We start from the raw sequence: 142,318 nt of genomic DNA, 5'->3' as shown, positions 1-142,318 counted from the left end.
TTTTTTTAGACATTTGTCTTCAGTACTTTGAACAGAAGTAGTTGATATAACTGATGTGGGCAAAGACTTCCATATATTTGTTCCAGAATATTTAAAACTACTCAGAATTATTCAGTATTGGAAATTTATGATGGCCACATGCAGTTGAGCGTAAAGCACATGGCCCATGGTTTTCGTCAAATAGTTCTTGCATATATTTAGGTATATTGCATGTTTGTACATTTGTAGAGAAGTACTGCCTTTTGAAACTTTATTCTTTCATTTATTTGAAGCCATTTCAGTTAATGCAAAAGGATACTAGATCAACTTTGTCAAAAGAAGCATTCAAAATTAGGCAAGTTACTCTCTAGTAAATCTTATTTATTCTCACCGACTCTTAGGGCAGTTATCCCATATTGTCAAACAATTGTCATTAACTAGTAAATGTAGGAATTGTAATACATTATTCTAGTTTGTATGTATAAGTATTTTTAATTTTATGAAATAAAGTTCTTTTACTTGAAAGAGATCTGCAACATACTATGTGTCCTGCTTTAAATCATTTTCAACCAATACTCCTAAAAGTTTTAATTCCTTTACATTTTTGCTGAGTTGACCAAGTATTGCCAGATTTACAAGTTTCACTTAAGTGGAATGCTTTTTAGATGAAGCTATTGCTATACATTTTATTTTTAATTTATAACCATTTTATTTTTTTTAAACACATCTCAGTATTTCTCATATTTGAATCCAGTAGAGCTTTTACATTATGTCACTACCTGAAGCTTTTATAGTGGCTTGGACTGCAGACAAGTCTGTATTTGTATGCTCTATCCATAGAGGAAGGTTATTTATGAAAAAAAGATAAACAATGGGCCTAAAATAGACCCCTGGGGAAAACCATAATTAGTTTCCATTGAGCTAGATTGATTATTTGCATTAGTGACTTTGTGTGTTCTGTTGCATAGATAGGATGAGAACCAGTTTAAGGCATTAGTATCAGATCTACAGCATTTTATCTTAGATAAGAGAACATCATAATTGAATAAGCCTTCCTGTAGTCTAGAAATAATATGCATGTTAGATTACTCTTGTTAATTTCCTCCAGCAAACAATCTGTGAGTTTGTTAAAACTGTTTGGCATGAATGATTCTTGTGAAAGCCTGATTGTTTTTGTTAAAGAGTGAGAATGTTTAGAAATAAACATACACTTGGAAATAAACATACACTTGCTAAACAGTCAACCGGTTTCTAAGATTTTTATTCATGTAAGGAGAATAGATATAAGTCTATAGTTTCCTGAATCCAAATAAGAGACTTTTTAATTTATTGGGTTTACTTTTGCTTGTATAAATTTGTCTGGTAAAAAAAAAAATTAAAATGGATATTATTACTAATGGGGGTAGTTCCAGACTGAGACAGGGCGGTGGACAGGGGAGGGCAAGTAGGACAAAATTCTGCGGGCCCACAATGGTCAGGAACCCCACTGCTGTCACAATTTGTAGTTATTAGGGGTCTACTAGAGAATTTTTCCTAGGCCCACAAATCCTGTCCATGGCCTTGGACTGAGATATATCACAGGTGTGGCCAATAGGCCTTAGTCCAGTGGACTCTTTATCATTTAGCATCATTAGGGTACAGTATCATATTCACTTACATTAACTATAGAACATTCAAAAGAAGGATGAGTTGGAACTTCAGCATTTAGCATCATTAGGGTACAGTATCATATTCACTTACATTAACTATAGAACATTCAAAAGAAGGATGAGTTGGAACTTCAGCATTTAGCATCATTAGGGTACAGTATCATATTCACTTACATTAACTATAGAACATTCAAAAGAAGGATGAGTTGGAACTTCAGCATTTAGCATCATTAGGGTACAGTATCATATTCACTTACATTAACTATAGAACATTCAAAAGAAGGATGAGTTGGAACTTTAGCATTTAGCATCATTAGGGTACAGTATCATATTCACTTACATTAACTATAGAACATTCAAAAGAAGGATGAGTTGGAACTTTAGCATTAGGCATCATTAGGGTACAGTATCATATTCACTTACATTAACTATAGAACATTCAAAAGAAGGACGAGTTGGAACTTTAGCATTTAGCATCATTAGGATACAGTATCATATTCACTTACATTAACTATAGAACATTCAAAAGAAGGACGAGTTGGAACTTTAGCATTTAGCATCATTAGGGTACAGTATCATATTCACTTACATTAACTATAGAACATTCAAAAGAAGGATGAGTTGGAACTTTATCATTTAGCATCATTAGGGAACAGTATCATATTATTCACTTACATTAACTATAGAACATTCAAAAGAAGGACGAGTTGGAACTTTATCATTTAGCATCATTAGGGTACAGTATCATATTCACTTACATTAACTATAGAACATTCAAAAGAAGGACGTGTTGGAACTTTAGCATTTAGCATCATTAGGGTACAGTATCATATTCACTTACATTAACTATAGAACATCCAAAAGAAGGACAAGTTGGAACTTTAGCATTTAGCATCATTAGGATACAGTATCATATTCACTTACATTAACTGTAGAAAATCCAAAAGAAGGATGAGTGGGAACTTTATAATTGAGAAGCTTTTTGTGATCAATTGTCCTGGTGTTTTCTCTGACTTAATTAGTTCTTATGTTCATGAAGTAATAGTTGAAGATATGTGCCAACTCATTTACATATGTAATTTAACCTTCATTGTTGTTTAATTGGGGAGGCATACAATTTTTGGGGGTGGGAGGGACTAAATTCTTGTAGATATTGCCATAATGTGCTTTTGTTGGCAGTGCTCCTAATAGCTTGATAATTGTAATAGTTTTAATTAGCTTTATATATTAGGCTGCTTGCTTCGTTTGACCATTTCTTATAGTTTTCCCAGTCCATGAGTCTTTGACATTTGTCTCTTGCTTCTATTTTCTCTTTGTTGTCCATCAGGTTAAAGTTCATGTTTAACACACTTGTCTAATACAAAGAGCATTATTGTCAAATACATGGACAAGTTTGTACCATGTATCTAAAGCAGTATGGACATCTGGAATATGCCATCAAATACAGAACATATGGAACTTTTCTTCATGAAAATTTACAAAATCTCTATTTTATTTCGAGATGTTGGTTAATATGGTAGTAAGTTTAGGCATGTGTTGAATGGTCCATATGGGATGGTGATCACTTACTGCTAGTACATGTACACAACTTTCTCTTAAATTTGTGTATATAATGGTCAGTTAATGTTGAATTGTCCTTAATAATTCTTATTGCCAGTGGGCTGTCTATGCCTAGATTGAAATTACCAGTTTGGAAATATCCCAGTCACTTCTGAGGATTTTGTTTTTAGATCTATATTAAAGTCACCACTTATTATTATTTCATAATCAAGTACACCAACAGAATTTTGCACTTGATTTTTAAATATTTCAATCCACTCAACTTTAGAATTAGTGGGCTATAGGCAGAGCATATTGTGTTGTGATTATTTCAATTAATATACTTTTGATAGTACCTTTTCTTCTTTTGTATTTAATGGAGTTAACAATATCAATTAGAATTCCCCCTCCCCATTTATCATCCCTATCTTTTCTTTCAAACTGATACCCTTTAACATCAAGTAATCCATCACCAGTATATTACCATCAAAAATGTTCCACACAGACCAAGAGTAAGTTCAGATCTCTTTTGGTTAAGTAGTAGGTACTGTCAGTCTACCATCAGGTAGAAAAGTGTCAGTATCTTTACTGTTGTAGCTGTTGTGGTGGTGGCAGCTACATTGGTGAAATTAGCGGGTAGAGCAAACAAACTTTTTTGCTATATATTTACTTGTTACCTATCATTACACAACTTTCAAATTCAAAGCTCTGCTGATAGTTACCCTTGCTGTCCTCTATGTATCAAACTAATGCATCCCGAGATCACAGAAGCAGCAAATTTCTTGAAATGGATTCTGATCAAAGTGACTGTGCACAGGACTAGAAAAATTGGTAACTGTTTAACTGCGTCAACAACACTTTCCCATTGGTTCTAAGGTATGGTCTCCAAATTTTGTTAAGAAATTCAGGTACAAAATAGGTCATCTCACACAGACACACTGTACAAACCCTGCATTTCTACATTAATGTTTTATATTATTAATGCAAAATACTGCTTTAAAAGTAGGCATTATGGTTTCCAATCAAGTTTTGCTTCACAATTAAAACATGAATAAACTGATAAAAGATGTAAGTTTTAATATTGTGAGATAACCAGAAACATGAACCAGTTAATGTTCACGGTTACCAAGGCATCCAAAATTTTAAATCTAGAAATGTACATGAATGGACCAAACTTCACTGTTAAGTGTAGTAATTGTATACTATAAATAAAACTTTTGTTTCAGAATTCAGAGGTTGAAACTTTCAATCAACTAATATCAGTCATACTCAAAGCTGATGGCACTACCATTGCAAGAAACTTCAGGTGTTTTCTAGTGTTCATATGGCACACATGGAAAGGTTCCTTAGGCAGATTAGGCCTTTAGAAGAGACTGCATTAAAACAGTCTAACTCTCATTCACACTAATACAAATCATCCAGTGTTGTATCATATGGTGTTCAGAAAAGCAAGGTTATAGGAAAATAAGATAGTCTGTGGAGAGAAAAGCAGAACTTTATATGACATTTGAAAAGTCAGGTTTACACTGCTTATTTTAAGTCCTGAACCAGTCCTTATCTTCCTTATGAATGTTGCTTTTTTATCAGGTATGAAAACATTTTTTAAAGATTTTGTGGTTTGAAACACATGCAGCCAAGTTTGTATTGTATTCTGTATTATTTGCTAATGCAAGTGACATATGTTAATGATTTTCAATACTGCACATGTAGATGGACTAACAATAAAAATATAATCAGCAAAAACCTAAAGTTATTCATAAGCAGACTGTTCATGTTTTGCAAATAGGAGACCTATTCAAATCCTGATGAAGATCATTAATATATGCACTAAACAGAAATGGTGAAAGAACACCTCCCTGCTGCACACCATAGTCACATGGAAAGACATAGAAGTTATTTGACCCCACTGTACTCAAATTTGTTATTGGAACTTACAATAGAATGTTTCCATCAATTAGTTTTCTGAATAGGGTTCAGGTATTTATTCAGTCAAAAGGCTTCTCTGCATCCAAGAAACATACATAAACTGGACTACAATTATCGACATTGTAATTGATGACTTCTCTAAAGGCAAACAGATATGCATTAGCAGGGAGATATTGCCTAAAACCAACCTGATTTCTATGAGTTCTATTTAACAACTTTGAAGCAAAATTAATTTAAAAGCTTTGGATATCAGAATGGCCATGACAACGATTGTTTTTATCAGATACATCACCAGTCTTCAGCTTGATTACTGGTGTTAAAGGGAGGTCAGAATGAATAAAGAAATTCATAAACATGCCATTTAAACAATGCATAAGTTCAACCACAAAAAAATTATTTCTGATAATACCTTTAAAAAAATATGTTTGGTAGAAAGTCTTTTCTTTTTAAAGTATGCCAGATTTGTATGAACAGAGTCTATATTATATATTTCCTTGAATGCATTAAATAAAAAAAAACATTCAGCAGTAAATATATGGTCACTTGAAGAAACACATTAACAAGAACCACTCTAAAACTACTTGGAATATTGCCGTGAAATTTCGTACACACATTCATCCCTAGTCTAGTTGGTTCAAAATAAAATTGGTGCTGCTTTGACATCCAGATGACTGCCACTGCAGCCATTTTGGAAATCTTATTATGGCTTCTTCTCCTTGCTGGATGGTCACATCATCATGGGGTTATCACTAAAATACTTATATTATATAAGTGTTCCTAAATGAAAATGATGGTATCTAAGTTCAATATCGCCATGAGAGTGGCCACTTTGAAAATTTTGTTATTGCTGCTCCTACATAGATGGTAATATCAGCATGGGGTTTTCAACAAAAGACATCTCAAGATTTCTAGCAGGGTTTTTAAATAAAAATGGTGCCGACTGGATATCCAATATGGTTACCACAGCTGTCTTCAAAATCTTATTTTTGGCAGCTATTCTTGAACAGAGTGTCATATTGATATTGGGTTTTCACCAGAAAACTTATTTTTGATGTCTCTGGTTGTTCCTAAATGCCAACAGGCCCAAGATGGCCAAGTGCTCTAAGTTGCTTGCCTTTACATATCACTGTCTTCTCACCTTTTTATGCATGCAATTGAGCCTTGGGTGTAACAACATGTGTATGTGAAAAAGCCTGCCAGTAGATTCCTGTAGGCTACTGGTTCTTCTCAGGGTTTTCCTAGGTTCTTCCTTTACCAAATATACTGGCTGCCATCAATAGCCTACCATGTGCTGAAAAATGGCATTAAACCCATAACAACTATAGTGACCTAAATGAAAATGGTGATGATCTGAGTTCTAATATGGCTGCCACAGTGGTCAGCTTCAAAATCTTGTTACCACTACTTCATTTGAGTGAATGGTCATATCAGTGGTCAGCTTCAAAATCTTGTTACCACTACTTCATTTGAATGAATGGTCATATCAGCATTGGGTTTCCCCTTCTTAAAAGGTTTTGTTGCTGCTAATTTAAAATGGTGCTGATATGATGTCCAGTATGTGATCATCTTGAAAATCTTGGGTTTGCTACTCTTCTAAAATGAAATTTCATTTAGTCATGAGGTTTTCATAAGAACAGTTCTTATGGCATCTAAATGGTCTTAAACGAAAACAACTAAATCTCAAAATTGTCACCATGAAGACTATTTTGAAAAGATTGTTATCTCTACTTCTCACTTACAGAGGGTTATGTCAACATGGAATTTTCACCAATAGACTTTTTATGATACCTAGTTGGTCCTCAATGAAATGGTGTCAGTCATATATCCAGTATAGATGTCATGATGGGTGTTATACAATCTTTTTGTCATTACTGAATTTTGTCACCATTGTTTTCTTTTTGTTATATACCCTCATTCAATGCAGTTATTTTTTCTTACATGCCCCTTTTTAATGCATTGGTGTTTTTTCTTCTTTTTATGTTCCCCTTTTTAATGTTAAATGTATATACTCTATGTTGAATGTATATACTCTATGTTAAATGCATATACTCAATATTAAATGTATATACTCTATGTTAAATGTATATACTCTATGTTAAATGTATATACTCTATGTTAAATGCATATACTCTATATTAAATGTATATACTCTGTTAAATATATATACTCTATATTAAATGTATATACTCTATATTAAATGTATATATTCTATGTTAAATGTATATACTCTATATTAAATGTATATACTGTATATAATAACTCGTGTGCACCACAAGTCCCACAGCTTTAGAGAAACTGTTCTGAAACCAGCAGACATGATGCACATGAGTTCAATTTGTGCATTTAATTCTGTAATTGCATTGATTTTAGAGTTATGCCCCTTGTTAGTAATTACAATCACCTTTATTTAATTATTAATTCACATGTGTTCAGCTAGCCCCACAACTTTTTGATGAAATGCCCTTAAACTTAATACACATTATTGACACGAGAAACATGTGCATATCATTCTATCATTATGTTCTGACATGTAGCATTATGTCTATTTTCATGTTCATATATGATATTAAAATTAGGAGTGGGAACAGTGGTAGAATTACAGTGAACAAAGTAGACTCTAGTAATGGCAACTCACTAATTGATAAACCCTCTAACAGAACAACCTATCCAGCCAAGATTGAAGTTGACAGACATTCAGTAGCACGTAATTATTTTGGTCAACCTGCCAGCATCACCAAATGAAGCAAGAAGGGTGCAAAAACAATAACCATGATAAATCTATTTTCAGCCACAATACACGAAGGATAATTTTCCGGATGAAGATGGTAGTCTACTCATTCTTTGCCTGAGCATTACATCAGGGGTGAGTCGAATCGTGTTTGGGAAAGTAGCTGATTTGCGTGGTGTCAATCGAATTCAGATGCAGCAGGCCTCATTTTTTGTTCTTGGAATCTGCACGCTTTGTATTCCCTTCTCAGCTAGTTTTGGAGGCCTTATTGCCATCAGCCTGCTGATGGGGATTTGTGATGGCATCTTTGTGTGCCTTTTGGGGCCCATTGCCTTTGATATTGTGGGACCAAAAGAAGCAAACCAAGCTATTGGCTTCCTTCTTGGAACTTTCAGCATTCCTTTCACTGTCGGACCACCGGTAGCAGGTAAATATGACAGCTTTTTTTCTCATGATCGGCAAGCATAAATTATTTAATATTTAAGCAAAAGGATATTAATCAGGGTCATTTAAAATTCTAGCTCTTTATTGTTATTTTTTGGCGCCCTTCTATTTTTTGCATCCTTCTTTCTTATGATGCTTCTGTTAAATTTTCTAACTCTTTCACTTTTTCCATTTCATTCAGACCTTTACATATCCTTGAAGTGTTAAAATGTTAACTGGAATGCATTTGGATGTCTTCACTCACTTTTCATTTGCATTTTAAATAAAGCACACAGATGTTGTCAAATTCATTTTTTGAAAGCAGGAGGATGCTGCCAATTCCATTAATACCAAAATGCCCAAAGGTTTCAAAGTTATCCTACCCACCAGAAATGATGCATATTATAGTTAATAAATGTTTTAAACACCAGTTGAATCTTTCATTTTACTTACGTACATGTACTGTGGTATAGACACAAATGTAGAACAGAATTCCTCATATAACTTCTACTTGACACTTTATAAGATAAATGAACAAGATCCAGTTTCCAGACACCCATACATGCTATTAATATGATATTTATAACAGACATATTTGCTATTATAACATATTACAAAGTTAAAGGGAATTTTTTTATGGTCACCATTGAGTCATTCCATTGTACAGTACATTGTACAGTACGTTGTACAGATGTAGCCGGTGCTGTATATTTGTGTCATTGTAAAATGAAATTATTTCTTAAAGAAAATTATAATCTTGTTCCAATGTTTCTTAAAAATTTAATAAAATAGTTTATATTATGCTGTATGTTTGCATTATCATGTTAAAATCGGCTGCTGAGTAGAAGGTGCAAAGGTGGCCTGACCCCTGTATTTTGAAATTATCATTTTATGATAGTTTACCCTATGCAAGGTGCAAGGTGCCCTGACCCCTATATGTTTCAGTTCTGGTTGGAACCTTGCAGACATACAGCTAAATATTAACAAATCTAAGTTTCTTCTCTTCTATTTTGCGTATCTTTTCCAGGGAGATCTCTATGGCAGTCAAAATCACCCAATTTCTTTGACTGGTGGATGGGAAATGTTGCAAATAATATCAAACCAATAGCAAATATGCAGCAAGTTTTAACGTTATAGCTTAAGAAGATGACTAATAATTGACAGTGTTTTAACTAGACTAAAGTACAGTTTTATTATTGTATATTTGAGGCAATTCTTTTCTTCAATTGCAGGTTACTTGTATGATTTAATGGGAAATTATCGTGTCGCCTTCCATGTGGCAGGGGCCCCACCCATACTTGGTGCTATTCTCATGTTCTTTATACCAAGAGTAAAACAGGTAAGGAAAGTACAATATAATGTGATTTTTGTGTGGATGTAAAATTGGGCAGTTTTGTTTGGAAACAGGATTGTAATCAGTTCCTATCCACATTGAAAATAAGCTTCAGCTTCTCCATTCAATCTCAGGAAAGATACATTTCATGCAGCATAATAAACTGGTTTGCAGGTTAAATGGTTCTCATCTATTCAGCCCAAAAATATCTTGTGACTATTTGAGTTGTCAACAAAGACACTTTAAGCTTTGCCATTGCCATACATTATTAACATGATTTGATATGTATGATATCCTTATCATAGATGGGGAAGAGAATTTATTGCAAAAGCAAGATGTTATCTGTATTGCAGGAATTCACATCAGATTTTGTTCATCACTGTTCAAATATACAGAAGATTAGCAAAACACCTTACTCTATAAATGAGCAAAGGGCCACAAAACTAGCCTACCAAGTTGGAACTAATTACTTTCACCATGAACCCATCAGCTGACATCCCCAATGGCTACTAAACACGTGAAAGTTTTTGATCTGTGATAAAAGTTTCCATTGTAAGCCCCTAAACCATTATGTCAGAAAACACCCAGACTTAGTCTAAGTTATCGGAGAAGTTGTTAAAACAAACATTCTCTTTAAATTATGTCACAGGTGTTCTTAATAAATTCATGCGAATATATAATTTGAATGCTAATGACTTCTGCATCTAAGCCAGGGGTCAGCAACCTATTTTACCTAGTGTGCCACTTTTTACCAGATTAATTACAAAATGAATGAGCCCGTGCCACCACTAAGAGAGTAACACTTTTAAAATCAAGATTTTTGGCTGCCCTTCACATGCCACACAAAACCTCTTGACATGCCACCTTGTGGCATGTGTGCCTTCGGTTGCCAGCCTCTGATCTAGGCATTTGTACTGATTCATGTCAATGCCCCAGAAATATGAATGTTTTTAGTTTTTGAATTTCACAAATTTAGAGGCTGTTTGTTTGCATGATTTTTGTTATCAGAACAGTCATTAACTTTAGAGCTGATACACTGGCCCATTTGTTCTGGGTTAAATAGCAAGTTCACATACAATCATATTGCATGTTTCATCACAGAAGCATTGCATATGGATGGATTAAAGATGCCTGTATGTGAGTATGCTCCATCACTCTGATTTTTTGTTTACGAAGCAGTTAATGCTGAATTATTACAAGAATAAGCATACAAGTTAACACCAAGCAATGCGCAGGGTTTCACATCACCAGATATCAATGCAGTTAACCTTTTGATACATCCTTCTGCAAGGATGAAGAACTTTGAGACCATTTTGGCTTACATGTCAGTTTGGATATGGCCTTAGCACAATATCTGTATCAAGTGATGCAAAGAGACAGATTGGTAATGACTGCTGAACTCCCAGTGTTAGGGATTTTTTTTGAGACTCAGATAATGTGTTTTGAGGTTCCAAGTGCAGTGGGGAAGGGCAAGTGCATGCAGCCCAAAAAAGTGACATCATACAGTTGATAATAAGTTGTCTACACCTATAAATAAAACATATGGGAAATTACTGGAAATTCAGTTTCATTAAAATATATTTTGTTTTCTTTAAAGCATTTAATACATTTCAGACTGACAGTAGTTGTTAGCTTCAAGGACAGACCATTTAATTTCATCAGCAATAACTTACCCATTGCTACTGCAGTTTTTACTTTTATGTGTCACCAACTGGATTGTCGCCTGGGTCACTGAGTCATCAACTATGTTACTGACTTGGTTGCAGAGTTGCCAACTGGGTTGCAGAGTTGCTGACTGGATCACAGTGTCAACTATGTCACTGACTTAGTGACAGAGTCACCAGTGGGTTGCAGAGTTGTTGACTGTGTCACTAACTTGGTCTTAGAATCACCAACTGGGTTAGAGACTTGGTTGCATAATTATTGACTGGGTTGCCAAATGAGTTAGTTGTACAGTCATCAACTATGTTGCAGAGTTGCCAGCTGGGTCACAGACTTGGTCGCTGGTTGCTGAATTCTTGACTGGGTTGCAGATTTGTTTGCAGAATCACCAACTGGGTTGCAGACTTGGTCACAGAGTTGCTGACTGGGTTGCGGACATGGTCACAGAGTTGTCATTTGGGTCACTGAGTCATCAGCTATGTTGCTGACTTGGTCACAGAGTCAGTGACTGGGTTGTGGTCGTGTGTCATTACTCGATCAAGATCAACAGAGAGAGATGAACAGTATGAAATGATGAGAGAAGAGATATCTTTTGTTAAGATGTGTATTGACTCTAGTCCAGTATACCTATCCGACCTCACCCATGTGTACACACCAGCAAGATACTTAACGCTCCTCTTCTGACAATCGTATACTCGTTATTCCCACTATGAAAACAAAGTCATATGGACAGCATTCTTTTGCATACCAGGGCCCAGCAACATGGAATGAATTGCCCACTGAACTTAGACACAAAGACACAGTGATACCACTCAAGAGTGCTCTCAAAACTCACTTATTTCGACTGCAAGAACAAACTTAAGGACCAGATAATGTTTCCTACCTTAAATATTCTCAGCATGTTTTTTATGTTTTCTAATTTCATGGTGTTTGTTTTTGTAATCATATCATGTTTTTTATGTTATAGACGTTGTCTAACGTTGTAAAGTGCTAAGAGCTTCTAAAGATTAGACGCTATACAAAGTCCTCATTATTATTATTATTATTGTCATACGATTTCTCTGCTTCTAGGATGAGCCTAATTTAGCGCTTGTATCCTGGCCAATGAAAGACCTTGTTCCTACACTTTTTAGGCCTGGCCCTTTCCTATCCAAATTTGCTTGCTCTGGCAGGTGGTTATACTGCTTCACTTGTATGGGGACGTCTTCAAGCAATACCGCTTCATAACACATCACCATTGCAGCCACAGTTGACATGTATGCGTGTGTGTACATGCATACATACATACATACATACATACATACATACATACATATACCCAGGCAGAAAAACTAAAATACTAGATGGTGCTACAAAGCCTGCTAACATTTAAAATCAAACATCAACTTTAATGAAACGAAATTATACAAAACAAAAATTACTGTCCATGGGTTTTTCTCATTACATTATTATTGTTGTTATCTTTCTGATAACACTATTTCAGAGAACAATATCAGGATAATCTGTGAGAAATTGTGGCCACAAGAGAGCCCTTGATATACTCGCCCAAACCGCTTCACATTTTCAAAGCATACACACAAGAATCATGTAATTTGCACAATATATACTAATGAAGTCTTGCATCTAGCTAATATCAGATATGCATATAGGGCAGAGGTAATGTCAGTCCCCCTCATGGCCTGAGTTTTCAGTATTGTCTCTTACAGAGCCCCTAGAAGAACCCCACTGTAATAATATTTCTTCAGCTAAGAAAAACTATTCTGGCACCCAGGACCAGTTCCACTGGAAGCCTTGATCCTCTTTGGAGGACTCATCTCCACCATGGCTTCATAAGATTTGAACAATCATCAACATATATCCTTCACAATTGCTCCTGGCCCATTACAGTTAACCAGGAAGCATACTAATGATAACTGCCCCCATGGACCAACCACCAATTTCTTTAAACATATGCAGCCCTAGTCCAGTGCACAACTTCAAACGAGACCTCATCAGTCTGGCTCTTGGTTTGGAAGTCACCAAAATCCTAAGACGATGTTGTACAACCCACCTTGCTTTTGCAAGGAAGGAGGGAGGGCAACAGTCCTAGGGTCTCGCACTTTCTCCTGCCTTGCATTTTTTGGCCAGACATCTTTGCTGGTTCTGGTCAAGGCCTGTTTTCAGAGCTTTGGTCAAGCATCATAGAAGATGTCTGGGTCCTTATTGGTTTGAGTGAGGGTTACTGACTTCAATTTCAGGAATAACCCCCTCTTTTAATAGCAGCAATACATTACCCATGACTATTGTGTGGCTTCATATTTTTCATTCTGAAAAACTACTGTTTATTCATATGGATAGATCATCCCATAGAGTGGAGAATTGTCACTATGACTCAATCCAATAATGCACCTGGCTAGGGACATGCATAGAAGGTCTTCTATTTTCAAGGACACCTTGCTGTATAAATGCCCTGATCGCCACCTGAGAAATTTTACTTGAAGTTAGTGTTTAGCACTTTGATCATCTCTCCTCTAAAGTTGATTTAAATCTCAGTGTTACACTTTCCATTCCATAGTTTAAATATTGTGTCAGTAATAATAATAATAATAATGACTTTATTTAAAGAGGGTAACACAATTAGCTAAGAACTAATCACCTTGAGGCCCTCATACAAAGGAATTTATTTATGTTAGCTGCATCTGTGAAGCCACTGGATATATTGGGTTTGGAAGAAGGAAATAGAGTGGGCATTTCTAATCTCAACTGGAATACTATTCCAGAGCAAAGTTCCAGAGTTTTGAAAACTTTTTAAAAATAATTGTTTATTTGGTTTGGGAATTTTATACTGTTTGGTAGACATGGATTGCAGGTGGGGAGTATTGCCAGGTAGCCTATACTGGAATAGTGATTGTAAATATTCAGGAGCACAATTATTGAATATCCTGTACATTAATTTGGCTTTTCTCAAACAGATTCGGTCTTCAATAAGTAATATTTTTAACTTACCAGTTAAATTTTCCTAGCTTTCTTTTTGAATTGATATTAGCCCAAATGCTCTTTTTTGAAGCTGTGCCAGCTTTGCTATGTTTTTATCACTTGAATTACCCCATACTGTATTACAGTAGTCTAAATAGGTTGTACGTAACTGTTATAAAATAGTTTTCTGTGCCTTTCAGGAGAAAATGTCTTATCCTACTGAGAAGCCATAAGCTTGAATTGACCTTTTTACCGATATGTTTGATATGTTCAGTCCATAATAGGTTATTATCTACCAAAACACCAAGTAGTCTATCATGACAGACTATTTGCAAATTTTTATCCTTGCATGTCAGACATAGTTCATCACTATCAAGATTTCTCCTTTTTTGCCATGTTGAAATATGTAGTATTTTAGTTTTACCAGTATTTACCACCATGCCATTGCATGTGGATCAGTTGTCAAGTTTGTTTAGGGCATTCTGTACAGAAATTTCGAGTTTAGGTGGTGTTGTACAGTTTCTTATTTTGCATTGGGTTAGAATTTTAAAGAAAAAGAATTTCCCTGGCTTTCCTCACTGGTTATACTGGCTATTTAAGAATTGGTTGGGAAGGGTATTTACCCCTGGATGACAGGCAAAAAAGGCACTAGGGGGAAGCTTTTCATAACTGAAATTTACTAGTGTTTGACCTTCACCTTATTATGATGGGGTGGGGGCAATTCTTGGCAGAATGTATATTTATGATGGCGAGGAAGGTTGGCAACTGACATAAAAACTGTTTGTGTGACAAAGTAGATGTGCTACTAAAATACATTGTCCCTGGGCACCTTGGACTCCAACTAATAGAAACCAATTAATGAGCCAGGACTCTAGTCCACCTTTTTATACCAGAATACTGTTTATAGCTCAGCTGTCCATAGAACAAAAGACTTTATGGGATGGTCTGCTGCGTGTGTTTGGTCCATCAATTAGCATTGTTGCTTCTCCTGAACTATTTGATAGATTGCCATTAAACATCACATACACATTGATCCTGTGGTCTCCTTGGTCCAAGATGAAATGGTGCTGCTTTCACTTCCAGTGTGGCTGCCACAGTGGCCATCATGAAAATCTTGTTACTGCTACTTAAATCCTGATTGGATGTGCGTCTATATCACTAAAAATACTTGTTATGATGTATAGTTGGGCCTAAATGACAATGGTGCCTATGTGACTTCTAATATGGCCACTAGTTGGTGCCAAATCAAAATGGTGCCAAGTTTGATATCCAATGTGGCTTCCATGGCAGCTACCTTATAAACTTTTCAATTGCTGAATGGATTGTGATATTAATATGGGTTTTTGAAACCAAACCTTATCTAGTTCTTCCTAAATGAAAATGGTGCCAATCTGATGTCCAATGTGGCTGTCATGGATGGTAATATTAATATGGGTCTTTGAAACCAAACCTTATCTAGTTCTTCCTAAATGAAAATGGTGCCAATCTGATGTCCAATGTGGCTGTCATGGATGGTAATATTAATATGGGTCTTTGAAACCAAACCTTATCTAGTTCTTCCTAAATGAAAATGGTGCCAATCTGATGTCCAATGTGGCTGTCATGGATGGTAATATTAATATGGGTTTTTGAAACCGAACCTTATCTAGTTCTTCCTAAATGAAAATGGTGCCAATCTGATGTCCAATGTGGCTGTCATGGATGGTAATATTAATATGGGTCTTTGAAACCAAACCTTATCTAGTTCTTCCTAAATGAAAATGGTGCCAATCTGATGTCCAATGTGGCTGTCATGGATGGTAATATTAATATGGGTCTTTGAAACCAAACCTTATCTAGTTCTTCCTAAATGAAAATGGTGCCAATCTGATGTCCAATGTGGCTGTCATGGATGGTAATATTAATATGGGTCTTTGAAACCAAACCTTATCTAGTTCTTCCTAAATGAAAATGGTGCCAATCTGATGTCCAATGTGGCTGTCATGGATGGTAATATTAATATGGGTTTTTGAAACCAAACCTTATCTAGTTCTTCCTAAATGAAAATGGTGCCAATCTGATGTCCAATGTGGCTGTCATGGATGGTAATATTAATATGGGTCTTTGAAACCAAACCTTATCTAGTTCTTCCTAAATGAAAATGGTGCCAATCTGATGTCCAATGTGGCTGTCATGGATGGTAATATTAATATGGGTCTTTGAAACCAAACCTTATCTAGTTCTTCCTAAATGAAAATGGTGCCAATCTGATGTCCAATGTGGCTGTCATGGATGGTAATATTAATATGGGTCTTTGAAACCAAACCTTATCTAGTTCTTCCTAAATGAAAATGGTGCCAATCTGATGTCCAATGTGGCTGTCATGGATGGTAATATTAATATGGGTCTTTGAAACCAAACCTTATCTAGTTCTTCCTAAATGAAAATGGTGCCAATCTGATGTCCAATGTGGCTGTCATGGATGGTAATATTAATATGGGTTTTTGAAACCGAACCTTATCTAGTTCTTCCTAAATGAAAATGGTGCCAATCTGATGTCCAATGTGGCTGTCATGGATGGTAATATTAATATGGGTTTTTGAAACCAAACCTTATCTAGTTCTTCCTAAATGAAAATGGTGCCAATCTGATGTCCAATGTGGCTGTCATGGATGGTAATATTAATATGGGTCTTTGAAACCAAACCTTATCTAGTTCTTCCTAAATGAAAATGGTGCCAATCTGATGTCCAATGTGGCTGTCATGGATGGTAATATTAATATGGGTCTTTGAAACCAAACCTTATCTAGTTCTTCCTAAATGAAAATGGTGCCAATCTGATGTCCAATGTGGCTGTCATGGATGGTAATATTAATATGGGTCTTTGAAACCAAACCTTATCTAGTTCTTCCTAAATGAAAATGGTGCCAATCTGATGTCCAATGTGGCTGTCATGGATGGTAATATTAATATGGGTCTTTGAAACCAAACCTTATCTAGTTCTTCCTAAATGAAAATGGTGCCAATCTGATGTCCAATGTGGCTGTCATGGATGGTAATATTAATATGGGTTTTTGAAACCAAACCTTATCTAGTTCTTCCTAAATGAAAATGGTGCCAATCTGATGTCCAATGTGGCTGTCATGGATGGTAATATTAATATGGGTCTTTGAAACCAAACCTTATCTAGTTCTTCCTAAATGAAAATGGTGCCAATCTGATGTCCAATGTGGCTGTCATGGATGGTAATATTAATATGGGTCTTTGAAACCAAACCTTATCTAGTTCTTCCTAAATGAAAATGGTGCCAATCTGATGTCCAATGTGGCTGTCATGGATGGTAATATTAATATGGGTCTTTGAAACCAAACCTTATCTAGTTCTTCCTAAATGAAAATGGTACCAATCTGATGTCCAATGTGGCTGTCATGGATGGTAATATTAATATGGGTTTTTGAAACCGAACCTTATGTAGTTCTTCCTAAATGAAAATGGTGCCAATCTGATGTCCAGTATCACTGCAGTGTCAGTGATCTTGAAAATCCTGTTATTGCAACTACTTGTGAACAGAGCGTCAAATTGACATGGGCTTTTCACCAGGAGACTTCTTCTGATATCTCATTGTAAATGGTCCTAATCCAACATCCACTATGGCAAAATCGCCTCCTGTATTGATGGACACACACACACACACACACACACACACACACATTTTACATCCATTAAAGAACATAAAGGACACCAACGTTTACAGACAATGTAGCAACTGTGTTCTCCAAGCTTTAGTTTGACAGATGCTGTAGCACTTATGTTCTCCATGCTTTTCATTCCCCAGAACAGTTTCAGCATATACTTTAATTTACATTCACAGGCTGACTTGTCAACTACAAGGTAAGCAATATCACACCAACTGGGGTCGCATGTTATTAGCGTTATTGCATTTTTTTGTGTTGCAGCTGAATGCAGTGTATGACACTGTTCTTGTGAATGCAACTAATCTTAGCCATTTGTATGAATCATTGAAATTTGACACATGCTTTAGCCATCATCTGAAGAGGTACATGTAGGCAAATCACTGGAGCACAGTGAGGAAATATGTACTTCATTCCAAGGAGTTGGACGTATATTGTGAACCAGAATATTGTGAACCACAACTAGTTACGTTTTCAGTGGATCACCATGACAACTTTGTATATGTTGCCCTATTGTCTAAAGATGTGCATCAACTAGTCAGTGCTCTTACAGTTTGTTTTGGAGTTATTGCTGAATACATTGTAAGATGAAGCCTTCTGAATCCATCTTGTCTTTCCACTTTTTATGGATCTCTTTGAAACTTGGTACCTATTATTGTTGTGATATGAAGATCTGCACATTAACAATTTTTTAAGAGTTACTGCCCTTCTTACTTACAGCTGGGTTATCAACGAACTACTAAAGCCATTTTCAGTGGATTGCCGTAAAATTTAATCACATCTTGTCATCATTTTGAAGCTGTTTATGTCATCCAGTCATTGTACTCACTAGAGTTATGCACCATTATGTCTTGTCCCTGTCATCGGTATTGGGATGAATTTTGGAGAGGGGATATATTTACATTAGCAATTTGCTCATCTTTCATGAATTTTACATTTGAGATACACAATATGAATGTTAAATTACTTAAATTAAATTAAATTAAATTAAATCAGATTAAATCAAATGTAAAAAAAATTAAATCAAATTAATCATTTAATTATGATCCTACTTGTGCTTCGTTTATAATGTTTATCATGGTTTCCTTTTTCAGAACTTCCCTGGTGTTACAACGAGTGAAGAATTTGCCTCAATTTCAAAGTTAGACATTTACAGTTCAACCATACAAGGTATATTATTATCCTTCATCATTTATCATTGTTGCTCATTAAAATACATAATCAAAGTTTTCATCTCAGACTGGAATAGCAGACAGCAGAACATAGTTACACATATATTTTTGTGATCAGCATCCAGGACAAAGTTGCAAACTTGTGTTCATGTTTTACCAAGTCATACTGCATTCATCTTCTCGGGCGGCATTGTTCTGCAGAACACTTGGAAGATTAATAAAGTTTATATTCAGCTAGTATTGGCTAGTAATGTATTCTTCTTGAAGTTAAGTAGTTTTTATGTGCAGTTTTAAAGCAGTGAATGAGGCAAATAATTTCTTGTTTAAATGGATGCTGTGTGTCACCTCAAAGTGTTGCTGATTGAAAGTTTATCTCTCTCTCTCTCTCTCTCTCTCTCTCTCTCTAATAAAAGGATGAGCCCTCTATCTGTTTATCTATGTGGTAAATAGATGATAGTCCCTAGTTCACCTGTAGTGAAAGTCTAATGTTAATTAGTGAACCTGTATAGGAGTTTCAGCATGGATTTGAAAGACATATGGACAAAGATCGACCAAGCCAATCCCATATACCACCAGCTTATTGACAATGAAAAGTATTAAGGGAGATAATTTGGAACAGGTCGTAGCTCTTCAGTACTTTTCAAGATATGAAGTGAATGATATTGGGGTTTATAAAACATACTTTAAAAGAATCAGTATGGCTTACTGGGCTACAATTGAAGTACAAGTACAAGGAAAAAAATAGTTATAGTTTCTAGGTTAACTGGAGCAGCAGGGGGGGGGGGGAATCCTACAAGCTACTTTTCCGAGACACCCCTTCCACTGAAACTTTTCCCGATAGAAGCGTTATTTCCATGAAATAACACTTTTATTCAGAAAACGAGACAAAAAAAAATGTCCCCGATCCCTCGAAGAGTTTTCGCGGGGAAATTAAATCGTGGACAAATAAATAATGGCAAATATTGGAGAAGCATTCACAACTAGATTGGCACGACAACGACTAGCCGCGATTAAAAAATTTCTTCCGGTTCGTGATTCCGTCAAAGAAAAATTAAAAGCAAGACAAGAAGCGCGAGTTGAGTTTGCAACATCTGCGGAGGAATTATTTAAGCCTATTACAGCAGCTACTGGTGAAGTTAAAACTGCAATTGTAGGAAAAACTGATCCTGCTGACCCTACCAAAACAAAACGAGGGTTACTTCAAGCAATAGAAGAACTTAAACAGCAACAGGCAGATGAAGGTGCTGTAGTTGATCCAGGTGCCGCCGGAGTAGTGACAGTTGCTAAGGAAACATTTATTAATAAATTTACCGAAGATGGTATTACTGAGATAAAAAATATTCCACTTACTAGCGTGGATGAACTTAAGGAGTTTTCTGCTTGGATTGTCTTAAATTATCCTAACCGGCAAGATTTTCTAAAACCAGGAGCTGCCTCGGGTATAACCCAGGCTGATTGGAGGGATTATGTTTACAAAGTAAACCGAGGTATTTCTCGAATATCTAGCACTGATGATACCTATAATTTTATAAAAACTGGCGTAATTGGGGTTAATAAGGAACTAAGAGACCAACAAATGAAGGCAAAGGAAAGGGAAAGGCAGGCAAAAATACAGGAAATGGAAATGAAAAGGCAGGAAAGGGAGGAAGAAAAGAAGAAAAAAATACAGGAAAAGGAAATGAAAAAACAGTCGAGACTACAGGAGAAGAAACCACCAGCTCTAAAAATAGACCCCGCAATGACACTGCCTGATCCAGTGCTTGAAATTTCATCACCTGAACAAATGGGGGCTAGCGCTCCTGATGATGATTTTACCACTCCTGTTTCGTCGCCCATCCCCCACGATATATCAGAAGAGGAAATACTGAAAAGCAAAATAAAAGAATTACAAAATGAATTAAAAGATTTAAGGGAGGAAAAAGAAAAATTACAAAAAGGAATACCGAAAAAGGGTACCTACTCTAAGGTAGAAAAGATAGAAAAAAAGGAAAGATCTGTAACTGATGAAATTGTTAAAATATCAGCAAAACTAAAGAAAACAGGAAAAGGTTACACCGGTCGCGGATATAACAACCACATCTGTCCTGATAATATCATCAATGACGTATCACGGTTGGAAGTTCTCATAGGAGGAAAACGAGCCGGAAACAACTCTCGGGAAATTATAAATGAAGCCGCAGATATCTGTCAGAGACTATTTCAGCGTGGCATTATGGATATCGGCGTTTACCGGGGACTTATTGATGAACTCGCGGATGGTTACTACAGCGACTAGCAAATTTAGTTAGAGAAACAATAATTAAATAAAATGATCGTGCACAATTCTCAACCCGGACACGCTCGTGTGTTACAAGTCCGCGTAGTAAACTCGCGATTACCAGTCTACAGAGCAACCTACGGAGATGGTCTCGGTGATACAATTACTGGTTTGTTTTCAAGAATAGCCCCTAAAGCGATTCCAATTGCAAAACAATTGTCGATGAAAGCTATTGATGTTGTCAAGGATAAAGCCCTTGGATCTGTTGGTGATCTCGCCAGGAAAGCATTCGCGTCAATCAAGGATAGACTATCACGGTTAACTCGTAGATTAAAAAAACCACCACCGGTGAAACTGGCCAGTACTGAACTTATGCCCGCGGACGTCAGTAAAGTGATAAATCAGGCTGCCAGTCAAAAACTCGCAGAGTTAGTAGCCCAAACACCCGAACAAATAAATACAAGTCTGATATCAGGAAGCGGATTTCGTTTTAGACGACAATAATTTTATATAAAATGTTCAAACGTGTATCTGATCCCGCGTTCGACATGGACGCACCAGCACTCAAAGACGAATCCGTGCGCGATTATCAGTATTATTCTTACGAAGCACGAACACCTAATCAACGGGGTCGAATTGAATTGCAAGTCCAAGACACAAGTAGATATTTCTTGCCCGCGGAAGCATTTCTTGAAGTCGAAGGTATTATTTTGAAAAATGATGATACCGAATACAACATTGATACCCGAGTTGGTTTTGTTAATAATGGCATCATGGCGCTATTTAAAAATGCTTCATATAGCATTGATGGGAGGGAGATTGAAACAATTCAGGATAATGTTGACGTTGCTACAACTATTCTTGGATTAGCACGATATTCAGATGATTACACTAGATCAGCTGGCCCAACAATGATGTTCGCTAAGGATAATAGTCAATTTCCCGATCAAAGAAACGTTATTATAGGTCCTGTAAGAGCAGGAGGAGGAGCAGCAGATACAACCGCAGTAATATCAACAAATCCTGATTATAATCTTGGGTTTTCTACGCGTAAATTAATGCTAACAGGAGCTCGCAGAGATTTTTCATGCGCAATTCCGCTGTCTCACATTTTTGGGCTCTGCAGAAATGTCCGAAGGGTTATTTTTGGAGCCAAGCATTCAGTTGTACTCACCCGAAAAGGTGACGACAACGACGCTCTCTGGCATCAAGTAGCTGATACAGTTGCTAACACGGAAGCACTTCACGGTAAGGTAATATTATCAAAACTTGCATTGTGGATGCCAACAATGACACCATCGCTCGCTGAGGAACAACGACTTCTCTCTTTTATGGACCAAGGCGGCAAATCATTAATATCATGGTTAACAACAACAACAGATTCTATTCAAGGTTCTGGAGTTGGACAATTTACTTGGCATATATCATCACAACAGGGGGTATCAGCACCGCGTCACATTTTTATCGCACTTCAAAATAGTAGCAGAACGGGTTCGCAAGTAAGAAGTCACATGATATTTGACAATCTTGGAGTCACTAATGTTTCGCTGCGGATAAACGGTCATCAAGAACCATCCGAAGATATAACAATAAGTTTTGGGAATAATCAAGTTGCACGCGCGTATCATCGTTTGATGACATTTATGGGGCGCGATCAGAATGTCGACACTGGTCTGCAAATATCACAGTTGGATTTCACAACGCTGTACCCGATTTATTACTTTTCGTTGGAACATCTTGATCTAGCCAAACAAACTGTCGTTGATATTTATTTTCGAGCTAATGTCGGTGTGTTTCCCCCGGCAATCGTTAATGCAAATCAAGTCGTAGGTCCCCCTCTAGTTCCAACTACAATTGCAGGCCCTGCTGGGTTTAGAGCTGTCGCGGTTATACTCTCCGATAAAGCAATGCTGCTTGAAGGTGTTGGCGGACGAATGAGAGTCATTGACGCTCCAGTCGCGAATATGTAACAATTAGATTAGTTTCTGAAATATAATGTCATACAGTCACGTTAACGTCACCTTGACTTCCGGTCAGACAAAGAAATTGCAATCGAAGAACGCAAGCACGTGCGGGACATCAATAACACTAAAACGAGATCAACTTGTTGGTGGTCCAGACAAGCTGTCGTTGACTAATACTCAGATTAAACATTTTAATAAGGCACTAACAGCAAAAACCGGTGTCCGACTTAATTTCTCTGCTGCAGCTATCAAGGACATGACTAAAACCGGTGGAATATTTCCTCTTCTCGCAGCAATACCGGCGTTGATTGCCGCGGCAGCACCAGCCGTAGCAAAAGCCGCAGCACTCGGTGCAGTTGGAACCGCAGCTGGAATGGCACTAAAGAAAGCAACCGGAAACGGATACAAGAAAAAAAAGGGACGCGGTCTAAGACTACCAGGAACTCCCGCATCATGGTATCCAAAAAATTTCTAACACTGAAACACAAAGTGTCCCCGATGTTGAAGCTTCCAGCTTCTAATTTTGATTTACTCGATGCTGTTAAAAAATTGCGTATAAAACATTTTAGAGGAGTATTTATGCGAGATCAATTACCGCAACAACCGAATAATCCAGAAACTGGCATTATCAATCTCGACAACAAAGACGGTCCTGGAACTCACTGGGTTGCTTACGCGATCGATCCACGCGGAATTATTTATTTCGATTCGTACGGTTTAGCACCGCCAACTGAGTTTCTCAGGTATGTCCGCGGAGTGCCTCGCACTCTCAACAGCAGATTTTTTAATGTTCCAGTGTGGCAGTCGACGTTACCAACACAAACATTAATTGATCCGCCCATTTGTGGGAGCGAGGTTTTAAATGTTCTTGATGCAATCTCAAGAAATCCAGCAACTCCTCCTCATAAAGTAGTGTATGAATATACCGCATCGAGAAATGCTAGCATTTGAAAAACAGCAATAAGAATAATGGTGGATATTTACGGAAGACCTTTCACAAGAAAAGTAAAACCAGGCACAGATGTTGATCTCTCAAAATATGCGACCCGAGATGAAGTCGATAATCTTTTGAATCTAGCCGGAGTTGACCCAGATGAGGTTGCTGTTTTTCAGGACAAACAAGGAAAACTAAAAACTAGCAACATCAAGTGGAATGATTTAATCCGTAATGTTCGTACAGCTGTCCCTGGTAACTTTCCCGTTTTTACTGACCGTGGTAGCATCAGGGATTCAAGTATATCGAACAAAATCATCAAAGACATCAACGATGAAATTAAAAATTGTGTGAAAAAAACCGGTGACGTAATGACCGGCGAACTCAGCATGAGCGGCAACAAAATAACCGTTCTAAAAAATCCGGAAGGTCTCGAAGATGCCGCAAATAAACAATACGTCGACGCGCAGTACCAACTCGTTGCTGGCCTAGTCAGCGATAAAGTAACAAAATCCGGCGACGTAATGACCGGAGAACTCAGCATGAACGGCAACAAAATAACCGCGTTAGCGAATCCCGAATCCGACCAGGATGCGTCAAACAAACAATACGTGGACATCGTCAACGGTAAACTAAATACGCTGCGGTCAGAGTATGATGTTCACGTGAACGGGTTTAAAAGACTCCAAAGAAACTTCGTAAAAACTGATGAGGTCGTGGATAAGTTCTTTGGGACTCCTCCAGTCGTCGACACGAAACTTTCTGAAATCATACCAAAGCTTACTAATAACGCCAACGATATCAACAAAATTAATACCCGGTTAGGTGTAGTCAGAACGGAAAAAAGTTTTTCAGATCAAGTTCAGATAATAGAAAATAACATTAACACGATCAAACAAACACAGCAGAATATCGTAGCGGGAATTCCTGAGATCGTTAACAAAACCAGTCTGATTAAAGTTCCCACTGGAGTTACTCCCGGGCATATCACCAACATCGTATTCACGGTATCATCGGGATTCGCAACATGGTCACGACAAAATAACACTATCAAATATACAGCAACAGCCACCGGTGTTTACAGGTTGTCTGTGTTTTCAGCCGCTAAATTTGAAATCTTCACAACATATCCTTGGAGACATTCCACCGATAAGTATTCCGGGGTTTGCACTGTAATACTAAACAGCGGAACCGAGGAAACATTTATGCTTGAAGCCGAGGACGATAGTTTAACAGCAACATCTTACTGGTTTTGTTTGGAATTCGTCGCTGCAAGGCCTCAATTGGTTACCGCGTAATTGAAAATCGGCAGCGATTTTTAAATAAATGTCAACGACGCCAGATGCTCAACAATATCGATACAATCAAGTCCGTGAGTGGCAATCTGAGTTAAAAACTGTCATCGAAGTAACCAGTCAAAAAGTAAAAAAATACCGCAGACGCATAACAGTGTTAGACGTTATGGTTTATTCAGTATCCGCCGTTGTTGCATCCGCGGGAGTAATACTATCAGCGGTCACTCCGGTAACAGCAGTAGTCGCTGCCACGATCTGTGTTTGTACGACCACTACCGCGGCAGGAGTTTTCGGCATCATAGCAAAAAAAATATCCTCGTGTGCTAACACAAAATTACACGATTACACGACAAAATTAAATACAGCCACGACCGCATATCAGAAATTATCATCGCTGATATCATCATCGTTAGACGTGCAATCCAGCGACGCTACGTCGATATCAGATTCTGAATTTAAACTAATGTCAGATGCGTACAATGACTATTTGAAAACTAAACAAATAAATAATGTCACAGGAACTGCTTCAGCAAATAGTCACAAACACAACACCGGTAAGGACCACAATGATCTCAGTGTCCTCGACGACACCAGAATTCAGCATTAATTTTCGAACTCCAATTCGGGTGAACGAAATCGCGTTGTCGAAGCTCAGTGTGTATCACAGCTGGCCCAATATCAGGTCGGCATCATTTGGTGGTTTGCAGCCGAATAATTCGTTTGTGTTCGGGAAACCCAGCGCGGACCCACAACAACGTGAACTTGAATGGGATACAATTACGCTACCCACTGGGAGTTATCAGATCGAAGAAATCAACAATGAGATACAACGCCAAATAAAACGAATCACCGGCAAGGAAGCCAAAATATCTGTGACCGCGCACGAACCAACGCTGTCTGCGGTCATTGAAATCTCAACACCGGGATACGCCGTGGATATTTATAGCAGCTCAATCCGAACAGTATTAGGATGGCCACGAGAACGACCCGAGGTTGAACCGGGTCCACCACCACCCGCGAAATCAGATTTCGAGACCAACAAAGAAGTACTACACGACCTCGTCGGGGATCATTTATTATTTGCAGATAAATTAATATCCGGCGAGGCCTGGTTTGCAACATCACCTAAAGTTCCCGTAAATGTGTTACGGTCAGCTTTTTTTGATGGGTATGGATCCCGGGATTACCAACCAGAAGATATAGAAGCTCATTTTTTTAATCCGATCAAACAAGCACATAAACAACAGTTAGAACTGTTGCGAGTATATTTTCAAGATTATATTTCTGATATAACAAGTGGAACTGCAAGCAGTTCGGGAACTGGAAACGCTAGCGTTTCTACAAGCAGTTCACGCGATAAAATTATCACCGTCATAGAAAAACTAAACAAACTCGCATCCGCGATGGAAATTATAAATCAAAAAATAATTCAGCATCTACTGAATCTCAAGGGCGATTACGGAAACGAAAAAAGATCGAATTTTGCATCCCAATTTGGTATTCCCGTGGAGAAGATTTCAGAATTTACACTTCCCGGATATAACGCGCGCACGCTACGAAAATCAGTCCAGGATCTCATCGATGAATCTTTCGAAGATATTTCCGCCGCGTACACGCGAACAAAACCGCAGCCGGTTATTCTCAAGCACGACAACAGTACAGCATCCGATGGCAGACACATCTCACCCGGGATCGTAAATATCACAGATGTTATTGCGGTCAATCTTGTATGTGACGTCATCGACGGTAGCTACAGCGCATCAGATAATACTACACCCCAACAGGGGTTTATCCTGTATACGTTCACACCAAAAGACCCCCCTGGTTTTCTGATTGTGCAAGAACCAATCAATGTGGTCTATCTGCGGTGTAATAATCCGTGGTTGTCAACGATAAATTTCAAACTCGTCGACCAATGGGGAAATTTGTTGGACCTGCGTGGCGAGACTGTCTCCGTGAACTTACTGGTGAAGTCCTGAAATTGGAAATGCAAAGCATTTCTGGAAGAGTTTCCACGCATAGCGTTTCACAATTAAAAAAAAACAGTTGTGTATAATGGAACACGAATACATCCACGCACGAGTTCATATTCATGATAAGCAAATTCTTCACACGGCAATAAAAACCGCATTTGGAAACTCAAAGAGTCAGCCCCCAGAACAGTATTTCCCCGTTAAAATAATCGTTGACGTGTATGGCAACGAAGACTTCTTGTTAACTCCGTCACAATTGACGCAGTTACAGCAAAATCATATGATCACAGCTTGGTGTCAACGAGAACAGATTATGAACTATTCTCATTGTTGTATTGATGTTGAAACGCTCGAGTTAATCCTGAAAATCTGAAAACGCCCTTGAGAAGTCCTTGGACTTCCAGAGAAATGCTTGAGTTTCCAAGGGCAAAAAAAATAATACACTTTTTTTTTACCCGTGGAAATGTGCTTTACACTCCAAGCGGGGGGCTAGCGTTTCTCAGGTTCTACTTTCACTTTGTGCTGTGAGTCACACGCTATGCGGTTTATACTTCCTTGTCGGCCTCGTAGTCACAAATACTAGTATTTTCGTCAGAAATGCAAGGCATTTCCGTGTCTAGATTCTTTATATAACCTTTTAACCGTCTCACCCTGGTGCTAATTAATTTTCGAGTCTCATACTCTTGTGACAATCCAAGACGAATCTTCTCAACTGCACGGCACAGTGGAATAAATTCAGATACCTGATTTTCAGTTATCCCGGCAAGTGATCTGTAAATGCGATCTTGCAAACCCTTAATGAACCTATAACGGGCGGGGAGATTGTTCTTCCCCGATTGTGATAGCTCATTCAAGGATTCAAAATCTGACATAATTGTTTCAGTGTCTAGTAAAATATTAAAACCTCGCTGTTGTAATTCTTTAATTTCAACAAGTATGGTATTTATGTTTTCGTGATTCATATTATTATATATTTTTATATTTTTAAATGCATGAAAAATGCTTTGCATGAGCGTGGAAACTCGAAGAGTTTCTCGTGCTAGCATCACCAAAAACAAAAATAAACAGATAGATGATGAGCGGTTATCACTTACTGGGTACTCTTCACCGGCCTACGGTTCTTTCATGAGTCCTTTGTTAGGATTTTTTTTTCTTGGTCTTATATTAGACCTTCGTGTTGTGATTTTTCCCTTAGGCACCTCATGTTACCGTTTATTTTTGGCCAACACTCTTTCTGAATGTTTCTATTGGTGGGCACCCAGGTGACGTAGAGCTTTATGCATCCATCTATCTGTTTATTTTTGGGGATCACTCACCCCATGAGGAACTTCTAGATCGTCAAATAACGGTCTAGAAGCTCGGGAGGGACGATACAACACAGAACAACCTTTAACCTCTGATTCGAGTGTCATAGCAGGCAAAGGCACAATGAACATGTAATCTTATCCTAAGACCTTATCCTATGACGACACAAACATACACAGGTGGGTCATTTTCTACGATCAGCAGCAGAGCAAAACCATCCATTGAATCGACCATTGGATGGTGCACAAAAGACACCCGCCATTGGCGGATTTAATTTATGGTTTTGCTTGCGCTGCTGACTTTCGATCGACCCAAAGGTCTTAGGGAGCGATTTCGTATATAACCCAACTGTTACTTGCGAGTTGGAAATTCGCTCTAGCAGTGGGCGGGACTTGTTTAAAATATTTTAATTGCATGTTTTCTCGAGCGCGGTCATATAACAAGCACAGAAGAGCAAAACAGTCGGATATATTCAGTAAAACGAGGATATTGTTTGTAAAAAAATATATATTCTACGGTAAATAAATGATTACATGTTATGAACTCGATAAAATATTTTATCAAGGTGGCTTTCTCAGGGGAGCAAATCTTCTGACCCAACGACAACTCTGCAAAGCGTTACACACTCGTGGAGGAGTTATCGTCGTTTGTGTCAGCGATAAGAGTTATATAACAGAATGAAATCTTCTGTTTGAGCTTCTTTGAAAATGCTGTTTTGTGGATCCCGGTTGCGACATGCTGTACAGAAGGTGGACAAATACCGAAATACCTACCGGCGGCGTTTATTGACTGGAATACAATTTCTTCACCTGTAATTGCGTTTATAGATTTAATAGCTCTTCTTGCAACTGTTTTACAACGCCCTGTGTTACCCAGTAGGCAGTTCTTGCGTTGAGTGACCACGCGAAGATTGTTTATAGAGTTATCAAGTATGTTACCGTTAATGTGATCAATGACAAAACCCTTAGGGATCACTCCAAAGAAACATTCATAGACGAAACGATGACATAAATACCTCCCTTTGGTAACAGTAAATCTTAAATAACCAGCATTATCAACTCCACCAACTGGTCGTCTTCGCGTGCAGTGTCGTACTATGCCATCTCGGTTTGCCTCATAATTTGGAATAGTTGGATGTGGAACAAATTCTTGTTCGGGGACGAATTCTTGATTCATTATACTATAAGCAAATCATTTGTCTAATTCATAATTTGTCTGAAAACTTATTTATGTAATCACGCTCCGAGAACGTGTTCGAGTCTGGATTTTTTTTATCATAATACCGTTTTAGTTCTCGATAGCGTTTCCCCCCACACGCTGAACATAATTGCGTTTTTCCTCGTACTCCAATGCCGCATCTGATACACGGTATCGGTCCTAGACTCCCACCGCGGACCTGTTGAGCATGTTGTCCACAGTATTCGCCTCTGCAACGTCTGCTACACGGCGCTGATGAATTTAGTTTGATCCACTTGCATGAGAAATGCTTTGCATTTCCAGAGAAACTCTTTGAGTTTTCGTTCATTATATATAATATTTTTGTCTATTTAAATACTTGTCTTAATTATAATAATGAGTTTTGAAAGACTATCCAGAATAAAACCCGCAGGTTCTCGATTCGATCTTGACCGGTTAACCACTGATCGCCGACGAAGAGAGTTAAAGGAACTGCTTGGTGTTATCAAGAATGCCAAGGAAGAGTTTCGTCGTGATGGTGCCGCACATGTGTGGTCGACATATAAAATTATCCCCGACGCGAGCGTTATCATTGATGCTACCATGAACGATACAATCGCGCGTAACATAATTGGGTATCTCGACGATAGAAGATATTTCATACAGATAAAATTTATTGTCAAAGTGGTCAACGAAAACGACGATGACACGTGGATTATCCGTGATAAAAATGATCCTATCCTTGACATTAAAAGGAAAACTATTTTGTTGAGCAATAATTCTAGACCAGGAATGTTGACGGGGGTTGATATACCGTATTACGCCAGATCGTATCCAGTAACTGCAGTCGTTTACGGAATATATCCGATAAAAAAAACAAGTGTAGATAAACTCACGCCAATGAAAACATCAGTAATGTTAAATTGTGTAGCTGAGCGAGTAATGGAACATTTTAAAAACGCAGCACGTGGAAATGGTCTAACTGAGATCAGAAAAAATAAAATAACAACATGGGCTAATCGAGTCAAAGATACAGGGGCTACAATTAAGGATGTTGCCGCGCTAGAAAAATTATTAAGATTTCCTATAACGGTATTATCGCTAACAGGCGAGGAATTGTATAAATCGAAATACAACCGTAGTGGAGCTTCAATAACAATTATTGATCATAACAGCCACGCCTGGACGGAATCAGTTAAAATATTTCCACGCGATCGTGTTATAAGGTATTATTCCGCGGGTATGTTTGATTGTATTTATCAAATAAGTAAAACCGATCCGGTATCGGTATGGTTGTTTAGAAGTTCTGAAGTTGGTGATTATGACCAGTTCGTGACCCCGAACGGAGAAATATATAGAACTGCGGAGTTACAAAATGAAATGAAAGCGCTCACAGAAAAATATTCAACTGAGCAAGTTGATCAATTACTAACTAATTGTTTTACTGTTCCAAGTGTTGCCGCACATATAGCACGACAAAAAAATAATTGGAAACCAACCATGAAGAGTTTTCTCGAGAATGTTCAGCAGAGTTGCATCGAATACGGACACGGCGGTTTATGGAATAGTGTATTTGTTAGTGATAATATGGTATCGGTGGATATGATTGCGTGCTATCCAGGAAGTTTTCTTGGCTATGGCGAATGCGCTGAATACTTTAAACGATTTGGACATCCCACAAATTTAATGACAAGAGTAGCTATTAACGGACCTTTACCTGATTTTGACCTGACTGGATTTGCTCGCGTGGAATCGTTCGAATTTGCAACACGGTTACATCCTATTAATTATGCTTGGTTTGGCAGACATTTCCACGAAAGGAAGTGGGTGCCGTTTCCGTTGTTGCGGTTTATGGTTGACAAAACAATACTAACATCTGTTGTTGTCAGTGAGGGGATTATTTGTTACTCAAAACAAACCTCAGTTTGGTTACCAACTCCAACTGATACTGCGTGTTATTCTGACTTAAAATTAAATTATCCTACAGCGTCTGAAGAAGAATTACGCACACTGGCATATAAACATGATGAGCGCAACTGTAAAGATCTCGGCCGAAGATTGATAGGTAAATTTACTCAAGGTGGAGCATATGATCATAAACGACATCACAGTCGATTAATTATGGATGAAGAAGAATTAAATTTCATTATCGCTGATACTACTGCGAAAGATACATTTTGTAGCCGCGAGGATATAATAATATCATTGCCGGGGATGCCTGGAAAACGATTAGGAACAGTTGTTAGTTATATCGACGGTGATTCAGCTCAGTACACTCATTTGAGATCCTCTATGCTGGCTTATGTTTCTATAAATTTATTGTCGATGGTGAATAGAGTTCCCTTCGCGGTAAGGGTTGCAACAGATTCGTTTTATATTAACGAAGACGATTTAACAGCGTTAGATTTACCAACATCGGATGATCAATGGGGAACATGGCGAGTAAAAAAGGAAGAGTTGCACGCGTACTGTGAATCAGCTGATGTTGAAATTAAAGATGAATATCGTAAATCAACAACCTTGTCGTGGACAACTTTGTCGTTGCCTTCTGTGTACGATCCAATTGCTAGACACAGAACAGTTTATTTGAACGGACCTGGAGGCTGTGGTAAGACAACTCGTGCAATCGAACTATTTCGCGGTTCTGATTTGGTCGTGCTAACACCAACACACAGACTTGCCAGAGAAATGATACAACGCGGAGTAAAGGCCTGCACTTATCACGGCTTTTTCAAATACAGCGGCGGTACATGGACTCCTGAGCGAATGGGAACGAAGTATATCCCGGAGAAAATCATCTGGGATGAAATAGACACTGTGCCGCTGGATACATTACAACGGTTCCTGACGTGGTTGTTAACGAAAAATACCGCAGTTGTGATGTGCGGCGATCATGGTCAACCACCACCATTTGTCGGCGAATCTCCCCACGAATGGTTGAGAGGGTTTGTTGATTATTACGAGGAAATGCGTGATGACATCAGAGCGCTTGATGACACATTAAAGGAGTTTAAAAAACTAATTAGGCTACAAACCAATAAAGTCCAATGTGAAATAATGCGTGAAATAATTCCAGAGACTTCATTTGATAACTTTTTAACGGCGTGGAAACCAGATGATTTAATTGTTGCAAGTAGAAAATCAGTCAGAGATACACTTCAGCGGCGACTATTTCAGTTACAGCGGCAGAAATTTCCAACGTTGGAAGTGCCGTTATGTTATAGACCAGATGATACACGATTGCAGAATATTGATGTTGATATTCCCGGAAAACCAGAGAAACAAAATTTAGTATTGAATGATATAGTAACAGTTAACGTCGATGCGGTCGAAGATGCATTAGCAATAAATAAATCACCGTGGACACTAGGATATGCTATGACGATTCATTCAGCACAAGGATTAACTATTTCTGATACAACTGTTTGGATCGTTGATGACCGCATCGAATGGTCAAATTTAGTTTATTTAGCCGTGTCCAGAGTAAGAAAGATGGCTCAGTTACGAAGAATTGTATTAGATACGTCAACGAAGTCAGCCGTTGTTGAGTTAACGCAAAAAGATCAAATAAGAAAAAAATTAGACAGTTACCGACAAAGTGACAAGAAAAATAATAGAGAGTTTAACCTGGATATCAACGCTGTGTTGTCGTTACGTGAGCGTCAGAATAATCACTGTGCGAGTTGTAATTGTTTATTGCTGTGGCAGTATCCGAAAAACGACCCAAGACAATTTACCGTGGATAGAATAGACAGCAATCTCGGTCATACGCGTGAAAATGTAATGCTGACCTGTCTTGAGTGTAATCGACGCAGAGGTGTTGCTGCAGTTATTTAAGTGATCGAGGTGGTAATTGTGTATCCGTGGGAATCACCTGAAGTTGCTCGCGTGTGAATCCACGCTGAGGAGCAGTCGAATCTAATCTGTAGATTGCGTTTCTCCCAGTTGATCTGGTTATGCTGGATATCTTGTGTGTGGTAACACTCCATGTGGGATCGGTTGCTCTTTTTTTTCCTCCTTCGAGTTCGCCGGGTTCGTATAAATACCTAACGGTGACATTACCCAGCAACGGGGACGCTAGCGTCGTTGGCTGCGTTGAAACACGTTCACTGACGCGGGGTATATATTTTTTTGTGATTGCATTTACAGGTCTCATGTTTGTTGTTCTGGTAATTTCATTATTCAGTGCGGCTATCACGTTTGGCAGTCTTGCAACCCATTCACGAGATCTCGTATCGTAAATGAATTCCCTCGCGTACTGGTATCCGAATAATCTCTCAGCGAGTGTTCTATTAAATCGCTCAACAATTGCCTGATCCCGATGAATTTCAGTATGCCCTCGTCGTATAACAACGTTATGCTGCTTTGTCAGTGATGACACCGCGCCCTGAAATTCCTTACCAGGATCAACTTGTAATAATCGGGGCCAGCTTAGAGGTCCTCGCTGATAAATTCGTTTAAACGCAGAGGCGACTTCGGACGCTGTTTTAGTCGCTAACGGTTCTGCTTCTTTGTATCTACTAGCAACATCAACTACTGTTAGCGCGTATTTGTATATTTTTCTACGGACAGTATCATGAGGCAGGAATAGTATGTCAGCCTGATGAACTTCATTGGGGGTACTAACATCAAAATGTGCAAAGTTGATTTGTCGAGGTGGTGGTAAGTAGATTTGCCATATTGCTTGTTTTGATAGCCAATTTTTGGCAACCTTGCGTGTTACTTTTGCTGCGCTGGCGAGTTTATTAATTGCTGAGTTACCTCTCCAGTATCCGATTGGGGAATAATAAATCGCTTCCATTGTTATTAATTATCCAGCGCCTAATGCTAATTTAGATTTCATCGCTGATCTTATTAACCAATTAGCGAGTGACTCCTTAAATGATTTATTTTTTATGGAGCTTAGTGCATGAATTAATTTCACATCCGCGATATGCCTGTCTTGTAGATCTTTACTTCGATAAGCAACATCATGTATGTGACACGCTGCGTCGATAGCGTTTATCGGATACTCTCCCGGTTTTGGTTTAGATTGTTCATCAAGTCTGATATCTAGTCGTGTCCCTGGACCGCAGTAATTGTATCCTGGGAGATGCTTTTCTCCGGGATATTTAGCCCAAGGGGTACCTGGAAGTCGTCCGAGGGTTGCTGCGATGTCACCTCCGCTGACTTTGTCAGGCTTTTTTTTTGAAATCTAAATTTTTTTGTGCCACATTGCGCACACTTACCAGAAAGTGCTTGTCTGTTATTTTTTGTTGTAATGGTTGTTATGTCGTTTGTAGGGGTTCGTGCCTTACACTTCACACAATATAGATCCATAATTATTATTCTTTATATACAAATGGAAATTACAGATTTTTCTGCGACGCGAAGAAAGGAGCCAGTTAAGCATAATTCAGTGCTACCAAACTCTATCCGCGCGATTATAATCGGGCCATCCGGTTCAGGTAAAACACAGCTGTTGCTGAACTTGATAATGAAGTGGATGAAATGGGACAAACTATACTTGATAGCTCCGTCTGTGGATGATCAACGTTGTTATGATGTTATAAAAGATTTTAATGAGAGGGCAAAAGCGCTGAGTGAAGACGGCGAGGATGTTGTTGAATTTATAACTGATATTGAAGAAGCTCCGTCCGTGGAAGACCTTAACGGGGAAATAAATAACCTAGTAGTGTATGATGATGTGATGCTGGACAAGCAAAAAAATCCTGCAAGAATATTTTCCCGGGGTCGTCATAAAAACACTGATGTGATTTATGTTACTCAGCGTTATACACAAATTCCTAAAGTAATCAGGGATAACTGTAATCTTCTTGCGGTGTTTAATGGAGTTGATGTTCACACGCTGAGAAATATTCATCAAACCTGGTGTAGCGGCGATATGGATATTAATAAGTTTAAGAATTTCTTTAGTCGCGCTCAAAGAACCCCGCATGGATTTGTGACAATAAATTTACACGATCCCAGAACAAGATACCGTATCGGACTTGATACATTGTATGGTTAACATAAAAATGTTTCCTTGGAAATCTTCGTCTTCGTAGAGCAGCAGGGGGGGCAAACTACACCTGATTTTTCGATGATACCTCACCGTGGAAATTATGTCGGATACGAGTCGGATTTATTGAAGTAACTCGCGTTATATCAGCGGAAATACAAAGCATTTTCAAGGACATTTTTTTTGGTCTCGTTTTCTGAATAAAAGTGTTATTTCATGGAAATAACGCTTCTATCGGGAAAAGTTTCAGTGGAAGGGGTGTCTCGGAAAAGTAGCTTGTAGGATTCCCCCCCCCTGCTGCTACTGGATTGAGAGATTTTCTCATGGCTACATTAAACTCAGGGGGTATCCATTTAAATTCAGTTGGGGTTCTGGAATATTTTCCCTTGAAACTAAAAATGTCCAACCCTCAAATAGCTTGGAAAAAAATCTCTGATTTGTGGGCATAAAACTTGTTATAACCATAGTATTAGTTAAAAAGATTTGGAAAAATATAAAAAGTCCTGGTTAAAATAATCCAAGATGACCCCTTCCCCTCTGCCAAAGTAAATGGTTTGTCCTATGGCAGACAGTTTCTAGTTTTCCATAGATACAGCTATTGCAGAAAATGTAAAATAAATGTATGATATTGTCTGTGAAGCTACAAGCAGTTTGAACACTCCTCGTATTATTATCCGTTTTCACAAATATCTTTTTCTGAACAGTTAATTCAAACCAATATTTTTGTCATATTGAACTTGTGGATAGTTATTTTCAAAAAGAAATCATCAGAAAGCAGCAAATCTGCATGATCTTCTTTTTTATGCCCTATTAACCCCATATCACTCTTAACCCCATATCGCTATTAACCCCATATCACAATTAACCCCATATCACTCTTAACTCCATATCACTCTTAACCCCATATCACTCTTAATAAATATCACTATTAACCCATATCACTATTAACCCATATCACTATTAACCCCATATCACTATTAACCCATATCACTATTAACCCCATATCACTCTTAACCCCATAATAACCTCATATCACTCTTAACCCCATATCACTATTAACCCATATCACTCTTAACCCCATATCACTCTTTACCCGATATCACTATTAACCCCATATCACTCTTAACCCCACATAACTATTAACCCCACATCACTATTAACCCATATCACTATTAACCCCATATCATTATTGTTGCATGCACAGAAGATGTAAGAAAATTTAGCAACAAAAGTAGCACATACTCAAAGTACCCATAATTTACATCAGTTTCACAAGGGTTGATCATAGCACCAAAACAGTTATATATGGTGCAACCTCCAGCTTTAAGTAACAAGAATACCAGAGAGTTCATTATATGCCCATCCCATGCCATTTTCCCTGCCAGTGACCCTGACCTTAGAGCTACAAACCTTCCAGCAGTATAATATATGGTGGAGCTAAATAAAATTTCATGAGAATGTATTAAATGGTTAAGAAGCCTAGATAAGGAAACAGGCCAGTGTCTTCACTTATATTTGACCTTGTCCTTGGGTAGAGGTTTTTGACTATGAATACATGAGACACAATCAGGGCTAGATATACAGCAGGCTAAAGTTGCATGTTAATACCTTCACTGGTTCATATGTTATACCTGTACATGGGCCGAGGTTGCTGATTTATATATTCACTTTCTGTGACCTTAACCCTGAGACTGAAGTCATTGATATATCGACTTCATTTATGATATATAACTGGTGAAAGTTTCATTAACATATCTTCAGTAGTTTAAAAGTTATCCCCCAGAAAATGTATGAAATCACAAAATTACGTTTTCCTTTACCTTGCTGTGAACTTAACCTTGTGGCAGGGGTGCCTGTATAAGGCATGTGACATATTGTCTAGTCAAGATAAATACATGGTTCATGAAGTAAAACAAACTTATGGATTGGACACCAAAAAAATGTTAACAGAATGATGGACAGATTTCTGATTAAAGATGGGCATAAAAATGCATCATTTGTGATGCCATAATGTATTATGTTAACATTTAAAATGAAACCATAAAAGCTGTATATGAAGCACCATCCGATTATCATGGATGTAAGCATATACAGTTTCATCTCTGTAAATAATGGTTTTTAGTATCATCCGATTATCACGGATGTAATAATAATAATAATAATAATAAAGACTTTATTTAGAGAAGGTAACTCATTTAGGTACAGAACTAATCTACCTAGAGGCCTTCTATCTGTTATGTACAATATATATACAGTATATACAACATGATGTAAAGAGGCTGGCTTGACACTAAATAATTAAGTAATTTTAAAATTCTTAGAATCAAGCCTGGAACACATGCACAGGCATCAGTAAAAACATAAACATTTATAAAACATAAAATATCCTGCATTGAAAAATTCAGCTATGAAAATGATCTAAAATTGCAGAAAAGCAGGCAGTATTTTTTGTACTAGAACTGTTCAATTTTCTAATGATTTCATCCATTTAAGACATTGATTATGAAAAGATAAAATGCTAGGAGCCTGCCTTAATTATGTCAATGGGAATGTTGTTCCATACCACTGGAAGCATATTCAGTTTCATCTCTTTAAATAATAGTTTTTAGTACCATCAGATTGTCATGGATATAAGCATATTCAGTTTCATCTCTCTGAATAATGGTTTTTAGTACCATCCAATTATCATGGATGTAAGCATATACAGTTTCATCTCTCTAAATAATGGTTTTTAGTACCATCCAGTTATCATGGATATATATAAAAGCATATTCAGTTTCATCTTTCTAAATAATAGTTTTTAGTACCATCAGATTGTCATGGAAATAAGCATATTCAGTTTCATCTCTGAATAATGGTTTTTAGTACCATCAGATTGTCATGGATATAAGCATATTCAGTTTCATCTCTCTAAATAATGGTTTTTAGTACCATCCAATTATCATGGATATAAGCATATACAGTTTCATCTCTCTAAATAATGGTTTTTAGTACCATTCGATTATCATGGATATAAGCATATACAGTTTCATCTCTCTAAATAATGGTTTTTAGTACCATCCGATTATCATGGATATAAGCATATTCAGTTTCAAATTTCTAAATAATGGTTTTTAGTACCATCCGATTATCACAGATGCAAGCATATTGAGCTTCATCTCTCTAAATAATGGTTTTTAGTACCATCGAGTTATCACAGATCTAAGCATATTCAGTTTCATCTCTCTAACTAATGGTTTTTAGTACCATCCAATTATCATGGATGTAAGCAAATTCCGTTTCATCTCTCTAAATAATGGTTTTTAGTACCATCCAGTTATCACAGATGTAAGCAAATTCCGTTCATCTCTCTAAATAATGGTTTTTAGTACCATCCAGTTATCACAGATGTAAGCATATTCAGTTTCATCTCTCTAAATAATGGTTTTTAGAACCATCCAGTTATCACAGATGTAAGCATATTCAGTTTCATCTCTCGAAATAATGGTTTTTAGTACCATCTGATTATCACGTATGAATGTGGTCTTAAAACTAGCAACAACAAAGAGCAGAGTTGGCAAGTTGAAAAGTATAATTTATTTTCCTAAAACATAATGTGAAAGAAAAAACATAACTTGCAGTATTGTGAATGAAATCCTAGCAGTCCTAAATGTTCTATCAATTCCAAAACTATCAAATAATCCAAATGAGTTCCAAAAGTATTCAAAATGATGTTATGTAGTGTACTGATGCATCAATAGTACAGACTATATCGCCATGATATAATCATAACATGTCTTTAAATGAAGTCATAGTGTTTCCATGACAACTGTTAAATATCCAAATCATATTTAAATAAATGTTAGACCACTGTAATTCCACGAATGATTATTAACCCTTTACTTCACAGAGCAAAGTTACCCAGTGCAGTGTGCTATAAATAGAACACCTGTTACCTATTTGACTCCATACACATAGGCCTGCCTGTTAACTGTTAAGCAATGTAGTGTATGTTACATTTAACAGCAATTTTAACCATTTTAAAATTTTTAGTACACATCTATAATTGTGGAAAAATTTAAGAGTAAAGTCCAATCGTTATAGATGTGTAATTATTTTTAATGGAAGAATGTTTTGTGTGTTTTAAAATCTTGAGAGAACTTGTTCACTGTCAAGTCAGTGAATCCGCATGGCCAACCGTAGCTGACAATTTCTCATACTCAAAATTTACAAGTTTTTTGTCCATGTCTACATCACTAAGTCATCTGAATTTTGATAATTAATAAAAACTAATTGCTGCCTAAGTTATTGAAGCTTTCATAGTTGTGATTCTAATTGTGAAAACTTCATAAGTACTGAATGAAATCCGCAACCTCCATTTTGGAGAGTGGAGAATATGACCCAGTTACTTTAAATAGCGGATTTCGACCAGAGCAGAAACAGTGACCACTTGATCTGACATAATGGTCATTCACAGAAATGAATGTAGGATCTAATAAGGGGTTTTCCCCGAAGGTTGTGCTATGAAAACCCACTTAAAATGGCTGATGTTTACAGCAGGCTTCAAAAAGCGCTTCCATGTGAATGGAGTAGAGGTGGCAAAAGGCGCTTGCATGAGGTAAAGGGCTAAATAAATGAATTCTTCAGTAAAACTGAATATTTTCCAAGACTGACAATAATACTAGAAGTGCCTAATTTAAGGTAACAATTCTTGTATATCGATAACTAAGTTGTAATACAATTGGGAGATCATATTTATTCCAGAATGATTTGAACTGGTAAACAAGGTTGCATGGGTTACAATAGCTAAATCGGAAATTAAGTCAGACTGGCCTTTCAAAAATCAGTGATCTCAATTCACTTGTTGTCTATGTGAATTACAGTACATCTCAGCCTTGTAATTTGTGACTGGATCTACACACTATTAGAATGACTAATCCTAAGTACAAACCCGTTGATTTAGAAAACCAGCATTTAAAATATTGTCAAGAGCATAAAACTTGTAAACTATGATCATGAATAATAATACACATAATATTGATATGCATAACACATGACCTTAGACATGATGCATGATTAAACATTTTCATCTCACTATCCTTGAGAATTTGAGAGCTAGGGCTTTGATAAAAAATAGATCATGTTGATCTATAATTCAAACATTGATGAAAATACCAACAAAAGTGACACATTCAGAAGTTGTGAGTTAAACATTTAACTACCTTCAATGAATTTAGAGTTACAGTCCTATATGTAAGTACAAATTGAACAAGTTTCATGTTTGAGTTTGATATTGCTGATAGGACCATGCTTTTGATGCACATGGTAGATACAAGTGATACACCCTGAAGTTAATAATAATAATAATAATAATAATAATAATGATAATAATAACAATAATGCTTTATTTATAAAGGGTGACTCATTAGTCAAGGTCTATTTTCCCATGAGACCCTCTTAAGGAGAGTATAACAATGCACGTTATATGAAGATAGCATTAATTACTGTGTATTTTAACTTGGTATTAAAATACTAAATTCCATTATCTGTTAGAAACACATACATGCTCATAATATCTCTTATTAAATGCTGTAATATTTTCAGCAGATTTTACATGTAATGGAAGCTTTTTCCACAGATCTGTACCAGAGTATTGGAAGCTTTTTAAATAGCTCTGTTCCTGGTTTTGGTGCTAGAAGGTTTCCATGTGATATTGATCTCAACTGGTATTGTGTTGAAAAAGGCCTGAATAAGTCCTGAAGATACTCTGGTGCAGTTCCATGTAGACATTTATATAAAAGAACTGCCTTGTAAAAATCTATCCTGTCAGATATTATGAACCATTTGAGTTCTGTTAACAATGCTTTTGAGGGATGATCAACAGATGCATCTAAAATTACACGTGCTGCTTGTTTCTGGAGTTTATAAATCCTGTCAAGCTCAGATTTAACACAGTTTCCCCATACATTTGAACAATAATCCATTGTTGGAAGAATATATGACTTGCAGCATAGATTGTGAGTTTCCATAGGTAAATATTTCTTGATTCTGCTGAGTACATGTATAGCAATTTTGGATGACAGTGTTTTACAAAGCTTATCAGTATGGTCATCCCATTATAAATTATTATCTATGGTCACACCTACAAGCTTTTCATGTTTTACATTTTCTGACGGATGATTATTTATTGCAAGAGATAGTTCTGGGTTCCCTGACTTGTTAGCTTTTTTGTGATGTCCCCAAAATCATATACATTTTGTTTTACCTTCATTAATTACCATCCTATTTTGTTGTGCCCAGTTTTGGACTCTAACAAGGTCTGAGTTTAATCTCATCTGGTTAACTTCAGTATCAGAACTAGATGTCTACAAGGTTGCATTGTCTGCAAACAAATCTGCATTTGTGGATTCATTATTTAATGGTAGATGATTGATATAGATAAAGAAGAGGAGAGGGCCTAAAACTGAGCCTTGTGGGGACCCTGAATGGTTAGTGTGAGTTTGACAGCTAATATTGCTAATGCTTACTTGTTGAGACCTTTGGTTTAGGTATGATCTAAACCAGTTTAAAGAAGGTTTGTCGAAACTATAACAGTTCAACTTTTGCAGCAGAATTTCATGATCAACTGGATCAAAGGCTTTCTTGAAGTGAAGGAAAACAATCCCAGTCATATGTCCATTATCCATTTCCTTCAGCCAAAGATGAATTAATTTGGTAAGTTCTGTTTGGCATGAGTGGTACTTTCTAAATCCTGATTGCTCTTTATGAAATAGAGAGCAGGTTTCAAAAAATGTATAGACCTGAATGGCTACATGCTTTTCAAATAATTTTGACAAAACAGGTAGAGTTGATATTGGTCTGTAATTCCCTGGATCCTCCTTTTCTCCTTTCTTAAAGATCGGTATTACCTTTGTACATTTCAAGTTATTATTTGACAGGGGAAACATTTTATTCCATGATCTTAAACAACAGTTTCTGGGTGACAGTTTGGACACACAAAAGATTATATTGAGCTGAGTCCAGGGACCTGGCCTTACAGATAAATGTAGGTCCATGAAAATGCCAAGTGACAACATCAAGTCATGATGTACTGATATACCAAGTTTTATGTGTATTACTGTATTCAAAAGTTTGCAAGTTGCAACTCCAAACAAATACATATATAGGTATGTCCACCTCTGACCTTCAGATGAGATCCATGAAAATGGCAGATCTGACACTCTTGTCTTTCATATTTGTAAATGTTTACCAGTTTTCATACCAGAGCTTCTTTAAAATTCAGAGTTACAATCATCACACTTAAAATAAATGTAACGTTAAATTGTGACCTTGACCTTCAAGAAAGAATAACAACTTACTCTCTAGTTCTGATGACATTTAAAAAACATCCAGTCGTTAGATAGTTTCACTACACTTTCCAAACAGAATAATGTTGGAAGATTTTGTACAATAGTATACAGTTATCCATGCACACTGATTCCACATTTTCTTCAAGAAGCATATGGACAGTGTCACTTGTACAGTTTTCACATGGGATGATTGCTTGAGCAACCAACAAATTCAGTGTAATGCAATGCTGGAAATACCTAGTATTAGTTTTTTTGTGTTGTGATTAGATCTCCACCAACAAGACTTAAAATCTTTAGATTTTTAAAAAACACTGGTTCCATCCCAAGAGTCATAATTAAACATTTTGAAACAACTATATATCCATATATATATATATATATATATATATATATATATATATATATATATATATATATATCCTTTATCATATCCCAAAGTTGGAATATTGTGTCTTTAATGGTGTAGGAGAGACATTGTATTACCATTGGAGGATCACGAAGAAATAATTTGCACCTGTTATTGTATTTTTTTTTACTTATTTAAACATTTTAATTGTTAGTGATAGTTATGAAAAGCTTTCAAATAATATCTATACTTATTGAAGAAAAACTTTGATTGGAGGACAAAGTGCAACTTCCATGAAACAAATTTTAGTTCAAACATAAAACACATTACATATCTGTGAACTTACCATAATGATATAACTAATAACTATACACATCAGCTATATTGGCAATACTTTTATTTTCAGTTTTAATGCTATTGACAACAGAAACACTTTCTTAAACATTATTTTCCATTAATATAATATTCCACTTGTTTTCCAGTTTGTCATAAAATATAAATTTTCCATTTAATTGTTCTGATTCATGAATGAATTGTTGTGTGGTACATATAAGTAGTAAATGGGGAATGGAAAACTGCAAATAATGACCTGTGCACACTGCAGTTGATTATTATTATTATTATTATTATTATTCTTCAAAGTTTTATTATTAGAAAATAAAGCTTTTAGAATTTGTGGTTCTTGTGTTTAGCTGTCAGTAGGTGATTTCACGGTATTTGTTACAGATGAATTCCTGAGATTAGGGTCTTCATCACTCATGTTTGCATGGAGCCATTATCTTTTACATTAGGAGCAAATGTTCTTCAAATAATTATACATTATTCCTTTGTTCTATTTTCATAGAACTTAAAAATGACATTACTATTTTTAAATTTGAAAGTTTGACTTTGATTATCTACATAAATCACATGTTTGAGAGTACCTTATGGGTTAGAATATTTTGTTTTTACCAGCACAACAATTCCCTTGAGTTGTCTGGAATTTTATAGTTTCTTCATTTTATGTAGTAGTGCTTCTTTAAAAAATTTACTGGTACTGTACAGTCAGTACATACTTGAGGCTTTTTGGAACATGTAGATGTATATAGATTTAAAGCGGAACATATAGATGTGTGTAGATTTAGAGTGGAACATGTTGATGTGTATGGATTTAAAGTGGAACATTTAGACATGTATAGATTAAAAGTGGAACAAGTACTAATTGTATTTGATAAAATCACAAAATAGTTGAATGAAATGACCTGAAATCCATTCAAATTTCTTGGTCAATATGGCATTGTCTCACACAATATCTTTATGCAGTTGTCTTACACAATATCTATATGTCATGGACTTGTAGAATATAAATATGCCATTGTCATATACAATATTGATATGCAGTTGAATGTCAATGTAATATTGTCTTACACAATATCAATATACCATTGTCTTACACAATGTCAATATGCCATTGTTTTACACAATGTCAATATACTATTTTCTTGCACAATGTCAGTATGTCATTGTCTTACACTATATCAATATACCATTAATTTACACAATGTCAGTATAGCATTGTCTTACACAATGTCAATATGCCATTGTCTTACACAATGCCAATATGCCATTGTCTTGCACAATGTCAATATGCCATTGTCTTACACAATGTCAATATGTCATTGTCTTACACAATGTCAATATGCCGTTGATTTACACCATGTCAATATACCATTCTTTTACACAATGTTAATATAACCTTGTCTTACACAATGTCAATATGCCATTGATTTACACCATGTCAATATACCATTCTCTTACACAATGTTAATATAACCTTGTCTTGCACAATGTCAATATGCCATTGATTTATACCATGTCAATATACCATTCTCTTACACAATGTTAATATAACCTTATCTTGCACAATGTCAATATGCCATTATCTTACACAATATCAATATGCCATTGATTTACACATTGTCAGTATGCTATTGTCTTATGCAGTGCTAATATAGACAATATAATGATGTAATTTGCAGTGGCATGATGTGTCATTATATGCATTGTATATAAAACATTAACTCCAATAACACAAGTCATATTATAGTTATTATTCTGAAATATGTAAATCATGCACAGTTTGTTTTGCTAGACTACAAAAAGAATTTTAGTCTGGGGGATCTGACAGATGATGTGAATAATGTTTATTTGTACAGTGTATGCAGGTTAAGTACAGAAGTTTTTACACAGAGAAAAACCTGTGCTCAAGCAGCATATGCATTTCAGATGCTTGAGTACAGCTAATCATACAAATTAGCCACATGCATATAACTACATTGTTCCCCTCTTATAAGACCAACCCTTCTGCAGCAAAAAAATATGGGGGGATCTAAATGGTTCAGATATATTTTGTTTTCTCTGGCAAAGTAGCATAATAGCAGGAGTGGCCTGTCTTGAAATAAAACTCTCAAGATGCTAATACCACTCAAATGCTGTAAGAATAAAGAAATCTGAAAGAGTTGATTTCATTAGTATCATCTAATATATATATATATATATATATATATATATATATCCATTTCAGAGGGGAAGATGTCTATAACACAAAAAACTGGTGCTGCATCTGGGACTTCTTCAGAAATCATGGTGATTCAGGCCAGTGACATTCTTAACCTTGGTCCTAAGTCACGAGTAACAGAACCTGATGTTGAGAGGCAGGCAATGCTGTCTGAGGAGGGTGAGGATGTCCCAGATAGTCAACGCATTGTATCCATAGCCAAAGACAAAAAGCCCACAGGTGCAGAAAATGGATATGCTGAGGAGTCCAAAGAGTCAACCTCACTTTTAGAGGAGGTCTAAAAGTATCTCGAAGATGTGGAGATAGTTAAAAGATCAGAAGCTTGAAAACTTTTGGGGTGTTTCTAGCAAAAAATACAAATGAATTTGTACAATTCCTCTGTGTTTCATCAATATGTGTCAAGCCTAGCCTGATGTAAATCATTTTTATTAACAAGGATGGTGAAATGAAACATTAAATGGATGGATAAGACAGATTTGAAGAGTCTGTAATGAAATTGGTCCCATCATTGTACTTTGTAAACATAATGACATATTAATATCTGTGTTATAATGCTCACCAAGATCTGCCATCATGTACACCTGGAGATCAGAGTCTGTACAATTTGCTGGAAACCATATGTAAAGCAGTGGAGATCCTTATCTGAATGTGCATTATACAACAGATGAGCATGAGTACTGTTATACACATGTATAAGTGGATATGCTAGTTGCATAAATAGATGTATAGTTCATGAGGCTAGACAACAACATTGGAATTTTGAACATGAGTTGCTGTATTCGTTATGTTGGCTTTAATGTTGGAGTTATTTGCGATATTTGCTTTTATATCACTTGCACTCAACTGTAAGCACTGTAAATCCAGAACTGTTATTTTATAATGGACCAGCAGATCACAATCTATGGTGTTTATTCTACTTATTATTCCTCCGACTAAAAGTGGGGGGTATATAGAATGATGTCTTTCTGTCAGTCTGTCCCTCTGTCCATTGACAAGGTGATTTTCGCAACATAACTTTAGTTTGCTTTGGGAGTTTTTTTCTTCTTCTTTGTTCTCAAACTTTGTATGTGCCTTGCCCATGTGTAGAGGAAAAAGCCTATTAGTTTATGTGATGCTAGGTACAAAGTCAAAGTCACTGGAGCAAGCAGAAAGGATGATTTTTCTTTCACCTTGTTATATCTAGAGGCCAAGAGATTATAGGTCAGATCACTGGATCTGACATTGTAATTTGGTTTGGTTTCTGCCCATTAAGTTTTGGTTCCAATTTTCATCATATCTCATGGGCAGTCTACACTTGGGCAGAGGCACCTGCAGTTTATTCCTGGGTGCAAAGGTCAAAGTTCAAGGTCATAGAAGCTTTTTTGCTATTTTGGATTCTACATCTTATGTATACATTCCTTAATTTACCCATACTAAGTTTTCATCAACTTAATAGTTGTATTACATTTGTTTTTTTTCAGCAGTAGTATATTTGTTTTTACAAATGATCTCATTACCTATATCACCATTGTCACTCAGCACTTTCCTATACAAAACTTCACTTCCCTACTTTCAGTGAAATACATACGTCAGGTCCTGAAATATGCTTATGATGTATGTGTTTGGTGTCATTTACAACTACATGCAGTTGTTGAGTTTTCCCCATGAAAAGTGTTCTGCTGTACTCCTAATTACAACTCTATAGTTCCTTAATAAACACATATATGCATGTAATCATAATATTGGACAGAAAATAATAATCGCATTGTAATATTTGAGGTTGATGGAATGTATCATAGTGTCATTTATATATTGACATATATTTCATGAATGTACAGGGCTTGAAAACTTTTGCAATTGCATACTTGCCCAGAGTTTCGACATTCATAAACACTATACAGATATATGGATTTTCTTTTTCTGTGCTGCAGGACAGAGGACTTTTCCAATCTGCGATCTATCACACTACCATAATTTTGCTATGCCAGATATATTTGTAATGCAACCAGTTGTGATAATAAAAAGGAGAGATGATACCTCTCCAGTGGTTTTATTGTGAGCCTAGATTTATATTGCAGTATCTGCACTAATTTTTAACATTACTGTGATGACATCATGATGACTATTCAGAGCCATACAATTTGGCAATCTACATAAGGATAATGTTACAGATGACAGAATATTTCTTCCATTACTGTTGTTTGCAGACTGTGGCTATTTGTATCTAATAAATATGTTTCAATTGAAATTTACTGATTCTCAGGACATGGCTGATTATGATGAACATGCCACTCTGTATTAGTCAGTATTGCAATGAATTTGCAACGAGAAGGAGCCACTCAGATATGTTTCATATTACTAATCTATATCTTTTGCCAATATTGTTATGCCATATCTGACTAAACATCATGATGGCATTATATCATAATATCACTATACCATGTTAAATGTATAATTAAAATTATTTTTGAATTTGTATTACATGTCTCCTTTACCTGAAGACTGTTTTCATGTGTGTGCAGTATGCCATTGTATAAACAAAGTTCTTATGATCTCTGAATTAAAGGGGCATTGGACGAGTTCAAAACCCAGGTTCATGCTTTTATAGCAGTTTCCTAGAAATTCACAGGTATGTGTTCTGTTAGTTTATTCATCTACAATTTAGAGGTTTTATTTACAAATATTTTCCCATCTGGTGTGATTTACAATGCTCAGTGGTTATTTCTTGAATGTGCTTTGTTAAAACTAATACTTGTAAGAAAATTTAAATGAATGAACTATTGTATTTGTTGCTTCTTTTCACATGTCTGTGATAAATTGTTGATTATTTTATGTCCTCATCTGTCATCATTGATCCCTTTCATATGGACAGTCATGTTAAATGAAAGACCAAATGTCATGGGCATCTGCTCATTATTTCCTACCTGGCTCAACTCACACCTGTATCTATGCAATTTGATCATTTTGTCATCATAATCTTCTGGCAGCTTCTGGACTTTGTCTGTGTATCCCTGAATTAAAATATCATACCATCAAAACAATACATATGCCAAGCTCACAGACCCCTTGTAGTCATCTGCCATCTTCTCTTTTGTAATCAATATTACCTGAAAGCAAATCTCTGTCATGGAGACTGACATTTTCTGTCTTATTTTATATATGACCCATTCAAGGACTTTACTCTCTCTGTCATGGATACTGCAATTCCCTGTCTTCTTTTATCCATGACCCATTCAAGGACTTTACTCTCTCTGTCATGGATACTGCAATTCCCTGTCTTCTTTTATCCATGACCCATTCAAGGACTTTACTCTCTCTGTCATGGATACTGCAATTCCCTGTCTTCTTTTATCCATGACACATTCAAGGACTTTACTCTCTCTGTCATGGATACTGAGATTTCATGTCATCTTCTATCCATGACACATTCAAAGAGTTTACTCTCTCTGTCATGGATACTGCAATTCCCTGTCTTCTTTTATCCATGACCCATTCAAGGACTTTACTCTCTCTGTCATGGATACTGCAATTCCCTGTCTTCTTTTATCCATGACACATTCAAGGACTTGACTCTCTCTGTCATAGATACTGAGATTTCATGTCATCTTCTATCCATGACATATTCAAAGAGTTTACTCTCTCTGTCATGGATACTGATATTTCCTGTCTTATTTAAGCCATAACCCATTCAAGGACTTTACTCTCTCTCTGACATGGATACTAAGATTTCTCGTCTTCTTTTATCCATGACACATTCAAGGACTTTACTCTCTTTCTCATGGATACTGAAATTTCCTGTCTTATTCTATCGACAACCCATTCAAGGACTTTACTGTCTGTTTTGGATACTGAGATTCCCTTTCTTCTATCCACAACCCACTGAAGGACTTCCCTCTCTGTGTCATGGATAATATGCGATTGTCCCTCTGTCTGCATGGTTTGTTCTTGGCATTTTCTTTTTCTTTTGTTCTTTGCTGCTTCCTAACATAAGACTCCTCTATATTGAGCTCACATTAGTTCTGTTACTCTGTGCTTCTGCATAGGCAATGATGGTTAGCATGTCTTTCACAGGGTACAAGTTACATGGCCCATGTTGATATTCTGACTACATTTGTTCAGATTTAAGGTCATACACAAGATGCTATACATGTATGAAAGTTCAGGTCCAGTATTTATACTTATTTGGACTATCATAGCACCTCAGAAATGTATCTCCATATCCATGCTAGAAGTGTCCAAGACAATGCATTGGAATTAGGTTTGGCACATAAAAGCATTAGTCATCACTGATTACCTTTATAAACACCACACTGAGTCAGTTAAACACTGCTTTCTGTATTGTATCATAGGATAATCCAGTATTGTGGTTTGAAATGAGAAATGAAGCAAAGAACCAAATTTATTTTCCAAAGAAATAGTCTTTGCCAATTTCATATATTAATGTATTGTTTTGTTCCATGATTTCTGTCAATGTTACTGGAACAAACAAACCATAGTTAAAGAAAGATTCCCCTAAATGTTCCTCAGATGAGGACATTAATGCTGCTTGAATTGCAAATAATATAATTCAAGCAGCAAAGAATTTCATAAATGAAGACAAATATAAAAGATCCATATTTATTGAATAATGAATATTTACAGGTATGGAAATCATATATTTGCTCTGCTTCAGTGTAGTACATTGGACAGATTTAAAGGAACAAGTTACCAGTCATTATGTACATGTATTTCCAGTTGAGTAACAGAACAAAGCGCTACACTGTGATGTGAAATGAAATGAGTTTTTTAACATCAGCAATCACAGAGCATAGACTATCAGGGTTTCTAAGAATTATTGAAATTTTTAATAAGGTTAGTACAGGTAAAGAACAGGGGAACAATGCTACATGTAGGCAGCTATGGCACCTTCATCCTTGCAACAGATTCAGCTGGAAAATTGCTTTTTGTCTTGTATAAAGTATGTTTCCCCCTCCCCAAATATAAGAGAATTAGGTAAAATGAAGTGTGCATTATACAAAACCAAATTACCATATAATGATTATCAGTCAAACCAGAATTTAGTGTACAGGTAAGTTGTTTGTCTTAAATAATTTTGTCTGAAGGTCTTAATATCTGAATGACAATTATTTCTGGGAATAAACGTTTATCAGAACTTTTTTTTGTAGTGACTATGTATTTTTACATGTCAGACTAGGTTACAGGTTTGAATCCTGCCTGGATCAGCCAGGGTTGGCTGCCATTTTGTGTCTCAAGGCAAGTTACTGTATTCTTATTTCCGTGACACATGATAGTGTTTCTGATGTGTTGATATTCTTTTAAAGATTGGTCAGAAAGTCTCTACATATCTCTGATATATCTATATAAAAGGGATGGGAAGAAAAGTGTTCAGATTATAAGGGTTTCACAGTATATGACAGTAATAATGTCCATTGTATATGCTTCACTGGCATTTTATCCCATTTATCAACAATTTTTCATACGGTATCACATTTATTATGAATTTTGAATGCACAGCTATTTCATGTCAAGCTTCTTATAAATATGTTAATTTGGGTTACAGTAGGGACCAAGCCTTTTGGGGGACCAAAATTTGTAGCTATATATAGATTACTAAATATTATCAGTGTAAAGTTTTTGAGTTTCCACAAAAGTGTCTATTGGCTACAATTAATCTTAATGCTTATATATATATATATATATATATATATATATATATATATATATATATATATATATATATATATATATATATACTGCTGTAAATTTTCATGTTTTGTTCTGTTTGAATTTCTGTCAACACCACAGAAGTTATGCTAGTGCTTAATATAAACACTTGAAGAACAATACGGCTTGGTTAGGGCTGTTTTTTTAAAATATACATGGAGACCTGTGAAGGCACTCTTTTTAAAAGTATACGCCAGGATTTTCCAACCACTCAAAAAATTTTATGAGCTTGATACAAAATCCTAACCTGTATCTATGGGTGACTGCTCCACATTGAAAATGCCATCACTAGGTCCCAAGTATCATTTACAGGAACAGCCAAATGTAGGAATTTGGTAAAAACAAATTTAGGCTGAGTTTTAAGTTAAAATATATACTACGAAGCATATTATATGGTGATAATAGAGATATAAACTATATATAAATGAAGCATGGTTGATGATCAGAGAAATTTGTTATAAATGTTTATTGTAATAGAGGCACAGACTGTTATGTTCATGTCAACATTGTAGATTAATTTTGTCAACAGCCTTGTCATTTGAACTAAGAATTTACATTTTTATGCTTTATTGTTATTATGTCATCCATCCGTTTCCTGTTTTGTTTCTAGACAACAATTTGAATTCTCAACCATTTACTGTTACCAAGCTTTATAAATAGCTTGCAGTTTGGGTAAAGAAGAAACCTATTGATTTCAGGGTCAAGAAGAAGCCTGTTGATTTCAGGGTCAAGAAGAAACCTATTGATTTCAGGGTCAAGAAGAAGCCTATTGATTTCAGGGTCAAGAAGAAACCTATTGATTTCAGGGTCAAGGAAAAACCTATTGATTCAGTGTCAAAAGTTTGAAGGGCAGAATTACTGTAACTGGAAAGAGAAAAATGGTTTCCACACAATAACATTAATTCTATATTACAGACTAAGGTAAGGAAAGGGCTTCTTGATATTTGGATCAAATTGTCATGATAACAAACTGAAAGAAGGAAATTATGTCTGCATAGTAGCTTTAGTTCTGTATCACAGATATGGACTAAAATTTTGTGGATAGCCTGTGCTTGAAGTAAGAAGATTTTTGAGTTCAACCTCACCATGAATGAAAACTGAAAAAAGTTTTTGCATTAAATTTTCAGGTTTTGACCATATACCTATTGATCTTTTTACATCAAAGGTCAAGAGCACTGACTGAAAGAAAAAATGGCTCTTACATAATGACTTAAGTTCTGTACTCACTAGGCAAACATCAATACCCATGTAAAATCATGCAGTCTGAATTTTAAATGTCTGAGGTCTTCTTTTTCTTTACTTTTTAACAGAGAACTTTCTTTGTTGTTGTTGTTGTTGTAGGGTTTAACGCCATTTTTCAGCACACAATAGGCTATACATGGCGGCCAGTATTAATGGTGGAGGAAGAACCCAGGAAAACCCCGGGAAGAACCACCGACCCACGAGAAGCTACTGGCAAGCTTTCTCACATACCCACATTAGCCGAATCCTAGACTCGAACTCACGCAGACAGAGGTGAGATGGCAGTGATCCGTAATGGAGAGCGCTTTAGACCACTCGGCCACTCGAGGCCCCGAGAACTTTCTTTAGAAAGGTCCATAAAACATTTTGATTGAAAATATATAGCAATTATCTTTTTTAAGCATTTCCATTTGAAATGATTCAGTGTTGTTTGAGGTACCACATACAAGCTTTTAGGCAGTCTTAGTTGAAATAACCACTCTAGAGTATTATGATTTCCTCCTAGGATTTGAGTTGTATCCCTTTTACGTAGCTAGGCTGATCTCTTTAAAGCCAAATTGCCAGTAAGAGTTAAATATAGACAAATGCCAGTTATTATAAGTATAGACTATTCTTTGTTAGATAGTGGACCAAAATGCCATAGACTTTGGACAGGTTAAAATCTCTCTGAAAAAAAACACTTCACTAATTTAAACAAGACCACTTTACTATAATGTGATTTTCATGTAGAATGCAATATTTCATTATTGTAAAGCCTCATATAGCAGAAATATGTTTTCATGACAAAACTTATTCATATCCAATATTTACTATACTCAGTATAAAAAAATTGTGCACACAATTTTTCAGTACAATGCAAATCCCCCTCCCCCTAAGTGATTTAGATTATGTACCATAATTGATTAATATGTTTTTTTGTACCTGGTTTCATCAGCAGTACAGTTTAACCAGCTTTGCACTTTACTTTAAAAATAAATGTGTTCATACTCAAACACTAAAAAAGTTTATGCTAGATATTTTGCCATTTTCATGTTGTTTTCTTTTTCCTCATTAGCTTTACTAGTCCTAGACCAGAAGAAATTATGGGATGGTCTGTTGTGCATCATCAGCTGTCTTCTGTCCATCCATTAACACCAGTTTGTTAGCACTACTACTTCTAAACTACCTGGAGGATTGCCATGAAACTTTGTACACACATTCATCATATGGCCTAGTTGGCCATGAATGTAGATAGTGCCACTCGGACATCCAATATGGCCACCATGGTGATCATCTTGAAAATCTTGTTGTCACTACTCCTTCTGATTTGATGGTTATATCAAGATGGAGTTTCACTAAAAGACTTCCTTTAATGTCCAGTTGGTCCTAGCTGAAAATAGGGCCAGTCGGATGTCTTATATGGTTCCCACAGTGGCCATTTTGAAAATCTTGTTATCTCTACACATCTTGAAAGAAACATCAGAATGACTTGTGATGTTTAGTTGGTCCTAAATCAACATGGTGCCAAAATGACCACCAGACCAGCCATATTGAAAATTTTGTTATCGCTACTCCTCTGGAATGAATGGTCATATCAACATGGGATCATTCCTCCCAAACAGAAAATTATATCATCTTGGTTTCCACCAGATAACTTTTTATGATGCTTTGTTAGTCCTAAATGAAAATGTGGCTAAGTTGATGTGCACCACAGCATCTGATTTGAAAATCTTGTTATTATTAAAGGATATCAAATGTGATTTCAACACGGCACAGTTTAAAAGAAGAAATGGTGTTTTTTTGAAGTCTGGAAATTCTTTTTGGCCAGTATAGCATCAGTCTCTACAAGTCACTTGCTTTTGTTCATTGCATTGTTATTTAATTACAAACATTTTTACAAATTACATCATTTTATCACACTTTGATGGTAAACTATTTGTTAATATTATCATCTGATTAGGAACAAGTATCACATTTTATGTTTATTTGCATTTTCAGTGTTAATGTAATAAGAGTTTTATGTTTATTGCATAATAGTTGTTTATATTTATTAAGTGGCATTACATAATTGATTTATTTATGCACAGCTATTAATGCTTGGGATGATTATCACTGTCAATGACTATTCAGAAGTTTAAATTTATATCATTAGCTTACTGATTGGAATACAGAGAAATGGGCATTTATAAAGAGCAATTCTTATTTCAGACCCATATAATGTTGCCAGTGTCTGAATGTCCTGTCCTGTCCTGGCTGTCCATCTTTAATGTCAATTCCACTTGATAACTTTTGAAGGGACTTGATGGATTGAAATCAGTATGGTACAATAAATCCATCCCAAGTCAGGTGTATTAGTCAGCTTTCCTGACAAAATTTAATGAAGTTTTTTGCATCCATTAGAACTTTTCCCTTGCAAATTGAGCCAAGCAACCCATAACTGTGTTGTATCAGTGGAGGCATCTCTGTCAAATGAACATATTTCTAACTTGCTTTAGGTTGAGAAACATTACCTCAAATTTTTTACTATCTTTAATATTTTAATAAATCTTTCATTATATCCAGGATGCATTGCTATAATTTTCACTTTCAGTACCTGGCTTGAAAATGATCTTATCTTGATCTTTATTTTCCATTTTGCTAATGGTTGTGATTTTTAGCTCACCTGGCTATAGGATGTGATTTTTAGCCCACCTAGCCAAGGGTGAAGTGAATTTATTGTGTAACCTTTTGTCTGTCATCCTTCATGCATCATCTGTCATTAGTCCATCAACATTTGCTTTTGAATACACTTGAGGCTTCATATCTAATCATATTTTCATCATATTTGGTATGCAAGATTGTATCATTAAGACGTCAGATTTTAGTCTGCAAGATTGTATCATTAAGACCTCAGATTTTAGTATGCAAAGTTGTATCATTATGAACTTAGGTTTGCTATGCAAGATCGTATTATCAAGACTCAGATTTGGTATGCAAGACTGAGTCATCAACATCTCAGAAGATTTCCACATCCACACATTTGAGGTGATACTGCATTTGATTTTCGGAGCTTTTGTGAACACCATGGAGGTCTTTTCTTGGTCAGATTTGTAGTATAATTTGATTGGCATCCTTAACAAGTTATCGACTTTTATCATGCCAAGAAAATGGGAGCAAAATGCATTTCCCAATGACACATCTTGGTGACTGATCCAGATTGTCCTGGGTGGGCATCAAACTTCTGACCCCTGGATTATGATTCCATTGTTTATCCAGGTGAGTTCCCTGATGTGGTATGTAAGGTTGTGACATCAGGATCTCAGGTGAGTTTGATTTTGAGTGACATGCACACATTTAATGAGGTGATCTTGTATCTGATTGGTTTAGCTTGTGAGCACTCTAGGGACCATGCACACATTTAATGAAGTGATCTTGTATCTGATTGGTTGAGCTTGTGAGCACTCTAGGGACCATGCACACATTTAATGAAGTGATCTTGTATCTGATTGTTTGAGATGGTGAGCACTATATGGGTCATGCACTAATGTAATCATGTGATCTTGCATCTGATTGGTTGAGTGTGTGAGCACCCTAGGGGTTATACACACATGAGGTGATCTTGTGTCTGATTGGTTGAGCTTGTGAGCACTCTAGGGGCCATACACTCATGTAATCATGTAATCTTGCATCCGATTGGTTGAGCTTGTGAGCACTCTAAGGGTTATACACACATGTAATGAAGTAATGAAGTGATCTTGTGTCTGATTGGTTGAGCTTGAGAGCACTCTAGGGGCCATACACTGATGTAATCAGGTGATCTTGTATCTGATTGGTTGAGCTTGTGAGTACCGTATGAGCCAACTTTCTGATTAGATTTTGATCAGGTATGATATGTGAGCTTATATCATTGAGACTTCAGATGAGTTAAATTATGAATGATATCTTTTATGTATTAATGAGGTAGCTTTTGTCTGATTGAGATTCTTAACACTCTAGAAGCTTTATTTCTGGTCAGGTTTTGTTAAGATATGGTATTGAAGCTTATATCATCAAGATCTCTGATAGGTGTGATTATGAACAAGGTCAGATCATATTAAAGAGGATCCAGGCTGATTAGGTTGAGGAATTTGATCTAGCAGCCTTCTGGTCATTTGTCTGGTTTTAATTTGATCTAGCAGCCTTCTGGTCATTTGTCTGGTTTTAATTTGATCTAGCAACCTTCTGGTCATGAGTCCAGTGGAATTTTATCTGGCAAACTAAAGTACAAGGGGAATATTCACTCAGCACTTTTGGTAAAAAAAGCACATTGTACTTCCAACCTTTGGTTTTCCTTTACAGGATTATCAGTTTATCCCAAATTCTAAAAATTTGCAGTCCATAATAAATATTTCAAGCAAAGATACAGGTTTTATTTTCAAATAAAATGATTTTACACTTAATAACCAGCTTTGAAAGACCACTATGTCAGGAAAATTGAAAATGTCAAGAAAATTGGTAAAGATCTTATTTTCTGAGAATAATGTATTTTTATAAAGCCTTCATTGTAAACGAAAAAATTAAAATCAACATTAATGTCATCTTCATTCTTGTCCAATTCAGATGATTTGCACTGTATGTGATAAATTATCTTGTGGTTGATGTTTTGAGTATTTCCTTGATTTCAATAAATTGTAATAAAGTTGTTAGAAACCAAAATATTACAAACATAAATTTTCAAAATGTGTTTTGTATTCTTTGCAATAAAATAAGTATATTTGTGTCTTCTATTTTAATAGTCATGAGAAATAAACATTTTGATCAACTTTGTTTGATTCTTTATTTATTTTATCTTTCTGCGCATCATGGTTTGTATATCCATCTGTTAGTCTGTATTTGCCCTTCTATCTAAAGACACTGAAAATATAGTTCATACAGAAACAATTCAGTGAATTTATTGTTAGTACCAAACAGAAATTTTACATACCTGTTGAAACATAATGCAGTGTGTTTAAGTCGATACTTGATACAATGAATTGTGGATGCTTAAAATAAATTTGGGTGATAGAGAGGTGTGTTATCTGTCCATGCAATCCATCTGATCTGATCTATCTTTTCAGCATATTTATATGTCTATCAACCAATCAGTACAAATATGGATGCTTAGTTGGCACAGCATCAGACTCACTCATAAGGTGGTGTGTTTGATACCCACCCAGACCAGCCTGGATTGAATCCATTGTGTGTCCTTGTTAAAGTCACTTGCCACCTTGTTGGTGTGTATTTCAAGGTCACTGTACCTCGCATTACAATACTAAAATAAAGCAGACTTAAGAAAAGTCAAGTTAGTGCAAAGTTAAAGAAATTTTGATCCCTTGCATGGAGTACATCTTCAAGACAACACTCTAAGAGCAATAAAATGATCAGTGACATTTTTACAATTAGACAGTATCTAGACATGAAATAATGATATATTGTAGGAGATATGGTCCTTCACTGAAGAATCTTGTAGCTTTTAAATTGGCTATATGTATGTCAAGGCAAAAGGCTCTCAAACAGCTGGTAGTTGCAGTTTGAAATTTACAAAAGCTAACATGTACTGAGGATTGATTTTTGACTGGACAAGAAAAATTAATATTTACATTTTCCCATGTGATAATGGGAATGGATATACTGCTATTCAAATTATTATGCCAATCTATATGAGTAGAACAACCATTTACTGCCCTAGTTGCATATCATCTGTTGCATACTGTGTACAATTTATTACTGATTAATCACTTATAAATTTGCATATTATTTGTTGTTGTTGTGGGGTTTAACGCCATTTTTCAGCACACGATAGGCTATGTATGGCGGCCAGTATTACTGGTGGAGGAAGAACCCGGGAAAACCCCAGGAAGAACCACCAACCCACAAGAAGCTACTGGCAAGCTTTCTCACATACCCACATTTGCCGAATCCTAGACTCGAACCCACGCAGACAGAGGTGAGATGGCAGTGATCCATAACGGAAAGCACTTTAGACCACTTGGGGCCCCCGCATATTATTTGTTAACAATGTGTTGATGTTGGCAATTAGGTTTTATGACTTATAGGAAAAACTATTATTGGCATTACTGTAGAACCTGTCTTGAAAAACCACCCTTCTGCCAAAATTGTAATGTCTCATGACAAGTGGGCTCACTACATGTCAAAGCACTTAATAATCAATGCCTTAAAAGACGTCATAAAAAAGGGTAATTTCTGTGTTCGTTTTCTTTTATATAGAACTATATTGCATAATTGTCAGACTGCTTATAACAAGCTTTTAATGAATCATCCTGTGTTTGGAAATGTAAAGAAATCATCTGATTCAAACTGGCTAATCAAGAAAGCAGCCAAGAGCAGCATTCAGCATGACCTACATTCATGTCACTCATGGCTTTATTGGACCATGCTATTTTTCCCCCAATTCTTCAGTACACTGACCTTGGAATTTTATTAATTAAATAGTTTGCATTATACACAACTCATGAGAACAAAACCCATTCATAGGATCTTAGAATTTAAAATGTAATTAACTAAATGACCTTTACAAAAACTATTAATACAAAAATAATATACATGATATTGATATCCATAACGTTATACAATGGCATAATCAGGAAGTCATTCATAGAAGCAAGGTGATTCAACCTTATCCAGCAGCAAAGATTTATGACAAGGAAATGTAACAATCAAACTATGCGTTTGAAGAATGGGTTTCAAACCAGGTGGTTGCATTTGTACATGTTAGAGGGCAAGCCTTTACCAATCAGGTTTCTTTTCAGAGGGCCATTCATATCACACAGGTGGAGAGAAAATGTCAAAGTTAAAATCCTCCCAGCACTGATGAAGGTCTCTTTGTCAAGGTATACTGAAATGTCACTTTGTTTACAAGCAGAACTTTTCTATGCAAATGAAAATTTTATGGCAGACAGCAACAGTAAATAATGTATTCGGGTATATCAGAAAATGTGTATTTTATGGCAGGCAATCATGGCAAATAATGTGTTCAGGTATATCAGGTCACGTGTATTTTATGGCAGGCAATCATGGCAATAATGTTTTTGGATATATCAGAACACATGTATTTTATGGCAGGCAATCATGGCAAATAATGTATTCGGGTATAACAGGCCACATGTATTTTATGGCAGACAATAATGGTAAATACTGTAACTGTGTTTATCAGGAAACATGAATTTCTCTGCACAATGTAGCTTTATGACTTCATCGATAAATTTTGTTCACATAAATCTGCCAAAACTCCCCTGGCTATGTGCAAGGAATATATATATATATATATATATATATATATATATATATATATATATATATATATATATATATATATATGTAGAGAGAGAGAGAGAGAGAGAGAGAGTTAGAGAGAGAGTTTTAACCAGTTGGGAAATTTCAAAGATCAGTTTCTCTAAAAATGAAACAATGGGTGAACTAGACATAGTAGCCTTTCAGTTTTCTTCATTAAGGTGTTTATTTGACAGTTTTCTTCATTAAGGTGTTTATTTGACAGTTTTCTTCAATAAGGTGTTTATTTGACAGTTTTCTTCATTAAGTCATTTATTTGACAGTTTTCTTCATTAAGGCATTTATTTGACAGTTTTCTTCATTAAGGCATTTATTTGACAGTTTTCTTCATTAAGGTGTTTATTTGAGTTTTCTTCATTAAGGCATTTATTTGAGTTTTCTTCATTAAGGTGTTTATTTGACAATTTTCTTCACTAAGGCGTTTGACAGTTTTCTTCATTAAGGTGTTTGACAGTTTTCTTCATTAAGGTGTTTATTTCACAGTTTTCTTCATTAAGGTGTTTATTTGACAGTTTTCTTCAATAAGGCGTTTATTTGACAGTTTTCTTCATTAAGGTGTTTATTTGACAGTTTTCTTCATTAAGGTGTTTATTTGACAGTTTTCTTCATTAAGGTGTTTATTTGAGTTTTCTTCATTAAGGCGTTTATTTGACAGTTTAATATAGGTTAAAACGATCATGGTTGGGTATTTATTGATTTGTAAATTTTACCTAATCACTCACAAAGTAAATAAAGTCCAAAGGAATAATGCAACGGCTTGCAAATGATAGAATATCACGTTTTAAGACTGTATCATGCATTGCACATACTGTCCGCTCGTTTCTCACTAGACTCAAATTTCTACCAGTAACAGATCATGGACACAAAGCAAAAGCAAGGATTCCATGGAATCAAACATACTGTCTTTGAACTGTGTAGTGATGTACCCTCAAACTTGAAAACACTTTAACATAAAACTTTAGCACAGAATCTTATAGTTAGTGATGAAAGTGATGTTGTTGTTACCCTTGAAAAAACAATGCATATCTTACTATCAGTGAACCTACAAAGGACAAAAGTGAGGGAAACAAATAACAGAATAAAAAACTTTTCTTTTCAAATGTACTTTATTACAGTACGCAGTCTTTACCTCAGGTGTAACAATCAGAGAATAAATGAATTGTTTTCTTAACAAGAGGAGATTATGTTAGGAATATATATTACAAGTTGTGCATAGTGAATGTCATACAAACTGTACACAGACCTTTTCTTAAAGACACCAAAAAATGTACATGGGTTTGAAATGTAAACCAGAAGTGTATTTTCAAAACATGCATGCCCAAATGCAAAAAAAAGGTCCAAAATGTCATCAAGAACCAAGACTATCTGCAATTTGTTTCATGCAACAAAAGTCTAACCAGGTCATCTAAATATATCGAAAGACGCCTTCCAAATTAAACATCAAGAGACCTTCCAAATTACACATCAATGCCTTCCAAGTCACATGTCAAAGATTCTTCCCAAGTGCATATGAGTAGGTCTTTGAATGTACAGAGTCCTACCAAATTACATATCAAGAGTCCTACCAAATTACCATTATCAAGAGTCCTACCAAATTACCATTATCAAGAGTCCTACCAAATTACATATCGAGTCCTACCAAATTAAATATCAAGAGTCCTACCAAATTACATATCAGGAGTCCTACCAAATTACATATCAAGAGTCCTACCAAATTACCATATCAAGAGTCCTACCAAATTACATATCAAGAGTCCTACCAAATTACCATATCGAGTCCTACCAAATTACACATCTTGAGTCCTACCAAATTACCATATCAAGTCCAACAAATTATATATCAAGAGTCCTACCAAATAACATATCAAGAGTCCTACCAAATTACCATATCAAGAGTCCTACCAAATTACCATATAGAGTCCAACAAATTACATATCAAGAGTCCTACCAAATTACCATATCGAGTCCAACAAATTATATATCAAGAGTCCTACCAAATTACATATCAAGAACATCTACATAGTGACACTAACATTTCTATCAAATTTAATTTGCCCAAGTGGTTTTGTGGCTGTGTTAATGAGCTACCAGGACAAACAAATGGACAAACAGGACCATATTAAAATATCCCTCTGCTTTTTCACACAGGGCATGAACAAAGGGATCAACACATTAAATTTCAATCAACTTTTGAGTAGTAATTTTGATTCATCTGATCAATGCATTTTGCATGTGATCTTAAGACATACATAAATGTTTCAACCTTTCGTTCTTTTTTATTTATAAAGAAAGAATTGAAAAAAATATTAGTACAATGTTTTACAGTGAGTCCATAAATTTCCTCTTCAGATTAGAATTTGAGTTATGTCCCTTTCAAATCTCTTTGGAAAACAATATCCTTACGTGTAAACAACACATCATAGCATTGGTGGGATTGAAATCTTTCTAAACCATTTATCCCTGTGCAATGCACACCCAACAATGAATAACACACCCAGATGCAAAATTCAAAAATTAGTGCTGTCAACCTGACACCAATCAACTTCTGGTCTGCCAGAAAAAAATGAAATGTACAATCCTTGTGCCAGTTACAAGTCATCTCAAGGACCAGTAAATGTTCTGAACCTTGTAAAGTTGCTGGTCCTTCATTCCAAAGAGAAGTTTTGGGAATGGGGAAACTGTCCAGGTCTGTGGTTGCAAAAAGAGCACCTGCAGATCAGGATCTATGCGGCTGTTCTATCTATAATCTCAGGCAACAGAAGATATGAATCTAAGCAACAGAAGATCAGGGTATATGCTATTAAGAATTAGATGCACATTATACACAAATAAACTGTAACAAAAGTTGACATCAGTGATAAAAATAATTAAGTAGTTGAGAGTAAAAAGTTGTCAAAACAAAAAGCAACTTCAGCAGTATTTAACAACAATTAACAAAGAGAAAACATCTAAAGATTGTAACTTTATTAAGCTTAGAACTCAAGGTTAACATTTTTGTATGAATTCAGCACCATGAAAATGTTTCTGAAAATCAAACCATAACACTCAAACATTCCACCATGATGATGTACTGAACATCAAGCTTGATTTTCCTTGATTTTTTCTCATATGGGAAACTTTCAAGACTTGTGACTGGGACATCCATAACAATAATTACCAAATTTACGGATGTGTGACAAATGCTCCAGTACAAATAACAAAGGCCCATAACTGTTGTTACTTGACGTGCCTGTTGATCTGGGTCCACATGATTCAGTTAGATGTGCTAAATCAAAATACGGCATGATGATAAGAAATCTGAATAAATCTGGCAAATTTCAGACAAAAAGGCATTAGTCTATCAAAACAAATGAACTACACAAAGCAAGCACAATTTGTTTTAAAACTACTGCTTTTTGAAGTGTTAGTTTTGCAGGGATTCTATTCTTGTCACATTTGCAATTAATCAATCTTATAGAAAAGTAAAACTTTTTCTTTTTAAACATATTATGTTAAAACGAAAGGAATACAGACCTTCAGCCACATTTATCAAAATCATGGGGCTTTTATAGGGCACTGACTTGAGAAAATATCTGGAAAAAATATTGCAGTGTTGCATCCAGGGTTTTGCAATGGAAGGAGAACTGCTCCTCTCTTTTAAAGATTCTACGGTTGGGAACACAAAGTAAATAAGGTGACTTCAAGATATTTAGCTCTATCCAGACAATTAGCAAAGTACTGATTAACAGAACTGACATAATATGAACTGCTTCCTAAATGAACTTTGCTGAGACTGCAGTTCTAAGCACTGGCACAAAGGAAATCAATTTATGTAGGAGCAAACACATTTTTAGTACAATTTTTCCAGCTTTTCTGCTAAGTTTTTTTGACAGTAGAAAAATTGTCTAATCCTACAGCCTGAATGCAACACTGATACAGGATTTAATTGGGAAATATAAAAGTATAGGGATAACTACATGCTTACAATACCAATTAAATATTTGTAAGTACCTGAAGACAAATTAGCCAGTTAGTAACAGAATACAATTAAAAAACAATATGAATTATATTTCATCATGAATAAATATGCACAGAGTACATTCATCAATTATGAATCATTCTATGTCCTTTTTAATCCATTTTCTGAAGAAAAAAGTTAAGAATTTTTTTTACATGCTTTTACCATAGAAACGTGGATATTATTCAGATTTTGGAGAAAAAAAATGGGAAAAATTCTTGGATTTTAAATGGATTTAGATAAAATATTGGGAGACCTGATTATGTCTGAGGGACAGTGATACAAATTAGATTATTGTGAAAATGATCCATGACTGGATGTGCAAAATTCTGGCACTGCCAAAAAAAACCTCAAGTCTTTTATGTTAATATCCACTCTCTCCAAGTCTGTTGTAAATGCATATTTTTTGGAACTGAACTAAACATGGCAACTTGCCCAGTAAACATTAACAAGATTCAAATCAGCAAGTCTTCAAGAACAAGTAAATATGTGATTGTGAAACATGTATATCCCCATCCTCCTCAGTAAGTCAAAAAAGTTCTAATCCCATGGCATCAAGTCTAATTAGGCCCTCTATAATTGCATTTCAACATGTAAACAAAATCCTTCTGGCTAGCAAAAGTTATTTCTGCACAAAGCTTGCTAACAACAATATCACCAATACAGCATGTAATCCAAGTAAATATTCCCTGAAACGTGCTTAGTCATTGGTTGTTTATATGAAGTGCTACTAAACTGACCCTGGAAATATGAAAGCATACCTGCCAACCTTTTGAAAAGAAAATCAGGAATTAGAATGTAGGCCTTGTGTGTATATGTGTGATCCCCACCACACACACACATGGAGTTGAAACTGAATTTAGCATCTGGTATTCTGAAAAATGTCATTGTTTTAATTGCTATCCACTTTCTGTATGACAAGTGTTTGCTTGGAGTTCAATTGTTTTCTTCTATCAGTTACTCCTCCATAGCAAGTGGATGTATATCGATCCTATAAACCCTGCAAAGGGACATAACTCTCCTAATCAATAATGACATCCTGAAACATACTAATATTTTCACTGTCGATTTTCTGCTTAACTTTTGGTATGACACACTTCTTGGCTTTCCAATGAAGTGTCCTATTTGCTTCATTATCTTCCTATGGCATGATTATCACAGCATAATCCAAGTCAAACACATGTTAATTAATCATTTGGCTGCTCATGTTCAAGGTAAAAGAGAAGTCACATGACAACCAGCACATCTATTTGAAGCAAGCAAGAAATGATGGTGCCCAAGAAAAAAAATATAACTTTATTGAATGATTGTTTCTAATTCTGCTCTTATTTAAAATGTCTACAAAAATATTCAGAATTTCTTGTTTCAAATTCAGAGTTGATAAAACTGGATTGATAATAGGAATGATTCCGACAGAATCCAAATGGTTGGCAGGTATGTAGAAGGATGGCTTGGTTTGCTGTGTTATGACACAACAATACAATGAGGCTACAATGTAAAAAGAAAAGCTAAATAAGGTGCTTGGTGAGGGACACATCATTGTAGCCAATCCAATGATGGGAACTGAACCTGCACTTTTCTGGTCATGAGTTCAATGCCTTAATCAATGAGTCACTGCATCAATGCCTTAATCAATGAGTCACTGCATCAATGCCTTAATCAATGAGCCACTGCATCAATGCCTTAGTCAATGAGTCACTGTGGATCACAAGCTGATGAAGAGTAAAAATTGAGACACTGTGACTTCACCTTGCAACAGGGGAATAAATACAACAATTAAATGAAATACTGATTAAGCAAGGCATCAGTTTGAACATTAGATCTGGGATTAGCACCAAATAATCACAAGATGTGTTACATATGTTTAAGTTGTTCATAATACATGTACTGTTCAACAACAATATTTACTCAAATTACACTTCCACAGTAAGAGTTTAAATATTAAAATCTTAAGTCACCTTAAAGACATGAATGCATTTAAAGAATCATGTTATTTAATTAAACAGGTAAATCAAAATATGTACAGGTAAACAGGTAAATCAAAATATGTACAAATACATAGATACAAAACCCCATCATTCTCTTAACCACAAATGCATGTACATAGTAAGTTCCCTAACATATTAAGTACCTGCATTTTCTACATCAAGAACAAACTCAACAGATTGGCAATAAACTTACTTATGCATGCTACAATGATTTCATTGATGGCTGGTACAGTAAAGGTCAATTCCAATTAACAGAAATGCGAGCAATATACATGTATCATTAAATGAAATAAAAGGAGCTGTCATTCAAAATCAATTTTTAAATCCATCAGTGAAAGTTTCCTGCCTGTAACACAAAAGTTTGAGTTAGGGCAGCAAATTATTGAAGGACACAAAGATATCAAACACAAGCTCAAATAAAATTTCAAATGCATATTTACAATTTAATTGAAAACTATGCAAATCTTACAAGTCAGAGTATGACGAGATCATTTGATTAACATCATCATCAATGTAGTCTTTTAACATCTGAAATATCTCTCTCAAACACATACACTCTCCATATCATCATGTTTTCTTGCATCACCAATACTTTCCTAATTTCTTCATGAACACAAACAAGATCACCTGTAAGTAACCAACTGTATGTAGAGAAATGGCAAGTACTTAGCTGCAAACAACACAGACACAGATCTTGCACTGCAGATAAGCTTCAGATCTACACTGTTCTTCTCCTTAGGATTTGAAGTAAACAGCATAGACCCTGATCCACCAGTACATTACAGAATGGAAAATCTGTGTTCATATCTGGGGGTATGATATACACAAGTTAAGGATGACTGCTTATCAAATACAGAAGGAGCCAACTTTTTGATAAAATGACATTTTTGTTTTACAAAGCTAAGGGTCCATACAAACAAAAACATTCAAAATATATAGGTTTGTGTGCATTTTCCTTGCTGAATATCTATCTCTATCCAAATAAGGGTTATAACATAAAGAGTATGGAAAAAATTATGTCACCAACTGTCCATAAATAACAGATGAACGAGGATTTTAAAATGTATCAAATTTGTAAAGGTTGAAGATCATGGACCCATCTTATCAAATATACAGCGAAAGGAATGTGCTGGTGAGTGATCTTTCAGTATGACACAGTTATTGAGATCAAATAAATTTCTGCAACAGAGAGGCTGCATGACCAATTTATGACAGCCAATAATCACAATAGATTTCAAAAGACTTCCACTGACTTTAAAATTTTAATTCCCAGGGCTCTTATCATTATGAAAATTGTGTGGACATTTTTTTTTATTTAGTAAGTGAGAGAAGTTGCAACTATGTTATGTTAATCTCTCTCCGTGTTGACAGCAGTAAGATGCAATGAAGTAAAATGTGATTTATATTGATGACATCATATTGTAACGATCACATCATTATAAGCTTACCAGTAAGTATTGATTTTACAAATGTCGACTTCCTTAATCCAACATTAGAACTTGTAACTGAATGACAATACTTTATACATGACTTGGAGGCACATTTCACTTTAATATCTACAACATTTCAAATCAATAAAATCCTCCTCTGATCAATAGCTTATTAGCAAATACATTTAACGCCTTCAAAATATATATTTTTCTTTTAATATTTATAAAACCAGCAGAAGCCGGTTTTATTCTTTCTTCATTATTGAAATACCTGAATCACTTTATATTTTCTTTATAGCAAAAGGTTGTATGTCATTCCAAAATTTTAAAAAGTCACTAGAAATCTATAGAAAAAGAGTCAATATTAAACTTGCATATAAGACGACAGAAGAAACAGAATTTACAATTTGATCATACAAGACCTCACTAACTGGCCAACATTATGAGGATTTTACCAAAAATATACAAACACAGTGGCATGCTGTTGCTAGGAACCAGTCTCTGCCAATTCTGTATAATATTATACAAACACATGACACAGTGGAAGGTTGTTGCTAGGAACCAGTCTCTGCCAATTCTGTAAAATATTATACAAACACATGACACAGTGGCATGCTGTTGCTAGGAACCAGTCTCTGCCAATTCAGCATAATATTTAACAACATAAAGTCTATTACAACAACACGATTTTCTCTCAATTACTTGTTCTGTGCCCTATGCAAAAAATATGGACCTTCCATGGTGCTCTAAAATAATAAAGCTCTGCCAGTTGAACTTTTAGTAAATCTGAGATTTTCACAAATTAACTTCCACACTAAAGTATTGAAATGATGACAGCCCTTTCAAACTCAGTATTTGCAAATCAATGTGCATCACAACCATTTTTTTTCTTCTGTAATCAAGGTTGCAACAAAGTAACCTCTCAAAAAATAAACTCCACAGTATTTAAACTCATTTCAAATATTTCCATAGCTTGTGAGATCTGTCCTCAAAATTTCACACAATTTTAAAGCATTCACACTTTCATTTTCTAGATATATAAGCATGGGCTTTTCTTGCAGAATGTGTACATTAAGGTGGCATGGAATGCCACAAGGTGTGCACTTTAAAAGGTATATAAAATGACAGCTACAAATTTAAGAAGCTACAGAAATAAGAAAAAGGGCACAGATATGTGAATCCTCCGATACGAGGAAATTAACATGTTCTACACCAGAAGATATTGTAATGTAAACACAGAAATATACAGAAAGTATTTTATCCATGCTTTACATTCACTTATTGTTGAAAAATTCTACTCAATAAACTGTCTCAAAATGTTGGCCAAATCTGTACAGCCAATGTGCAAGCAGGCTTTGTTTGGCAGGACAGAGTTGCTTCCTCACTGAAAATAAATATCATATTGTGGTGTACACAGTACAGATTATATGAATTTCCATACAGGGAGGCATGTGAAGGAGGTTTTATATTCACAGATGCTCCTTAAGAATATCCATTAAAAAAATAACAAAAAAAATGCCAACTTTTTGTCAAGAAAAAATTTAGGAATAATTAACATGTACTGAATAAAAGGGTTCTGAAATACATGGTGTCAGACACAGTATTGGTCTTATAGTGAATCAACATTCTATTTCAAGAGGCTAAAGAAGAAACCCTAGTACATCAAGGCACAAATTTTAAGCATATACTGCAAATTTACTTTGTGTTATCAATATTCCTGGTTTTGCACACATTCATGTGAGCACAATTTTTTTTTCTGTAATTAAATTCATGTAGTTGGAAAGAAGTCTTATACTATTTTTTGCTGATTTTTAAACTTCATGATTTTTGTAGCAATTACATAAATTGGTAGCACATGAACTTGTAGAAAAAATATTGAATAAAGTAACTGATATAAAAGATATGTCACTTTCAAACACTTTACACAGAACATTAACATAGATGATAACGCTGTTGCTGCAAGAAAAAGTTACATCTACGTCTTGTCATGCAGATACGAGATGATAATAACAGTGCAAATCAACTTAGCAGAGTATGATGAATAATATGAGGTGTCAAAAGAAGAATTTTTTTAACATAAATAAAAAATTGCCTTCTTTAATAAACTTCCTATCGATGAAGATAATATAACATGAAACATCTCATTATGAGGAATTAAAACAAGGGAGAACACTGACATTATTGATGAGGACACATGGGATCAAGTTTCTCTCACACTCTACTCCATCAACTGTCATGTAAGTAAGAAATGAAGCTTTAACAAATTTCATGTTATTCTGAAAAAAGGTATCCTAGTAAAAATGTATTGGAATGCTTCTGAATGGGAAAGAAAGTTAGTCAAAAAATCTTCCAACATTTATCAAGATTCATCAAACAAATTTAAATGCATTAAAAAATTCACAAGATGTTTCAAACGACAACTTGCCAAAGTAATATACGATCTGAAAAATAGATAAATATCACAATAATTTCTCAAGTTCTGCATAGCTGGTTAATATAGTCAAATTACAAGCTGTATGTTGAATGAAATAACATTTGATGAAGTCTAAATATGTAGAATGAAAAATTCCAAGGAAAAATTCACAAGGGCAAACATCAGATCCAATTTTTTTCCTCTCACAAATTCCAAGGATTTATTTTCTCAATATAAAACATGTTAATGCTCAAGAGCTAGACATCTCATTTCTATTTTGATGTTCTAAATCTACCTGAAAGCCTGTATGCAAAGTTTGACCAACAGGTCTGCAAAAGGCCATTTTACATTAAAGAACAGGTTGTTGTTGTTGTTGTTGTTGTTGTAGAGTTGAACGCCATTTTTCAGCACAAGATAGGCTATACATGGCAGCCAGTATAAATGATGGAGAAAGAACCCAGGAAAACCTGGGAAAGAACCACCAACCTGCGAGAAGCTACTGGCAAGCTTTCTCAATTACACACACTGGCTGAGCAAGAACAGGTTATAATATTCTGAATGGCCAAAATAAAACTCAAAATTAGCTATAAAATTTCAGACGAATACGTCTGTCTCTCAACGATTTACAACTCTCTTCCTTCTAGTGTCCTTCATTGTCAAACCATTCTGGATATAACACTGTTGCCTCATGACCTCATTTATAAGAATTTCTAAAATAATGAAATTTGTATGATACTGTTTTATTCAAGCTTGGCATCTGCAAGTCTGTTTTATTAATTATTAGTGTATCTGGCCAGTATTGTATTTTGTAATGATCCATAGAATACCTAAAGCTGCTGTTATTACAAATCAAATGTGCCAGGTCAGCAAACAGAGCTGTGCATCCATAACATGCTGATCACATTAGTATTTCTGAGTATGCATCAGTTCTCCATGTAACCTGAAGCATTCCATCTTGTAACATACCACCGTCTATAAGACAAGAATCTCTTTAATTACTTTCTCTTACCTTGTGCACCAAAAAGACACCAGATCAAAATTTTCCAATATGGCTATTATGCATAATCCAAATAATGTTATTTTTTCCCCATGAAATATCTCAGAAAATAAAGTCTGTCAGCCCTTATGTAACATTAATTTTACATGCTAACCATCAGTACATTTTTATCTACTGCAAGTAGTAGCAGACATGCTACAGAGGCTGCAGGAAAGAAGGCACATTGCCAGTTAAAGCAAAACAATACTAAGGGGTCAGCTTGGTTCACCGTATCAGTTACATTAAGACTGCCCTACTAGATGGAGTATTCAACTTAAGAATTTCCTGGAGATCCTAATCTCATACAGACTTAACAAGATGTAAATGAGATCTTAATCTCATACAGACTTAACATGATGTAAATGAGATCTTAATCTCACATAGACTTAACAAGATGTAAATGAGATCTTAATCTCATACAGACTTAACAAGATATGAGATTCTTGCCTGTATCACAACTGATTAAATTCTGTTTCTGAAACAAATGAGCAGATGGAACTAATGTTTCCGGAGTAAAGGTCAATCAAATACAGCTTTCACTGAATTAAGTCAGAACAGTATCAAAAATGAACCGATGTATTTAATACAACACTGTTCCCCAGTTTTGAATGTTTACTGTCATTTCCCCATTCCATTTGCAAGGGGGATAGAGAAGACAGAAATGTATAAATGTTTACATATATTTGGGCACAAATCAGATTAATAGTGTATACCATCTGAAAAATATAATCAGGATGCTTGACAGAAAGAAAACATTAAATTACGTGTCCGAGACCTGTTTTTACAGCATTCTGTTGCAAGCATGAAGTATGACTGTTGAAAAAGGTTAAAAAATAACATTCAATTCAAATATAGAATTCTTCCTACAAATGAAACTATATAAATATTTACAACTGAAATCAGTAGGTCATTCTAAACTGGTTTATCTACTGAGCAGAATACTACAAATTCATTTATTTTAATGGCACTGAATTTTCATGGTTTTGCAACAAATGACATTTCTGTCAGTACTTAAGTTCGTAGATTAAGGAAAAAGGTCCGATTGTTTTCACATAAGAAGACTGTTCATATGGTCTCTAATTTTCTGACAGTTACAAGCCACAAAATCCATAAAAATTTAAACCCACAAAATTTAGTGAATTCTGTTTTTCTTGATCAAAATTTGACTAGTTCAATTAGTTCTGCCCAATATATAACCAGCTGCCATTTGTAATGGATCATGCACCCATCTAAAGTCATGCCCTATACGTTCTCACAAACACTCATTCTTATTTGCCATTGATTCAGATTCATCTGCGACCCTTTAACTTCTCAATGATATTGCACAACTTCAAGACTGGCCCCAACTTGAGTCCCATGTACTTCATCATCATGTCACTGTTCAGAAGAAGGAATGCTTTGCCATCAATCTCCTGCAAAACAAGAACATGAGAAACAAAATCAAGATTTGTTGAGCCTAAAATATGAAAAGACTACTTCCCATTTTTAGGAATGCATGATAACATACCGGAATTTGTCTTTAATTTAAAGGACAAGCCAGAATCAGAATGATTTTGAAGAATTACAGATCAGAAATATAATAAACAATCAAACTGTGATAATTTTCCATTATACAATTCTAAAAATTTCTGCCTAAAACAGCCAGGTAACTGATGAAAATTTTACATTCCATAACATTGTTAAATTTCTCCACAATTCAGACAGTTCACTCAATTATAAGTCGAACATGTCACCCATTTTTGTTAAGCCTAACTTTGATTTAACTTGAAAAGCAACCTGAAACCCCTTTTTGTTGAGCTTATCTTTGATTTAACTTGAAAATCAACACAAGACCCCTTTTAAGCCTAATTTTGATTTAACTTGAAAATCAACCCAAGACCCCTTTTATTAAGCCCAACTTTGATTTAACTTGAAAATCAACCTGAGACCCCTTTTTGCTAAGCTTATCTTTGATTTACCTTGAAAATCAACCCAAGACCCCTTTTAAGCCCAACTTTGATTTAACTTGAAAATCAACCCGAGACCCCTTTTTGCTAAGCTTATTTTTGATTTACCTTGAAATCAACCCAAGACCCCTTTTATTAAGCCTAACTTTGATTTAACTCGAAAAGCAACCTGAGAAACTTTTTTGTTATGCTTATCTTTGATTTAACTTGAAAATCAACCCAAGACCCCTTTTATTAAGCCCAACTTTGATTTAACTCGAAAAGCAACCTGAGATCCCTTTTTGTTATGCCTAACTTTGATATAGCTTGAAAAGACAATAAGAGGAAACTAAAAAGAAACCCAACATTTAACTTTAACATGAAGCTTTATTTAGGTGTGGATGAATGCAAGGATGGACATGCAAAAGGATGCTAACCAGCTTGGTATCCTCAGTTTGGGCTAAGGCAAGCTGAACAAAAACAATCTTATATAAAGATTATATATTGAAGCAGAGTGTAATCAATGATTACATAGCTCACATATATTTTTACTAGTATCCAGTCTCCATTGTATATATTATTATATGGAAAATAAGTTCTGATTTAAGTCGTATTGACCCCTTTCCGAAGAACATTTTTGTAATATTTTATGTTGACATTAGAACATTTTAATGATCTTAAAATTTGAAATCTTAACTTTATAATTGGCATTATATAGCCTGCATTGTGCTGATGTATTGTGAAACCACCAATCAACCTACATATTTACCAACCCAGTCACCCACTTAACTACCTACCTATAGAGACAGGGCATAAATGACATAATATAATAAAAAGTACATTCTTATCCATAAAAAGAAAGTGGGCATCATAATATCATAAAAAAGATCACCAGAAACTGAGATTAATGTCATTCTCACATTTGCTATTATTTTGTTTTTTTTTCTCTTAAATCCTGGCTCTTAAAATCTGCTAGACAAGCAATCCCTATAAGCCAGTTTTTAAAACTGCAGTATTTGATTAATTTTGGAGTGACAGCCAGTAGTAGATAGTTAATGCATCAGTAATTACCTTGATTAGCAACTACAACAGTGGCTCCACATGAAAAGCATGTAGCATGCAGTCCACTCACTTAATTCCTACACAGTTGCATATACAGTACAGAGTTACTGTGCTGAGGTAACATCTCACAATATACAATGTAGCATGCAGTCCACTCACCTAATTCCTACACAGTTGCATATACAGTACAGAGTTACTGTGCTGAGGTAACATCTCACAATATACAATGTAGCATGCAGTCCACTCACCTAATTCCTACACTGTTGCTGAGGTAACATCTCACAGTATGTGTGTGTGTGTGTGATTTGGATTTTTAACGTAGCTTTAACAATTTTTCAGTCATATCGCTATGATGTCTGCAGTGTGGCAGTGTTTATAGTGAAGTCCAGCACTGGGGCATCATGGCACAGACATGCAGCATGATGTCCCACCCAGTCACATTATCATGACACCATGCCGACCAGTTCTAACACTAAACTCATAATGCTGAGCACCAAGTGAGGAAGCTGTTAGTACCATTTTTGTAAGTCTTTGGTATGACTCGGCCAGGGATCAAACTCATGACCTCCCACATCCGAGGCGGGCACACTAACCACTAGGGCACCCGAGCGGTCTTTCACAATATACAATGTAGTCATTAATGTGGAAAATTTGCCATTAAATAAACATTAATTGCTACTTCCAACTGCACTGGCCAGAAAGGGCCTAGTACAGATCAACCACTGTGATTATATACAAAAATTTACTTGTATTAGTAAATCACAGGAAAACTACCATTTGGTTTTTAAAGGGTATAGTAGTAACAGATCCATGTATCAACTTTCATGATTGGAACACTTAACACAAACATTTGAACAAAGTCACAGAAGTATGAAAATTAGGTCAAAGAGACCTCTTTTTTGCAAAAAGGATGTATAACTTATCAAGATGCATCCACTCACAATGTTTCATGATTCCAGGTAGGACAGTATGCAAATAATGTGGTCATGATTCATGGTAGGACAGTATGCAAATAATGTGGTCATGATTCCAGGTAGGACAGTATGCAAATAATGTGGTCATGATTCCAGGTAGGACAGTATGCAAATAATGTGGTCTGATGCCAGGAAGGACAGCATGCAAATAATGTGGTCTGATGCCAGGTGGGACAGCATGCAAATAATGTGGTCATGATTCCAGGTGGGACAGTATGCAAATAATGAATGTGGTCATGATTCCAGGTAGGACAGTACACAAATAACGTAGTCATGATTCCAGGTAGGACAGTATGCAAATAATGTGGTCATGATTCCAGGTGGGACAGTATGCAAATAATGTGGTCTGATGCCAGGTAGGACAGTATGCAAATAATGTGGTCATGATTCCAGGTAGGACAGTATGCAAATAAAGTGGTCTGATGCCAGGTGGGACAGTATGCAAATAATGTGGTCTGGTGCCAGGTGGGACAGTATGCAAATAATGTGGTCATGATTCCAGGTAGGACAGTATGCAAATAATGTGGTCATGATTCCAGGTGGGACAGTATGCAAATAATGTGGTCTGATGCCAGGTAGGACAGTATGCAAATAATGTGGTCATGATTCCAGGTAGGACAGTATGCAAATAATGTGGTCATGATTCATGGTAGGACAGTATGCAAATAATGTGGTCATGATTCCAGGTAGGCCAGTATACAAATAATGTGGTCATGATTCCAGGCAGGCCAGTATACAAATAATGTGGTCTTGATTCCAGGTAGGACAGTATGCAAATAATGTGGTCATGATTCATGGTAGGACAGTATGCAAATAATGTGGTCATGATTCTTGGTAGGACAGTATGCAAATAATGTGGTCATGATTCATGGTTGGACAGTATGCAAATAATGTGGTCAAGATTCCAGGTAGGACAGTATGCAAATAATGTGGTCATGATTCCAGGTAGGACAGTATGCAAATAATGTGGTCATGATTCCAGGTAGGACAGTATGCAAATAATGTGGTCATGATTCATGGTAGGACAGTATGCAAATAATGTGGTCATGATTCCAGGTAGGACAGTATGCAAATAATGTGGTCATGATTCCAGGTAGGACAGTATGCAAATAATGTGGTCATGATTCCAGGTAGGACAGTATGCAAATAATGTGGTCATGATTCCAGGTAGGACAGTATGCAAATAATGTGGTCATGATTCATGGTAGGACAGTATGCAAATAATATGGTCATGATTCATGGTAGGACAGTATGCAAATAATGTGGTCATGATTCCAGGTAGGTCAGTATGCAAATAATGTGGTCATGATTCCAGCTAGGACAGTATGCAAATAATGTGATCATGATTCCAGGTAGGACAGTATGCAAATAATGTGGTCATGAGCTAAATGCAAAAACATAAACCAGCAAAGTATGAAATACAGATTATGGTGAACCTCTTTCATTTTAAGAGTGTGGTAGAAAATGCACACCATAAATTTCATGGTTCTACAATAAACAGAGCCTAAAAAATGAAAACACAAAATTTAATCCAAATCAGTGATGTGGAAAATAGAGATCATAATGACCTAATACTGAAATGAGGGCGCAGATGCATCCCAAAGTTTCACGATTCTGTATTGGATACTTTGCATGTGGCATGCCTAAATCCTACGTAGTCATTAGCCAAATGCAGTAAGACACAAAAATGAGAAATGTGGGTCACTGTGACTTTTATTGGTATGGGTAAGTATAAACACAGATGTAAACAATCCCCATATTTAATAATCTGAGCATAAACAGAATACATGCCAACCCCTGGCAAGAAAAAAGTGTAATCCAAGTGGACAAGTTGTTGTTGTTATAGTTGTTGTTGGGTTTAACGCCATTTTTCAGCACACGATAGGCTATACATGGCGGCCAGTATTAATGGTGGAGGAAGAACCCGGCCAAACAACGGAAAGAACCACTGGCCCATGAGAAGCTCCTGGCAAGCTTTCTCACATACCCACATTAGCCGAATCCGAGACTTGAACTCATGCAGACAGAGGCGAGATGGCAGTGATCTGTAACGGAGGGCGCTTTAGACCACTCGGGGCCCCTCCAAGTGGACAAAAAGAGTAATCCGAGCAGAAAAAGAGTAATCCACATATAACATAATAAAATTCAATGGCTAATAAACTTACCAAAAATTTTCAACTTGACTTCAATAATTTCACAATATTTATTGTCACATGAATTTGTTCTCCAATACTGTTGATGCTCAAGTCATTTCATTTTAATATCAGTGTTCACATCATAATTAAGTCACAATAATTTGTCAATTTTTGCAGCAAATATATTATACTTCTCTCTTTTCATAACAAATCTTTAAATTAAACAGCCAAGTACATTGATTATATACAAATAATCCCATATATTCCCTTGTCTTTTCTCCACTGGATACAACCTGTTATGCCAATCGAGCTCTTTTTGCAGCTTTGGCAAAGATTTCTTTAACCTTCCTTTTTGTCACCACTGACTTATTTGGCTCAATTACAATCATTTCTTTTCCTTCTCAATAAGAGTCTTTTTCCTTTCAAGCTAGTGCTCATATTGGCGACATGCAGTGCCAATATTCTGACAGAGGGCTACATCTGTTCTCTCATGCAAAAATTCTTTCTTCTTATAGTAATTAACTGCACTTTTTCCAGATGCCTTCTGAGCTTCAATTTTTCCGTATGCAGCTTCTTTTGTAGGTGCTGTTCCAAACTCTTCCAACCACGATTACAGTAGTTCAGATCTTTCTTGCAGAAGTCACAAAATGCCAGTCCTCTAGCATTCAGTTTTCATATAAACTGACCAACTAAATTTAAATCAAGTTTCTGCTCGTGTGCTAATATATGGAACGAATAATTTACAAGGGTCATGGCGGAATGGGACCGGACAGACCATTTTTTTAAAAACCAGATCAGAGATGATATAAAAAACAGACTATATCAAGAAAAATCTGATTCAAGTCAGGAGAAAAGCAGAATTCCACTTTAAAATGGAGAAAAATCATGTCTGTAATAGAGATGCATACAATTAAATTTAGTTTAATGATTCTATCATGGAGAGCTTGAGATATAAATATAAGAACAAAATTTAATGCAAGTCAGTGAAGCGTGAAATATAAGTCACAGTGACCTAATTTTGTGATAAGGGTGTATCAAGTTGCATCCCCTCACCATGTTTTATAAATCTAGGTATAACAATATATGTAGAGTATAAAAAAGCTTAATTGAATATGAGCTAAATGCAAAAACTTAAACTAAGCCAGTAAAATGTGAAATATAGGTAACAGTGATCTTTCAATGTGATTAGGGTGTGGTACTAATAGATATATACACTCGTACAGTTTCACGATTCTAATATAATCTGAGACAAAGAAAAACTTAGACCACAAAAGTTTGCCAAAAAACCTCTAGCTGGGACACAGATGTTAAAATTCTATAAAAGGTAAATAAAATAAAAGAAAAAATGTAAAATCCTAAAAGACAGTCAAAATTTATCTATATAAACTGCTTTCCCTTAAAAAGTCCAAGATGTTTTTTCTGGTGGTAAGTCATTCTAGTTTCAAAGAAGAGATTAAGCTAAAATGGATGAACATAACAGACATGCACAAGGATACAAAATGTGATCACTGTATCAAGTTTGTGACAAGGTGGGCTAAAAATAATCCCATCTTACATGTTTCCTGAAGAGTTCAGTGTGTGGCACCAAGGCTGGATCTGTGTCACAGATATGCTGAACAACTTCATCTATTGTCCACTCTGATGGAGTGTTGGATAATTTCACAGGACGCGGTGTTTCTACTGTTGTGGAACTGGCTGGAACGGTAAGAAATCATGAAAAACTTCACTAGGAGTTCCAAATCCGATTTGTAAGAAATGCATTATCAACAATTTCTGCCTTGAGAAGGCATGCATTGTCAGTCAAATGGTTGATTTCTGACATTATTTTTTTCTTCTCACTCTACCAATATAAAGTCATTCTGGGACAAAAGTAAAAATAAAAATATTATTCTAATCTTTTATGCAGAAGATTTTATCAACACCTTTAAGTGACAAACAAATTTACAGGCATCATTTAACAAGTTCTAAATCTGGACATGATTTCTGAACAAATATCCTCTCTATTAAGCGAAAAATAAGAAATTTATTACATATATAAGAGTATATGCTCCATGTCACCCTTCATAATTACAAACATTTGATACAAGGATGCATACTTTTTTATCTTTATTCACAGCTAAAATTTAGAATCCAATCTAACATAAAACCCAGAAATCTGAAACGATCCATTTTTGGTACCTGAACAGAAAAAAACAAACAGTACTTTCAACTGAAATAAACAGTGTAATTTCTACAAGAGACCAAACCAAGACTGTCTTTATTTATTTATGAAACTTAATGTAGATGTACTAGAGTTGATGAATCCAGAAATCTAGATCCATCCTAGAAATACAGACAGCTGGCACTGGGATCATGACTCACCTTCAGCCTCAAACGTGGAATAGGATCTCCTCATCTTATGAAACTGTTTGAGTTTTTCCCTTCCCTCCGTTGACTCTGTTGACCATCTCCTCTTACTGGATAGCTTGGCATGGTGAGAGGCATCAGCGTCTTCTGTATCAACAGAGATGGAATTTTATATTAAACACTGCACATGTACCAGAAATGTCAAATACTGAGATTCTGTGCAGCATCTGCCGTCAATTTAAGGATGTCCATTTGTTAAACACTGGTCTAATTCAACTCTTTCACATGTGATATTCTTATTGCTAAGGGTCTAAATAAATATCACTTCAAAATTCAAAGGCTGGTGTGCATTATCTTGTGCTATTCATAATCTATCCCATGGGCTTCCCAAACTAAACATGATTACATTGAAAAGATGGCATAAAATTACCCTCTCACAAGCTGTCCATAAAATAATAGCAGAATGAGTAAATAAAACTTGACAAAATTTGCACAGGTTGAAGATGATAGAATTCTATAAACAAAGAGAAGGATTTGTTCAAGATCATAGACTCATCTAAACTAAACAAAGAGAAGGGTATGCTGAAGATCATAGACTCCTATAGACAAAGAGAAGGATGTGTTGAAGATCACCGACTCCTATGGACACAGAAGGATGTGTTGAAGTCACAGACTCCTATAAAAAATAGAGAAGGGTGTGAAGTAATAAAGGCATAAAATTACCCACTCAAAAGCTGTCCATAAAATAATTGCAGAATACATAAAACTTGACAAACTTTTGCATAGGTCGAAGACGATATACTCCAATAAACAAAAAGATGGGTTAATTTAAGTTCATAGACTCCTCTAGACAAAGAGATGGGTGTGTTGATGATCATGGAACAAAGAGAAGGGTGTGCCATAGATTATAGACTTCTAAAGATAATGAGAAGGGTGTGTTCAAGATCACAGACATCGCAGTGCTTATGACATTCTTTGGAAATGAAATGCATCTAACTTGGAGCAACAAATGATGAGGAACAAAAAGTATATTTTGTTGAATTCTGTCATCAATTTATATCCAGAAATGAAATATATAGGCAAAATCTATTTTCGCAACAGTCAACTTGACCATTGACCTTGGAGCGAATGGCCCTAAAATCAACAAGATTCTTCCTTCTGCTATGGGGAACACATGTACCAAATTGCACTTAAATCTGTTTAGTATGTTATCTATATTTGATTTAATTTAATTTGTTTGTTAGTTGTAATTTTTTATTTTATTCCATTACATGCTATTGTAATGTAATATTGTTTACTGGACTTGACTTTTTTTTAAAGAATTAAGTTCAGTTCTGTCTGACCTGACTTTTTAAAAAACAATTTTCATTGGTAAATACATAATAATAGAAACACTGTATCTAGTTTCTGACCTTGATTCAGAACCAGTGACAATTTTAGTAAACAACTAAAAAAAAAAAAATTATTATTCTTTCTCAGAGTAAGAATTATTAAGTAAGTCAAGGCCATACCTGGATTACTTGATATTTATCATGTAACAAACTTCCATTTCTAGAAGGCTGACCCCTATCTGGGCATCTGTTCTGCATCTTAGTTAGACTTATTACTAATGTTTTGAGAAGGAATAGTCACTCATGCCTTAACACTTGAGACGTCAAGTTGTTTATGTGTCCAGTTTGGGCTAATTATTTTATTTCTTCAAATCATTGAATTTCAAGTGACTGTTTTCCCTGCTAATACTAGTGCTCTAAATTAATTCTTGGACAGGGACATTTATCGAAATTTATACAGAATTAAAAAATTGGAATAATATTTTCTGAGATTGTTGATACTGCAGCACTTCACTGACTATTAATGATGTCATCATCTTCCATTTTGGATTTCATCAGGATTCAAACTCAAGTTACATTCAGGACTTTTTATTACTAGGACTTCTATTTTTTAGTTCCTGAATTATTTTTGGATTTGATTCATAAAACCGAAAGTTTTTTCTTATCATTTCACTTGATATTCTAGTGAAATAAATTATTTGTTAAATTTTACAAAGCTTGTTGTCTTCACTCCTTTCTGTTATATTTTGTAAGAGACTAGACTCGTAACAAGTAAAATTTAGTTTTTACCAGAAGCCAAAATGGACTCCAGTCCATTTGCTTGCCCAACTGCTGAGAAAATAATAAACTATAATGCTGCAAAACTGACCCGACATACAGATCATTCCAAGGTCATACAGACATCTGCTATTTCAGAAATTGGTGTCACATTTTAAAATTTGATTACACATGCTTTTAGATGGCAATTATTGTTTACTTCACTCCCTGTAGACCACTATTCCTCAAAATAACATTATATATTCAACCTGATAAATACATAAAGCAAAATCAACGCTAAAATACGTGGCAATTTTGGACATAATCAACCAAAATTTGTGATCCAGTACAAACAGGATTGAATGTCATGGTATGACGTCACGAATAAGTATGTTTTATAAAAACTGAGAACGACCCTGAATTAATAAAGATTAGACCCATCATCCTCTTTTCTTGATCCATCTTAACAACTGGTTGCCAGTTTAAAAATCCATAGCAACTGATAATATTCATCTTGAAGTTTTGTGATGACAACTAAGGTTCAGTGCATTCAATGATCAAGAATAGTTCAACTAAATTAATGTTAAATTCCAGAACAACAATTAATATTTTATAAGAACTGCAAATATGCTTACATGACAACATCAAGTTACATTTTAATTCAAGTGTGATCATATATTCTGCCATAAAACTGACAAACAAGATTAAATTTCTGTTGAATTCTTTATCCACATGAAAGTCTGTAAATTACTACTCAATCAGTCATTTGTACAAAGTCTGTAAATTACTACTCAATCAGTCATTTGTACAAAGTCTGTAAATTACTACTCAATCAGTCATTTGTACAAAAATTCCTTTTTCTGCAAGTATAAGTCAGCTAGCTTGAAATGGTACACACAACAAATGCATATCTTTCGTTAGTTAGACTGAGTTTCAGGTATTACTAAAATTTTGGGGATCCCCTTGAGAATTGTTACATCTCAAGTTATTGTTGTTCACCTACCAAGGAAACACTAGTACAAGTCTAATGATGCATCAAGCTCCTATTACTTCCCTTCCTGGTGTTACTCAATCACTGCCTGTGCAGCAATATGGTGGCCTTAAGAGGTTAAACTCATAAAAAAAACAATATTGACAGCTTAGGTAGTTATAAGTCATGAAAACGTGCTTCACTCCAAAGTTATGAATTGTTTTAGCCATGGGTTAATACCTGTTTTAACAGAAGATCGAGTGCACTGTTGACAGCCAGAGCTGAGAGGTTGTGAGGTAAAGAAGTGTACACAGCAGCCAAGCTCTTCAATGACTCTCTCTATAAAACTCCAAAATGAAGACACTTTCTCAATTGGAGGTAGCCTCTTACTGTAGTGCTTGTTTCCATGATTGGCTTTAAGAATGAAGAGAAAAAAAAAGAAAATATGAGCTATTAGCAATGACTGCATTACAAAGGGCCCTACTCATAACATTGTCCTTAACAATGAGTGCATCACAACAGGCCCCACTCACAATATTTTCCTTTGTAGAGCTTTAAACAGAGGAACTTGTACCAGGAAACCAAATAAAGGAAAAGGCATTTTGGGGTCATGACTTCTCTAAACAATGTCACATAATGCTGAAATCCAACTCATTTAGGGTTTTCCCATTCAAGGCATCATTAGTATAAAGCTGGATGCCAAATTTTGATGCAATCCCATGAACCTTGGAAAAGTAATGTTGCAAAAACAAAAGTGAATATGATCGACAATGTGGAGCAATAAAGCCTTAAACAGAAATTCAATTTATTTAAGGTCTTAAAACAATAAAATGCATGACAAACGCTGACTGAAATCCAAAACTTTATTAATCTTGCAATCTGGATACCAAATTCATGCGGACACCAGGGGACATAACTCCTGCAACTGATATCAATGAGGGCTGAAATGCAAATCCATTCAAGATCCCATTATTAAAAACCAGAATGTCATATTTGGTTGAAACCCAACAAACCTCTGTAAAGTTATGCAAAGAAACCAGTCTTCAAGATAAGCACTCAGGGCCAATGACTCCAATAAATGTTACTGTGAAATCTTAAGTACAGAGCCATTCAAGGTCTTATTAATATGAAGCCGCAAGCCAAATTTGGTAGTTATACTGCTGTGAAACCTAGGAGAACTGTCAATCTGGCAGAACAACTCCTGTAAATGAAGTCATAAATGCTGTAAATCAAACTCACTCAAGGTCTTTTCAATATGTACATGTGCCCCAAATTTGATCGAAATCCTACGAATATTGGTCAAGTTTAGCAACAGAAATTTAGCCAATATGTGCCCCCAAGTCCTCTAAATGATGACACTGAATGCTGGGAATCAAACTTTATGATGGTTTCATCAATATAATGCCATATAACAAATTTGGTTAAAATTCAACAATTCCCACCAAAGTTACCTTTCTGAGATTAAATATTAGATGGCTGGACAGACAGACATGAGTACAATAGGACTATCAATTTCATTAAGCAGGATCTCAACTATAGTCATGAGAGTCTTGAGGACAGGACACATCCCCATGTCCTGATTTGTGTAAAACAATAGTAATGGAGGTACCCTATGGTACAGCACTTTCAATTCTTGGGCCCAAAAAAATGTGTGAACAAGCTCAATTAGATTCACAAATCAATTTGAGATTTTTTTTTGTTTTAAGTGTTTTAATTATTTTTTAAACATATAATGATAAGTATACAGAATGTACTGAGCACTTCAGCTCAATTAGATCAACAAATCAATTTCGGGAATTCTTGTTTTGTTTTTTTTTTGGGGGGTGGTGAGAGGTGCAAGCTTATTAAACCCGAGTGAAAAGGTGCACCTTATTCCCCTTCATATTACTTATTTCACTACTCATTTTACATACTACTTTCAATTCATATATTACTTATCCCTGTACCCTGTACTCCATTTACATACTACTTTCAATTCATATATTACTTATCCCTGTACCCTGTACTCCATTTACATACAAATTTCAATTCATATATTACTTATGCCTGTACTCTAGTATTCCATTTACATACTACTTTCAATTCATATATTACCTATGCCTGTACTCTAGTATTCCATTTACATACTCCTTTCAATTCATATATTACTTATCCCTGTACCAAGTACTCCATTTACATACAAATTTCAATTCATATATTACTTATGCCTGTACTCTAGTACTCCATTTATATACTACTTTCAATTCATATATTACCTATGCCTGTACTCTAGTATTCCATTTACATACTCCTTTCAATTCATTTATTACTTATGCCTGTACCCTAGTACTCCATTTACATACTACTTTATCTGAACCCTAGTACTCCATTTACATACAAATTTCAATTCATATATGACTTATGCCTGTACTCTAGTACTCCATTTACATACTAATTACACTACAATTTGTTTCCAATGGTAATATATAAAGTGTTAAATCTGTACCCTAGTACTCCATTTACATACTTCTTTCAATTCATATATTACTTATCCCTGTACCCTGTACTCCATTTACATAAAAATGTCAATTCATATATTACTTATGCCTGTACTCTAGTATTCCATTTACATACTACTTTCAGTTCATATATTACTTATGCCTGTACTCTAGTACTCCATTTACATACTACTTTACCTGAACCCTATTACTCCAATTACATACTAATTACACTACAATTTGTTTCCAATGGTAATATATAAAGTGTTAAATCTGTACCCTAGTACTCCATTTACATACTACTTTCAATTCATATATTACTTATGCCTGTACTCTAGTACTCCATTTACATACTATTTTACCTGAATCCTAGTACTCCATTTACATACAAATTTCAATTCATATATTACTTTTGCCTGTACTCTAGTACTCCACTTACATACAAATTACACTACAATTTGTTTCCAATGGTAATATATAAAGTGTTAAATCTGTACCCTATTACTTCATTTACATACTACTTTCAATTCATATATTACTTATGCCAGTACCCTAGTACTCCATTTACATACTACTTTACCTGAACCCTAATACTCCATTTACATACAAATTTCAATTCATATAATACTTATGCCTGTACTCTAGTACTCAGTTTATATACTAATTACATTACAATTAGTTTCCAATGGTAATATATAAAGTGTTAAATCTGACAATTCCAAACTGTAAAAAAAAAAATCTACACAATTTGCTTGACATGTATAGTTGAAATATTTTGAATCGTTTGGCAGTTATGCTTGAAAAACAAAACTGTTCCATTTACCAATCAAAGTATAGCTTTGGCATTGGTGGAAGTGATCAACATCAATCTGGGACATAACATTTCCAACGATAACTCACTGACCCAAAATGCAATGCTTTATCCATCTACTTACTAAAACTGAGTGTTCGATAACACCTTCAGTATTAGCATAATTACTTGACGATACACATCTACCATTGTTAATACTAGAGTAGGTCTGAACCCACACTCACAAGATACAATTTTTGCTTCTTCCTCATATTACTGTGATGTACCAAGTCTGTATATAAATATCATCTACAAGTAGTTTGAGTTGCACCTACAGATCCTCCTCTACATAATCCTGTAACAACACTAAATTAGATACTTATTTTTACCGTTTATATCTATACAAAAGAGAAAACAAAAATTCTGCAGAATGCTACATCTTGCATGCTCCACCATGATTACTATCTTTAAACAATCCATAAAATTTCATGACTGTACACACTACATTATCTAAGGAACTGAGCTAAAACCAGCACTTAACACAAAAAGCTAGAGTACTGAAAGCAGACAAATGTGACCTACTTTCTGCTAATGGTGGAAATATTCTTAAAGATGAATAAATACATCACTCATTTTCATGCCTGTAAATTCAAAAGTGTCAGATAACTGAGCTATCATCTGCTGAGCTAAATGCAACAACCTTATATAATCACTGGAGCTTGTAAAGGCCACTGTGACCTAATATTGCTCATGATCTTTAATATCCATCAATATGAAATAAAAAAAGTTTCATGTCTATATATGGAATGTGTCAGAGATATTGAAAAACTTAAAGTAATTGCTTATGCACAGAAAGTAGGTCACTGTCACCTACCTTTGCTTGTGGTGAGCAGTATCTTTGAAGATGAAGACACCCATCAAGTCTGACGACCATATATAATAAAATGGTGTAAGAGACAGTGTACAAATACAAATACTTAACACTGATACCTACGACCAAGACATCATCAGAAAAATATCAGCATACGTTGCATGTGAGACCAAAAATTAAGTACCTGTTATTGTGACACTGCCCTGGCCTTCTGGCATCAGATTATAAACCACTTTATCTGTCACTGCACAGTCAATACAGCCCTGAATGACCCCATGTAGAACCTGGTTAATGGACCCAGGGCCATACTGTGATGACAGATGGGAGATCTTGTGTTGGTTGAGGTAATGTCCACAGTTACAGCCATGATTCACATAGACGCATACTGAAATGAAAACACAGTTGACACTAGAGCATCTTCCCCCATACCTTTTACATATAATTTTAAACTTTATCCTTTCTAACAAAACCTCTAAGTTTATGATATGACCCAGAACTTGTAACCTTAAATGTGTAACAAATATTGTATGTCTCTGCTAGGAGAGAAAATATATATACGGTCAATGTTTGAAACTGTCACTATAACTGAAATTATAACACACCTGACCATCTGACCTCCCTCCCACACCCCAGGAAATGGGGCCAAAATTATTGTATATCTGATTTTCTGACCATCCTATCCCCCACCTCAACCACAGGGAATGGAGCCCACATTATAGTACATCTAACCATCTGATATCCCCTTCCTCATAACTACATGCCAAGCAAACTAAGAAGTGATTTTTCTTGAAGCGGTTTTGGAGAGATTGAGTGTATCACATTATTTCCGACACTTTTTAAAGGGGCATGGACAATAGAGATAATATCTGCAATGTAGTAAGAAATGTTTTAATGAAAACAAAAGATAACAAAATATATCACTTTTATTAAAAGTTACATATTTCATGATTCTGAATAAAATTTCCTGGCACAAATCGTTGTTTCTGAGGATAAAAAAACATTTACCAAATTTGATGGCAACTTTTGTCACATTCAGCAAACAGTGGCCTATATTGAGGGCATTTTGAATAAGGGGGATCCACACCTAACTGTGTTATAAGCAGGTTTGCAAGTCATTCAGCTGCACTCAAGGGAGTGCTGTATCTTGAGGGCAATTTTCAATGTCTATGATGGAGCCCAATGACTGAAATGTGCGCATGTTAAAAATAATTGAAGCATCTGCATGTATGTTGTCTCTTTGTGTCATAGACTTTCACTCAAATGACACTACTTTAGGAAAGTAGTATTTTCGATCAGTGTAACAGTGACAAATGCTATAGGCATCCTGAATTTGTATATGGAAGAACCCAGGATTGAGTTTCACATCGGACTTCAATAAGATTCCTTTTAAATCAATGTGGATAAATAGAAATTACACACAAAACTATTTCTTTCTTAGCCAAGGATGTCATATACTGCACTGATAAAAGAAAACTTTGTAAGAAACTTTCAGTATATACTAACTTTATAAATGTACAAACCTGTGGCTGTGCTTGGTGAACTTGTATCTGGCTCTGTTACTGTGACATCAGGGGAATTGGCTTCTCTTGGGGACATGGATTTCTCATGGGCAAAGGAACTTGGACTGGTAGGGTTGGATGCTGTGTGACTGGATACGGGACTTTTCTGGGGAAGGCTGTGTGAGGAGATGGTACCATTGCTGCTTGGAGGGCTAAGGGCTAAGGGAGAGGGCGGCTCTTTGCCAGGCTTGCCTCCCTTGAACTTTGGTGTACTACCCACCGCCCCTGTGGAAGTGATTATAACATCACATTACTTAATACTAATAGCTATAAGTATCATAATCTTAGTCATAAATACTTTAGGGCATGGACTGGCCTTACAAATGAAAATTTAGTAAGTGGTCATTAGTAGACAACCTTTACATTTATATGATAAATATCACCTCTAGTTCTTTGTTCATCAGACATAAAATTTATCAAGCTTTTAAAATGTTATGGTCCTTGCTGCTTGTACATGATTGTTAACATTAAATTTTTAAACTAATGAAAAAACACAAATAATATTCACTGAACAGTGTCTTAGATTACAATTCTACCAATCATTTCCAAGAGTCCATGTCAAATAAGTAATGGACACAGACTACAGCAGTAGTGCCTGCCCAACTGTGTCACAAACAGAACAGACAAAAGATTTACGTGTTACCTTTCCTACAGCATACATGGTTCCAAAATTAGAATATGAAAATAATCATACTTTTTTAGCAAACATAGTCATTTTTTCTATTTTCTATACTTCCACTTCTAACTGCAGTCTTCTGCCCATCATCTCTGCTGGCAGCAGAAGCAACCATCATGACGATAATGACAGTGTTCATTCAAAATGTTCAGAATGCAAAATTACACAAGCTATCCATAATTTATCTTTACTGCGATAAAATTTCATTGACAGATAAAAATGAAGCTGAAACTACAAGCCATTCTTTGCAATCAATTTAAGATACTGTAACAAATTACTCACAATGAATGAGGGAAAGTAACTTGCATAAGTATTTCCTATGGTAAATTTTTAATGTGTAAAACCAAAGTGTAAACAGAAAATGCCACATGATTAAAGAAACTGATTGAAACTCCATTTTTAAACATGAACAAGTTTTCAATTCCAGTCAGGTTTTAACTTCCTTGAAAAAAAGAGTGCAATCTTTTGGGGTCAACTTTCTACAGCATTGCTAATAATAACTTCAATAACAATTTACCATTACATGTGTTATAGATGAAATGGTTCACATTACTACAAGGTAATTTCAATATGTCCATGGCTAAAATCTTAAAATAATTGTAAGCCTAGATTTGTAAGTTAAGGCCCAACATTTTCATTCAGGTCATGGACTGTATCAAGTTATGTTGTAAGCTAATAAACAGCCAGCCATTTGGAGTGATGTTCAGTATTGAAGGGACTGATGATTAAGTTACTGAATTTTCACGTTCATTTCTTTCTAAAAACATATGCCTGTATTTAAATTATTTTTACATCTTATGACACAAAATCCCTTCACAGTGTTCTCATCAGCAAACAGATTTAAGGCTTTCGACATTGACAAATCACAACACTGTTGCCATCAACTTTTACAAAAATGTGGTATTTCTTTTTAAACAATCATGCTGTAACCCAACTTTAATTTTAAATTTGTGCTGGATACTTCAAACGTAACTTGGAGGATTCCTTCCTAACCTTTCTGTCCTGGAGGCTGGAGAGAATGATTCATCTGTTTACAGTAATTAACAGGGAAGATTTCTCGAGAGTCATATCGGCACCAGTAGTCAAATGCTCCCCGCCATCCATCAAAGGTAACATGAATCTGATCCCCATTAACAGACCCAATAGTAGCTGGGCAAATCAGTTGAGGGTTCTTTCTGTCCACTGCCTCCAATTTCATTCCAACTTGAAACTCGTTCTTCTTCGGGCTTACTGGCTCCTATGAAATTACAATGATATTCTGACTTTTGTACAACAAAAACAATAAATATATAAATTTATCTTCAACTCACTTCAATGCACTCTGACATGTTAATGATCTTGGCCCCATGATTACTAAGGGTCTTACTTGATCAACATGTACTGTGTAGCTGTTACTGTCATGGTGGCAAAATTCTGCACATCCAACTGTTGCAAACTATCCCCTGCATTTAAAATTATACTATTTAACAGAGGACAGAGTCGACATTAAGGCCTTTAATGTGGATAGTAATGACTTTAATGTGGACAGTAATGACTTTAATGTGGATAAGAGACTTTAATGTGGATAATAAATACTTTAATGTGGATAGTAAGAACTTTAATGTGGATAATAAAGGCTTTAATGTGGATAGTAATGACTTTAATGTGGATAATAAAGACTTTAATGTGGATAATAAGAACTTTAATGTGGATAATAAAGACTTTAATGTGGATAGTAAGAACTTTAATGTGGATAATAAAGACTTTAATGTGGATAGTAAGGACTTTAATGTGGATAGTAAGAATTTTAATGTGGATAATAAAGACTTTAATGTGGATAGTAATGACTTTAGTGTGGATAATAAAGACTTTAATGTGGATAGTAATGACTTTAATGTGGATAATAAAGACTTTAATGTGGATAATAAAGGCTTTAATGTGGACAGTAATGACTTTAATGTGGATAATAAAGGCTTTAATGTGGATAGTAATGACTTTAATGTGGATAATAAAGACTTTAATGTGGATAATAAAGGCTTTAATGTGGATAGTAATGACTTTAATGTGGATAATAAAGACTTTAATGTGGATATAATAAAGACTTTAATGTGGATAATAAAGACTTCAATGTGGATAAAAAAGACTTTAATGTGGATACTAAAGACTTAATGTGGATAATAAAGACTTTAATGTGGACAATAAAGACTTTAATGTGGATAATAAAGACTTTAATGTGGATGATAAAGACTTTAATGTAACATTTTAAAAATAAAAATATCAAGATCTGCATGCAAGGAATTTATATGCTGGACAGTGTACCAAATAACATAAAATAGGACATGAATATTTGTTGATGCTGGCTCTAGTTGTAGACGGCAAGCACTATTAACAGAGATTAACAGAATGTCCATACGTTGCTGGCCATAGAGCACAAAATAAAAGTTATGGTCTAAAAATGTACAAAATAAAGAATTATAAATAAACTTTAAGATAAATTATCCAAATAAATATAAACATGTAGCACTACAAGATAAAAGAAAACATACGATGATGTTACAATTCTGTTGTTGTTGTTGTTGTTGTTGTGAGGTTTAACACCATTTTTCAGCACATGATAGGCTATGTATGGTGGCCAGTATTAATGGTGGAGGAAGAACCCGGGAAAACCCTGGGAAGAACCACCGACCCACGAGAAGCTACTGGCATGCTTTCTCATATACCCACATTGGCCGAATACTTACAATTCTGTAAAATGTGAATAAAATAAAGGTAAAAAGATCCTTAAAATATTGGCTCAAATTATCTTAAATAAGCCACATTTCTTCAAACAGTCCATTATTTTTTCTGTTGGTATATCACCATAATGGTTCACAATTGTGATCACAAAAACAAACTTTCATCTTACAGTGTGTAAATGAATACACTAGACAAAAATGTGTTCTACTATCAGTGGGCACTGTTAGAGTATGCACTCTCCACCCTTCATGAGGCATGCATGAGTTAAGTTTGTTTGTTTGTTGTGGGGTTTAATGCCATTTTTCAGCACAAGATAGGCTATGCATGGTGGCCAGTATTAGTGGTGGAGGAAGAACCCAGGAAAACCTCAGGAAGAATCACCGCTCCACAAGAAGCTACTGGCAAGCTTTCTCACATACCCACATTGGCCAAATTCTAGACTCGAACCCATGCAGACAGAGGTGAGATGGCAGTAATCCGTAACGGAGAGCACTTTAGACCATTCGGCCACCCGCATGAGTTAAGTACAACTGTCCTATATGCAATCAGTACATTATCACCATATTGTTGTGACTTTCTACCAGATACTGTTTTCCAAGGATAAGTCTGATGTTGTGATTTCTACCAAACAGACACTATTCTCCAATGATAAGTATGATGTTGTGATTTCTACCAAACAGATACTATTCTCCAATGATAAGTCTGATGTTACAAAGTTCGTTTTTGCCAATTCATTCAGGAAATGGAATCATCCGCTCGGAATATGAAGACTCCAGGCCAGCATTGCCTGCTTTATCTGCTCTTTATCTTGATTACATACAAGATAGACAAAATAACAGCATACTTTTTCCATATTATATGGTTAAATCATGTTTCTGTAAGATTTGAGATATTGACAGGTGGTTAATTTGTTTAGGTTTTGCAAGGTTTTCATTGTGGAAAGGGAATCTGAAAAGATGGTGAAATTTGTTTTGAAAGGTTTCAAGGAAGTTCAAAGATGGCTGTAATTTCTGCAGTAAGAATGGAGGCTTTATATAATAACAACTTGAAATTTTATCATGGTGTATTGAAACAGGAGCTGCAACCATATCTCCATCTTCTGAATCATCTTTATACAGGAACATATGACCATGATATGTGGTTCTAATTTCAATGTATTTACTTGGTAAAAATGAGAGGAATGGTCATGGACTTTTTAAACTGCCAAAGATCAAATATTACTTTGGATGGTTTTTATAATCATGATTGCATCACAGTTGCAGCGAATTTTGCAGTATTGGTAATATTGATTTTTTATGCTTCTAGATTGGTCAAATTTGTATGCTAGAAAGGTGGAATGAAATCTGTTTTCTGAGCAAACAAGTCTTGCATACAAAATGACAAACAGACAGGAAAAATAAGGAAACTAATTCAACAGAGGACTTTGGCCAATGTTTGATCGGTTAGGATTCTAATGGCTCAGTGACAGCATGAACCCAACCTACACCTTTCTGGTCACATGTCAAACATCTGAAACACAGCTCTCTTCAATGAAGTACACAAAAGCCTTCCAGCAAAAGATACTACCTGATATTAAGGGACTGGTCATCTTTGGAGTTTGACTCCAGGCTGTAAGTTTGCTGTTATACAAAATACATAGTTCTCAGTAATTTGGTTGCAGTTAGTATTTTGGTGTCAGGAGTTTGTTATTGTAAAAAAAAGTTCGTCAACCACCAAGTCAGACCTACCTTTTTGAAGCAACTTTCAGGAGCAATAACAGCACCATTCAGAGTTCTTTGCATAAATGACGGCCATGATGAGGGATTTCTGCTAAATCCTGAAAAAGTAAAATCAATATTGTGCTGCTAAATACAATTCACACAAAAAAGGGATCTTTAATGACGGGGGTCCCCTTCAAGAACAGTCCCACCCACCAGGAGCCACCCACTTTGTACGGCCAGAATCCCTTAACATAGACGAGTTTGTGTTTCAAAAACACTACTAAAGAAAGGCCACCCCTTTAACATGGCTAGCGGCCAGCATATTAGTGAAAACCTGTAAAAATGTACCCCTTACCAGCATCCACATTTTATTTTAATATGTGTCCAGTACCAACAATTAATTTAAACATCAAGGAAAGTAGTCAGATTATCTCTACCGATGTCTGTTTCCCAATGTCAGGTTTTCGTTACTGAAAGAACTGTTGGCTAAAGTACATGTACCACCAAGGTTAATATTATATCATTATCTATAAACACTGACATTTACCGGAAATGGGGTTAACAATGTATTAATATCATTTTGGGCTTCACACAGTGGTTGAGTTTTTTCTTTGATGATTACAACCGGATGCAATTGTCAGCATAGCTCAATACTAATTTTGTGTATAAACACACAGAGAAATTAATCTTGAACAAAACAGAGTATCAGACAAAGACTGAAAAATCAAGTGACAATACATGTATCAATGTATAAACATAGCATTTCGTCTACTCTTCTAAAGTTTCGTCGGCATAATTAAATTGCAATAATGTACAATTAGCAACAAAGGAATAAATGGTTGCAAACGTTTACAAGTGATCTCGTAAACAAAGAATACTTTAAAAGAAAAAGTAAAAGTTATTCAACTTGATGACAAGGAGGAAAGTTCAAGAATTCTTGCCCAAAAAATTTTGTTGGGAAGACTAAAAAAAAACCATCATAACAGGTAAGAATATTCTGCAGCAGTCGGAAAATGTATTAAATGGAAAGAGAATTATTTTAAAGCAGAGCCATCAATGTATCAAGATTTAAATGTCGTTTTTGAATGGTACCCCACTCACATTTAAAGCTTAAGAATAAGAATTATTAATGTATGTTAACTTGAAATAAGTCTTTTCTTAAGACAAAAAGAACCTTTCAATAAAAAATGCTACTATTAAATGAAGATATGCAATGCTTTTAAGTTATGTGTAGCTTTCTTACTACATACACATAAACAACACATATACATCTCACAAATAAAAAAACCTCTGGAAAGACCACACATCTTATGTGGCCACTTTCCCCAGTGCAGGGGAGGGGGGGGGGGGGCACCTCTATAAGAGGGAGATCACTGTAACAGCAGTTTATGACAGCTTTGAATCATATATGAAACCAGTCTTTATACCAGGATAATGTTTCAATTCCATAGAGATCCTCACTACAGCAAAAGTATGGTACCATACATTATGCATAATGAAAGATTAATTACCTAGACTTACAGGGTTCTCAAAGTGCCATTGTGTTACAAAGAATATCATGCAATATTGAGACACTAATGGACAAAAAAGATGCACGCGTATCCTCTAGATTATACAAGACAGGAAGCAGTTGCTGGTGCCAAACTATATAAAACAGAAAACCTGGGCAGGTGCAAACCTAGACGAGACATGAACCTGAGGTGGGGTGCAAAATTATACAAGACAAGAAGCAGAGGCGGGTGCCAAACTATGGGCTTAAATTACATGACTGATGTATAATAAACAAAAACTACTTAAAACCGTGAGCACTACATAAAAAATATAAAGCAGGGGAAAATACATGGCAGGACTAAGACTCCCTGACCCTAGACATGGTGCTCTACCACATTAGCTGTCTGAGCCAGACCTGACCCTAGACATGGTGCTCTACCACATTAGCTGTCTGAGCCAGACCTGACCCTAGACATGGTGCTCTACCACATTAGCTGTCTGAGCCAGACCTGACCCTAGACATGGTGCTCTACCACATTAGCTGTCTGAGCCAGACCTGACCCTAGACATGGTGCTCTACCACATTAGCTGTCTGAGCCAGACCTGACCCTAGACATGGTGCTCTACCACATTAGCTGTCTGAGCCAGACCTGACCCTAGACATGGTGCTCTACCACATTAGCTGTCTGAGCCAGAACAACCTTTCTGACTCTCTTGCCTGAAGGGGAATATACACATCTAGCCTGGCCAGCTAGGAAACTGTTCTTTATGGTTGTTATGAATAATTTTCCACATTTCACAGGTACTTCTGCTTCAAAAAAAGATGTTCATTAAAACAAGCTGTCCGAGTTTCACTTCCTTCAATCACCATTCTGCTGATGACAATACCTGATTTCCTATCTGTTCCATAATGCTGCACTGGGGCAGAGCCGGTGCAAGGTAATGTGATGTCTGGTAAAAAAAACATATTTGGCATCCATCCACCCCCACCCCAATAAAATATTAAAATATCTGTAGACAAGAAAATTTGTAAGAAATTAATGTTAGTTATGATCAAACAGTAAGATTTTTATATGAAGAAAAAACAATGGTTTTGTTTCATGTTAGCTCACTAGTCTGATTTTTCACCCCTTTATGTCTCCAATTTGGAGCTTCACAGAAAATTACTCCCTGTGCACGTGCACTGCTCACACCAGCCCTGATTAGACACTGAGACCATCAATGCCATAGTCTGCTTGTTCAGACAGACATAGTTTGATCAAATAAGCATCCTTACTTTTTAATTTCTTTTTAGATTATTATTTATTTAATTTATCTTAACCCGTAAAGTGCTATATAGTTTTGATGCACAAGATCTGAATTGCTAGAGAAAAGAAATAAAAACAGAATTGAGAAAGATGTCAAACTCTGCACCTTGAAATAATGCTACCAAGAAAACATAAGATAGGAATTTCAGTGAGGTTCTGGCTACCAAGAAAACATAAGATAGGAATTTCAGTGAGGTTCTGGCTAAAGGCTCCAGCTTATTCAAGACCAATGAAAGATTCTACATGTAAAACAAAGTGAGTAGTCTCAACTGATTCAGGTCAAAATTGGCCAGCAGGTCAGATTTGTCCTTATTGTGGCCTATATTCCCACTACCTTGATGTCTCAATGTGTCAGAGATAATAGAGTGGTAGCCATTGTTAGTAATAAGAGCTAACATTTTCTCCAAAACAAAAAGCCTGCAAAAATGGTTAGGCTGCTGAGAGATATTAATATTCAAAGGAAAATATATGTACCCCTGCCACAGTCCCTGAACACACACCACATTCCTGTGTAAGCCTTTAAAGTTGTTGGTTTCCTAGATCATGAGATTCTCTCCAGGACTGAAGGTTCTAATTTCTTTCCCAACAAGGTTTTCTTTACAATAGCCTGGCACAATAGAGAAGCCTGTCCTGACAGTGAAAAAAACACAAGCAACTCCGGCTGTATTCATTGAGCAGGTTGGGCCTCAACAGGATATTAAAGTGGGCATCTATCTATAGACGATGCAGATAGTCCACCCAAAACCTAATTCACTTTGCAGTTAGTTACATCCCCTTATTTTCTTTATTATCCTCAGTATCAGAACACAAGGGGATAGATGTATCCCTGAAACATGTGCCAACTGACTCATAGCGCATCCACAGTCCAGGCTTCTGTGTCCAAAACTGGAGAGATGAAGTTGGGCAGTTTGTGGTACCAATTCATCGTAAAAAGGTCTATCACAGAAAGACTACAGTTTCCAGTTCCAATAATCTAATATGCTTCAAACCTTTAAAAGTAAATATCATTTCTATCACTAGCCATCCTTTTCTGAATGAAATTGTCATCTCAATATGAACCATGTTGGGGGTTGGCCATTTGGGTTTTCTAGGTAACCTCATATTTTAATCAGGCATGTGTAAAACTTCCTTGATGAATGCAATATTTAAAACTATGACAAAATGCTTGTACCATAGTCCAATGTACCAATAAAATTTAGTTAACTTATAATAAGCCAAAATACCTTGATGCATAAACAGCAGCTGACTGAACAAAAGACATGTCACAACAAGCACATCAAACCTCTACCAGTGGCACAACTTATATCACAACAGTATCTCTACCACTGAACCAGTAGGGCCATATGCATGCAGCCTAGAAGAATCAATCTGTTCCCATATTTAGCACAAGATTTTCAAGATGGATGCCATGGCAGTCTTACCTGATGTCAAATTGCCCCTTTTATATATAGGACCAAGCAGAGATTACATGAAGTCTTTTTAGTTAAAATTCCTATGACAATATGAACATCCACTTAGGAGAGAGCAGTGATTATAAGATTTTAAGCTAGATAAGTATTATTTTGATTTTGATCAACTAGACAAAAGAAGAAATCTTCCTGTGAAAACCCAAGTTGATATGATTCATTTAGTAGTAGGCAAATGTTTTTCAAGATGGCTGCCATATAGGATATCCAAGTGTCACCAATATCATCTTAAAACCAAACATTTGAAAAGTTTCATCACAATCCTCACAGTAGTTTGGGAGTAGCAATAACAAACTTGTGCTAACACATGCCAGCTAAATGGCCAACACGTAAGTCCTTCTGATCTATGACCAGTAACAACACATGCAACCTTTCTACCAATTACTTAAGCATTAATTAAATCCAAGATGCAGTAAAAGTCCAAATTATGAAAACCTTTAATGATTTGTGTACAGTCAATATGAAATAAAGTGGATATTTTCTTGTTTAAACATGAAATGAGAGCAAAAGAAACTAACCTAATGGTGGCTGTAATAGCCCTCCTTGCTTTTCACAGTATCCTATTGTATGTAGGTCTCCAGAATCTACCAGCCTCCAAAAATCATTCTTATTATCACTGCCATCTAGCCGAAGCCGTAGCCTTGACCCCTGGATCCCCACCACAGTGGCCACACACATTGATGTCAGGTTCCGTGGATCTGCTGCCTCAAGCTTCATTCCAATTTTGAACTCATTTACGGGTGGCTCTGGCCACTGCAAATTGAATATACAACATTTAACCTTCTTCTCCAACCATATTCCAGTGAAAACACGAGAAACAATGAAAACATACCGGTTGATTCAAGACTCAGATTATAAATAAATTACAAGTTATTTATTTGTGGATAATTTCATGTAGGTTCTCTCAACTTAAGATTGATCTACAAATAAGACAAGGCACTTGAATGGGCTTGATTTTAAGCTTTCCTTTCATTCTCCGACATCAACCTAACTGTATATGCAAATACGATATGGCATTTTAAGTTTTCCTTTCATTCTCCGACATCAACCTAACTGTATATGCAAATACGACATGGCATTTTAAGTTTTCCTTTCATTCTCTGACATCAACCTAACTGTATATGCAAATACGACATGGCATTTTAAGTTTTCCTTTCATTCTCTGACATCAACCTAACTGTATATGCAAATACAACATGTCATTTTAAGTTTTCCTTTCATTCTCTGACACCAACCTAACTATATATGCAAATATGACAGGGCATTTTAAGTTTTCCTTTCATTCTCTGACATCAACCTAAATGTATATGCAAATACGACATGTCATTTTAAGTTTTCTTTTCATTCTCTGACATAAGACTAACTGTATATGCAATAAAAAGATTCCAGACTATATTTCTTCAAAAACAGTGTCCAATTTCAAAACAAGTGAACCATATTCAGGCTGACAAATATGCATGTAATGAAACTACTTAAATAATAATCAAAACTTACAACAGTAGACTGTATGCACACCCATTTTTAATAGTTCTGTATGTAGACACTAACAGACATGCCCATCACATGGAAATTAATCATGTCATTCAACACGACTCACTGATCATGAAGGTAAACTATTTATGCTCACTGATCATGAAGGTAAACTATTTATGCTCACTGATCATGAAGGTAAACTATTTATGCTCACTGATCATGAAAGTAAACTATTTATGCTCACTGATCATGAAGGTAAACTATTTATGCTCACTGATCATGAAGGTAAACTATTTATGCTCACTGATCATGAAGGTAAACTATGCTCACTGATCATGAAGGTAAACTATTTATGCTCACTCATCATAAAGGCAAGCTATTTATCAAGTGTGATAAAATGATTGTGAGAAAAAAAAAATCATAAATGTAGACACAAGCTTTCTATTTTGGATTGCTGTGACCTTAGTATTGAAGGTATGAATGCATGTATATTGTTCCACAGCACATCAGCATAATTGTCACAAACATAATAAGCTGATGGACCTAAAGATATATGAAGAACTTCATACATGATACACTTCACCATAAAGCAGGTGTAAAGAAAATAAGAAATCTGTGGTGATTATTGTGTGATTATGGACTATTCTGATGACGATAGATGTAACAAGTTTTTAATCAAAAGTTAATGATAGATGGATGAACAGACAATTTAACTAGTCTCATCTTCTGTGACAATTGCCGATAATAAATACCTGTTTGAAGCAACTTGCAGGTGCTATAAGAGCATTCTCATCACCCTTGAGGTATTCCTCCCATGAAAAGTTACTCCCTGAAACAATAACACAAAATTTATTTTATTTAAAATATTATTGTGGCAACAAAAAAATGAATAAATAAATAAGGAAGAACAAGAGCTCCTTGAAGGGGCTGATGATCAACTGGGCAAAAAGAATTTCTTGGAATATAAGATAATACCCTATCTTTCTTTTAATTGCTGAGAGTTGAAACCATCTCCAGTATTCTTCAGTGATTACATGATTTTGAAATTAGCTGCCGTGGTGCACCTACTGGATGTCAGTTTGGCACAATTTTCATTTAGAACAAAGTAGACATCATTAGAAATTTCTGGTAAAAACCCTATATCATAATGATCATACATTCTGGTGGAGTAGTGACAAAAATATTTAAAGACAGTCATCATGGCAGCCATATTAAAAAATGTATGACATTCACCATTTTCATTACAAACAAGTATGTATCGTAAGAAGCCTCTTGGTGAAAGGCCCATGTTGCTACAGTTATCCATTTTGGGTATAGTAGAGACAACAATATTTTCAAGATGCCACCATGCATCATGGTGGCCATATTGAGGATTAACAGATTTCATCAAGGTCCAACTAGACATCAAACTCCTTGATGAAAACACCATGTCAAAATATGAAGTGAAAACAAGATTTTAAAGACTGCCATATACTGGATATCAGATCAGCACCATTTCAGTTTAGGATCAATAAAATATTATTAAAAAATATCAGTGAAAACCCCATTAGCATTCATTCATGATATGCAGTGATGACAGTGTTTAAGCTGGTTACCGTGGCAGACATTAGACACCAGATTGCCACCATTTTCATTTAAAAATAACCAGACATCATAAGAAGTCTTCTGGTGAAGACAACATATCAATAAGACTTTCTTTTCATGAGAATTAGTGACAATAAGATTCACTAGATGATTACTGTGTGACATTAGATGATTAGTGTGCGACACTAGATGATTACTGTGACACTAGATGATTACTGTGTGACACTAGATAATTACTTGTGGCAACCATACTTTATGTCAGATTTTCACCATTTTCATTCAAACCAACTAGACATAATGTGATGTCTTTTAGCAAAAACCTCATGGTCATCCAATTTTGGAAAAAAGGCATGAACAAGATTTTCAAGATGGCCACTGTTTGGCAGTCATGTCAGGTGTCACAAAAGTGCCATTTTATTTATTACCAGCTAGACATCAAAAGAAGTCTTTTGATTAAAATCCCCCACGTTGATATGCCCATCCATGTACAAGGAGTACTGACGTTCTTAACATGGTCACTGTGTCAGCCATACAGGCTACCAGACCGGTGCCATTTTCATTTTGGACCAAACTGACATCTTAAGAAATTTTTCAATAAAAACCCTATGTTCATACTACCATTCATTCAGAAGGAGTAGCGATAACAAGGTTTTCAAGATGTCTGCTGTGACAACCATACTGGATGTCAGATTGGTACCATTTTCATTTAGAACCAACTGGACATCATGTTTTTTGGGAAAACCCAAGATATGACCATCCATAAAAGAAGAGTAGCAACAAGATTTACTGCATTAAAACAGTGTGGCAACCATACTGGTGGCACAATTTAGGAAAAACTAAAGCATAAGATAAACAATGTGATTGTTCATGTCAATCATGTAAATTTAGGAAGAGTAGTGATACCTTACTTTACCTATTAGACATATGAACAACAAAGTAGTGATACCTTACTTTACCTATTAGACATATGAACAACAAAGTAGTGATACCTTACTTTACCTAATAGACATATGAACAACAAAGTAGTGATACCTTACTTTACCTAATGGACATATGAACAACAAAGTAGTGATACCTTATTTTACCTAATGGACATATGAACAACAAAGTAGTGATACCTTACTTTACCTAATAGACATATGAACAACAACAAAAACCATCCCATAAACTCTTACAGTCTACGACTGTTTCCATTAGTGCTAATAAAACTGCAATGAAAAATTGTTACATGGATAAAAACTAACAGAATCTGATTATTTATACAACTAACTGCTTTATGCGCCATGTCAGAATAAAGAAAATTCAAACTAGGATAGACTCATACAAAACACTTCAATATAAAATGTTAGGTTTTACGATATCCTTTTATCTTTCTTACAACTCATTAATAATGATTCACTTGTATGAAATATTGTTACAGCCATGTTGTGAAGAAAGAAAAAAATTAGAGAATAGTTCCTAACATCTTTATAGTACACATAGTGGACGAACCATTCCACTTGTAAAGAATGTTTCCAAGTGTAACTCAATGACGTTACAGTACACAAAGTGAACCATTCCACTTGTAAAGAATGTGTCCAAGTGTAACTCAATGACATTACAGTACACAAAGTGAACCATTCCACTTGTAAAGAATGTGTCCAAGTGTAACTCAATGACGTTACAGCACACAAAGTGAACCATTCCATTTGTAAAGAATGTGTCCAAGTGTAACTCAATGACGTTACAGTACACAAAGTGAACCATTCCACTTGTAAAGAATGTGTCCAAGTGTAACTCAATGACGTTACAGCACACAAAGTGAACCATTCCATTTGTAAAGAATGTGTCCAAGTGTAACTCAATGACATTACAGCACACAAAGTGAACCATTCCACTTGTAAAGAATGTGTCCAAGTGTAACTCAATGACATTACAGCACACAAAGTGAACCATTCCACTTGTAAAGAATGTGTCCAAGTGTAACTCAATGACGTTACAGCACACAAAGTGAACCATTCCATTTGTAAAGAATGTGTCCAAGTGTAACTCAATGACGTTACAGTACACAAAGTGAACCATTCCATTTGTGCTGGTGATTTCTATTGCTGAGTGTAGTTCAGTGACATTATAGTACACAAAGTGGACTCACCATTCATCTTGTCCCATTCACATACTGATCTGTATATAGTACACAAAGTGAACTGACCATTCAATTTGTCTCATTCACATACTGATCTATATAGTATACAAAATGAACTGACCATTTTTTGTCCCATTCACATACTGATCTGTATATAGTACACGAAGTGAACTGACCATTCCATTTATCGTTGTGAATGGTGCTGCAGAGTGTAGCTCAGTGACATGTGCTGATGTGTCTATAGTACACAAGTGAACTGACCATTCCACTTGTGTTTGTGAAGGGTGTTGTAGATTGTAGTTAAGTGACATATGTTGAGGTGCTTATAGTACACAAGTGAACTGATCATTCCACTTGGGGTTGTGAAGGATGTTGTAGATTGTAGTTAAGTGACATATGTTGAGGTGTCTATAGTACACAAGTGAACTGACCATTCCACTTGTGTTTGTGAAGGGTGTTGTAGATTGTAGTTAAGTGACATATGTTGAGGTGCTTATAGTACACAAGTGAACTGATCATTCCACTTGGGGTTGTGAAGGATGTTGCAGAGTAGTTCAGTGACATGTGCTAATGTGTCTATAGTACACAAATGAACTGACCAATCCATTTGTACTTGTGAAGGGTGTTGTAGATTGTAGTTAAGGGACATATATTGATGTGTCTATAGTACATAAGTGAACTGACCATTCCACTTGCGCTTGTGAAGGGAGACATTTACTTGTGACCTTTTGATCACAAAATCAACAGGCTTCTTCTTACTCCATGTGCAAGACATCCACAAAATTCTGTGAGGGTAGATGGTGAAAAACTAAAAACTCATTATGTGGAAACAAAAAGGTAACTTGGATGGACTGATACAAGCAGGAATGGACATCATAATGGTCTGCTCCAGCCATTTAGTAGGTGTCTAAAAATGATTACACAAATAGATATTGTAAAATCAAAATGATTACACAAATACATATTATGTTATCAATATGATTACATATACATCTTGTGTCATCATAATAATATAGTTCCTAACAGAACATTAGGCCTACATGTGAATGACACACTGACAACACAATCAATGCATTACAAGAGCATATGTGGAACTTGTATACATGCCTGAAAAGAAAGAAAAAAATTCCCAAGAACTCTCAATGTATCATACTTCACACACTTATGGCAATCTAAGTTCATAATGATTTCTTTCATCAGATCATTACAGCAATGAAAGATACAAGAAGATAACAAAAAATTGGTAAAACATGGATAAATAGTGATGTATAATACCTGATGCCTCATACTGAAACAGGGGTCCTTTAGCTGTTGTAGAGTTCATGATGCCTGAATTGTGAGACACTTCAAACTTTATTAATGTTACTTTTCAGCATTTCCTGAAATAAAAAAATAACAATGAAGAATCAAGAAAGACTTAATAAAAATTATAGGTAAACTAAAAGATATAAAGAAATTAAAAAACACACACAGTACCAACTGAAAATATTTGAAATTGCAATTATGTATGGTGAATAAAAATACCACTTTCCATCAATGTGAGATTTATAAAAAATCATTGTATTGTCCACTCTCCCTTCAATGGCAAGTTGTTTCCAGCAAGGCCACTTTGGTCTCCAGAATAGCTGCATATCACAATACTTGTCAAAAGCAGCAACTTTAAGTACACAAATCCCTCCATGTGATTTGTATGATTGCTCAAGGCAGAAATGAATCAGATTCATCCCTCTAGTTACCCATAGCGCACTGACATTATGTACCCTTTCACAAGTGTCCCAACCAAAAATCCATATTTTGTTGATCCACATCTAGGTGTGCAGAACGATAATTTCATTAAGTATTTCTACCACTCTGATGAACATGGGTCTAAAAATCCATGTAGGAGAGTAAAGAGAACACGTCTGATTGGTCCATGTGACAAACTGGCATATGACAGCAATACTAAATTACTGTACCATGCTGATGTCGGCAGGGCATGCAAAGGGTATCCAGCACAAACTGGTGAAAAATAAATTGTTGAATGTGTGGGATTTTCTTTTACATACAAATATGGCTTACATACTAAATTCATATCTACAAGTCAATCTACATTGAACTGGGAAATTTTGGGATGGTTGGCAGTGCTCTTTAGGTATTAACATTGGGAAGGTATTCTTGAACAATTTAGAGATATTCACAGGATTTGACACCAACTCCAATAACAAGGGGAGATCACTATGCCTAATCACCAACTAGGTGGGCAGATCACTTTTAGCTTCTTCAATTCATGAGCCACATTGATAAAGCCCGTTCTTAATATCTGGCACAATTTTTTTTTTAATGTAGACTGGTCCGCTACATGTGCATGTATCAAAATAAAATGAATCTATGATGTGGTTTCAGATTCAAGAAACCTGTCTGTTTTCTTGGAACTGTTTCATGTACAGATACTATAAATAGAAAATAAGGAAATTAGGTCTGACAATAAATAATAACATTTAGACTGGTCCGCTACATGTGCATGTATCAAAATAAAATGAATCTGTGATGCGGTTTCACATTCAAGGAACCAGTCTGTTTTCTTGGAACTGTTTCATGTACAGATACTATAAATAGAAAATAAGGAAATTAGGTCTAACGCTAAATAATAACAGTCCCATGGTACAAGCCTCGAATTGTAATCATTATTCTGTGTCTCACTTGCTCCTGATGTCTTTGATCTGAACTCGTTTTCTTTTTTTTTTATAAATAATTTTTAACTGGTACCTGGTTACACATTTTATTAAACAGGATATTATCAAAGGGCGGGTACCCAAGAACCTGGGTACTCCTTGACATCTTTAGTTGTAGTTGTAGACCATATGATCCCTTGTGTGCGAACATTGCCCATTCTTTATGATGTGATGGGTTACAGAATGTTTGATCCAAGTAACCAGTCCTGATGTGCGAGAAGACAGTTTTGGCTGTTTCCTTAGCTCTTTCCTTTGCTGTTGAGCAAAAGATAGAGAGTTGAACCCTGTGGTGGCAAGATCAATAGGAATCACCAATAATGATAAGTCATGTGGTGGGGGCCTATAAGTATTCTGATTGAGGAAGCAACTGAAAGTCTCTTCAGTTGATACTTTTCACTTATGTTAGAAAAGAGACCCAGCAGGTCATGTAGAGAAATGAGAACAGAAGTCAGATAGGATTGGGTGGGAGACTTCAGTTCAAGCTTGCAAGGCAGAGTTCATTCATCTAAGTAGGATCTAACAATGAAGAGGGAAGTAGAACGCTAGTATTGTCTTTTATAGATTTAAAGTAGTGAAGTCAACACCTCCTCCACTACCTGTGAGGTTGGAGAAGAATGTCAATGATAGTGGCCCACTACATTTGCAGCACTGTCGAGTCATTGTTGTTGTTGTGGGGTTTAACGCCATTTTTCAGCACACGATAGGCTATGCACAGCGGCCAGTATTAATGGTGGAGGAAGAACCAGGGAAAACCCCGGGAAGAACCACCGGCCCACGAGAAGCAACTGGCAAGCTTTCTCACATACCCACATTCGCCGAATCCTAGACTCGAACCCATGCAGACAGAGGTGAGATGGCAATGATCCGTAACGGAGAGCGCTTTAGACCACTCGGCCACTGTCAAGTCAGATCCCATCACTCCTAATATGTCATTAAGTAGAGTCTCTTGTGTGGCAGAGGTTTGAGGGTAAGTGAAGAGACATCTCTTGAAAATTGAGGCCCCAGGATGGACATCATATGCCGGAAGTGCTTTGTGGTACTTTGCAGGTAAGATTGATCCATAAATTGTGTCTTCCACAAGAAGTGCCTAGCAGCACTATGCAGTAGGACTGATCAAATGTGAACGGTGGAGCTGGACAAGTTTGTTTTCTGATGGCTGATACTGTATGATTGACTGTGGTAATGGCCCATTGTGATCAGAGTTATATGGCCAAGTCTGCTTGTGAAGGAACATGGTCATTTTGGCTGGCATGATGCCTAGTTCTTGATGATGGGACAGGGTACAGGACACCGATCCATGTTTTTGTTCCTTATTTCTGATATATGATATATAACTAACTTATGCTTGCTGCTGCCCTCTATCTCACTGTCCAGAAAAGACATAGTTTCAACCCTTGCATGCAAGTAGATGCTTCGTCCCCAAGCTAAGAATGTCTTCTGTCCATAATACGCAAGTCCAATGTGTATTCAAAGGAGAAACCACACATGTTGAGTGGTTATCAGACTGGTCTTGCACATGGTCAAAATTCTTCAAGACAAAATAGAGCAGACCCTATATACATTTAGCATAAAAAGCATCAAGGTTTTTTTGTAAGAATCTGTATAAGGTTTTCCACAAAAATAAATACCTGAAGAGAGGTGTTCTTGACCTGTACATGTAGAGAATTATGGCCTCAGTATCAATATGTAGAAAGTGGATGCTAAGAAATCAATTCTAGTCACAAATAGCCTGTAGGCATGTGAATTTTGAAAGCCAGTAAATGTAGAATCACTTAAGCATTACTAAGTACGTACATGTACTAACTGGTAGGCAAATAGTCAATTCTAGTAACAGTTAACCCATAGGAAACCCAATTGTTGATTGCCTATACAAATAAAAATCCCTCAGGTGTTGCTTAAAGTAACATGCATCAGCTGGCTAATACTGAGTAAACCATTTACAGAAAACATACCAGTTTTTATCTCACCAGAGCAGAAACTATACAGTAATATAAAAAAAAAGTTTTCTATATTACACACAAAAACCTGCACATAGAAAAGGAAGCACATGTATTAACATTTATGACATAGGTGCTACAATATCCATTATGAGACAATTATTTTACCTGTAGAAGGCCCAATGGTGCTCTATACAGGTAAAATCAATAAAGTGTCACAAATATGACTATGAATTAGTGCTAGCAGACAGTCTAATGAAGGTAATGAAACATCAATATAATATTAATTCAGAATACTACCTGTAGGAAGGCTCAATGTTGGCCTGTACAGGTAAACTCAGTGAAGCTTGATACACAGATGCAAAGATTGCATTGTATAGAAAACTTACCTGTATGTATCCATTTGTAGCGGAAATCATACATATATCAAGAGTCTTCTATAGTCCACTAGACTTGCATGCACACATAAATTAGAACTATAGCCACAGCTATTGTGAAGTCACATAAGCTACCCGTGCAAGCACAAAAACACTATTACGTGATGTCAAAGTAATAATTATAAAGGCAGAACTTTGCTGTCATAGGAAGAAAGAAAAGTTGGAAACATGGATGGAGTTTAATTCCTTTTTGAAGTGAAGACTCCTCCAACTTGTAAGTGTACAACTTCCAGAAAGCTGACAGAGAACTCCTAGGTCCCTTTTGATAAGAGTGTGCTGCTTGGCAAAGTGTTAGTAGTAACCAAGATATTCAAGGAGATTACTCCGACTGACCGCCACCTAGGTGGGCAGATACTTTTTTAGCTTCCTTTAGCTAAATGTTTGTCTGGGAGGGCTGGATTTATTTTGTTGTAGTAGTTCTCCAAAGGTATAATGATTGGGTAGCATATTAAAAGAATGTGATATTCAGAATGAGGAAATACGGCTTAGAATGGAAGTCAAAGTTCTTTTCCTACTTAACAATTATTGTCTTAATAAGGGATCCTGATATTCCAATGTTTCTTCCTGGACATATTTTCCTAAAAACTAATGTAGCAGCTATATAATCTGCTAATATTACATCAAAACATTTGCTGGAGATGTAGTAAGTTCTGACAAAATAGAAAACATTCATTTAATTAAATTTTAACTGTACAGGAATATGTCACTTTTTTCCATATTTGCTGCTGCTTTAATGTTAGTATTATCCTTCCACGATTCCTCCCAAACAAATCATTTATAAAATAATTTTTTCTTCAGAAAGCTATACTGTAAAAGTTTTCCCCAAGAAGATGAATTTATTCCAAGCCAATTTCTTAATAAATAAATTATTAACTGTCAAAGAGCTGACTTAGTACCTAGAAAATAGATAATATTTAAGTAACTGGCAATTCTGGTAGAGTTTAATTTACAGGAGGATTTCAAGGGTTTAAGATAAATAAGTAAATGAAAAAAACTGGAACCAAAACCTTAAGACAAATTTTTTATAAATGTGACACTGACTAATGAGCAAGCATGTCAAAGAATTCATTTTCTTAGCTTTTTAATGATTCAGCCCAAATATTAAAAAATCCATCATGAAGTATAGGAAATAGAACATAATGAAACACGAAACATGACCAAAAACAAATTTTCTACTACTGCAGCATTTAAATTAGATCACTGCCAAAAATTCACCTATAAAGCTCAACGAAACAGGTGAAATTGTAAAACAAATGATTACTCAGTGGACGACTGCTACAGAAAGGAATCAGTTTATTTCAACTTGTATCCTGTACGAGTAGGATGAAAAGAATTTTTTTGATAGTGACCCATTACTGAGATTACGCTCATTTGCAATAACAAATCACGTACAACAATTTTCATAAATCAAATTTTAGCAAATTATTGTTGTTGTTGTTGTTGTAGTGTTCAATGCCATTTTTCAGCACAAGACAGGCTACACATTGGTGGCCAGTATAACTGGTGGAGGAAGAACCATGGAAAACCCCGGAAACAACCATCAACCCACGAGAAGCTACTGGCAGGCTTTCTCACATACCCACGTTAGCTGGGCCTGAGACTCAAACCCATGCAGAGGTGAAATGGCAGTGATCCGTAATGGTGAGCATTTTAGACCACTCGGGGCCCCTTTAGTAAATGAAATTAATGAACTCCTTGAATATTTTTTAAAAGATTAATGTTTTATTTTATATTATTTAACTCAAAGGTTTAGAAGACTTTTAAGCAAATGTTTTTTTCTTCTAAATTTGAACTAACTACTTTCAAATCTCCCTATTGTCCCACCATTTATTTCTTTCCAGGAGTGTGAAATGAGTCACTTCACCCACCATGTCAAGACTCAGACGAGTTTTAATAAAAGGATAAGAAATGTACTAAGTATACACATGCAGACACATAAATATATATGGATATTTTTCAGACAATGAATATAAGCACTGATTCCTGCTTACACTAATAACACAGGGAAAAAATGTAATTGTGTAAGAGTTTATTTAACACATTGATATTGGTTATCTCATTTACATTTGCATGTGAAATTATGTTTATAAATATGGCAGCATTCAAGACTGGTACTGGGCACATAACCATGAGAAAGTTACTTTACTGGATGAGTTTGGTTTTATACTGGACAAATTTGTTGTTGTTGTTGTTGTTGTAGGGTTTAACGCCATTTTTCAGCACACAATAGGCTATACATGGTGGCCAGTATTAATGGTGGAGGAAGAACCCAGGAAAACCCTGGAAAGAACCATCAACCCATGAAAAGCTACTAGCATGCTTTCTCACATACCCACATTGGCCGAATCCAAGACTCGAACCCACGCAGACAGAGGTGAGATGGCAGTGATCCGTAATGGAGAGCGCTTTGGACCACTCGGCCACTCTGCCCCCCCCCCCGACAAATTTATACTGTTTAAAGATTGTGTGAAGTGGACTACCTCCAGCCTCAATATTTTGTCACCAATTTAAAAAACAATGTTGCCATTTTCATAATACACTACTGTTTATCTCAACATCCTTAGAACCAAGGTAATATTGTCGACATAAGCGGATATCTAGATAAGGATTTGTGTGTGTGTGAAAATAAATTGAAATTTCGCATGCAAGTGAAATTTTTATGAGATAACCTGTCCTCAGAGACTAGGATATACACAGAAAAAAAGTACATTTTTGATTAAATGAAGGCAAACAGTCTGAAATACACTTGTATATTGACAACTTACATTTGTGTAGTACACTCCATAACGTGTTGATCTCAAATGGGTAACAATTTAATACTGAATTTATGAAACGAGTTAAATAATTTCCAGCTTTTGCTGTGCATAAACCATAGCCCCAAACAAAGTTGAGTAAAAGTAGATTGTACATTTGTACAAACTATAAATCAAAGAAAAAGCTTCCATCCAAATAAACAGAACATTTTATAACAACAAAATCATTTTTCAAAACAGAATGATTAATGCGATGTGATGCCACATTGTATGGTAAACATTAGGCCTAGAGTGAATGTTTACCCTAAAATGTCACTTGCAGAACTAAACGTTACATTGTTGTGATTTTTATGTGAAATAGGATTACTGGATGCAGAAATTCCCACATTTACTGCAACGCATTTGTTACCAGATATTTACAGTATTTGACTGGAACAGACTCTACAGAAGACATAAACCAATTCCTTTTTGAGTTGGATTTGCATCCCATACATACTACGCAAAGATGCTGTGCTTGGATAAAGTTCTGTCAGTCAGGAGACCCATATATGTCCAAATTCTTCTGTGAACAGGGGTGAGTCTATTTACTCTGTAAGTTAACATTTAAATCACGCTTGTATATACGGCAGATTCTATATCTATGTAACAGATATACCGCTCCCTCTCCCCCCCACCGCCATCAAATAGCAATACCCTTAGTTTAACTTCTTATTGTTGTTCTTGTCTTCTAGTTTTACACCATGTAACTTATTATAATATTGTTATACATGACATAACAAACCCTTGTGGGGGTAACATATCCATATTCAGACAGCGGAGGTAATTTTTCCTCAATTTCTTTTTGCAAGTCAAGTTCAAAAATGGCCACCAAAAATGTTCATTCAAAACCAAACATTCAAGAAGGTAGGTTAAAAACGTTTAACCACGATTCCAGCCAATCAGTAAAGAGGATACTGCACAATAATTTCATGGCCTTATTTGGACCAATCAGAATCACATAAAGTGATATTGTAACATGTGGTAATATAAAAAATACGAAACTGCACATACTATAGGAAAACTATACCTACTACGTGATATGAAGGGTCCATTAATTTTAGTGTTAGAAAATTCATGTATCAGTCGAATCCTGTTTGAAAACACAACTAAAACATATATACAAAAAATGGTAGTCCTCGTCTGATCTACATCCCACTGTCAATCAACAAACACCTTTCATGAAACAATTCACTCTGATATTTATTATCCTAGTAGCACGTGGCTGTATAGTTGTTTATATGCTACTTACATGTACTTAAATAGGCTGAGATTTTGGTCAGCCAGAGACAAATACCATAAGGCAGAGGCTACCAAGAGGATGAGGCTTATTCATAGGGAAATGAAAATGTGAACAAATTGAAAAGTTTAACACTCTTGCATGATGTCCCACCTTCTTTTAACTCGATGGTCAGATATCTATTGTTTCAGAATATTGAAATTTTAATTTGGATTTTGCGCCACCATTGGTAGTGAGTGTAAGCATGAACTTTTTTGTTGTAAACAGGAAACTTTCATGGCACAAGAAATATGTTCCAATCATTATGAAAAAATGAAAAACAATGCTTTTATTTAAGTTTGTTGCCTACTCACTTTGATCAAAGGTCTTCGGCTTGCTTTGATGAAGGTTCATGTATTACTGAAGGCACCACTAAAGTCTCTCTTTGAAGGACCAGACAAGTAAAAAATAACAAAATACTAACAGAACTTTTTTCATTTGCTTAGTATATATAATAACAATAATAATGAGGACTTTGTATAGCGCCTAATCTTTAGAAGCTCTAAGCGCTTTACAACATTAGACAACACCTATAAGATAAGAAACATAATAATATTATTACAAAAACAAACAACATGAAATTAGATAAACATTAAAAAATAAAAAACATGCTGAGAATATTTCAGGTAGGAAACATTATTATCTTTAAGTTTGTTCTTGCAGTCGAAATAAGTGAGTTTTGAGAGCCCTCTTGAATGTGATCACTCTGTCTTTGTGTCTAAGTTCAGTGGGCAATTCATTCCACGTTGCTGGGCCCTGGTATGCAAAAGAACACTGTCCATATAACTGTTTTCATAGTGGGAATAATAGTATACGATTGTCAGAAGAGGAGCGTAAGTATCTTGCTGGTGTGTACACATGGGTGAGGTCAGATAGGTATGTTGGACTAGAGTCCAACAGTGAAATGTAGCACAGAGAACAAATTTTGTGTTTGATTCTGGATTGAATGGATAGCCAGTGTAGGGTACAGAGCAGCGGGGAGGTGTGCTCTGATCGTGGTACTCTAAGTATGATCCGAGCAGCTGTGTTTTGAACTTTTTGAAGTTTCTGGAGTAGATATTGAGATGAACCAGACAGAATTGAGTTACAATAGTCCAGTCTTGAAAGTACTAATGAACACACAAGTGTTTTAGTGGCATCAACTGAAAGATATTTGCGAACTGAGCTGATGCGTCTCAGCTCAAGATATGCAGCCTTGCATATGTTCATGACATGTTGGTGCAATGTGAGAGTACTGTCCAGAGTAACACCTAGGTTTCGTACTGATTGTGTGAATTTAATGTTGGCGTTGCCGATATTTATTGTTTGAGGTAAAGGATGTGAATGAGAAAGTCTTTGTGTTGTGAACAGAATGGCCTCAGTTTTATCATTCATCTGCAGCTTGTTACAAGTCATCCATGATTTCACATCAGAAATGCACCTCTCTACACCTTGGATGGTAGCATCAACTTCAGCTGGGTGGCTAGATTTGTATATTTGGGCGTCATCAGCGTACAATTGGTGAGACACTGGATGATGATCTATGACACTTGAGAGCGACTGAGTGTATAGAGTGAAGAGAACACGTTCAAGAACAGACCCCTGTGGAACACCACAACATAGATCAACTGGGCTGGAGTGTATTCCATTTGCAGATACAATTTGTGTCCTGTTGACCAAGTAGGACTTGAACCACAGTAAGGCTGTATTATGAATGCCAAATACATGCTGGAGACAGTGAAGTAATATATCATGGTCTATTGTGTCAAATGCTGCAGACAAATTGAGGGTGAGGACTGTAATCTTTCCGCTATCCAACGCAGAGAGAATGTCATTAACTACTTTTAGAAGAGTAGTTTCATGACTGTGGCAAGGGCAATATGCAGACTGTACATTGCTAAAAAGACTATTTGAATTTAGATGCGATACAAGCTGGGATAGAACAACCTTTTCTAAGATTTTTTAAATGAATGGGAGATTAGAAACTGGGTGGTAGTTCTTTAAATCATTATGGTCTAGTGTTGGTTTCTTCAGCAGAGGCTTTACAATGGCAGTTTTGAAAAATGATGGGAATTCCCCGGATGAGAGAGGGGTATTAATAACATCAGTTAATGAAGGCAATACTGGATCTAAGTACTCAAGCAGCAGTGATGTTGGAATTGGATCAAGTTTACAAAACTTTTGGTGCACTCTTCATTAAGATTGTACGTACGAAATCCACAGAGACCGGTTCAAATGCTGCAAATGGTTGCCGCTCAAATTCTGTATCCCAACTGTATGGTGACGACGAGTCAATTGAAATTGTGATGTCAAGCTTATCTCTAATGGTTTGTACTTTGTTACGGAAGAAATCTGCAAACATGTCCGGAAGGTCGACTGGAGAGAAGGTAGTTGGAAGTGGTGTTGATTTATTCCTTGACATTAGCTTGTTAGTAATCTATACAGAACAATCAATGTTTCAAAGGAATCAGTTTTCTCTTAAGTTTTAGCAAAACTTTTTTTCTGGAACATTTTTCAAGAAGAAATAAACTGCCATCATCAGGTAGATTTAGTCCTTCCTATTCACACCTTCAGAGCTGGTCAATTGTAGCTAGTCAGGTAGCATGACTATTCGAGTTATATTGCAGCACAGAATACCAAGGTCAGACATCAACATAAGCAGATTATGATATGACAATGCCATTTTAGGGTGGTTTGTCAATATGAACAAAGGATTTGTTTATGTAACAATAGATTCAAGTGCTATTTTATAGCCAAGTTTGTGACTTCCTGTCATGGTGCCTTTGAATTTCTCAACTCCAAACCCAAGACTGTATGTACAATTTTTAACAGCCAAAAAATTGCCAGATGGTATATTTTATTGTCAATAAGGAAAAAAGATTGCAATTTGCGACATTGGTGAAGCCCATTGTGATCCCCGTTACTGTAACAGCCATGAAAAAACATGGACCCCCCCAAAAAACTTTCTTATTTCTCATTAGCTTCTGACCCACTTAAAAAATATGAAGAGAGAGAGAGAGAGATGCATATTTATACATGTAGACAAGTGAGAATCCCAAAGTGGTTAGAGTATGATATTGTCCATCTCATTTCGACACCACTTTGGTTTTCATTGAGTGGCCTAACTCCCAGTTCTGAAGATTTGTTGTTTGGGGTCATTATGTTGTTGTTGTTGTTGGGTTTAACACCATTTCTCAGTGCAAGATAAGCTATACATGGCAGCCAGTGTAACTGGTGGAGGAAGAACCCAGTAAAATCCCAGTCAGAACAACAGGATGCTACAGACGGCTTTCTCACATACCCACATTGGCAGAGCCAGACCCCCATGACAGAGGTGATATGGTAGTAATTGGTAAAAATGACTGCCTCTGACACCTGGGGTCCCCCAGTTCTAGAGAGAATGCATCCATCAAGGACAGTTACCACCTCATTTCTAAACACCTATAAAAAACTATTTAGATGGACATAAAATTGTTACACAGCCTGAAAAAGCCTATTTCACTAATTCTCCCAATTCCAATCAGGAAATCCTCCTAAAAGTTCTTACTATTTTTGATGGGGTTAATCAACTTCCAAGCATAACAGACATCCAGACAAATAATCATTATGCAATACAATGTGACTTGCTGTAGCAATGGGAAACATTTTCCAGACCTACAAAATCTATCAACATGTAATGTTTTCAGCATAACTTAAGTATGCAAAATTCAAATATAAAGTTCTCTTTGATATCTTTTGAAACAAATATAAACATTCAAACATCTGCACATCCATGACTTTAAAATTGGCCTTTTATTACTTTTTCAAATCCCTGACCTCAAGAAATTTTAAGATAAATTTGTTTATTTCTTATGTACGGTAAAATAGAAATGTTTTGTGAACATTCAGCTTCATGAATATATAGATTTTTCTGTGTTCTAGGTACTTCTAAAGCCTTTCTGTGCATTTTTACAATATTTTTTGCATGAAATGTTATTCTTAAGACATATACAAACTGAAATTATGTTTCTGCTAAAACCAATAATGCATATTCATTACAATGCTCTTGTACATTGATACAAATAAACAATTTAGTAAATAAAAATTGCATGTGGTAATTTGGATATGATCAGATATTTGAATATTTTCATTACTTTAAAATAAAATCGATGACCCCCCCCAACTCTTTTTGAATATTTCCAGACATCTACTTTAGTTTATCAAGTTTCTCTTCTCATTCAGGGTAGTCACTAATTTTTCATTACAGGAAGTCAGGACTACTAGAATATTATTTAAGCCCCATATTTGCAACATTTTCTGTATAATTGTGACTATATTTCAAACGACATTACAGTTGATGAATAAGCAAGTAGAAGCAAATGTAAAATGTGGAATCAGTGAAGTAACTGGCATAGAGTTGACTCTCAAGTGTAAAATGTGGAATCAGTGAAGTAACTGGCATCGAGTTGATTCTCAAGTGTAAAATGTGGAATCAGTGAAGTAACTGGCATAGAGTTGATTCTCAAAATTTATTGGAATTTTAAAACAGAGGACCATTAAACTAAAGATTGATTTTCTACTTTCTTCTTGTTCACAAGATCTTGATTTGTTTTCTTTGAAGATTTCTTCAAACTGGTTTAACTTTCACCTGTTATTTGCTTATGTTCATTTTAATACCACTTTCTTTAATCTATTATGCAAAGTTAATACGCAGTTTAATTCATTTGTAGCTATATTTTCACACTCTCCCATTTGTTAGTGCCTCTCTACCGATTTTAAAAATGAAAAGCATCAATAATACAATAATGTACAAAACAGTCATTTCATTCATCAATTTATAATTTCTAACCTGAATGTTGCCAGAAGTTCCCTAACACTGTGTTTCAAAACCAAATGGAAGCTCTATGTAAACAAACCGATAGACTGCTTACAGTCCTTTTCTGGTTTTAAGAACAGTCCATTTCAGTAAGATCTGTGTTTTATACATCCAAAATTTTGAAAGTCAAATTTTAATATTTCTCAAATAAACAAAAAAAAAAAAAGGAGGAACTCTTTAAATTTGTGTTAGAAGAAATGCAACTACAAAATTTAAGAAATTATTGAGATTATCAAAGACGGTGAACTATGTCACATCTGTTGTTTGAAAACATACTCACCCATGCAAATATGACGACTCTGTTACTAAACAAATGCCAAAATGATCTGAAACACAAACAACTTGATAGTTTGGGACACTCTGGCATCAATAAGGTTAGAAATAATAAAGTGACGAATGAAATGACTATGTTTTGTGCATTTTTAACATCCTTTATGCTTTTTGTTTTCAACGTTGGCAGGGGGTATAAATGGGAGGGTGTGTGAACGCTACAATGGCAATTGGTGTAAAACCCTCGATAATCAGATTCATTTTGCTACCACAGTGCTAAAAAAATCTGACTGCCAAATGCCTGGGGCCCCTCTAATTTTAGATCAGGTCCACCCTGTATTCTAAGGGAGGTGCCCGTTGGGCTTGTCTAAAAACCATTCTAATTTGCCTGGAATATTTTTTTTTGTGCTAATGAAATGTGTAAATGTATTTTCAAGATGCTGACATACCTGCAATAAAACGGTGTAATTTAAATCAGATCATTATTGTTCTATGTGAAAATTAGATCTGATTTTAATCAAATTGAAGCAAGGCATCTCATGCTAAAAATATGATTTTGTACTTCCAACCCCCCCCAACAATGTCGTGTTTCAGCATTCTTCAAAAATAGAAAGAAAAGAAAAAAATTACTTTCAGTATATGCCTGTTATCTCTAGCATGTATAAACAGTAAACAGTCATGATTGGAGCTGATGTAAAACTATCCCTGGGCAGTTTAAACAGCGGTGATTAAAGGCGAAGAGATCAGGTATAAAGCACCATTTCAAATATTACAAAAGCTATTACATATTCAGGGGTCAAGCTAGACCTGAAAGTTAGGGAGAAGTTACTTCTCCTTTTGGACAAACTGGGAGAAGTGATAGATAAGCAGGGGAAAGTGAGAGCTGAACAGGGAGATGTGGGAGCAAAATTAGTCATGCAATATACAGTTTTTTATCTACCCACGCATACTGCATCAAATATGCTGACTTTTCCAATCTGATGCACACAAATAGTCACCGGTACGTAAATTGATGCACCCGAATGTTATGTTTTACTCATTAACAAAAAACAAAGGTTCGGTCTAAAAATCATCGCCAGTAAATAAACTGATGCACCTCAATATTTTGTTGATTAAAACAAAATTAAGGTTTGGTCTAATTACTTTAATGGCTAGATTACAACTCTCCCAAATGGAAAACATGCACACATCAGTTTCTTACGCTAACGTTATCATAACACATTGGGTTAAAACTGAGTGTGGAGCCTGGAGCTGACCTTGTGTGACCTGTAATTGTCACATCATTGGTAGCAACAGGATGTCAGAACCGTATAATCACCATACCCAAGAAAGAGGTGGAAAATAAAAACGTGATTTTAAAGTGATTCTCATGAGAAACTATTATTTTATGCGCATCATTGTCACGCAATGAAATAACTATTTCCATTCGCTCAATTTTATGCCTTACATTGTTCCAACATAGCAGTCGTTTGATTGAAAATGCTATCCAAGGCAGAAATAATTCAAATAGATCCAAAACAAAAATGAAATCATCTTCTGGTCTGCATTTATGACCTACCGATGATAATACTATAGAGGTCTCGCTATGATTTTAAAACTAGAACACCAGAATCATCCAGTTCACAATAAGTATAGTAATGAACATTGTGAGACAATATTAAACAAGGGAAATTTTGGGCATGTGGGAATTGGAGTATGGACTTGTGGAATTTCAGTCAGGGCTTCTGAGTTTATTTAAGTCACTAGCCCTTGCCCGAGTTTATTTGCCCTGTGTCTGAAAACATTTTCTTTCAGCATAGTACTAAACCTAAATCAGCACATCTGTTTACTCAAATACACTCATTAAATACATCTTTTGATGTATATTTATATATGGAGACCGATTTTTAATTGTAAGTTGATGAATATAATCACATTAAACCTCCATTATTGACTGCTGAGCACATGACATAGACTGGAAATGTCTGTAAATGCTTCACAACTAAAATGGAATGACACAATTTTTTCTGAACCTTTAGTTCTATTTCCTTTTCTGAAAACATTAAACACAGTTTACAATATTAATTCAATTTCATGGAAATCTTTAATTTATTTGAATAATACTTATATCTTTTGCTTCATTTTTCTTCTTTATTTTGAAAAAGGGAATAAGACAGAGCAATTTGCTTCATTTGATGGATGTTTAAAAATTCAGAATCAATTATGACTTCACTGGATTAATTTCTGATAAAATCTCGGCATTTGTTTGACTGTGCTTTAAATTATAATTAGTTATAAAGACAAAACATGAATACATGACTTCTTGTTAAACTAGTTTACAGCATGGGATTGCATTTTATTGGTGATTAATTTGTTTCCATTGGTAAAACGTTTAAAACCTTTAACATTTTAATTTATGGATCATTCAGAAAAAACATCTGAATTTTAAAGTCACAATGGCACAATTAAGTATATTTTCATTTCTGTCTCAGTCTCAGAAATGGCCTATTGGTAATGAATTTTCTGACCCTCAGATTCCCAAGAAACAGAAAGACAGTGTTATGTTAATAGATTAAGTTGAACGTATTATAAAGTATAAAACAATCCTGTCTGTTTCATATACAAAATATACACGCAATAACATACAGTTAGGAAGAGAAACACTTTTACAAAAATGCGATTGTCTCTTACAAAATACTGAACAAGTTTTTCTCATTATTCAGCATGAGACAAGAAATTTTTGTTTCCGGCAATAATAAGGAATCTCATCTATGGGCTCATGACTGTCGAAAAGAACTGACTCTTGATATTTCAGTTGTGACTTTTGAGATTTTGGGGTCAAGGGTCAACTCACTCATCAGTTTGGAAATCTATTGAGAACCCTGCATAAGATAAATTTCATGTATGTATTTGAGTATATCTGAGTAAAAAGACACACCCAATCTATATGCTGGAATGAGTTAAAGCAATCTTACAGTTAAGCATGAAAACTTCAATCTATATGCTGGTACGAGTAACAGCACTAACAGTTATGCACAAAAGCTCAATCTATATGCTTGAATGAGTAACAGCAATCTAACAGTTATGCACAAAAGCTGAATCTATATGTTGGAACGAGTTACAGCAATCTAACAGTTTAGCAAGAAAAACTCAATCTACATGCTTCTTGGAATAACAGCAATCTAACAGTTATGCACAAAACCTCAACCTATATGCTGAGACGAGTTATGGAGTTATAAGTCATGCATAATATAAATTACTCACATAAAGTAAAATTTTGTGTCTTAACTGTTTTTCCAGCATAGATGAAAGGATGTATGGTAAATATTCAACAAATGGGCCAGAGTCCATTGGCTTACCATATGCACATGTTGTTAAGGGTGTCACCTGTTAGCATAAATTACGGCTATAATTTTCAACAGAATATAATAAGAATGATATCTGCCTGGAACCATACAAACAGTAATGTGCAGTTTACTAAACACTACCTAAAAGCGTCATTTATTGATTGCAAGTGCAGAGAGAAAGTGATGTAAACAAACTGAAAACTGTAGCATCCTGTCCCACATTAGAATATAAATAGCCATAACTCATAAAATTGATAACAATTACGATAAAGATGATATTGTCATGTCTGATTCTGGTGCAAAAGATCGAATTATTGCTATTAATCAACGAACATAAACTTCATCTCGGACCTTATTGCTTTTGCGCCATCTTTCTGGATTCTCGCACATGTGCACGAGATTTCAATAAAAACACACTATAGACAGTATTTGGTAAACTTGTTTTTAAGTACACGTCTTCCAATGTTCCTGGGCATGCTCATTCGAAAACGCACTAACATCTAAAGTTAACATCAGAACAACATATTGCGTAATACACTCAATCCATACCGCAGCTACAAAGTAAGCGAAATACACCAAATATAAACTTAAGAAGTTGCATTCAGCATTCTACGCCATCTTCTAATCATTCTGGCGTGGGAGGGGTATATCTTTAGGTTCTCAATTTTCGTTTACTGTTGTAATAACGTTGTTACGAGAAGAACGACGAGAACGTTATTCTCGTTCTCGGAGAACGTAAGAACATTTATCTCGTTCAAACTCACATCAACAATTTTTGTCGGCTATAGTTTTAGCGGGATACTGTTGGAGTATTCCGAATGTAGTTTGTCCTTCATTTTGATCTCGTACAGTAAGTCAAGACTGTTGAGACAAAATGAGTGAGCAGAAGCGTCCGATTACATGGGATCCATGGAAAACATTTGACATCTCACAAGCAGAAAAAGAAGCTATTGCTATAAGAGCACAAAATCGGAAAGTACTGAAGGCGGAATGGCAGAAAAAGGTTACCGATCCATTCGCTGGTGGTGAAGGAGGTCATGTGGTGAGAATCGGACCACTGGATATTTCACTTAAACAAAGTCAAAGAGACATGCACTGTTATTAAATGTATATGAAAGTGCATGGTAGAAGCGAGAATTATTCTAACTGATGGCAGCATCAAATATTAGAATGAGAATTACACGCACAAACGTACTGTTCGCTGGCTGGGAACCAATTCTCGCCTCTTTTTCCTGTTTTTTTGTTTTTGTGTTGTTGTTGGGGATAGTCCTACAATGTAAGACATACAACGTTATTTTTATTTTCGTGCTATGTCTTACTTCCCAAATAACAGGCTTCTATAGCGTGTTCCGATGTCAGTTGACATCGGAAAGAGTATTCAGAGTTTCAGGAATATCTCACACACTTGGCAGCCCATATCAACACTCTTCCATAAATTGATATGTAATTAATATACTTACTGTGCTGTTTTTATCCTGGTGGAATCAAAATCTGACACATGAAAATAGACACATTTTCATGTTCCATTGATGTACATTTGAATGTTTTGAAATGCGATGGTAGTCGAGATATGCCAGAGTATGTTCAAGCAGGTTCATGTTGGGGATATGTTTCTTGAACAAAATGAAACGTTCCTTACAGTTCCAATAGGCATAATAGATTTGTATTCATTTCATTAAAGAATAATATTTCAACTTAACCCGATATTGACATTCCCGTCTTTCATTGCTTTCCATCTGACTGAAATATAGGCCAGCAAAACTTGAAAACAGTGCCATTTCTTCTGTGAGAATTTTAATTTATTAGAGAAATGAATTTTGCTTTCAGTGGATCCATGATATGTACATTCAGTGGCTGTAGAATGTGGGTTGTGTGTGGTGGCAACCCCAATAATTTTATTTGACTTTCTCGTGCAAGCTTGATGACATCTAGGTTTGTGTGGCTGTCATGATTATTCATGAGAAGTAGCACGGATCTTGATGATCCACAAGGACATACAACATATCCTGAAACCAATGAGTGAAGAGTGTTCTATCCAATTACCCATTAGCTGAGTATCCATATAACCAGGAACTGAAACACCCTCTTTGTAAGCCATATCAGGTAAACAGCTTTGGAAAATGGAAAGAAGAACTTTTACATTGGCAGATTTACATAAATGTGCAGTGATGTAACCTGATGCTGTGATAGATTGTAGGTCACTGTGTTGGCCTTTGATACAAATAAATTTCTGTAAACTTTTTCCTTTTCCACTGAATCCATTCTCCTCAATTGAAAATCTAATCTGGTTTGTTTCTAATCCCAATCTTTGTAGTGTGTCTTGAAGAAGAGTAATGTCTTGATTCATCACATTCTGATTATAATTGCCATTCTATTTCTGCTTTGGTCAGGACCACTCCAGTTGCCTAGTGGTTAGAGAGTCTGCTTCAGATGCGGGAAGTCGCAGATTTGAACCCTGGCCAAGTCATACCAATGACTTATAAAAATGGTACTAACAACTGCCTCGCTAGGTGCTCAACATTGAGAGGTTAGTGTTTAGTGTTAGGACTGGTCGGCCTGGTGTCAGTTAAATGTGGCTGGGTGGGACATCATGCTATATGTCTGTGGCATGATGCCCCATTAATAGACATCACTATAAACTGCCACACACCAGACATCTTAGATATGACTGAATTTTTTTTAAAGCTACATTAAAAAAACCAAAACACACACACCTACTAAAGTCTTGTTGGCCAGCGTGTTTCTCCGAAAGTTTGTGATATCTCTTACAAAATTTCCAGAACAATTTGTAACTGGGACCGTTATTCATGTTGAAAAGTGAAGGATACCCATTTTGCTTTATGATGGTAATTACATATTGATGGGTAATTTTGGGGGTTACTGGAAAACCTTGCAGTACTGAATACTTTATATAATTGACATGGACACCTCTTTGTCTGCTGTTAACAAGGGACAGCTACCATGTGCCTCTTCTTGTACATTACCCTTCACATGGTCATCTACAGTTTTACAAGGGACTTTGAATTTCTTTGTCGCTAGTAAAATTGTAAGTCTTTATTGCTTCACAGATGAAACTGCAGACTGAAGGGCTTTTCTTCTATACCTTTTTTGGCATCACTAAAGAAATAAATTTGAGTCTTATTTTTTCTGTTATCTTTACTGTCATCAGAAATATTATTTTTTGGACATTTGTTTATGCTGCTTATATTACTGTCTGTGAAAAATTAATTCTCTCTTTCTCCAGTGAAATATTGATGTTGTGACAATAAAATATAACAAAGCACAAAAATGTAATACATATGGAGTTAAACCCAGTAAAATAATATGCTGAGGAAAACATCTTATTGATGCATAGTTAATATGTGGATTAAGGATTATTTTTTGTTAGTTGAATAGTCCTTTCATATCTGTTTCATTTTGATAAGCAAAATAAGCATAAATAAAACATTTATTAAATACCAGTTATGAGGTTGGTTATTTTTCTTATTATTTTAAAATAGTAAGTATGTAGTAATTTAGAAATAAATTGGCGTCACCTGGACAAATTTGTAGTTGCTTTCGTGTTAATAGTAATGGTGTACACTGTTCCATAGAATGGCAACATTTGAACTTCAGTGTGATTTTCCAAGAGTTATTTCCCCATTGTGGTAAGAATTAAAAAAATCAATGCTTCCTGGCTACTGACCCTAGACCTTTCTTTGCGAATAAAATGTGGAACCTGGAGATGCTATGAATGCTAGTGGAGTTCAATAAACAAGATCTGATACCAAACTGGAGATGATTGCTCTAGCCATGCTGTTGGGTGTATCTTGTGTTAAGTGTGAAAAAGGACAATACAGTATGCTTTATTGTGGAAAATATGGAATTCTCATTTACAGTGTCTGCTATAGGAGTGGGGCTTACATCAAGGTATGGCTTTATGACGTAGCTCTTATTGACCCATGCATGCTAATTGTACCACATGACTCCTCGTATCAGTGAATGGGGCTGCAATTGGCTGAAGTGGGGTGTTTCATTCTTTTTTTTATTTAATCAACTTACCTAATGCTTATTTTCACTTGGACTTGTCAGCTGCAGTTTTTAAAAAAATTTGCATGCAATTGTGATTTATTATTACTATGGCGACAGTTGGTACATGGTGAGAATTGGTCTCTAACCAATATGATTTTTACTTATGGGCTACAACAGGCTTGACATCCATATCCGGTAGGTGAAAAAAGTTGATTTGCTCCAGCCTTATCCTTATCTTGTCTTGCAGGAGTCAATTTCATCATCAAAGAATTTCTCAGATCAATCTGGGAATACATTTCACCTTGTTATTGGTTATAAATATTTAGTTTTAAAACAAAATTGGCAAGCTCGAAGGATTTTCTTCTCTATCAAAGACAGAGGTCTAAAAAGATAAAAACATTGTTTGCATTGTTTGTTCGTTAGGGTATTTTATAAATAAAATTTTTTAAATTCATTTTATGCTATTGTAATGTAGTATTGTATGTTGGACTTAACCTTGTGCAAAATATAATTCATTTTCTACTTGACTTCAGTTATTGATTATTTTGAATTTTGTAAACAACTAATATATAGCTAAAATATTCTCTATGTGTATGGGTTTAATATTAATATCATTATTGATGGAGGTCAGCGTGTTTATTTTGGTCCGGGTCTAGGTTATTGGAATTATACCTGGCCTATCTGACATATTCCATATTCTATAATTTTAGTAACAGACTGTATAATTGTAACTGAGATTTTGTCTAGTAAAATATGGGGATCAGTCTAGAAGGTTATTTTCCATTAGGTAATGGGTTCTTTCTTTTAAAAATGCTGATTGTGACCTGAGGTCAAGTAAAGGACTATATAATCTTGTTACTGGAAAAATTGTTCATTCATGCTTTAAGATCTTATCAGAATAAGTTGTATTATTGTTGTGTCCAGAAGTTCATATGGGCTAGAATTTTATTTAATCAATTTATTTATTTTAAGTGATTCTTCTCAGGAAATACAAAGTGCTCTTTAAAAACAACATTCTTGGAAAGAAAGACTTGAAATTTTTAGTGAAATTTCAAATAAGGATGTAATTCTTGGATTGTATTATTATCACTTTCTTTCTGTTGCAGTATGTGAGAAAGCTTGCCAGTAGCTTCTCGTGGGTCGGTGGTTCTTTCCGGGGGTATTCCCGGGTTCTTCCTCCATCATTAATCCTCACCGCCATGTATAGCCTATCGTGTGCTGAAAAATGGTGTTAAACCCTACAACAACAACAACTTTCTATTGCATATTTTAAGACCATATTGTTGTGACAGTGGAAAGTGCCTTCTAGCACATTAGTGAACACTTGTACCACCACCACGGTAGTTTTACTTAACAAATTCAATACATATCCCATTTATGCATAAATGTAAGGTTTATTTAGGATAATTAACTAATATCAAATACATATGATTATTTAGAGGGCATTAAGAATGATAGACCAAACCTATAAACTTTGGCAGATTAATATTTACAGAAATATAATCAGTGAAAGAAGTGAAATTTAAACAGATAAGTCATATATTAGTATGTACTTAAGGAATGTTAACAGTACTGACCAGTTTTACTTTTTATATGGAAAGTTTGATAGCCAATTGGTTACAAGAATGCATTAATGGGACTTTAAATCATGGGACTGGGTTCACTAGAAATGGATGCAGTATACTGCCCCCATTACATGGCAGCATGTGCAGAATGTAACACTCATCGCATCTTGCTTAATTGTCATGTAACATGATAATTACAGCACAATAACTCTTTCTATCTCTGTCATTCATTCACAACGGCATCCTGCAAAAAGTGATATAATTAAATTGCACTTTATGCAGGATGCCATTGTGAATGAACTAAATAAGAAAGCTGACAATGCAACAGTGTATTGTATACATTGTGCAGTAAAGGTATGTTTTGATCTCTCTAACTTTTCATGACTATGTTTAAATAATGATTTATAGTAAGTGTAGTTTTAGGATTGGGACTTCAACCTGGAAATTCTGGATTCCAATTTATGAAATCCTAATGAGAACCCTATCTGACATATAGGTGTCTGGACTGTAACCCTATCTGACAGGTGTCTGGACTGTAACCCTATCTGACATATAGGTGTCTGGGCTGTAACCCCTATCTGACATACAGGTGTCTGGACTGTAATCCTATCTGACATAGGTGTCTGGACTGTAACCCCTATCTGACATATAGGTGTCTGGACTGAAACCCTATCTGACATATAGGTGTCTGGACAGAAACCCTATCTGACATATAGGTGTCTGGACTGTAACCCTATCTGACATATAGGTGTCTGGACTGAAACCCTATCTGACATATAGGTGTCTGGACTGTAACCCTATCTGACATATAGGTGTCTGGACTGTAAGTTTGAACTACTTCAGATATTTTATTGAAATTAGGCACATAGGTAAATCATAACTATACTTCATACAAAGGCCTCTAGATCAGAGGTCAAGGTCATCATAAGGTTAGTGCCACCAGAGGATTAAATATGTTCATGTGCAGTTTGTGGACTCTTTTGAAAATATAATTAAATAAATAGGCTTATATGTTCTTGTTGCCTTTGCCAAACTGTATCTTTAAAATTTTGTGTTACAGTTTGATCCTATGGTTCAGAGATTTAACTCCATGAAGGCTACAGCTTTTGATCACTTCAGAGTAACCCCCAAATCAACATGGGTTGGTGCATACTTGTTCTTCATACCACTTGCTGGCCTGATCTATGTGGTACATACCTCTAGGGTAAGTGACATAATCAGATAAGACAGCAAATTTTATTTTTTGTGTTTAATGTATGCCTGATTACACAGCATTGACCCTGGGCTGCATAATGCATCATGAAATCATAGTCTAACCTGTTGACTTGTGTACTCACAAGGATAAAGATTTTCATAGACCCAGATCTGTTCTTGCATAATGTACTGGCAGGTCATACGCCAACCTGTTCACTTTAAATTGTAACTGTATTAATCATCGTAGACCCTAATCTGTTCTTTGCATAATACATTTGTTTCCAGCTAACTTAAAATAACCTTGCACCCTTGCAATTTAATTAGCAGATTCAAAACCCAGTACTTGTCAGGTATTCATTAGGTACTATTACTGCTTCTCATTCTATATAAAAGTCATCAGGTTGTGACCTAATTTATGAAAGTCTGAATAATTATCTAAGTGGAAGCTAGCTATAAATGCCGCTCTAAAACAAGGAAACAAAAATCAAGAAAAAAAGTTATAACTGGTATGTGTTGGAAGTATTGCACAATGAGCATCTCAAGCCACAGGCTTTTGTTTATCCAATACTGCTCACTAAGACGAATATGTTAATGACTGCAGTGGTGTGACCTGTTGACCATACGTACACAAGTTCTGTGCTTGAGAAAATAGAAACAAACTCATTTGACATTACTGGATGTCATATAAAGATTGATAATAAATAATTAATATCTTTTATACAGTTGTAACTTTCATCAGTTGTAATTTGGAAAGCGTTCTGTGGTAGGCAACGGTACAGTACAGTATGGCTTCTGGGTACAGATCTAACGAAGTGTGTAGTGAAATCAGAAAATGTCTAATTTCATGACTTTCTTGGAAGTGTACATTTTCTGTCCTGGTAATATGGTAAGTGTTGCTATCAAAAGTCCAGTGATATGTTACATGGAAATCATTTTTTGTGGAACAGGATGTGGACTGATGAATGAATCACTGGTTGGTACATGAATGAACTAAACTTTTTTTTCTTCAACCAAATCGACTCAGCCAGCATGCAACTGCATCTATTTTTAGAAAGAGGGGTTTTCTTAATGTAACCACTCACTTTGTAGCTTCATTACAACAGTCCATTGATAGGATTGCAATGTAAGATTTTATTATTTGTCTGCGTACTTGGTGTAACATTAGACATTGGTTTATTAGTATTCGCTTTGCTTTTTTGTTGGGGTTTGTTGGGGTTTTTTCTTCACATTTTCACAAAAATGAGCAAACTCAGAATACAACTGTGGCCTTTCAGCATCTCGCTGACTTCCACAACATAGCATTGTCCCATGTATTTATGACCTACACAATTGCATTTTAAAGCTAAATGTTTAATAATGTAATATTTAGTCTCTGCTTTCTTAAAAATTGTATATTTTCTTGAATATATTTGCCCAATGGTTTATGAAAAGAGAAAATTTAATAAAACTGCTTCCAGAATTGTGATGTCCACCATTACAGTTCCAAACAGATTTTTATCAAGAAAATAATGTACACATGGCAGTTAAAATATTGATGCTTCTATTCTTAAAACTCAAATTGCTATTTACATAACTTTAAGTTTCGAAACACAAGTTTGTATGTTTTTATTATGAAAGGATAACTTGAGGAAATTGGGCAGTAATACTTGCTAACTTACTCAGGAAATGGTTACAGTAATGGTCAATCAGCTATCAAAACACATACATGTGAATGTGTGAGAGTTAGTTTGTCGGCGTAATTGATATCAACACCAATCATTTCATGGCTTGAAGCATATATTTCACCTTGAGCCATATATAACATAATACTGCAACTCGCCTGGCTATGGCAAGGGAGCATCTAAGAAAAGACTGTCATTGAACGTTCCTTTTAAAAAAAACTTACAGGGCGAATTCATTTTCGCTTTCCTAACAGAAGAAGGTGAAGCTTACACCTTTTAGGCAACTTAGTCACCCATTTCGCCTGGTAGTGTGACTACTGATAACAAGATCGGTATCTAGTGTTGAGTCATGTTATATAATCTATGATGCAATATCACAAGTCAGTCAACTGAATTAACTTCCATTTCTGCTATGAGGTAAAAAAAAATTATGGGGTGAGCATAAAATGGCTTCAGTGATGCTTTTATCAAGGTCATTTCATGCATATTTAAAGAAAAATAATTGAAATACATGGACTGCGTCTTAATATTTGATCATTTGCATTGGTGTGTAGTTATATATGAAATTTGATGAATAGTATGAATAGTTAAAGTACTCACCAGTACAAAGTAGTTAGGTATAAATTTCAAACCTCAGTAATTTGATCTATTAGTTTTGATTTGAATCTGAATAATTATTTCCTTGCTAATGAACTTGAATAAATTTATCCGACACTGTATACCAGGGCTTTAAAAATATTTATATATGCTATACGTGTGTGTTGGGACTGATATTTTACCAATAATGAAATGGTCAAGAGACTAATGAGAAATTCATATTCAAGCATTAAAATAATTGTAACAGCTGATACTTACACATGGGTATTGATCTCTCAAAACAACTTGGACTAAAGACCAAGCTGAGGATTTACTGAAGCAATGTCATTGGATTGCTACTGTACAGTTATGAATGCTGGAAGCTAACATCGAGAATGGCACAAAAGCTTGAAATCTTCCAAAACAAATGTTTGAGGATGATTCTTAGCATCTTGTGGACAAACAATATCAAAAATGAAGATCTTCATCCAAGGACAGAATCAACATCTCTTGTCTAGATTGATATTAAAAGATGGTGATAACTGGATCATGTATGCTTAGTGTCATTGGATGCACCACCCATGACTGCCCTCTGCTGGACCCAGGATGGGATATGAAAGAGGGGTCTGTTCAAAGAGTCTTGGAGGAGTACTATAGAGATAGATAAAGGAATGCAGCCTGAGATGGTACACCTTCACCCATAGGGCTGCAGACCATCAGCAGTGGCACTCTTAAGGAAGCTTTATGTACCGCCTGAGGCCTGACGAAGGATGAGTGATTAATCTCATACTAAATTTTAACATTTTTACAACTGTGAAGCTGCCATGGGAATTATGTGTAAACAGATCTTTGTGAGTGCTAAAAACCAATATGGTGGTAACCATTGTTAGATATTATACTATAGGTAAAGAGGCCTCCCCAACAAACAGGTCAGTTATTCTCTAAAATGGAGACAAAATAATAAATTAAATGAGGACTATATTAATTCAAAAACATCTTGATAACCTTAGCTTTTCACCACAACACAGAAACAAGGGTAGCTAATTTGATTGTAACAAACCCATCCATGCATACAACTGAAATAGTTACTGTATATTCCCTAATTAACAGCCCCACTCTAATTAACAAGCCCCCTTTTATTTAAGAACAGAAAATTTCAAAGCTTCAGCATAAGACCTGTGCTGTTAAATACCCATCTGCTTCATATCCATGATTACAACAAAATGCTGCAGCAATCTTAGTTGATATCATTGCTGTAGTGTATAAATGCATAAATTACTAAAGTCACAGGCACACATGTAGTGTTAAACATGACACAGTAGCCTGACAGCAAGTTCAAAGACTTACCAGTCCTACTTCAACCAGCTGCAGAGTGGGAAAATGTGTTGATCAGTTGAAAAATTTAACTGTCCTGGTATTTACAATGACTGAATTCAGCGGCAGAAAGCAGCCCAGAAGTACAAGTCATTATAAGAGTACATCAAAAGAATAATTTTAGCTTTCATAAACACCACTCCACTTAGGGAATATACGTTATGTTCTAAAGTCATGTGATCAACAAAATATATACCTTGAAACATATTCCTGGTAAATAATCTGATTTGTAACATAACCTTGCATCACAGTGAAAGTTAGCCCATATATATCCGAGTGATAAGGGAAAGGACCAAATCCTTTTTCATATTGATAGTTCAAGAGGACATGGTTTAATATGATTATACATTTACTGCCAAGTCTTCAAATTAGGATTAAGTGAACTACGATGTTTGTGGCAACAAGATTCTATTCCTGTTGTGAATTTTTATTTTCAGATGGAGAAAGAGAGAAAGTACCGAAGTGGAGAGATCCCATATGAAAAAAGAACTTTCAGATTTGTGTATTAGTTCCTTATAATAAACTTGTCTTTTTCTTTTTAATTCTACATTTCTGCAACTTTGTTAATAAACCACAAAAAGATTTTAAAGTTTCTGGAAGTATTTTGTAATTTTCTTTATATATGTAAAATACATTACGTGTTCTTGCCCCATTTTTGTACAGAAAGTAAGGGACATAATAGCTGCAGTTCCATCAACCACACTATAATTTCTGTTTTGTAACTTGAAAGTCATTTGAGTTAAGGGGATGAAACATGGTATACTCGTTCTTTGTCATTAGTTGTGTTGTGTACCTCGCTGGGTTTCATATCTTCAGGCTCATTATTAGTTTTCTGTAATTTTCCTTTCCACTCTAGAACATTCAAGCCACATTTGACATGGGGGTTCTATTTTCAAGGTCAGGGTCACATTATTTTAAGTTCTCACATGCTTTGTGTTGTGCTTGAAGATAAAAATCAATATAATTTCATGTAAGTGCGGTTTGATACAAGGTTGCCTTATTATGGAAGCCCCTGCATAAAGTGAATACCTTGTGCCTTTACTGTGTGGTTTCTGCAAATTTAAAATTCTAATTAGGATATGCTCTGACCTACCACCTCAGCATAACGTCAATAATCGAAAATGAGGTGGGGAGGTCACATGAGACTTGGGACTTTTTTGAGGTTCATGCATGAACCATTGTACCGTATTTTCCGGCGTATAAGTCGATACTTTTTGACTTGAAAGTTCGGTCTTCGTCTTATACTCCGAATCGACTTATATATGGATTGTGTCATTGAAATTGCATCGACTTATATATGGATTACAGTATCCGGTATGCTATTGACATTGCTCTATAATTGGCATAATCGAAAACAGGTCACATAGAAGTACAAATTCATGTTAAATTACTATGTCAATAAATTGTCATAAACTAATATGACTGCGTTTATATTTGTAAGTTTTGTCATTATTTATTTTGCATTCTGCGTGTTTTTTCTTATTTCTCAAACATAAAATAAAAGAAAACAATTTACCGTACCGGTAAAAACTTCACCAGGCCGCATAGCACACTTACGGTCTATACTCTGTAGTGTACTGTACTAATTCAAAGCATATTGTTTGTTCCTAAAAAAAAGATATGCAATAACTGGTCCATTAATATTTGATTTTCCAGTATAATGTTGGACACACGTGAGCAATTACCGGCATAGCTATTTGATTGATCCAATCGATCCTACAAAGGGATGTAATCCATATTAACTCGAGCATTCTATGATTATTTATAAAATAATGTAGATCATGCATTCTACTGAATCCCCCAAATCATGTTTCTAATTGTATTTGACAAAGTTTCTCAAATAAATTAGGTTTAAACTACACTAAAATCAGATATATAGATGGACTACCAGTACTCATAGATCATCAGTGATCCATGATTTTTAGTTTCGCAATTCAGTTTAAAGCAAATTGTAATGTCAACACTTCACCTATATTCATTCTTAACCAGCTGATGATTCGGTGTCTCTCTTTGATTATACCGGTTGTTGATAAATTGGTCTTTGGTTTCCAACAACAATCAAAGCCAGTTGCCGCAATTGTTTAGACCTTGATATTGGCTTTAACTACCGATACTAGTTACCATATTGCCGGTACCCCATTGTTCTTTATCATTAATCCGCATCAATTACGCTACCCGTTTTTAATATCAATGGGATTAAGTACAACAGGAAATGATGCCCACTCCCTTCTCTAGATGTAATAATGAATTTAGCCATGGGCATTGTTTTCATTGCTATAGTACAGGCACATTTTAATGAGTTCGGTATATTTTGATCAATCTTTTCAGTCATAATCATTCATATAAATATCCCCGTACAAATCATACAACTTATCTCACAATGCCTCCCATCAAATCACGCAAGTCTTACACAGTGGCTTTTAAGCTGGAACTTGTAAAGTTCTCATCTGTTGAATCTTGCACTCAAGACTGGTTTCAACTGGAAGGAATAATCATAGTATGCACAGCCACGTGGCTCTTGTTGCAATGGATATCATAATTAAAACAAATATGGTTTAAACTAAACTAAAATCAGATATATTGTGAGCACGCGCGTGCTTGTGTGTGTGCGCACGAGAGAGAGAGAGAGAGATGAAAAAAATTGTCCATGTACAAGATCATTCTTTTATTCAGGGCGGTTTTTATTTGTAGCTTTTGCAAAGAGAAAAAAGACGGTATTTTGAGTTACCTGATGATTGTGATAATCCTCATGTATTACGAGCCTACTATATTTCATTATCAATAAACACCTCAAAATCAACAATTCATTCTTGTTTTAATTACGATGTACATTGTCACAACAACCACATGGCTATGCAGTGTTATTTACATGGTAATTAAACATGCTTAGCGCTTTGGCCTTAATTGAAACCAGATTGAGGGCAAGAATCGACAGAATAGGTCAAATCAGCGAGGCTGCCAGTAGGGAAATGAGGCTTTTTTTAGGGAAATGAAAATCTGTCAACATTTTATTGAAGTCATTGTCCATACAAAATTTGTTATAAGGACAAGAGATCATACCCATTACTTTGTATTCGAACTCGCCGATAAAGATAATAGTGGGGTATATCATTGAATAGATTAGTAATAAAATGTTAATTATATCCAAGTCCAAACAGAACAAACACTTAAAAAATAGTGTATGTATACATATATATATATATATACAAATTGATTTAATGGAGTCCGTGACTTTCAAACTTACGATAGAAAATGACAAGTTTGTATAAGTTACGTTCGTAACTACAGGTAATAAAAACAGGTAATAAAATGAACTACAACATGGACGTGCTTTCAATTATAATAAAACAAGCATTTACTGTTTATTCAGCTGTGTCAATTGATAACAAAATATAGCAGTTCAGAAGTAAAATCACAAGCATGTTAGCATTGGTAATGCAATTTCACGATTGCCAGTAATATGGAATATCATACAACGATACCATCAATATTCATGGAACCGGAAGTTACTAGTATAAAATACAAAGCCAAGTTATTGACCTGGCCTCGTCTTATACTCTGAATCGACTTATATATGGACGAAGGGTGGAAAATTTACAAAATTGGTCAATTCGACTTATACTCCGCATCGACTTGTAGGCCGGAAAATACGGTACACGTGTCTCTATTCATGGAATATCATGCAACACAATCAGCTTTCACTTTCATGCACTTTTATTCTAATGCCCATTGAAATAGAGGCATGTGTATCTGTTACTATTTATGCCCTTTAAATAAGTCTACAGTGCAGAATCTAAGGTCAGATCCAGATTTCGCCACTGTAATTGTGATGACCTCACTGCAGTAGTTTGAGAAAATTAACAAAAGGTTAAATATGTTATGTTTTTCAGCCATACTTGTATTAAAAATCTTCAGTCCACACTATATTTGCTAATCTTTGTGGATGGTATACACATAGTGTAGGAAGAGGACTGTCAATTTGTTGGATCAAAGGTCAGTGCCATGTGACTAAAATAATAAGTGTTTTAGCACAATAAATTTAATTCTGCATCACATACCTTAACTTTGTGGATGACTTGCACAAGGGATAAGGTATAATAAATCAAGGTCATGGACTGAAAGGAGAAAAATGATTTACGCACAATACTAGTTCAGCAACACAGTTTTTAGAGGACATGCATTTTCTGTAAGGAAAATATGGCAAAAGGTCAAATGGAAACATGGTATCTGCAGAGAACTTTCAGTTCTCGATCATGTATATTCACTAGTGTTTGTATATGAATTGCACATTGACATAGAAAGAAGCATATTGATTTTGTGGTCAAAGGTCACAGTTAATGTGACTGAAAGAATAAAGATTACACAAAGTTTAGGTTTCTGCCATGTTGGTGGAAAAATTCCATTAGGTGTGAGAGGTGCCTGTTGATTTTGGAGTCAAAGATCAAAGACATTGTGACTGAAGAAGAAAAATAATGTTTGCATAATAACATCAGGTCTAGACCTTGTATGTTAACCAAAGATTGGAGAGGGCTTTCACTTAAATTATGAAGAAGCCTGTTGATTTTAAAACGTCAAAGATCATTGTGTCATTGTGACTGGAAAAAAGGGGGTTTTGCAGAATAACTTTTGTTATAGAATAAGTTTTTTTACCAGTCTTTGTGGATGGCTTGCACTTTACGGTATTAAAAAAAATCAGTTGAACTGGTTGTCATAGGGTCTGAGTTGATGGGCTTGTAAGTGTGGTCAAAGGGTCTGAGGTGATAGACTTGGTAAGTGTGGTCAAAGGGTCTGAGGTGATGGGCTTGGTAAGTGGTCAAAATGTCTGAAGTGATGGGCTTGGTAAGTGTGTCAAAGGATCTGAGGTAATGGACTTGGTAAGTTTAATAAGATGTTAATTGTTTAGTTCATGTAAGTTTAGTTCAAGTCTGCATACCTTGATTGTAGGTTGAGATCATTAAGGTTCATTGGTCAATAATTGTCTGAGTCATCTATGTACTACTAGTGCATACTTAGAGGACCATTAAAATACCCATGGTCTCGGTCTTTTGTGGCATGCTATCAATCTCTGTCAGTTCTAATGTGATGGTTCATGCAAGTCATTGTTCTCTACAGGACCAATAAAATACCCATGGTCTCAGTCTTGTGTGGCATGCTATCAATCTCTGTCAGTTCTAATGAGATGGTTCATGCAAGTCATTGTTCTCCACAGGACCAATAAAATACCCATGGTCTCAGTCTTGTGTGGCCTGCAATCAATCTCTGTCAGTTCTAATGTGGTGGTTCATGAAAGTCATTGTATGTATTAACTTTATAAAGGGCTCAAATGTTTTTAAAATGGTCTAGTCATCAACAGACTCATTTGAGATCTTTGTGAGATGAAGTTTAAAGTTGAGTTGAGTAAAACAAAAACAAAATGAATGTTTGGTACTTTCAAGGGTTCACAAGCCATCTGGGTGAATACTCAGAACAGATCAACAGACATTACTCCATACAGAATGAATCTGCACTTGATTCAAGTCATTCAACTTTTTATAGAAACTCAAGATAATAGTGATGGGTAAATCACAGAGTACTCCCACTCACTACAGTTTGATTGGTAGAGAATTAAGCAGAAAATTGGGTAAGCAGTTTAGAAAAATGGGTTTGCAGGATCTCTAATAAATCTAAATGTTGTGAAACTCTGGGAAATCCAGCTCATTTGAGGTCTTGACAGAATAAAGCTTCGTATCAAATTTGCTTCAAATCCAGCAATCATTGTTAACCTAATACTGCTGAAAACGAAGAAAGATAAATGATCAAGGGCTATAACTCCTCTAAATAATGCTGTCAATGTTCAGGGCCTCAGTATTATAAAGTCCCATGCTGAATTTATGTGCCAGATATTAATGAAGTCCAACAAACATTCAAGTTGTGTTGCAGAAACTAAATTTAGAAGAATGGACTATCATTGGCATAACTTAAATAAATGATATTGGGGAATACTGAGAACTGAATATGTCCAAGGTATCTTCACTATAAAACTGCGTGCCATATTTTGTTTCAGTTGAACAATCATGAAGTTATGCTGATGCAACCAATCAGGGGATATACCTTATGATAATGATGTCATGGATACATTGGACATCAAACCCCTTCAAGGTTTCATTGACAGAGGCTGCATGTCAAATTTGATTGAAATGAAGCAATCCTTGATAAAATTAAGTTCCAAGAACAAAACGGAAGTCATGCAATCAGGGGCCCTAACTCTTGTGCATAATGGCTTATAAGACTGAAAATCAAATGCTTTAGATGTATCATCAGTATGAAGAAGCATATTAAATTATTAAAACAAAGATTTCCAGTAACATTTTCTTGCGGATACCAAGTTGTTCATGGTGGACAGACAGATGGACAGTGATTTTTATGGGCTCAGGTGACTGTCAAAAACAGTCCAATAAATCACCACACAAGCCTATACTTCATGTGGGTACCAACATAACCAATATAGGTTTGGGGCCGATTTATTTAACCTAAAATACATGCAGACAAAATGTACAAGAAGAAATTTCTAATTTAAAATCAGCTGCAGAAATTAAACTCTCGTGGGGTGCATTGGGAGTTAGTGAATGCAAAATACATGTACAGTATTTAAAGAGAGAAAACGTGAGACACAGTCAAAAAGAATTCTATATGCATGATGACAAGTGGGATTTTATAATGGATAGTACATATATACCATCTTGCTCACACACAAATATTGTTCCATACACTTTACTGAGATCAAATCCAAGGGGAACCACTTCAAGTTTATTTCTTTATTCTGTTTCATAGTTTCTGAAATTTCTTCTTTCATCTGGAATAATATAGTTTTCTTGAAACATTGTTTTTATTGACTTTTTATTTTTTGAGTAAGATACCACTAAAATCCTAATTTATACATTTTATCTTTTGAGTAAAATACATGTACCACTACAACCCTAACTTATACATTTTCTCTTTTAGAGTAAAATATATGTACCAGTGCAATTCTTGATATCCACCTTCACTGATAATGACACTTCAAAATGTCTACCATTGAAAACTAGGTTAGTTAGGATAATAGCTTATTGAGAAATAAAGTATACATACCTTGCTATATATCAAATATTGAACTACTTTGCTAATTTATCCTTAGTATCTATCATGGTCACCACTTGGATAGTTTATCCTTAGTATCTATCATGGTCACCACATGGATAGTTTATCCTTAGTATCTATCATGGTCACCAGTTTGATAGTTTATCCTTAGTATCTATCATGGTCACCAGTTTGATAGTTTATCCTTAGTATCTATCATGGTCACCACTTGGATAGTTTATCCTTAGTATCTATCATGGTCACCACATGGATAGTTTATCCTTAGTATCTATCATGGTCACCACTTGGATAGTTTATCCTTAGTATCTATCATGGTCACCACATGGATAGTTTATCTTTAGTATATATCATGGTCACCACATGGATAGTTTATCCTTAGTATATATCATGGTCACCACATGGATAGTTTATCCTTAGTATATATCATGGTCACCACATGGATAGTTTATCCTTAGTATATATCATGGTCACCACATAGATAGTTTATCCTTAGTATATATCATGGTCACCACATGGATAGTTTATCCTTAGTATCTATCATGGTCACCACTTGGATAGTTTATCCTTAGTATCTATCATGGTCACCACATGGATAGTTTATCCTTAGTATATATCATGGTCACCACATGGATAGTTTATCCTTAGTATATATCATGGTCACCACATGGATAGTTTATCCTTAGTATATATCATGGTCACCACATGGATAGTTTATCCTTAGTATATATCATGGTCACCACATGGATAGTTTATCCTTAGTATCTATCATGGTCACCACTTGGATAGTTTATCCTTAGTATCTATCATGGTCACCACATGGATAGTTTATCCTTAGTATATATCATGGTCACCACATGGATAGTTTATCCTTAGTATATATCATGGTCACCACATGGATAGTTTATCCTTAGTATCTATCATGGTCACCACATAGATAGTTTATCCTTAGTATCTGTCATGGTCACCACTTGGATAGTTTATCCTTAGTATCTATCATGGTCACCACTTGGATAGTTTATCCTTAGTATCTATCATGGTCACCACATGGATAGTTTATCCTTAGTATCTACCATGGTCACCACTTGGATAGTTTATCCTTAGTATCTACCATGGTCACCAGTTGGATAATTTATCTTTAGATTTGATTGTCATCATGTTTTCATCCTTGAGTACCCAAGTTTTATTGACTAGATCAGTTGAGCAGATAATAAAATGTAATCGAAGAAGTGCCTGTATTTAGATTTAGTACAAAGACTGTTGATCACAGTTAGTCACTCCACAAATTATCATACTGTGATGATCATTTAAATATGCTTATCCATTGGTAAAAGCTATGCTATTTAGTGTGTGAAAACGATGTATAAGATCCAAGGTACACTGTTGCTGTTTGACATGATGGTATAGCAGTAAACATAAATGTATGATGCAGTTAATTTAAAAGGACACATAAATGTATGATGTAGTTAATTTAAGAGGAAACATAAATGTATGATGTAGTTAATTTAAAACGATACATAAATGTTTGATGCAGTTAATTTAAAAGGACACAGAAATGTATGATGCAGTTAATTTAAAAGGACACAGAAATGTATGATGCAGTTAATTTAAAAGGATACATAAATGTATGATGCAGTTAATTTAAAAGGATACATAAATGTATGATGCAGTTAACTTAAAAGGATACATAAATGTATGATGCAGTTAATTTAAAAGGATACATAAGTGTATGATGTAGTTAATTTAAAAGGATACATAAATGTATGATGCAGTTAATTTAAAAGGATACATAAGTGTATGATGCAGTTAATTTAAAAGGATACATAAATGTATGATGCAGTTAATTTAAAAGGATACATAAATGTATGATGCAGTTAATTTAAAAGGATACATAAATGTATGATGCAGTTAATTTGAAAGGATACATAAGTGTATGATGTAGTTAATTTAAAAGGATACATAAATGTATGATGTAGTTAATTTAAAAGGATGCATAAATGTACGATGTAGTTAATTTAAAAGGATACATAAGTGTACGATGTAGTTAATTTAAAAGGCTGCATAAATGTATGATGTAGTTAATTTAAAAGGATGCATAAATGTATGATGCAGTTAATTTAAAAGGATGCATAAGTGTATGATGCAGTTAATTTAAAAGGATGCATAAGTGTATGATGCAGTTAATTTAAAAGGATACATAAATGTATGATGCAGTTAATTTAAAAGGATACATAAATGTATGATGCAGTTAATTTAAAAGGATACATAAATGTATGATGCAGTTAATTTAAAAGGATACATAAATGTATGATGCAGTTAATTTAAAAGGATACATAAATGTATGATGCAGTTAATTTAAAAGGATACATAAATGTATGATGCGGTTAATTTAAAAGGATACATAAGTGTATGATGCAGTTAATTTAAAAGGATACATAAATGTATGATGCAGTTAATTTAAAAGGATACATAATTGTATGTTGTATTTAATTTAAAAAGATACATAAATGTATGCAGTTAATTTAAAAGGATACATAAGTCTATGATGTAGTTATTTAAAAGGACACATAAATATATGATGCACTTAATTTAAAAGGATACATAAATGTATGATGCAGTTAATTTAAAAGGATACATAAGTGTATGATGCAGTTAATTTAAAAGGACACATAAATGTATGATGCAGTTAATTTAAAAGGATACATACGTGTATGATGCGGTAAATTTAAAAGGGCACATAAATGTATGATGCGCAGTTAATTTAAAAAGATACATAAGTGTATGATGCAGTTAATTTAAAAGGATACATAAACGTATGATATAGTTAATTTAAAAGGATGCATAAATGTATGATGTAGTTAATTTAAAAGGACACATAAATATATGATGCACTTAATTTAAAAGGATACATAAATGTATGATGCAGTTAATTTAAAAGGATACATAAGTGTATGATGCGGTTAATTTAAAAGGACACATAAATGTATGATGCACTTAATTTAAAAGGATACATAAATGTATGATGCAGTTAATTTAAAAGGATACATAAGTGTATGATGCACTTAATTTAAAGGGACACATAAATGTATGATGCAGTTAATTTAAAAGGACACATAAATGTATGATGCGGTTAATTTAAAAGGGCACATACATGTATGGTGTGGTTAATTTAAAAGGACACATAAATGTATGATGCAGTTAATTTAAAAGGATACATAAGTGTATGATGCAGTTAATTTAAAAGGACACATACATGTATGATGCAGTTAATTTAAAAGGACACGTAAGTGTATGATGCGGTTAATTTAAAAGGGCACATACATGTATGATGTGGTTAATTTAAAAGGACACATAAATGTATGATGCAGTTAATTTAAAAGGATACAGAAGTGTATGATGCAGTTAATTTAAAAGGATACATAAACGTATGATATAGCTAATTTAAAAGGATGCATAAATGTATGATGTAGTTAATTTAAAAGGATACATAAACGTATGATATAGTTAATTTAAGAGGAAACATAAATGTATGATGCAGTTAATTTAAAAGGATACATAAATGTGTGATCCAGTTAATTTAAAAGGACACATAAATGTATGATGCAGTTAATTTAAAAGGACACATAAATATATGATGCACTTAATTTAAAAGGATACATAAATGTATGATGCAGTTAATTTAAAAGGATACATAAGTGTATGATGCAGTTAATTTAAAAGGACACATAAATGTATGATGCGGTTAATTTAAAAGGGCACACACATGTATGATGTGGTTAATTTAAAAGGACACATAAATGTATGATGCAGTTAATTTAAAAGGATACATAAGTGTATGATGCAGTTAATTTAAAAGGACACATACATGTATGATGCGGTTAATTCAAAAGGACACGTAAGTGTATGATGCGGTTAATTTAAAAGGGCACATACATGTATGATGTGGTTAATTTAAAAGGACACATAAATGTATGATGCAGTTAATTTAAAAGGATACATAAGTGTATGATGTAGTTAATTTAAAAGGATACATACGTGTATGATGTTAATTTAAAATGACACACAAATGTATGATGTAGTTAATTTAAAAGGATACATAAGTGCATGATGTTAATTTAAAATGACACACAAATGTATGATGCAGTTAATTTAAAAGGACACATAAATGTATGATGTGGTTAATTTGAAAGGACACATAAATGTATGATGCAGTTAATTTAAAAGGAGACATAAATGCATGAT

General features: G+C 35.3%; 3 protein-coding genes across 4 annotated transcripts in view; 2 read left to right on the top strand and 1 right to left on the bottom strand.

The window, feature by feature from the left end:
• Positions 1–57,878, top strand: part of LOC149786193 (monocarboxylate transporter 10-like) — an 82,520-nt gene extending 24,642 nt beyond the window's left edge. The window contains exons 3-7 of one of the 2 annotated variants that reach the window (XR_016424887.1): positions 7,882–8,248; positions 9,477–9,583; positions 18,960–19,035; positions 46,180–52,135; positions 53,048–57,878. Coding sequence is in view for 1 of the 2 variants with exons in the window: in XM_089976550.1 (XP_089832676.1) it covers positions 7,882–8,248; positions 9,477–9,583; positions 18,960–19,035; positions 46,180–46,454 (825 nt within the window). In the remaining variant the exon portion in view is untranslated. Of the gene's footprint in view, positions 1–7,881; positions 8,249–9,476; positions 9,584–18,959; positions 19,036–46,179 lie in introns of both variants that reach the window. The other variant, XM_089976550.1, reaches the window with a different exon arrangement.
• Positions 57,879–61,492: 3,614 nt separating this feature from the next.
• On the bottom strand, positions 61,493–120,967 carry LOC149786192 (polycomb protein SCMH1-like). The gene is made up of 12 exons (XM_089976548.1): positions 120,934–120,967; positions 104,275–104,378; positions 100,046–100,122; positions 98,339–98,573; positions 93,584–93,672; positions 90,135–90,378; positions 88,427–88,690; positions 87,091–87,291; positions 83,009–83,182; positions 79,727–79,858; positions 78,921–79,060; positions 61,493–72,681 (listed from the first exon to the last, which is right to left on the bottom strand). The coding sequence occupies exons 2-12, from the start codon at positions 104,321–104,323 to the stop codon at positions 72,559–72,561; spliced, it is 1,728 nt and encodes a 575-aa protein (XP_089832674.1). The 5' UTR covers positions 104,324–104,378; positions 120,934–120,967; the 3' UTR covers positions 61,493–72,558.
• A 421-nt stretch (positions 120,968–121,388) lies between these two features.
• LOC149786191 (uncharacterized) lies at positions 121,389–131,557 on the top strand. The gene is made up of 3 exons (XM_089976547.1): positions 121,389–121,624; positions 127,219–127,362; positions 131,401–131,557. Exons 1-3 carry the CDS (start codon positions 121,457–121,459, stop codon positions 131,470–131,472), a joined length of 384 nt encoding a protein of 127 aa, XP_089832673.1. The 5' UTR covers positions 121,389–121,456; the 3' UTR covers positions 131,473–131,557.
• The last annotated feature ends 10,761 nt before the right edge of the window (positions 131,558–142,318 follow it).

Source organism: Sinohyriopsis cumingii, chromosome 12 (genome assembly GCF_028554795.1).
Source record: "Sinohyriopsis cumingii isolate HCF-2022 chromosome 12, ASM2855479v2, whole genome shotgun sequence".
In the NCBI taxonomy this organism is placed as follows: domain Eukaryota; kingdom Metazoa; phylum Mollusca; class Bivalvia; order Unionida; family Unionidae; genus Sinohyriopsis; species Sinohyriopsis cumingii.
Note: the sequence above shows the minus strand (reverse complement) of the source record. Positions and strands in the feature narration are given on the sequence as shown.

Bases quoted from the DNA above. Each gene is read 5' to 3' on its own strand.
- LOC149786192 (XM_089976548.1), bottom strand. From the start codon at position 104,323: ATGAACTCTACAACAGCTAAAGGACCCCTGTTTCAGTATGAGGCATCA. The intron at 90,379-93,583 runs GTAGGTCTGACT...GTAATTTCATAG, and splicing joins CTGAAAGTTGCTTCAAAAAG to GAGCCAGTAAGCCCGAAGAA. The intron at 83,183-87,090 runs GTACTTAATTTT...TCATTCTTAAAG, and splicing joins GGGCAGTGTCACAATAACAG to CCAATCATGGAAACAAGCAC.
- LOC149786191 (XM_089976547.1), top strand. From the start codon at position 121,457: ATGAGTGAGCAGAAGCGTCCGATTACATGGGATCCATGGAAAACATTT. The intron at 121,625-127,218 runs GTGAGAATCGGA...TTTGTGTTACAG, and splicing joins GTGGTGAAGGAGGTCATGTG to TTTGATCCTATGGTTCAGAG. The intron at 127,363-131,400 runs GTAAGTGACATA...TTTTATTTTCAG, and splicing joins ATGTGGTACATACCTCTAGG to ATGGAGAAAGAGAGAAAGTA.